The following is a 121,896-nucleotide window of genomic DNA, read 5'->3' on the forward strand; positions in this document are numbered from 1 at the left end:
GATTCTTTTTTTTTTTAAGATTTATTTATTTTAGAGAGAGAGAGGGAGTGCGTGAGTGGGGGGAGGGGCAAGGGAGAGGGAGAGAAACCTCAAGCCGACTCCCTGCTGAGCCTGTCATGGGGTTTGATCCCATGACCCTGAGATCATGACCTGAGCCAAAATCAAGAGTTGGATGCTCAACCAACTGAGCTACCCAGGCGCCCCTAACTTGGATTTGTCTACAGAAAATAACTTTTCCTAGGGGTGCCTGGGTGGCTCAGTCGTTAGGCATCTGATTTCAGCTCAGGTCATGATCCTAGGGTCCTGGGATTGAGCCCCACATCGGGCTCCCTGATCCCCAGGAAGCCTGCTTGTCCCTCTCCCACTCCCCTCTGCTTGTGTTCCCTCTCTTGCTCTCTGTCAAAAAATAAATAAAATATTAAAAAAAAAGAAAAGAACTTTTCCTCATCAATATTTGATTACCCTGAAGTTCAGATATGCAAAAGGCAGAATAGATGCTTGAGTCTATTTTCTGGTTTTCAGAATTAAGAGCTAAAGGCCTAGCAACCTCCAAAGGTGACCGATGGGTTTCTTATTTTTTTAAAAAAATATTTGAGAGAGAGAGAGCATGTGCAAGTGGAGGGAAGGGCAGAGGGAGAGGGAGAAAATCTCAAGCAGATTCTCTGCTGAGCACAGAGTCCAATGCAGGGCTCAATCCCACAACCCTGAGATCATGACCTGAGCCGAAAACCAAGAGTTGGTTGCTCAGTCAACTGAGCCACCCAGGTGCCCCTTTCTTATTTTTTTAATTTTATTTTATTACGTATGTTAGTCACCATACATCATTAGTTTTTGATGTGGTGATCCACGATTCATTGTTTTCATATAACCCCTTTCTTATTTTTAATATCATTTTGAATTCATAGATTTTCACATATTTCTTGTGTTTAAATCAGCTATAGATATTCTTTTCAATGTTTTAATTGTCCCATTTGGGGCCAGTAGTAGTCTCTATTTGACTCCCGTGTCCTTTTGGCAAGCCTTTTATAGTCTTTGATAACTCTCTTGCTTTCTGGCGCAAGATGTCTTAGGTTCATTTTGCCCCACACCTGAAACAGCCATTTCTACAAGGAGCACAAGTTTCTTTTTAGAGATCATGTTACCCTAAGTGCCTTCCCATTTCTCTTAAAAGTCCAAAATACCTCATATGGTATAGTACCATGCTTCCTAACATTGGTATATCACAAATGGGTATGTCTGTAAATGGAAAATTGATCCCTTCAGAGCTCTGAGTTGATTGGTAGGGCCTATGTTGTCTGAAGAAGCTGGGTACAAGCAACTTCATCTACTTTCCACAATGGTGCATACAACAGTTTCTATGACTGCAATGATGTGAGAACAGTTGGGAGCTGTAGGCATAGTAGATAAACATATATTTGTCAGCTCAACAGACTTTTCTTTGATGGAAACTCCTCTTCTCCATTCAGCTTTAAATCTGTGTAGTCCGTGTAATTAAGATGAGCCTGACAGGGTTCTTCCCCTTCTGTCTCTTCCACATACAGACGAATGCATTCCCTGAATGGAAGCATGATCCACGCCTGGGTTAGTAGAGGATTCCCCTCCCTGCCCAACTGGTCAGTTCACGGATGGGTATGCAAAGTTAAAGTTGGCTACTTGGAGCCTTTTCTGATACTTCTGCCTGAGCCATTTTTCTCTGCAATTGTGAGTTACAAAAATGTTGCAAGCTTGGGGCTGCCAGTGCCCATCTCGCCACAGAATGGAGAGTACCTGAAAATAAAGTCAAGCATGTAGAACTAAAAGAAAAAGAGAGTCCTGATGCATTCTTTGGGCTCCTAATTCTAACCACGCCTAGTTAGAATACCTCTTACCACTGGAGGAGACCTACTGCCTGAGGTCTACAAGGCCTTGCATTGTCCCTCTGTGGCCTCAACTAATATGACTTTTTCTGTCACTGTACTCCAGCCACCTCAGACCTATTTGTAGTCTGGTGAAAGCCCCAATATCTTACCATCTCCAGGGCTTTGTACCTGCCCTGCCGTGCCTTCAGCCTGATGTGCACTTGTCCCACTCTTCACCAGCCCAAACCATTCTCTCCACCAAGCCTTAATCATTACATCCTTAGGAAACAGTCCCTAACTTTCCTGTTCATGTCAGATCCCCCGTTAGTCACCCTCATAGCTCCCTATACTTCTCTCGCATCACCCTTCCCTCAAGCATAATCATTTGTATAATCCCTTCACTAACTAATGTAAGTCCCATGAGGGTAGGGGCTCTGTATTTTGTTCACTGCTTTATTCCCAATAATGACATGGTGCTTGATACATAGTAGGTACCCCTTGAATATGTATTGAAAATATGAGTAAATAATTTTAAGGCTTAAGATACATATACATAATTTTATTAGAAAATGTACATTCACAATGTAAAATACATTAAATTACAAATAAATTTGCAGTAGTCAAAAATAGTCCCAAAAATATCCTCTCAACAATAAGTTATTCTTGAGCAGATGCAGATAGTTTATACTCCCCCCGCCCCCACCAAAGATTACATACAGATCTATTTCATTTTATGCAAGATAACTGGAGGAGTTTAAATGTAGGCAAGCTTAGCAAGGTAACATGGAGATGCTTTGTGAAGTTATAAATCCCTTCAAATATAAAAAATCACTTTAAGTTTAGGTTTTCAGAAACTTATCTTTTCTGAAATACAAACTATTTTCAGCAGTTTTTCATATCTTAAGGTCTCCTATCATCTTTTTCAATTTATAGTCCACTTGTCCCACTCAAGACCTTAACTAGGAATTTTTTCCTCAAACTTTATCTCCCTGCCCTGTCCTTAATGCCATGTCACTTCTTTATCTTCTTTTGTGCCAAGATGTGTAGTGGTATAATCCCCCAGAAAAGAAAGCACTCTTAATAAAGTCATTTTTGCAAGGTTATAGTTTATCTGAATTCTACCTGACATTGTAAATCTTGGGAAGTTGGGAAATTTTCTATGTCATATTCTTGCATGGAAACAGTTTACTTTGTTAAGGTAATAGCTCCAGTGAGTGGGCTTCAAATTACGTTTTTTCAAATATTTCTGCTAATAGGAGTCACTAGTATACATAACTTAATTTACCTCTAAAATGTGCAATTAACTGGTCTTGCAACTTTCTGGGCTATTTCCCCCACTATAACAGATTTAGTTGTTTAGAGTGTGGAGTCTAAAGACAGACTGTTACTTAGACAAGTGTCTTGTCTGTGCCTCTGTTCCTTTATCTGTAAAATGGGAATCATAACAGTACCTTTGCTTTATAAGACAGCTGTGAAAATTAAACTGTATATTACACATTACCTGCAATATGGAAAGAATTCTATAAATGTTCGCTATTATTTTCATCATCACCATTATTGTTATTTCTATCATACACACTATCTAAACCAAGGGTGGAGTTTACTCTTTAGGATTAGAAGTTACCTAAAAAATGTAAGACTGAGGAAAGAGCTGCAGAACATCAGGGAAGAGAGAGCCCAGGACTTGACCAAACAGCCGGAAACCTGGCTATGGCTCTGATAAGTCTAACTGAAGCAGAGTCTGGCAATGGAAGGTGATGAGTTAAAAACAATCTCTAAAATTTAATCAGGATGATTTCTGTTAGATTAAGCTTTCTAGTAGCACTAAAGAAGTTGGATATAAGAGTATGGCAAATTTCAATAACAAAAAAGCCAAATAGTCTGATTTAAAAATGGGCAGAGGTGGGGTGCCTGGCTGGCTCAGTCCATAGAGCATGCGATTCTTGATCTCAGGATTGTGAGTTCAAGTCCTACACTGAGTGTAGAGCTTACTTAAAAAAAAAAAAAAAAGATTAAAAACAAAATGGGCAGAGGATCTGAAAAGACATTTTTCCAAAGGACATACTTATGGCCAGCAGGTACATGAAAGGCCGTTCCACATCACTAATCCTCAGGGAAATGCAAATGAAAACCACAATGAGGTATCACCTAACACCAGTGACAATGGCTAGTATGAAGAAAACAAGAAATAACAAGTATGGGTGAGGATGTGGAGAAAAGGGAACCCTTGTGCACTGTTGGTGGAAATGTAAATTGGTGCAGCCACTGTGGAACACAGAATGGAGGTTCCTCAAAAAATCAGGAACTACCATATGACGTGGCAATCCCTCTTCTGGGTATATATCCAAAGGAGATGAAGGCAGGATTTCAGAGATATCTGCACTCCCATGTTCATTGCAGCATTATTCCCAAAAGACAAAACAGGGAAACAACCTAGATGTCCATCAACGGAGGAATGGATAAGGAAGATGTGTGTACGTAGTGGAATATTATGTAGCCATGAGAAAGGAGATCCTTCCATTTGTGGCAACATAGATGGACCTTGAGGTCATTAATGTTAAGTTAAATAAGTCAGACAGAGAGGGACAAATACTATATGATATCACTTCTATGTGAGAATGGGATGGTGGTTGACGGGCTGGGGGGTGGACGAAATGGAGAGATGTCTGTCAGAACTTCCTGTTATAAGATAAATAAGTTCTGCGGATTTACTGTACAGCATGGTGATCACAATTAATAATACTGTATTATATACTTAAAAGTTGCTAAGAGAGTATATCTTAAATGTTCTCACCACAAAAAAGAAATGATAATTATGTGATAGGACAGAGGTTTAGCTAATGCTATGGTGGTAATCATTTTGCTATATATAAGTTCATCAAATCAATGCATTGTACACCTTAAACTTACACAGTGTTATATGTCAATTATATCCCAATAAAGCTGGAAAAACAAATAAAAGATACAGGGAGAAGATATCCCTCTACAGGCCAAGGAGAGAGACCTCAGAAGAAACCAACCCTGCTGACAACCTTGATCTCAGACTTCTAGCCTCCAGAACTGTGAGAAATAAATTTCTGTTGTTCAAGCCAAAAAAAAAAAAAGAAAAAAACCAAGAGTACAGCAAACGTAGTATAAAGTGCAGATTATAGAGTTTACTTATTTACTTCGGGATTTTTTTTTAAGATTTTTAATTTTATTTTATTTATTTGACAGAGAGAGACAGCGAGAGACGGAACACAAGCAGGGGGAGGGGGAGAGGGAGAAGCAGGCCTTCCGCTGAGCAGGGAGCCCGATGCAGGGCTCGATTCCAGGACCCTGGGATCATGACCTGAGCTGAAGGCAGACTTAGCTTAATGACTGAGCCACCCAGGCACCCCTTACTTTGAGATTTGAAAATAAAACTTAGCATAGGAAACATCTGGAAAAATATTTAGAACTATTTTTGCATTTTTTGGTAATATTGATTATCCACATACATAATTCTATACTAGTTCTTCTTATCAGCATTCAACATATGTAGAGGTAGAAATGTATACATAGAGAGTGTGATTTAGCCAACTTCAAGTAAACTCAGTAAACTGTTAAGAGTAAAGCAATTTTGCCTCAAATATTTATTTATTAGCCTAACTTGGTTGGGGCTGTCATGGCCCATGCAAATTTAAAATTCTGCAGTTTTGAATAGCTACACAGACAGTTTGAAAACTGTTGTGTCTTCCCTGTCACTACCGAGAGATGGGAAAAGTAAATAATTAAAGTGATAGTTTTCTCCAGAATTTAAGAGAATTGAAAAATGCCAATAATTTTAATAAACAGTTTGCTATTCAGTATACGTATATAGTAACACACTTGGCTTACGTTTCTAAAGTGAGTTATTAGTACTTGAAAGAAAACTGTAATTAGTCCTATTAAAGGTAGTGTAATTCATCTTGATCTCTTAATCCTCTTTATTGCTCAAATATTAGCATTATTTGTGCTTACCTATTAACTTAGGGGTTACTTAGTGAGATCCTGAACTAAAATAGGACAAAAGGTGTAGTATTAAAGATAATGACTTATAGAACGTCAGGTAGAACGGCAGGCCATGGTAAATAGAAAATTTAAGAGTCATGATTTTTATTTCATAGGAAATTTGATAATAGAAACTGCATTTTTTAATAAATAAAAAGTAGGTATCTTCAAACAGAGGTACTTCTATTTAGGTAATTTCTATAATTTCATTTTTTTTTGTTACAGGTAATTCATACAGAACTTTCCTTATGGTTTCATTGCATATTTTCTCATTATTTTAATGACACCTCTGCAGAATGAGTTAAGAGTACAACTTCATATTTATAAACCATTGTCCATTCACTCATGAGTTCATGCAACCCCAAAAGAGATGTTATGATAGAATATTTTTTGAAATAAGGAAATTATGAACCAGAGTGTTTTTATATTATCTTACTATTCACAATTACACATTCAATTCCCTGTATTATTCAATATATGTTCTTGTTATTCAAAATATACAATATTAGCAGCCTGACTTTTGGAAACTGACTCATGGCAATGACCTAGCAGAGCCCTGAAAGAGGAAGTCCTATACAACAAGTACTTTCCATCACAGGGTTAGTTATGTTACTCTTGAATCCTTCCATGCCTTACAGAAAAAGCAACAAGTCTTTTGTAAACCACAACCAGGAGCAGGATGGCAAGTACCACTATTCCACATACAAGGCTGAATGCCCATCGTGGGCCCAAGGAAGTGTACAGTTGGCTGATGAACACGGGTCCAAGAATCCGTGCTGCACTTCCAGAAGCTGTTAACCAGCCCATGTACACACCCTGTGGCAGGGAGGGGAGAAGGAGAAGCAGATTGATATTCAGGTTTAGTTATTTTAAAAATAAGGATGATACAAATAATAATAAGGATGATACTACTATTACCGAACTATGATAAACTCACAAGAATCACTTTCTCCATCTTTTATTTTTAAATTAAATATAAAATGCCTCTGTACAAATACAGCAAATAATGAACAGTAAACTTATTTGATTAGTCACTTTAAGAAAAATACAGTACTATAATGGGACAAACAGTGTCTGCTGAAGCCCTGGAAACAATATAATTTATTAGTTACCATTTACAGCCAACATTTATTTTGTACTTACACTGTGCTAGGTGCTCTACATATATTGTTTCCAACATTCACAAATTTCTACAATTGGCATTATCCCCATTTAACAAATGTGGAAGCTGAAGCTCAGAAAATTCAAGTAACTTGTCCAAACTATTTGAAGGCATGGTTGGCTGACTTCACTGTACCACTTTCTTTTTTTTTTTTTTTTTAGTGTAAATATGATCTCTTCATCTTTATTTTTTTTAATTTTTTTATTGTTATGTTAATCCCCATACATTACATCATTAGTTTTAGATGTAGTGTTCCATGATTCATTGTTTGTGCATAACACCCAGTGCTCCATGCAGAACGTGCCCTCCTCAATACCCATCACCAGGCTAACCCATCCTCCCACCCCCCTCCCCTCTAGAACCCTCAGTTTGTTTTTCAGAGTCCATTGTCTCTCATGGTTCTTCTCCACTTTCCACTATACCACAATGTCACTCTTCCGATAATCTACCCAAGAATGTACAGTGCAGCAATACTTTCAATATCCTCAAATTGAAAACAACCTATGGTAGATTAAGTAAATAAATTATGGTATATTTAATGTATGGAATGCTAATCAGTTGCTTAAAAGAATAAGGTCTTACATGGGGTAAGATCTTATAATGAGAACATCTATATGCACTGACATGGAAAGAGGGCTATGGCTATTGTAAAAAAATTCAAGATGGAAAAAAATTTATGTACATGAGATATATTCTGTGTTATCTTTTTCTAAAAAGGCATGAGTGTGCATATGCTTGAGTAGGTATTGAAAAATGCAAATGAAGTGAACAGGAGTAACTTTAGTGTGTTGAGGCTAAAGGGAGCCTTCATTTTCTGCTATACACACTTCAAACCATTTGAATTTTGTTACAACTATCATACGTTGCTTTTGTAATTTGCTTTTATTCTTGATTTTGAAAATTTGAAAATACAATTTTATACATTAAAAAACTCAGAAATGTTTTACCTACTATTATAGTTTAAAAACACAGTATTAAAAATTTTCTTTTCTCTTTGCCTTATTTCAGTAGAAACACTAATTTCTGCCCTGAAAATGTAAAACTATCAGTGTAATTTTTAAGGAAGAAATTAATATTTTCACTTTGTGACCATTTAAACAATTTCTACTAAAAAGGCGAGTCAGAAATAAAACTTGGGGGATGCCCGGGTGGCTCAGTCGGTTAAGTGTCCAACTCTTGGTTTTGGCTCAGATCATGATCTCTGGGTTGTGAGATTGAGCCCTTCGTCAGGCTCCATGCTCAGCACAGAGTCAGCTTGAGATTCTCTCCCTCTCCTTCCACCCCTCCCCTCACTCTGGTGCTCTCCCTCTAAAATAAAATAAATAAAATCATAAAAAAAGGGCTGAATATGATAAAAATCCACCAAGTCAGCTTGTATAAAAACAGAGAATGGTAGCAAAAAATATGAGTGTTTACAACTATATTTCATATAATTGCGATAGCAATATCAGGGTAACTAACTCACCTGAGGTTTTGGTCCCAGAATTTTTGAATATAATGTATAGGACATAACATTACAGGACGGATAGCCTATTCCAATTAGCACAGCTGATGTGAGGAACTGGGCCAGATGGATCATGGGGGTGTAGAAGCACCAGGCTTGTTCAACTGGGCAACCAGTTGGTCCCTCACTGTGATCTTCTCTTGGAGATTTCCAAAGAGTAATAATAATTTCCCCAAATGTGGTATTAGGAATTGAATTATTATGTAAATCTGTTGAAACAAAATTAGTACAGCGCATTACGTGCTCATTTTAGATGAATAACAGGGGCTAACATTATAGAATTGTGTATGGCTATACCTTCCCACTGTATTTTGGGAAACTGATTTCCCCAAGGTAACAAGATAAAGAAGCCAACCCATACAACGATGAATCCTCCCAGTAGAATAGCACGCTCGCCAATCCTGTTAAAGAACAGAAACTCTGTAATTTAAAAATAAAACAGTATTACATAGTTTCATTACTTCTATATTTTAAAAATTATGATATAATATCTTGATCCTTTTAGTCATATACCAACTAATATGAATGTTAAACATAATTTTCCACTAAAAAGAACCAACTGATTTCAGATCTAAAACAGAAAATGTATAAGATGAGCCTGGAAGGGGGCACCTGGGTGGCTCAGTTGTTAAGCGTCTGCCTTCGGCTCAGGTCATGATCCCAGGGTCCTGGGATCGAGCCCCGCATCGGGCTCCCTCCTCGGTGGGAAGCCTGCTCCTCTCTATCCCACTCCCCCTGCTTGTGTTCCTGCTCTCGCTGTCTCTCTCTCTCTGTCAAATAAATAAATAAAATCTTTAAAAAAAAAAAAAAAAGATGAGCCTGGAGGGGCACCTGGGTGGCTCAGTCAGTTAAGCTTCTGCCTTCAGATCAGGTCCAGGATCTCAGGGTCCTGAAATCAAGCCCCAAGATGGGCTCCCAGCTCTACAGGGAGTCTGCTTCTCCCTCTGGCCCTTCCCTGCTCCTGCTCTCTCTCTCTCAAATAAATAAAAAAAATCTTAAAAAAAAAAAAAAGATGAGTCTGTATATTTTTTCATATCAGAGAGTATAGATGCTAGCAGTGACTACTAAGTACTCCTAGTACCTAGATAAAGGTACTCTGAGCCAATTTGAAGATGCTGGCCAAAAGCACAACAGTGTGAACACCAAAAATAATAGTAATGACAATGGATTAAAACACATAAAAATGTTATAATCTATGAATTCATATTATATTAAAATAAAATACTCTTGGGGCACCTGGGTAGCTCAGTCGTTAAGCGTCTGCCTTCGGCTCGGGTCATGATCCCAGGGTCCTGGGATTGAGCCCCGCATCGGGCTCCCTGCTCAGCGGGAAGCCTGCTTCTCCCTCTCCCACTCCCCCTGCTTGTGTTCCCTCTCTCGCTGTGTCTCTCTCTGTCAAATAAATAAATAAATAAAATCTTTAAAAAAAAAAGATACTTAAAAAAATAAAATAAAGTACTCTTGGTTACTTTTAAGGGATGTTAGGAAACCATCTCATTATTTAAAAAATCAGTTAATAAAAGGAAATAGTCATCTTGTCTTTCTTATACAAACTGTACCTCAAGATAACCAAATAATTGGTGATGAGAAGGTTCTCTTTAAAGAAAATATTCCAAAAAGTTAAATAAAGACATGAGAGAATTAAAAACCAGCATTGTGCAATGATCTATTAATAAATTATTGAATCTAGGAATGCTCAATAGTCACTAACAGTATAAAAAGAGATAAACAAAAAATGTAATATTTCTCATGATGTAAGCACATAGTACTACCTGTAAAGTATATTCTTGCCAAAAAATTGAACTCAAATTTCATCAAGCTTCTAGATCTAAGGACCAATTTTTGAGAAATATAGTAAACACAGGAAAATGTTAAAAAAACAAAAAACACCACAGGGATTCAATCAGCGAGATCCAAAATGTGAGAAGCTATTAAAGCATACATCCTGGTTTCTTCAATTTGGAAGGGAAAAAAAGAGAGAAAGATGGAAAATGTATAGATTAAGAGACTTAAGAAACTTAAGAGTCTGAGTCAAGTAAGTTGTGAAACAAAACAAATTTTAAAAACTATTGCAACAGTAGAGAAAATCTGAATACTGCCTGGATATATAGAAATCACTTAATTTTTAAATTTATTTTTGTTATTTATTTTTTAAAGATTTATTTATTTATTTGAGAGAGAGAGAGAAAGAGACCACACATGTGCATGTACTGGGGGGAGGGGCAGAGGAAGAGAAACTCAAGCAGGCTCCCTACTGAGCCTGCAGCCGAGGCAGGGCTCTATTTCACAACTCTGAGATCATGACCTGAGCTGAAATCAAGAGTCAGTTGCTTAACCGACCAAGCCACCCAGGCGCCCCCACGGTTAGTTTTTTTAGATGTGAGAACGTTAACTTTTAGAGATACATACTGAAATATTATGGAAGACATGAAATGATATCCGGGATCGGCCTCAAAATGATCCAGGTATAGGGGATAGGAGTGTGGAGTAGGTAGAGGTATAGATGAATCACAATTATCCAAGGATTGGTAATTGTTGGAGTTGGGTAATGGATATTAGAAATTCAGTACATGATGCTCTCTATTCCCTTGTATATGTTAGAAATTTTCCATAATAAAAGTGAAATATACAAACAAGACCAAAGACTTCCTAAAACAAAAGAAACAAACCCAAACACTTCACGTCACCCTCAGAATACCTATAAGGTCTCACATCTTTCTAACCAAATGTTCTCCCATTTGCCATTTCTTTCATTCTGCTCTGGCCAAACTTGCCTTCCTGCTTCTTTCTAACCCTGCCGCTCTCTCCCAACCCTGCCCTTGCTACTCTTTATTCTTTTCCTTTCCCCGTTTTTCTTCATAGTACTTACACGACCTGACTTCATATTTTTGTTTATTGGTTTTCCCACCCAATAGAATACAAGCTCTGTGAAGGTATGGAATTGGACAATCTGTAAGAATGCCTATCAGCAGGACTGCTCTACTCTATGATGCATTTATTATTATTTAATTTTGAATATAAATCTATGTCTATGTTTGTATCTATATCTTGGCCCCTCTATTTGGCTCTATAAGCATAGGAATCTTCATAGTATCTCCCATTGCACCTAACCCTACACACTGACTCATGATTTGTTAATTGATTTTAGAACTTTATAAAGTTCTAAAGTATTATTTTTTTAAAGATTTTTAAAATTTATTTATTTGAGAGAAAGAGTGAGAGAGAGAGCATGAGCAGGGGGCAGGAGAGGGAGATGCAGTCTCCATCCCAGTACCCCAGGATCATGACCTGAGCAGAAGGCAGACGCTTAACCGACTGAGCCAGCCCAGGCGTCCCTAAAGTTCTGAAGTATTATTAAAGCATTTTAGGAATAATTAAATTGTTAGAATTGTCTAAACTCATCAACTAATGTCCCATCTCAGACTATATGAATGAACTTAATTTACAAGCACTTTCCCCAAAGTGTGTTCATTACAGTTGTAGTTTTACAAAATGCTTCTTTAAAACAATGTTCTTAGGGCGCCTGGGTGGCTCAGTTGGTTAAGTGTCTGCCTTCAGCTCAGGTTGAGATCCTGGGATCCTGGGATCATCCCAGTAGCAGGCTCCCTACTCAGCAGGGGGTCTGCTTCTCCTCCTCCCTGTGCTCCTGCTCTCTCTCTCTCTCACAAATAAATAAAATCTTTTAAAAAAATTTAAAAAAAGAAAACAATGTTCTGTGGTCAAAGTTACAAGTAACTTTGAGAAATGCTACATAATGTCTTTGTCATTATGGTAATATTATATATATGTCCTAAAGATTTGGAAGTTTTAGAGTAAAGAAGTTTGGTAATTTTAACCAGAATTTTCCAGACTTAACCGTTAATTCTTTTCTGTTGCACAACATATATTACCATACAGCAGAATAAAGTTTTATAAAATACACTTTTAGAAATATTTTTAAAAAACCATAATATACAAAAGATATGTTAGAAGAAATTAATTCTTGTTCTCTCTCTCTCTCAAATAAATAAATAAAAATCTTAAAAAAAAAGGGGGGGGGCACCTGGGTGGCTCAGCCAGTTAAGTGTCTGCCTTCGGCTCAGGTCATGATCCCAGGGTCCTGGGATCGGGCTCTGCATGGGGCTCCCTACTCAGTGGGGAGTCTGCTTCTCTCTCTGCCCTTCACTCTGCTTGTGCTCTCTCTCGCTCACTCTCTCTCTCAAATAAATAAATATCTTTAAAATAAAAAAAAGAAATTAATTCACTTTGCAAAATATCTTGCTTTACCAAAGAATATATCATATGGTATAGAAATATCATGCTCCCTTAATAAACTTTAAATCTGTTTGTAAACATTCAAGGACTAAAAGTAATACATAATTAGAGAAAAAATTTAAGTTATTCTACTAACACACTTGTGTATGTTGTTAGCTCTGTTTCATGTTTCACTTTAAAAAAAAGATTTTTTAAAAGTCTACTTTAAAATGCACTGAAACAAAACCAAAGACACATAACTTACTTCTTGGAAAGTAATTTAATCCCCATGAAAATAATAACCGCCTCAACTCCAAGAGCAGCAAGTATTATTCCATCATATAATACAGCTTGTTCTCTAGTCCAGGCATACATATCCATTGTTAATGGAGTAACGATTCTAAGAAAAACAAAAAAATTATTCTTATTTTATTTAAATCATAGTCATTATAAATATGAAATAGAAGCTTTAATAATGATATTGATACATTCAAGAATTTGCATCCCTTTTAGCAAGGACACCAGCTCTACATAAAAAAAAAAAAAACACATTTTAAGCACATTTTGTTGTTACATGCACAAGCTACTAAGTTTGTATTTTTATTTACTAATATTTATTTTTAATTATATAAGTAATATATCCACATTGCAAAAAGTCTGAAGGACAGGAAAAGAAACAAACCAACCGTAATTCTTACCATACTAACTAACTAGTCATGGTTAAACTGGTTTAAATTGGTTTCTTTTTAATTTCATTGAAATAAGTACTAACATAATAATGTTACTATTATTAAGTGATGAGAAACTTGTTGGATTTTCTTTCTTCCTCAGTCTCTTTCATCCCTATTTCTGAATGTATTTCTTTCCCTACTTTTTTTTTTTTTTAAGATTTTATTTATTTGAGAGAGAGTGAGCAAGAGAGAGAGAGAAGGAGCAGGGGGAGGGGCAGAGGGAGAGGGAGAAGCAGACTCCTCTCTGAGCAGGGAGCCTGACGTGGGGCTTGATCCCCGGACTCCGGGATCATGACCTGAGCTGAAGGCAGACGCTTAACTGACTGAGCCACCCAGGTGCCCCTCTTTCCCTACTTCTGAATGTTGTTCTTCTTTTATATGACTGTCTCCTTCCTTGCCAAGCTTCTTTTCCTGCTCTCTATCTCCTCTATTAACTGGTTACAAAATGGAATTGAAATACATTTAAGATATTCATTCTTTTTTTTTTTAAAGATTTTATTTATTTGACCGAGGAAGACACAGCGAGAGAGGGAACACGAGCAGAGGGAGTGGGAGAGGGAGAAGCAGGCCTCCCGCGAAGCAGGGAGCCCAATGCAGGGCCTGATCCCAGGACCCTGGGACCATGACCGGAGCCGAAGGCAGACACTTAACAACTGAGCCACCCAGGCGTCCCTAAGATATTCATTCTTAAAAAAAAAAAAAAGAACATCACCATTTTTAATTTTAAAATCAGAGGAGCTGATGAGGAAAATGGTTTGGTAGTTTCTCAGTAAGTTAAACATAGAATTCCACATCATTCAGCAAATCCACCTCTGGGTACATAACCAAAAGAACTGAAAGCAGGGACTCAAACAGATACCTGTACACCAATGTTCATCATAGCAACATAGTGTTATTCACAAGTGCCAAAAGTAACCCAAATGTCCATTGACAGATGAATGGATAAATGAAACTGGTATATACACACAATGGAATATTATTTAGCCATAAAGGTATGAAATCCAGATACATGCTATAACATGGATGAACCTTAAAAACATCTTGCTAAGTGAAAATAAGCAAGACACAAAGGACAAAAGGAAATTTGTTGTATGATTCCATTTATTTGTGGTACCTAGATTGGGCAAACTCATAGAGAAAGTATAAAAAGGCTATACCAGGGGCTGGGTGAGGGGGAATGGGGACTTACTGTTTAATGGGTGTAGAACTTCTGTTTAGAATGATGAAAAGATTCTGGAAATGGATAGGGGTTATGGTTGTACAACATATGTGACTATACTTAATGCCACTGAATTGTACAATTAAAAATAGTTAAAATGGTACATTTTATGTTATGTATATTTTACCACAGTTTTTAAAAATGCCCCCAAATCAGATGAACTGAAACTTTCACATACCTCAATAATTTTAAAAATAAAAAAGTCAAGCAAATCTACATGTACTGGCATAAAAATGTTACAATTATTGACAAAGGAATAAACCAAATTTTCAAATGATGTCCATATTCTATGTTGATTTAATACACACACCACACACACACACCACTACTTACAGTTGTATAAAAAAAATATTTGAAAAATTAATACTGAAGTATTAGCAGTGGTTACTTCCAGGGAAAGAAAAGGATGTGGAGATATAGTTGTAGTCTTTAGAATATTTATACCAAGAATGTACTATTTTTATAATATAACGGAAAGGCATTTTAAAAATAAAAAAGCCGTATGATAGCTAAAGGTCAACAAAACCTATAAAGGCAGAGATTTTGTAATATGCTAGTTTTTTTCAGGATCAGAGCTTAAATAGAGTTAACATTGCCAGGCTGAACCCCATACATGTAAATAGAGAGTTATATAGCTTAAAGTTAATTAAATCATGGCACTAAAGTTTTAGAACTATATTAAATATATATCTAACACTCAGAAAAAGAAAAGAAAGATTAGTGAAACAGATTCCTTTATAAGGAAGATAAAGTAGTAAGATTACAGAGAATTAACTATATTCAGGTTAAAAGCATAAAATTTATATATACTTTTTATATCATGACAAAAAATATGCCTTACAGTAATAAAGTTTTTGAGAACATCGATATAACTGATTAATGTTACATTAAGAAATACAGGTTATTTACATAATATGATTTGATGAAGACAGAATAAAACTTACGTTTCAAAAAGGGCAAAGATAAATAGAACCACGAAAAACAGAACATTGGTGGACACAACAGCAACTTGATCAATATTTCCTTGGGGAACCTGAACTTCATCTGTACTTGCTATAATAAACAGGAGAAAAATTATATTACTTAAACATCTAATTTTTCTTATGACACTAAAATAATGTAGAAATTATATGTAGCAAATTCTATGAGTAAACATTTGAAATCACTTTTAGGCTCAAAGCAGTTTAAAAGTAACCATTTACATGACAGAAATAATTTTTAATTTTTATTTTTTTTTGAAGATTTTATTTATTTATTTGAGAGAGAGCACAAACAGGAGGAGCTGCAGAGGGAGAGGGAGAAGCCAACTCCCCGCTGAGCAGGAAGCCCGACGTGGGGCTTGACCCACGACCCCGGGATCATGACCTGAGCCAAAGGCAGACGCTTAACCAACTGAGCCACCCAGGTGCCCCAACAGAAATAATTTTTAAATGGCATTTTAAAATAAAGTGAATTTTCTTCCCAGGAGCTATACTTTAATTCTGTTATCCCTCTCCCTCTGCCTCTCCCCCTGCTCGTGCACTCTCTCTTTCTCGCTCTCAATAAATGAGTAAAATCTTCAAAAAAAAATAAATTTCCATTGCATGTTTTTTTCCTGTTTCACCTAAATCTTAAATTTACGAGGATTTCAATGAAGACCTCAAATAGTTTATTAAATCAATTAGTTCTGTGATTCACTTCAATGGATACATATTTTGAATTTCAATGCTATGTGAAATTAGTATTAGTAAATATCCTTATGTTATTACCACAATTTTTTAAAGTCCTTATGTTATTATTTATATTTTCATAAAGAAATATATTTTGCAAATAACCACCAAGTTTTGATGGTGGTTTTATAAATTAGGAGGGCAAAGTGAGTGTACTGACTTATCTTGAACTACGTAGTTAAGCTGCACACTCAGTATTAGCTATTCCTGATATAATTGAGAAGTGCGAAGCCATATAATCTACTTATATACATTTGTCATGCTATTTTATAATTTACCTACTTATTCAGAGTAAACCAGGCAAGTAATTCAAGAACGTGTTCATTTTATGCTGTCTTTAAGTGTATGTATAGCAGCGGGGGGGGGGGGGGGGGGGGCGCTACTTCCCTCAGATACAGTAAGTTTCTCTTAACTGTTTTCATAATAGTGCTCGCCTTTGTATCTCAGGATTCTGGACGCTGGTCCTTGTGGGCCTTGTATTATTTTGGATAGACCTCCCTGATTTTCAATCACCATCTAGAAGCCAGTCTTTACACTTTTGAATCAAAAAGCAACACTGCCCAAGTCAGACTGGAGTTTGCTTCATATGTGGTTAGTTTCCTGTGGCCTCCGCCCACTACTGGCTTCAGCAGGAAAGCTCAGAAATGTTGCATTCTAGACTGTGAGGCTTGACTGGGTATCCAAATTATCAGAATTTTTAAGAAAAGAATACATTCATATATTGATTCAAAGATGATGTAATTAGAAATTATAATCTATCCAATGATAATATTTTTAATAATAGGGAAAAAGCAGACACATTTTATTTAAATATTTACTGAAATTTAAAAATGACTTTTGTTTTGGAAATCATTTTGAAGTACCGAGAATTCTTAAGAAAGAAAATAAATCTGGTCTTTCTAAACTCTCGTTTGTGCTTTAGGGCAGTGCTGTGCAACAGAACTCTGACATGGTGGAAATGTTCTTTCCCTGTGTTGTCTAATACAGTTAGCCACTAGCCACATGCACCCATAATTAAACACTTGAAATGCTGCTAGTGTGCCTGAGGAATTTCTTAAACGTAATCTAATTTCAATTTAAATAGCCAAATGTGGCTGGTGGCTACCATATTGGACAGTGTGGTTCATCGACCAGCAGCATCAGCTCCCATGACAGCTTATTATAATTGTAGATTCTCAGAATATCACTAGGTTTGCTAGATTTAGTAAATAAAAATACAGGATACCCAGTTAAGCTTGAATTTGTGATAAACAATAACTTTAAGTATTTTCTCTGTAATATTTGAAATTTAAGTATAAGAGGGGCGCCAGGGTGGCTCAGTCATTAAGCGTCTGCCTTCAGCTCAGGTCATGATCCTGGGGTCCTGGGATCAAGGCCCGCATCAGGCTCCCTGCTCAGCGGGAAGCCTGCTTCTCCCTCTCCCCCTGCTTGTGTTCCCTCTCTCGCCGTGTCTCTCTCTGTCAAATAAATAAAAAATAAAATCTTTAAAAAAAAAAAATTAAGTATAAGAATGTTCCATGAAATATTTGAGGCATATTTATACTAAAAGATTATTTGTAAAAATAATAAATAGTAAATAAAATAAAAGATTATTTGTTGCTTATCTGAAATCTAAATTTAACTGGCTGGGACACATTTACACTAAAAAATTATTCAAATTCAACTGGGCATCCTGTGTTTTATCTGGCAACCCTAATTAGACCTCTCCCCAGGCCTACTGATTCAGAACTGGCATTTTAACAAGGTTTCCAGGTGCTTTCTAAGCATGTTAAAGTCAGTGAAGCACTGATCCTTATTGTTATCCCCTTCTAACTTCTCAAAGATTTTGCTTTGGTGTATCTTCCTTTTCTCAGCACCTTATACTCACCCTCTTCAAATTGTTCATCCCTTTTACCTGATAGGTCCTTTAAATTAGCACCCTATTTTTCACGTTTTAAGCAAAGTGGCTTATACCCCCTGCTGGCACTTCCTCACCATTCTTTCCTTTCCTTTTCTTTCCTTTTTTTTTTTTTTTTTTTTAAAGATTTTATTTATTTATTTGAGACAGAGAGAATGAGAGAGAGAGCACATGAGAGGGGGGAGGGTCAGAGGGAGAAGCAGGCTCCTTGCTGAGCAGGGAGCCCGATGCGGGACTCGATCCAGGGACTCCAGGATCATGACCTGAGCCGAAGGCAGTCGCTTAACCAACTGAGCCACCCAGGCGCCCTCCTTTTCTTTCCTTTTTTATTCTGAAAACTTTCAGATATATATTCAGCCCCTATATTGCCACACTTAACTCATCTACCCCTTCCTTTCCTTTTTTCTCTCACTCTCTCTTTGTTGCTGTAGTGTTTTTCACTGGCTTACTCTGAAATTTGTATCTCTAGCTTTGATCTCGAGTGCCAAAATTACAAATGCCTCCAGCATTTTTGAGTTTTTCTAGTGTAGCAGTATATTTAGCTTGATCTAAACTGAAATCATTTTCTGTTCAGCCAATGTCCCTTCCTAAATTCTTGTTCTCTCCCATTCTTTCATTTATCTAGACTCAAAACCTGACAGACATCTTCAACAACTCCCTCTATTCCTTAATATGCCCTATTCAATCTGTTGAGAATCTTCATTTTTTTTTCCTCCAAAAACTCACATCTCTCCCTTCTCCATTCTTAGCTGCTGCCCTAGTTCAGGCCTTCACACATCTGGGTTAGTCTCACATGGAATCTATTGTTACACTTCTCCTTTTTTCAAAAACTTACTAATGCTCCTCACCACTCTGCTCTCCACCCTACTACTTTTAACTTTACCTTCCACTAGTTTTGTTGTGAAAATTAAATAAAATTGCTATAAAAGTGCTTGGTAAAATAACACTATGTCTTTTTCACAACTTTACAAACTCCTTAAAGGCAAGAACTGAGTTGCAATCTTTTGCACAGAGGGGGACACTCCACAAGGAGGAAAAAATTAGTACTTAAATAGTGGTTTATTTAATAAAATATACCTACTGACCAGATTGGGTACCTACTTCTGAGTCAGAGAAAGATCTAAGGGATGAAAATGTATGTTTGTAGAGTATACCAAAAGAATAAAAATACACAAGAGAAACCTATTCCCATGATTAAGGGAGTAAAGAAATGCTTGAGACAGAAAGACACATTTGGTAGGAAAGTTACTGAAATCTTTCCAAAGAACTGCAGGGTTTTAGGACATTGGCTCTTTATGAACAAGATGAAGTGATTTTTAGCAATGGTTTTAGCCTTGCCAATCATGAACACCAAATAACTGATCTGGGCATGCCTTTTTATTTTTTTTTTTAATTTTTAAAAATTAAAAAAAAATTTTTTTTTTAAAGATTTTCTTTACTTATTTGAGAGAGAGAGAAAGAGATTGAGAGAACGAGTGGGAGGAGTGGCAGATGGAGAAGCAGACTACCCTTGGAGCAGGGATCCCTACTCAGGACTCGATCCCAGGACCCTGGGATCATGACCCAAACCGAAGGCAGACGCTTACACGACTGAGCCACCCAGGAGCTCCTGGGCATGCCTTTTTAAAAAATAATCAATTTAGGAGCACCTGGGTGGCTCAGCCAGTTGAGCGTCTGCCTTCAGCTCAGGTCATGATCCCAAGGTCCTGGGGTTGAGCCCCACTTTGGGCTCCCTCCTCAGTGGGGAGCCTGCTTCTCCCTCTCCCTCTGCTGCTCCCCCTGCTTGTGCTCTCTCTCTCAAATAAATAAATAAAATCTTAGAAAAATTATAATCAATTTAGGTAACTTTCAATTTTGAAGGTCCTCCCCAGTCACCCACTGTACTGTCCTCAGAAGCAAAATCAAGTAAATCTCAGACAGACAGAATCATCAGAAACACTTTGATAATGTTCTAGTAATTTAGTCAAACAGGTTAAATAGTACCTTCTTCAAAATTAACATTTTTACACTGTCGTCCTGAGTCATCCACACGATGTTCTCTTAAATAGAAAAACATAAGTATTGTATCCATGAAAAACTTAGTATAATAGATAAATGACTTACATTTATTAGTAGCCTCCTATTTTTGCACATTCTGATACGGTTTCTTTACTGATTTCTGAGTAATGAAATTATTACCAGTGAGATATAACCAACAAAATGTAAAAGATACAAGTTACAATTCTTATTATATTATACTATAAAATGAAAAATAATATTCAATTCATTCAAAAGCACACATGACCTACCTTAATAAATATTTGACATTTTCCAGTGATTTTAAACATTTGTTGTAAATGTTTTTGGGCCTTTGGATAAAGTACTCCAAAGAAATATAAAGTAACAAAACTTTTGTAGTTTTATAAAATTTCTTCTAATAAATAAAAGATATGAGAGATATAAGTAACTTTTGTATTTAAGATTGATACCAATCATTAATCTACCTAAAATGTTGCTTTCATGCTGTTCCCCTACTTAGAAACCTATAGTTAGTAAATCAAGATCAAACCTTGAGTCTTCAAAGACTTTATTCTCATTTATTGGATTATCCATTATTTCAGTTATGAGTATTATATTCATTAGCTGATCAAAAAAAACATGAACACAACTATAGACATCAAAAGCCAAATAAGGCCTTTACAGGAATAATTATCTTCCAATAATGATAATGCTTATTTAATTTCACAATCTACAAAGGTAGTTTTATCATTTCTATCTAATTACCTTAATAGAATAAGGATCAGAATAATATTTAAAACTCCCAGGAACGCTCCAAGTAAAACTGGTGCTGTGTACATGTTTATCTGTAGTTTAATGGTATCCCATGTCACGCCTTTTTCTCCAATGAGAGCAAAACAAGTCTGAAAAACTTAATGAAATAAAATGTATACAGATGAATTATTAAGTGGGAGGCACAAGCTAAAAAAATGTGAAAGACATTTACCATGAGATTGGAAGCAACATTATGGAATCATCCATCTACATCATGCATCTCAATAGAGTCAAGAAAGTTAGTTCAAGGGAAGGGGGCAAAATGTTACTTTTTCTGTATAAAGCATAGATATTCATACAGTACATAAAAGAAACACAACTGACCTGTGGTATTAGGAAAAAGTGTCTAAAAAGGCTCCTTAGGGGGACAGTAATGAGAAAAGTTTGAGAAACACTGATGAATATATACTCACAACGTATTATATCTAAAGTAACTTGTCAGTATCTTCCTTTTTAAAAAATATCTCCACAGGAAATCTAAATTATCCAGTTTCTTCTATAAATAAATCATGATTTAATTTAAGAAACAGAATGTCACATTTTAAATCAATATTTCAAACTATCACTGTGTATATGGTATTTAAATTATATGTTTTTTTTAAATTTGGATCTATGGCAAAAATCAGATTGGAAGAGTACTGGTTTGCTTTCCTGATGTAGATTCTATATCTGGCTCTTCCAATAATTTACATGTAACCTTAAGGTAAGGATGAAGTAAGACACTATATATAAAACACTCAGAACAGTCTCTAGCACATAGTAAGCATTCAATAAATGCTAGTGCTGTTAATGTGGCTACTACAGGAAAGGTCATCTCATCTTTTTCAGGCCTGTATTTACGCATCTATATATAATACAAAATATTTAAATGAGCTAATCTTTAAAATACTTTTTTTTCTTTTTCTTTTTGATTATTTCTTTTATTCTAAGGTTGAAAATGTGGCAAATCAATGAACAAGGCGATATAAATTTTAGTGCTAATCTTTTCTTTTCTAATGTCCTGTCTGCCTTTATACTAGCAGGTACTGTCTCTGAACCTCAGTTTTCTTGGCTCTAAAATGCTATGAGATTTATTACATGTTTTTACCTCATTTATTTTATTTTGTTTTATCATTATTTAACCCTTAAAATACTTCTTAAGTGGTCAAAATATTTCCTGAGAACCTAAGTCTATACCAGGTACTGTGCTAGATACTGAGGTAGAAAAAGACCCAGACTATGTCCTCGTATATTTTATAAAATGCAGTTGGTCCAATTATTCTACATTTGTGCTTATTATATTTTACTCCAGAATACTAAACTGAAACATTAGATTTTGGTGAAAGATAAATTAGATTCTCTTTTTTAGAGCTTTTTCTTAGCTATCGAAAAGGAAGTAATGGAAACAGGGGTGAGGGTGGGATATTAATGATGAAGTAAACTGAGCTGGATTCAAAGTGATGATATTCGTAACTGCAGTATTCAAAGCATGAGCCAATTATATGGTTTTTTAATGTTTTTCTAAGCATAAAAATTACTAATTTATCTAATCAGCAAAAAATTACTTGCCTCGGGGAAGTATTAAATCTCATTAATAATGTTTTACACTCAAAGTTCAAATGAAGTTTTGGAAGAAAAATGGTCTTTAAACAGTCTTTTAAAAATTTTCATTTTCTTCAACCTTAGAAAAGTCTGAAAGGCATGGGCAAAGAGCAAAAGGGTTAAGAACCTCCTATAACTTTCCTCAAATCCTCAGTCAAAAGAATTTTGTTTCTAATAAACAGGGAAAAAAAGCAAACTATTATGGAGATGTCAAGCTAAATGATTATTTCACAGAACATATACTCAGGAGTCAGAGTTAGGTTTAAACCTCATATTTCCCATTTGCTATCTGGCTGACCTTGAATAATTTACTTAGATTCTCTATGCTTTGGTGTCCTAATCTGTAAAATGGGACTAATACCATTTACTTCAGAGGACATTTGTTAACACATATAAAGAGCCTAGCCTCCTGTTGGATCAAAAAATACTAGTTTCCTTTCAGCTATGAGGTTTTACACTTGGATTCCATTTAACATTTGAACCTCAAAAGTTTTCCCAGTTTAAGTAATGACAAGTGAAAAATACCTACCTGGACCTAGAATAAAACCTAATGCTTGACATGCGCTAGTGTTTGCCATGGAACTTGTTCTTTCCTGGAGGGAAGTAGCACCAGCAATATATGATCTAATAACTGCCACATTTCCTAAAAAAAGATACAATAATTCAAAGTAAAAGAAAATATCTTTCAGTTTATAAAATTCAACTTAATTAGGCTTTATATAGAACAAAAATCACTGCTCCCTCTTTATGATCATACCAAGCACGTACATTGAGAAAATGTTATCAATTAATGGAAAATATTGCTTTCAGTAGCATGAAAACACAGTTAAAGATCTGAATGAATGAAAAAAAGGCATTACAGAAATATTAAACTTTTTTTCTTCATTAAAATATGGAGAAAGCACATTAAATATGGAGTGAATGGCATACTAGTGATTGTTACAACTATTTTTAAAAGATGTCACAAACTCTGCATGCTTAGGACCCATAATATAAGAAACAGAAAAAGAAATCCACTATGAATTTGACTGAAAAAAAATTTATTGAAAAAAATTTCCTTGAGTTCTTATTATGGCAAGAGACTCTGTAAGGGGCCACAGAATATTTTAGGAAGTCATAAATTGTCTCTAATTATAAAAAGTTTACTATCTGGTTGGTGATAAAGGTGAAAACAGTGCAAAACAGGATATAAGCAAGTGCCACAGACAAGCTAGAGAAAGGAAAGATCTGTTAAGGGGTAGTTACCTAAGAAAGCTTTATGGAAGATGTGGAACTTGAACTGATTCTTGAAGGATGAAGAATGATGGGAACAGAATCAAGAAACTATAGGTAATGGGAACATTATGAGGAAAGGCAAAATGATAGGAAAGATATTTGTCTATTTGCAATGAGAGATCTATATGTAAGATATGAGATTATAAGGAGGTGACACCAGGTGATAGAGGGCCATAAATGTCAGGGTGAATGTGAATCTGACACAGCCGAACATATACATAAATATTACCTGCTCCAAATCCCACCAATCCACGAGCAACCAACATGTAGTATTTATTATGAGAAGCTGGAACGTGCACATACGCATAGAGGCAGTTAGCCGCGACCGAAATGAAGATGGAGACAATAAGAGGTTCTTTTCTTGGTCTATAATTAGACCACAAACCAAATATAGGTGAAGCTACCATTTGGCCAAGACTAAATGAAGCAATAACCCAGCCCAAAAAACTTGCATCAGCTGTCTGATCAATCTGCAGAAAAAAGTACAATGCTTTAAGAATTGTTATCCAAGAAAAATAAAGTTTAAAACTTAAATAAATTTTTTCAGACCATGTAATATTTCCTATTTAAAGAAATAAAAGCAATAATTCTAACATACAAGTTTTGTAACACAATTACTTATAGTAAGGGATTCAAACTTCTGACATTACAATTAAATGTGCTACCAATTCACTACACACTAGGAAAAATGCTTGGGAAGCTTCATCTTTTAGAATGATTATGGGAATTTCTGGTTCATAAAAATCTTGTTAAAAAATAATCACATTATATATATATATAAAACGATAACATCATAAAAATAATATGCCATTCTTTAATTAGTATAAATATAAATATAATTGGTGGCACCTGGGTGGCTCAGCTAGTTGAGCATCTGCCTTCAGCTCAGGTCATGATCTCAGGGTCCCGGGATTGAGCCCGGCATCAGGCTCCCTGCTCAGCAGGGAGTCTGCTTCTCCCTCTCCCTCTGCCCCTCCATCCTGCTCATGCTCTCTCTCTCTGTCTCTCTCTCTCTCAGTCTCTCTCTTCTCTCTCTCTCTCAAATAAATAAATAAAATCTTTTAAAAAAATAATGTAAATATAATTGTTTAGACTTATGGTACTCCATAAGCTAAATAGCCATTAGCACCGTAAATGTATTTTTTAAAAAACTGGGCACAATAGTCAAATGCTTAAAGAAGAGAATAAAAACACAAAAGTTGAAAGAGAATTCTCTCATTAAACCTATTAGTAATTCTTCCATTCAACACAGACAACTTAGGATTCTACCATTGAAAGAGGGTTTATATATCATGATGAATATTGTGGAGAGAACCAAATGATTAAATTCAGAAAATGAAATACTTTAAAAAAATAGAAAATTTTAGCTCACAAAAGGGACTATGGAATAAATTAACAGATTTTTAAAAAATATATGATAGACTATATAATAATTAGGAAAAATCAGAACCATTAGGAAGTAAGATTAAACATACTCAGGTTAAGTGATAGAACAATTTAAGGAAAACCATGGCTGTGTCTTTTCTAAAGATATTTTTAAATAATTTAAAACCGAAATATTTGGGTACATTTTCTTGTGGGGATGAGAAGAAAGAGTGAATACATATAATGATACACAATATTAAAGTTCTAGCCTTAAAAATATCTCTTATTTTAGGCACTCTGGTTTTTATTTTCTACCCACATTACCTTTGGTGCCTTTGATCTATTAAAATATAAAATAACCATGTCATAAAAAATTTTAAATTAATTTTCAAAAAAGCAATAAAAACTCAATTTAATGATAAATGTGGTTTGAAAGCAAAAGGATGCACGTGTCTTCTCAGGATATCAATTGATTATAGTCAATTATCCATCTCATGGACAGAAGCCGACTCTCGGGGATGGCTCTAACAATATGAATAATATTTGCTCGAGACCAATGGAAACTTTTATTTATTTATTTTTTTAGAGATTTTATTTGTTTATTTGACAGAGAGAGACACAGTGAGAGAGGGAACACAAGCAGGGAGAGTGGGAGAGGGAGAAGCAGGCTTTCCGCCGAGCAGGGAGCCCGATGTGGGGCTTGATCCTAGGACCCCAGGATCATGACCTGAGCCGAAGGCAGACGCTTAACAACTGAGCTACGCAGGTGCCCGGAAACTTTTATTTTAGTTGGCTACTATTCTTTACAGTGACTGGAAAACTAGAATCTGCTAGAATTCTGTTAGAATTGCAACAGGAAATAAAATGGTTTGGGAGATATAGGTTCTACACTATAACAGAAGGTGTCACTTCAGTAATTGAACTGTTATCTGTGCTCTCTCTCTTACAGTAATAACAGCATCTTATTTCTGGTCCTCTGGCCACCTCTGGTGATCTCTATCATACTGTTTTCAAAATAAAATCCAAACAGCTTATTATGAAAAACTCACTCACAAGTTGGCCACTGTCTCTCCTCTCTAAACTCCTCTCTCTGCATGTACCCTTCCTCCAATTCTAACTTCCAGCCACACAGAACTGTATGAAGTTTCCAAAATGACCCAAGTTCTTTGCCTCCAGGCCTTTGTGCTGGTTTCTCTACTGCCCCCTTCTACCAGCAATGCCTCCCCAACCTCCAACTCCCTGGCCCCCACCTTTTCTTTAGGAAACTAACTTCTGCAGACCTTCAAAACTCAGCTCCAGTGTAACTGATTTTGGAAAGTCTTCCAGAATTTCTTAAGTTTGGATTAGAAACATCCCCCTAACAGCCCATGTCTGTCTGCCTCTCTCTCTCTCTCTCTACCTCTCTCTCTCTCCCTCCCTCTCTCTCACAAACACACCCATACTTTTTTTTTTTAAAGATTTTATTTATTATTTAGAGAGAGCAAGAGAGCAGGGGGAGCAGTAGAGGGAGAGGGAGAGAGAGAATCTCAAGCTGACTCCGCACTGAGCACAGAGCCCCACACAGGGCTTGACCCCATGACCCTGAGATCATGACCTGAGCTGAAATCAAGAGCGAGTTGCTTAACCAACTGAGCCAGCCAGACACACCATACCCATACTTTTAGACTTTTAGACTTTTACGGATGTATAGTATATGGTAATAACCTGTAATTAACTTGTTTGGTTTTGTACACTTCAGTGAAAGCTGGATCTATATCTTCTCTAACCAAAACCCTCCCCAAACTCCAAAGTACATGGTATTGAATTTCAAAACATTATTCTCTAAACATTTTAATAATATTGACAAAGTCAAAGTTCTAGAAATCTTCATGCTTTGCTACAGGAATTAAGACATGAATATGGGTGTTCCAAGCCTCTTTATGTATAGATTACTGCTTATTAATTCAATTAATAGTCACTTAGTCCCTCTCTGTGACAAAACCTGTGCTAGGCAATAGGGATAGAAAGATGAGTTAATACAGAGTTTCCAAACTGGGTTTCATCATCAAGGAGTTTCCAAACCAGGCTTTACTTATCTGGTATTTGAGTAGCTGGGGGTGGGGGGTGAAAATCACATGTTTCAATTTCTTATCTGTCAAATAAGGATAACTTCACAGAGTTGTCAAAAGAATTATTTGAAGAAGAACCATGAGAGACGATGGACTCTGAAAAACAAACTGAGCGTTCTAGAGGGGAGGGGGGTGGGAGGATGGGTTAGCCTGGTGATGGGTATTGAGGAGGGCACGTTCTGCATGGAGCACTGGGTGTTATGCACAAACAATGAATCATGGAACACTATATCTAAAACTAATGATGTAATGTATGGGGATTAACATAACAATAAAAAAATAAAAAAAAAAAAAAGAATTATTTGAGCCAATACCTGTGTAGTGCTTAGGGCAATGTCAGCATATATATGCACTCAATGAATGTTACCTATCCTGTATAAAAATTAGTATTTCTTAGTACTTTGTTTTACTAATATGTCAATTTTATTATTATATTTTAATATAATTCATGCATGAGTATTCCCACTATCTTCCTGGCCCTGTAAGATAACCTATTCTTCCAATTCAAAATCTAGGTTTAAGAATATAAATCTTCCTGGGAATTTATCTCACTTCTGGGCAACAAAGCCTAAGGAATCACTTGCCTGATGGCTATCTATCAGCCAGAGCCAGAAAGAAGTACAATTCAGAGGTTCACACCAGTGCCAAATTCCTTTCAGACAAATAATTTACTGTTTTGTTTTCTCGGTTTTTTTGGGGGGGGGGTGGTCTAGCTTTTTATCTTTCTTATAGATGTCTTTTAAGCTAATATTTGTCAACATATTATCATAAAAGAGATGGTAGCCTTAAATTAAGAATTAAAAAGTTTAAGATAGTAGGTAACACAGCACTGTGGTTAAGAGTCAGATTTTGGCTTCAGATAGGTTTTGGCTCTGCCATTTTCTAGCTGTGTGACCTTGGGCAAGCTACCTAACTTTCTGAGTGTGAGTTTCTCCACCTGCCAAACAGGAGTGATAATAATCATTTCACAGGTTGTTATGAATTATCAAAAGATGAAAGGTTTACTAGTGTACCTAGCACACATTATTGTTATGAAATAAGTTGAGAAAATTAGTTGATAAGTTTTTTAGTGAAACTGTTATAGTTGTATTGCCAAAGAATTAGTTACAAGTTCATGTACTCACTAAATTTACCTTTGAAGGGCTTTCAAATATTTGGAGAAAGGAGTGTACCTTTTCAAAATTCAACATATTGTGCTGAATAGACCTAATTATTGTAAATACCTTTCTTTCGATAATTTTGAGGTTAAACAGACTGAATACAAGGACCACAGAAACAAAAAGAGTTTTGACACATGGAAATATATTTTTGGCAAAGAACTGCTCTAGAATTGTTAAATATTCTGCTTTAATTGCAGTAACTATGCCAGTAAGGAAAGAATTTTTAGCGTCATGTGTAACAATTGCATGTAATATAATTTTTTGATTAATTTTCAAATAAATTCCAAAATAGCAATGAAAATGTGGCACCAAATCAATAAAAATGACATTTGTATTTGTCCTTATATTCCTTTTAAAATATCAGATATTTTAAGTCAGCATTTTCAAAAAGTTAAAAATTCATAAAAACTAAAAAGTCTAAAATGAAATATTAAATGTCAATAAACTTCTTGTATCATAGGCATTATTTTTAATCTCTAAGTATTCATCAAATATTCTAGTATTTTTGTTGAAGCTATCTGACCATCCTAACAATCTAGTAGGGAAGTTAATTCTCTGTAAACACATTGTTATGGCACTCAGTGATAAGTGTTAATGATAACGGGGTATGGAGGTACATAGGAAAACCTTTTAACTCACACTGGGCTGGGGGACAATCAGAGAAGGCTTTTCGGAGGAGGTAACATTGGAACAAAGCCTTGAAGAATGAATAAAAGATAACAGGAAAGTAGGGTGGAAGGGAAGGACAGAGAAAAGGAGAGATGAAGGCAGGGAAAGCATTCCAGAAAAAAGGGGGAAAAAATGTATGAAGACCCTAGGAAGCTAGGTTCATGCAAGTAGAATGTCTAACAAATTGTTGGCTATAGATCTAACATGGACCGGGGCGTCTGGGTGGCTCAGTCGTTAAGCATCTGCCTTCGGCTCAGGTCATGATCCCAGGGTCCTGGGATCAAGCCCCGCATCGGGTTTCCTGCTCTGCAGGAGACCTGCTTCTCCCTCTCCCACTCCCCCCGCTTGTGTTCCTTCTCTTGCTGTGTCTCTCTCTGTCAAATAAATAAATAAAATCTTTTTTAAAAATAAATAAATAAATAGTTAAAAAAAAAAGATCTAACATGGACCAAAGCTTAGGATTTAGGCTATAACACACACACACACACACACACACACACACAGGCCAACCTCTGGGAAAGCCAACATATAAGGAACAAGTTGATAAAGAAAACTCACAAAAGAATTTAAGAACAAATATTTAAAGAGCAAAGCCAGGAGAAAGAAATGTACAGAAGCTAAGAGAGGGTTTTCAGAAGCAGGGAGAGGACAACAATGTCAAACGCTACCCAAATATCACCTAAAGGACTGAAAAGTATCTATTTGGTCAGCAATTAAGTCACTGATGACTTTAACGAGAGCAGTTTCAGGGTAGCAGAGGAGTTAATCAGATCGTAGCAGTTTAAGGAGTGAATAGGAGGTTGAAGAGTACAGAGGAGCTCCATCAAGAACCTTACATGAAGTATTGTTATAGATGAATTATGTCTGCAACTTATATACTGATTTTCATTAAGTTCATTTCTGGAGATTTAAGATAGAATTGACATATATTTACATTATGTTATATGTCATATATATATATTTTTTAAAGATAGAATTGGCAGGACTTGATGATTAACTGATGTCAGAGTACCCACTAAACTTGCATCTTCTTGACCCCCTCCTTCCCATCTAGTAACCAAAGAATCAAAATACATATATTATCTATTCTTTTTACAATGTCACCTGACAACCCAAATTAATTCTATAGGAAAGCACAAAATTATTCCATATAAATGTCATTTGTACATTTTGGGAATTCAGACTATGTGTAGTTTAGTTTCTTTTTTTATCAGGGAGCGGGTATTGATGGGATGTGAAAGTGGCTAATAAGTAGGTTACCATACATCTACATTTGCCTGGGACTGTCCAGGTATAATCCTGTTTTCCTGATATAGTACTCCCTTCACTTCAAGAGTGTTCTGGTTTGCACAATAAAGCATTTGATCACCTTACCTGTAAGCCTCTTTTGAGGAATTATTATCTCAAGTTACTCTAGTAAGGACTAAGTCAATAAAATACCAAAGAGACTCTTAAGAAAACTCTTAACTATATAAGAGTTATTATTACTATAGCTACTTAAGAGAATAATAGTTTAAAGTGTACAAACCTTTTGGAGATATGGCCATATTGACATTATCACAATAGAAAATCCTGTAAAGAGGCAAAATTTGTTATTTATACTTAAAATGATTTCATCACTATTTATAGATAGAATTTTTTGAACTATAACATGGATTTACATTATTTATTTATTTCAAGATTTTATTTATTAATCTGACAGAGAGAGCGCACAGGGAGAGCGGGAGCAGCAGGCTCCCCACTGAGCAGGGAGCCCGATGCGGGGCTTGATCCCAGAACCCCAGGATCATGACCTGAGCTGAAGGCAGATGCTTAACCAACTGAGCCACCCAGGCGCCCAATACTTCATTCTTTTTAGAAAGCCTATTTTATTTTATTTTATTTTATTTTATTTTTTTAAAGATTTTATTCATTCATTTGACAGAGAGAGACAGTGAGAGCAGGAACACAAGCAGGGGGAGTGGGAGAGGGAGAAGCAGGCTTCCCGCGGAGCAGGGAGCCCGATGCGGGGCTCGATCCCAGGACCCCGGGACCATGACCCGAGCCGAAGGCAGACGCTTAACGACTGAGCCACCCAGATGCCCCTAGAAAGCCTATTTTAAAAAATAATTTCCTCTCACGGGGAGCCGGCTTCTCCCTCTCCCTCTGCTGTTCCCCCTGCTTGTGCTCTCTCTCTGACAAATAAATAAATTAAATAAATAAATAAAAAATAATTTAGTTAATAGTTTCATTTTAGTGTATTTTGAATTGACATATTGATTTTGAGGAAAAGAGGACTAGAAGAGTAAACTAATATTTGAAATCAAGTTACAATTTCACAATCAAGAAACTTATAAACAGGTAAAATGTTTAACATACTAATTAAAATCTAAAGTTAAAATAATTTTCTTTTTTGCTATTAAAATTATTACTTATAATTTTAGATAATTACTAAAAATTAGAAGTATTTTATTTTAATTCCAGTATAGTTAACATACAGTGTTATATTAGTTCTAGGTGTACAATATAGTGATTCAAGAGTTCCATATATTACCCAGTGTTCATCATGACAAGTGCACTCCTTAATCCCCATCCCCTATTTCACCCATCACCCCACTCCCTCCTCCCCTCTGACTGGCCATCAGTTTGTTCTCTATAGTTAGTTAAGAGTCTGTTTCTTGGTTTGTCTCTCTCTCTCTTTTTTTTCCCTTTGCTTTTTGTTTTGTTTCTTAAATTCCACATATGAACGAAATCATACTTTTTTGGTCTTTCTCTGCCTGACTTATTTCGCTTAGCATATTCTCTAGCTCTACCCATGTAGCCTGTAGTTGCAAATGGCAAGATTTCATTCGTTGATCTGTCTTCCATTGCTTTAATTTGCAGGGGCCAGCTACAGAACCTAAGAAAGTAGAGGAAAAGATTGTTCTCCCCACCACATATACAATGGACTATTATTGAGCCTTAAAAACAAAGGAAATTCTGACTCATATTATAACATGGATGAACCTTAAGAACATTATGCTAAATAAAATAGTCACAAAAAGAAAAATACTGTATGATTCCATTTATATGAAGTATCTAGAGTAGTCAAATTCATAGAAACAGAAAGAATGGTGGTTGCCAGGACGTAGGAGTAGGGGGAAATGAGGAGTTGTTTAATGGGTACAGAGTTTTAGTTTTGCAAGATGAAAAAGCTCTGGAGATTGGTTACATAATCATGTAGACAAATGTAACGCTTCTGATCTTAGAAACAGTTAAGATGGGAAATTTTATATTATGTGATTTTTACCAAAATAAAATAATAATTTAAAAAATTAAGTGACATTAAAATAAGATACTTTCTGAATTTTTAAAATTATATATAATTTCTAATACTTACCTACACTGCTGAGAAACATGGTAAGATATAGAATCCTAATAGATATCCATCGGCTCTTATAATGTTCTTCAGTTTCTATAATATCCCATTCTCTAGGAGTAAAGAAGAAAAAAGTAGTATAATGTTATCTCAGTATGTACAATTTTATTTTCTCTCTCCTAAAGTAATTAAAAAGATATGACAGAGGTATAATTTACTAATATTGGTTCTTGCTGTACTAATTATCTATGAATAAGCATTATTTCTTTGAATTTCAGTAGGTTATATTAATGCATCACTATACACAGAAACTTGGGAGACATCAGGTAGCTTAAAAAGGCATAACATTTTGTCAACTAATTATTTTGCTATCATTGACCTGCTACAAATCGAGTGTTGGAATTTGTTAAACTGACAAAATAAATAAAGTATATCAAAATAAATCAAACTAGCTACAACAACTAGATCTCCTATGGATGGGATATACAACTATTACATATTTTAAAAAAATAATTACTATCATCATTATGACATGTTTCTATTTGATAACAGTAAATTGACTTTGCTGCAGGAAGCTATTTTGGCTAGGTACTTTCAGCAAAATTAATGTAGAAGTGACACCAGAAAAGTTTGATGTGACATTCCTAGGCCTGGGACCTCTAGAATACTTGCCTTTGCTCCAACATGGGTTACCAGACAAGTTCTATTAGTGGACTAAAGAGAGTCCAAGGTCCTTCTAGACTGGGTTGATCTTTCATATAAGCCTATGACCTGGAGTAAAGGCAAGTATATTAAGCATACATCTTACTTCAGTCAGGTGATACATGAGGGTGTGTATGGTTTCATTACATTCTCACATTCACATACAGAAAGAGTTAGTAAATTTACCTTAATATGAGCTTTATGTTTTCAAATAATTAAGACAAACACAACAGACAAAATGTCTTCTTGTGTTCTAAAGTTATTTTCTAAAATAGACCTTAGAGCTGTCAAAGTTGTCTTAAAGAGAAACTTTTCAAAAAAGAAACTTTTTTTTTTTTTCAAAAGTGATGTGATTGGGAGTGGTAGAGTGAAGGAAGACAGATAACATTAATTAGATCTACTACGTGCCAGGTATATTAGCTGCTGATATAATATATATGAAGTTCTTAATACTATATATGCCATTCCATAAAAATAGACTTTTCACCATAATGTAGCATACTTGAAAAATAGCAGAACCCCAGGGGCACCTGGGTGGCTCAGTTGGTTAAGCAACTAACTCTTGATTTCAGCTCAGGTCATGACGTCAGGATTGTGAGGTTGAGCCTCATGTGCGGCTCCTCACTGGGTTCTGCACTGGGTGTGGAATCTGCTTAAGATTCTCTCTCTTCCTTTCCCTCTGCCCTTCCTGCCCTCTCCCCAGTCTAAAAACCAGAACCCCAGATGCTCATACTGATCATTCTTGACTTACAATGGGGTTACCTCCCAAAAAACCCATTGTAAATTGGAAATACATTAAGTCGGAAATGCATTTAATATACCTAACCTACTGAACACCATAGCTTAACCCAGCCTACCTTAAACATGCTCAGAACACTGACATTAGCCTACAGTTGGGAAAAATCATCTAACACAAAGCCTGTTTTATAACGCAGTGTTGAGTATCTCATGTAATTTATAAAATACTGTACTAAAAGTGAGAAACACAATGGCTGTATGGGTACAGAATGGTTGAAAGTGCATGGGTGGGTTATGCTGGTGATCAAGTGGCTGACTGGGAACAGTGGCTCACTGCCACTGTCTAGCACTGCAAGAGAGTAGCCTATCACATATCACTAGGCCAGGAAAAGATCAAAATTCAAAATTTGGAGTATGGTTTCTACTGAAAGCATATCACTTTTGCACCATTGTATAGTTGCAAAATCGTAAGCTAAGCTATCATAAGTCGGGGACCATCTATTTGGAAATCAATAACCTGGAATCTGGAATATATAATGCAGATAATTACATATCAGCAAGAGGTATCCACCATTCATTCCCACAGCACTGGATTCTGGTATCACTTTCCAGCATTGGGTATTATATTTTTAATGAACACATTATTATTTCCTGGATATCAGAAATTAAAATGACGGGGCGCCTGGGTGGCTCAGTCGTGAAGCGTCTGCCTTCAGCTCAGGTCATGATCTCGGGGTCCTGGGATCGAGCCCTGCATTGGGCTCTCTGCTCAGCTGGGAGTCTGCTTCTCCCTCTCCCACTCCCCCTGCTTGTGTTCCCTCTCTCGCTGTCTCTCTCTAATAAATAAATAAAATCTTAAAAAAAAAAAGAAATTAAAATGACCATCACTTATAAGAACTATCATTAAAGTAAGCCTGAAAATTTCAAATAACTATTTTGCTCAGATCTTTTTTTTTTTTTTAAAGATTTTATTATTGGGGCGCCTGGGTGGCTCAGTCATTAAGCATCTGCCTTCGGCTCAGGTCATGATCCCAGGGTCCTGGGATCGAGCCCCGAATCAGGCTCCCTGCTCTGCGGGGAAGCCTGCTTCTCCCTCTCCCACTCCCCCCTGCTTGTGTTCCCTCTCTCGCTGTATCTCTGTCAAATAAATAAATAAAATCTTTAAAAAAAATTTTCTTCTTTTAATGACAGCTATTAAATATTGAAGGGATGACAGATTTAGAAAATTGCTATTTAATAACTACTCTCCATGTAATAATGGATGAAAGAAAGGATAATTGAGGGGCGCCTGGGTGGCTCAGTCAGTTAAGCTTCTGCCTTCAGCTTAGGTCATGATCTTGGGGCTGCGATCGAGCCCCAGTCAGGCTCCCTGCTCAGCGCGGAGTCTGCTTCTGCCTCTCCCTCTGCAGCTCCTCCTGCTTGCACTCTCTTGCTCTCTCCCTCTGTCAGATAAATAAATAAAATCTTAAAAAAAAGGGCGCCTGGGTGGCTCAGTTGGTTAAGCGACTGCCTTCAGCTCAGGTCATGATCCTGGAGTCCCTGGATCGAGTCCCGCATCGGGCTCCCTGCTCGGCAGGGAGTCTGCTTCTCCCTCTGACCCTCCCCCCTCTCATGTGCTCTCTCTCATTCTCTCTGTCAAATAAATAAATAAAATCTTTAAAAAAAAAAAAATCTTGAAAGAAAGAAAGAAAGGATAATTGATGGATCCTAAAACAACTGGTTGAAAAGTTGTTGAGGACAGGATAGTCACAGGGTCCCAAAGCATCAGCCCACTGGCTACTTTCTAATCCCAAAATGGAAAATGAGGCTTTATAATCAAGAGATACAGCAGTCACCCTCTTAACCAAGTGGTTAAGCTTGGCAACCACAATAGTGGGATGGCTGCGCATCTGATGCCTCCTTACTTTACTATATTGGGACATTCTCAACCCATGGGATGTTCTTGCCAGAAATGACTGACCAGGATCTATTAAAAAAGAAACAGGCCAAAAATCCAGAATGTGAGATGTTCTACAGAAAACGACCTAGAATTGTCAAAAGATTCAATATTGGAAAGAACAGAGAGAAAAGATCAGGGGACAGTTATCAGTTGAGAGAGTCTAAACAAATACAACAATCAATGCATGACCACTAATTGGATCCTGTTTTTCTTCTTTTTTAAAGATTTATTTATTTGAGAGGGAAAGAGAGCACGCGTGCGTGAGTGGGGGTTGGGGCAGAAAGAAAGGGAGAGAATCTCGAGCCAACTCCCCGCTGAGCATGGAGCCTGACATGAGGCTCGATCCCACCACCCAAGATCATGACCTGAGCTGATCACCCCGAGATCATGATCTTAGCCAAAATCAAGAGTCGGACATTTAACCGACCACCCAGGTGCCCCTGGATCCTGTTGTTGTTGTTGTTTTCAATAGCCATAAAGTACATTTTTGGAACAACTGAAAAAAACTTGAGTATAAACTGTATACTGCATGGTATTTTGAATTAGTATTGTATTTTTAGCTATGCCAATAGTGATGTAGTTGTGTAAAAGAATGTTTTTGTTTTGAGAAGATGCAGGCTACAGGGGCACGTGGGTGGTTCAGTTGGTGAAGTGGCCGACTCTTGGTTTGGCTCAGGTCATGATCTCAGGGTTGTGAAGTCCGGCTCTGTACTCAGTGGGGAGTCTTCTCCTCTCTCTTCCTCTCCCTCTGCCCCTTCCCATTGCATGCATGCGCGCTTTCTCTCTAAAAATAAATAAATAAATCTTAAAAAAAAAACCCCAGAAGATGCAGGCTGCAGACTGAAATACCTGGGATAAAGTGTCATGATATCTGCAACCTGCTTTTGGGAAGTTTGGCAAAAGAAGGGTGTGTGGGTATATAGAAAGAAATCCAAGCAGTGTGGAAAAGGCTAACAGTGACAGGGTATACAGGTGTTCATTGTACTCTTTTTTCAACTTTTCTATGGATTTGAAATTTTTCAAAATAAAGAATTTTACTTTTTCCTTCTTTTTAATTCAAAAGTATAATTTTGGTGAAGAAGTGCATCTTTCTACTCTGTTGGAGAGAGTAGGAACATAGGAGAATGTAACTGTCCTTCAGTCAAGTTACCATTTTTTAAATTTTATTATTATTATTATTATTTTTTAAAGATTTTATTTATTTGACAGAGAGAGACACAGCGAGAGAGGGAACACAAGTAGGGGGAGTGGGAGAGGGAGAAGCAAGCTTCCCGCCAAGCAGAGAACCTGATGTGGGGCTCAATCCCAGGACTCTGGGATCATGACCTGAGCTGAAGGCAGACGCTTAACTGAGCCACCCAGTGCCCCAAGTTACCACTTTTTTTCTTAAGATTTATTTATTTATTTTAGAAAGAGAGAACGCATGAGTGGGGGGAGTGGCTGAGGGAGAGGGGGAGAGAAAGAGAAGCAGACTCTGCACTGAGCATGGAACCCGACGGGGGGGCTTGATCTAACCACCCTGAGATCATGACCTGAACTGAAATCAAGGGTCGGGGCTTAAAATGAACTACTGGGACTTCATCAAGATAAAAAGCTTTTGCTCAGCAAAGGAAACAGTCCACAAAACCAAAAGACAACCACAGAATGGGAAAAGATATTTGCAAATGTCTTATCAGATAAAGGGCTAGTATCTAAAATCTTTAAAGAACTTATCAAACTCAATACCCAAAGGACAAATAATCCAATCATAAAATGGGCAGAAGACATGAATAGATATTTCTCCAAAGATATACAAATGGCCAAAAGACACATGAAAAAATGCTCAACATCGCTTGTCATCAAGGAACTACAAATCAAAACCACAATAAGATACCACCTCACACCGGTTGGAATGGCTAAAATTAACAAGTCAGGAAACGACAGATGTTGGTGAGGATGCAAAGCAAGGGGAACTATACTGTTGGTGGGAATGCAAGGTGGTGTAGCCACTCTGGAAAACAGTATGGAGGTTCCTCAAAAAGTTGAAAATAGAGCTACCCTAGGACCAGCAATTGCACTACTGCGTATTTACCCCAAAGATACAAATGTAGTGATCGATTTACTTTTTTTCAAAAGATTTTATTTATTTGTCAGAGAGAGAAGGAGAGTGCACACAAGCAGAGGGAATGGCAGGCAGAGGGAGAAGCTGGCTCCCTGCTGGGCAAGGAGCCTGGGATCATGACCTGAGCCAAAGGCAGACGCTTAACCAACTGAGCCACCCAGGTGTCCTTGTAGTGATCTGTCTATAGCAGCCATGTCCACAATAGCCAAACTATGGAAAGAGCCCAGATGTCTATCAACAAATGAATGGATAAAGAAGATGTGGCATACATATATACAATGGAATATTACTCAGTCATCAAAAAAATGAAATCTTGGGGCACCTGGGTGGCTCAGATGGTTAAGTGTCTGCCTTCGGCTCGGGTCATGATCCCGGGGTCCTGGGATCAAGCCCCACATTGGGCTCCTGGCTCGGCGGGGGGCCTGCCTCTCCCTCTCCTTCTGCCTCTCCCCCTGCTCATGCTCTCTCTCTCTCTCTGTACCTCTGTGTCTCAAATGAATAAATAAAATCTTTAAAAAAAAATGAAATCTTGCCATTTGCAATGACATGAATGGAAGTAGAGAGGGTGTTATGCTAAGCGAAATAAGTCAATCAGAGAAAGATAATTATTATATGATCTCATTCATATGTGGAATTTAAAAAAATAAAGCAGAGGATCAAAGGGGAAGAGAGGAAAAAATAAAACAAGACGAAACTAGAGAGGGAGACAAACCATAAGAGACTCTTAATCATAGGAAGCAAACTGAGGGTTGCTGGAGAGGAGGGGGGTGAGGCGATGGGATAACTGGGTGGTGGACGTTAATGCGGGCATGTGATATAATGAGCACTGGGTATTATATAAGACTGATGAATCACTGAACTCCACCTCTGAAACTAATAATACATTATATGTTAATTAACTAAATTTAAATTTAAAATATAAAATTAAAATTTAAAAAAAAAGAGTTGGAGGCTTAACTGACTCAGCCACCCAGATGCCCCAAGTTACCATTTTTATTATATATATATATATTTTAAAGATTTTATTTATTTATTTGAGAGAGAAAGAGAAACAGCATGAGAGGGGAGAGGGTCGGGGGAAAAGCAGGCTCCCCACTGAGCCGGGAGCCTGATGTGGGACTCGATCCCAGGACTCCAGGATCATGACCTGAGCGGAAAGCAGTTGCTTAGCCAACTGAACGACCCAGGCGCCCTCTTTTTTATATATATTTTATTTTACAGAGAGAGAGAGTGAGAGAGAGAGAGAGCACAAGCAGGGGGAACAGCAACTAGAGGGAGAGGGAAAAGCAGGTTCCTCACTGAGCAGGGAGCCTGATGCTGGGTTCAATCCCAATCATGACCTGAGCCAAAAGCAGACACTTAACCAACTGAGCCACCCAGGCGTCCCTTATTATATTTTCTTAATTGTGATGATTCAACCAACCATATCACATGGTTAAGATGAAGTAATCTGAAGGTTTCTTTCTTGTATCACAAAGGCACAAGAAGGAATGCTGCACTTCCAAGACAATTTGTCAAACTTGTAACTTAAAAACTGGGAAGAATACATGAAATACTGGAGTGAACTGATCACCAAAATAAGTTAAATAAAATGTAACAGAAATAAGTAAACAGTGCCAAATTTAGGTTCAATAGATCATTATTTAATACAAGGACTCTTGGGTAAACAGCAGTACTTTATTTTCAAAAAATGACTCTGGGGATGCCTGGGTGGCTCAGTTAAGCATCTGCCTTTGGCTCAGGTCATGATCCCAAGGTCCTGGAATCGAGTCCTGCATCAGGCTCCTTGCTCAGCGGGGAGCCTGCTTCTCTCTCTGCCTGCCACTCCCGCTGCTTGTGTTCTCTCTCTCTCTGAGAAATAAATAAATAAAATCTTTATTTAAAAAAAAACAACCCAAAAAATGACTCTGGATTTACTGAGGAAAAATAAAATTACTCTTTACCAGAGAGAGCATTTGTGAACTACTGAAGAGCAAAAAAGAACCCATATTCAAAGAAGATAAGAGAAAAAAGTGTGTGCTCACTGACAGAATAGTGTAATGGTGTTACAGTATAAAATTTAGAAGGCAAAAATAAACTGAGAATGTTCTATAAGGATATGCTCTATAAGACCAGAAGTCGCAGATATTATCTGTAATACAGAAACTGGACTAGAGCTGCAAAGAAAAATTTTAAGTACCTGTTAACATTTTAGGATAATCTAAAAGAGGGATCAGCAATCTATAGTCTCTAGTCCAAATCCAACGTTATCACCTGTTTCTAGATCACCAGTTTCTACTGGAGAATAGTTTTTACAGATGAATATTTGTGAGCAACTTGTTAGAAAACATCAACTTTTAACTCTAGTTAAGAAAAATGCCACTCCTAAAAAGAAATTCCATTCCTCTCATGGATTTGTATTGCAAAAAATTTTACTCATTTATTATATTTTAAACTTCATTACTAAAATTTTTTGTGAGAATTTTTCTTTCTTGTTATCTAAGTACCTCTATAATATCTTTGATTTTGCCTCTTGTCCTGCAAAGCCTAAAATATTTACCATTTGGGCCTTTACAGAAAAAGTTTGCCAATACTTTGTTCTCTTAAACACTATAGATGGGGTCAGTGGAGACCACTATGGACTCACCAGACCAGTAAATTAAAACTAACCTTCTTACTGAGAAAAAGTTGGTGGTGAACTAGGCTGTAGTTTCTACAATTTACTCAAAGCGAACAGGGCTTGTCAATTAGTTATATGTATGTTCATTTTACTAGGGAATCTATGTTTTTTTTTTTTTCTAAAGAACTTTTTAATTTATTCATTTGGGACAGAGAGATACAGCGAGAGAGAGAGCAGGAGCAGTGGGGAGAAGCAGAGGAAGAAGGAGAAGCAGACTCCCTGCTGAGCAGGGAGGCCAACGTTGGGCTCGATCCTAGGACCTAGAGATCATGCCCTGAGCCAAAGGCAGGCGCTTAACCATCTGAGCCCGAATCTACATTTTAAAACACAGTATGCTTATTGTATTATTCTTAAAATACACCCTTATTATTTTTATTTTTTTTTAAGATCTTATTTATTTGACAGTGAGAGACAGCGAGAGAGGGAACACAAGCAGGGGGAGTGGGAGAGGGAGAAGCAGGCTCCCCACGGAGCAGGGAGCCCGATGTGGGGCTCGATCCCAGGATCCTGGGATCATGACCTGAGCCGAAGGCAGATGCTTAACTGGCTGAGCCACCCAGGCACCCCAAAATACACCTTATTTAAAAAAAACACCCTTATTTTTAAAATGCTAAATCTAGAACCTCAATCAAGTATTGTTTATGGACAGAACATCTGAATTTAGATGCACCCTAATGAGCCTCAAACAATCACTCAGACATAACTGAAGCATAAGAGTACATAAGAGTAAGAAGAAGAGGGGCGCCTGGGCGGCTCAGTCATTGGGCATCTGCCTTCGGCTCAGGTCATGATCCCAGCGTCCTGGGATCAAGCCCCGCATGGGGCTTCCTGCTCCGTGGGAAGCCTGCTTCTCCCTCTCCCACTCCCCCTTCTTGTGTTCCCTCTCTTGCTGTGTCTCTCTTGCTGTCAAATTAATAAATAAATAAAATCTTTAAAAAAAAAAAAAAGAGTGGGCGCCTGGGTGGCTCAGTTGGTTGAGCGACTGCCTTCGGCTCAGGTCATGATCCTGGAGTCCCTGGATCGAGTCCCACATCGGGCTCCCTGCTCAGCAGGGAGTCTGCTTCTCCCTCTGACCCTCCCCCCTCTCATGTGCTCTCTCTCATTCTCTCTCTCTCAAATAAATAAATAAAATCTTTAAAAAAATAAAAAAAAATAAAAAAAAAAAAAGAGTAAGAAAAAGAATTCCTTTTTTAAAGTAGATTTATTTGGACATGGTGACAGAATATATACCGTAAGACCACATCCAACTATTAACTCAAGGATCCTGAATTTATCTGAAAAATAGTCAAGAACCAGGTAGAAGCAAAAAGAACTTTGAGAAATCCAAATGTCACAAAGTCTATGCACTGAAGCACATGCACCTAAGAGAGATGGTTAGTCCTTAGTCATAGCTTCCATGTTCTAACTGCACATAATTCTATTAAGCTTAGAAATGGTTTTCAAAGCAGAAGCAAACTAGAAATCTCAAAATAAAGTTGGGAGAAGAGAGGCTGCTGACAGCAACAAAAACAGGGATTGTCAATACATAACAAAACATGATGAGGAATAGTCTGCCAGCAACAGAATAGGTAGAAAAGCAGACATAAAACTTTAAACGTGTAGCAAGTGTATAAATTAGTAAGAAAGTGAAAGAAAGTAAAGGGCGCCTGGGTGGCTCAGTAGGTTAAAGCATCTGCCTCAGTGTGGTTCCTTCGATAGCTCAGTTGGTAGAGCGGAGGACTGTAAAGCATCTGCCTCAGGCTCAGGTAATGATCCCAGCAATGGGCTCCCTGCTCACTGGGGAAATCTGCTTCTCCCTTTGCCCTTCACCCTGCTCATGCTCTCTCTCTCTCAAATAAATAAATAAAATCTTAAAAAAAAAAATTGTGTAAAATAAACTAGTATAGAAGGAAATAGTCCAAAATGTCTCAGTAGGCCCTGAGTACATCCCTGTATTATGGAATATTTCGGGATTGATAATAATTGTATTGATCTCAAGACAAAATGTAGATAAAATTGCAATACATATATTCCGTTTAGTAAATCGGGGACCAGAGAAATACACTGCCCAAAGAGTTTCAAACAAAGTGGTTAAAATGAAAGTTTGGTGCTTAAGAGACACAAATGTGCAAAAATTAACATGGTCGTTGACAGCTTAACTACACAGTTAATTTACTTGATAAATTGTTTCAAACATAATAATATTTAATTCCGTTTTCCTAAAGACAAAAATAGTTACTTAACTAAGTAGTAAGAGACAAACTGAACAATTCTGAATTACTGTCCATAAAGTAGGATCAAAATAACCAGAAATATAAGGGTCGAAGTACAGTTCATCCTTAAACGCTAAGAAATTAGTCTTTATACGTTTGGCATAGGAGAAAGGTATGCTCGTTTTGTACAGGTTTACTTGCTAACGAAGTATCAAAAAGTTATCACGCAATTAAGTCAATACTAAGAGAGGTTTCTTCAAGTATCAATTAAAACCATCATTTCGAAACTTTTGTGAAACGTGTAAATTGATGAGCTCCGTAGAGGAACGCAGAATGCGGTGGTTTAATGGCCGCGACACCGCTGGGAGTGAAGGTCCAAGACGCAGTGTGAATTTCTCTAACACCTTCACCAGAACTCGCTGGCTCATCGCGCCGCGCGACGAAATTTCTTTCCTCAGCAGCAGGAGCACATCACCCGGTCTCGCGCGACCGGCCACAGCCTCCCGCCGCCCTGAATCCCACGTTCGGGCCCGTGAGGCTGACGCCGGGAAAGGGGCCAGTGGCAACAGTGCAGGAAGGTGAGGGGGCCTTCCCCCAACATCCGCTCACCTGCTTCCGGCTGTGCGGTCGCCTAAGAGTGGCTCTTGCTCTGCCTCGATCCCCAAGCTCGCCATAGTTACACCGCCCACGAGGCGGTGTGAGGCCAGCTCTCGCGACACCTCCTGCTCCCTCCCATCCCAGTTGGCCAAAGCTGTCAAAACAAGTCAGCAAGTGCGCGTGCGTGCCCGGCAACTGGAAGTGGGCGGAGCGCCCCGAGGTCAGAGAGAGAGTCACGGGGGAGTCCGGACCGCGCCGGGCGGGAAGAAATCAGGGGCGGGGCCCTGTGTCCTAGCCCTCCTCCTGAGTCCGCGTTTCCCGGCCACCCGGGACTGCTTGGGAGACAACCGGGGAGGGTTCAGGGCGTGTCTAAACGGCTGCCCCGCCCCGGGCTCGTCCCTCTAGGCTTGGCTGTCTGGGCCTCTTAGTCTTGGGTTCCTGGAGAGGTTGCTGTCACTGCATTTGTGGCTCCGACGGAAGGCAAGTCCTGGGAGCCAGGGAAAGGACAGCGCCAGGAGGCTCGGCTGGCTGGACAGCAGGTGCCCTAAGAACGGACAGTGAGTAAGTAGCCGGTCCAAGCCGCGCTCCCCGAGCCTCTCGACACACTGCGTACGTGCCAGGAAGCAGGGACGGGGGACGCAGGGCTTGGCGGGAGACGCGGAGGTCCCGGGCGCTGGACGAAGCGGGGTTTTAGGGCGCGCTTTGGCCGACCCGAGTGAGTTAGGCTGGCGGGCGGTCTCTAATCCCTGTGGAAGGTGGAATTGTCTTGGCGCTGTTGTTTTCTCGCTCGGCTAACTACAAAGGCTAACTACCTTCCCTGTGGTGCCTTGTTCTCATCTGGGGATCCTCAGATCGGCATCTCACTGTCTCCTGCGCCAACTGGGGGATTCAGTCTTGCAAGATACTGCTAGCAGACCCTGCTGCTGTAATCTAGGGGTTAGAAAAGGCCCAGCACCAATTTAGCAGTGACCAGCACCTTTCATCATAAAGAAAATGCCATTTTTAGAAAAAACTTGTGTTTTTTTTTGTTTGTTTGTTTGTTTCAGTAGGTCTTGATGCTGTCTCTTTCCTGGTGCTTACATATTAACATGTTACTTTTCTACAAGTAGGCTTGTAAGGTAGTTGGTAGCAGTAGTCATAATTGTTTTATTAGTGCTAGTACATTCTCATGTGATCTCACTTGATTACAACTTTCCTATGAGAGAGATAAAGCAGACACATTTCTATTTTATAGAGAACTAAGATTCAGAGAAGTTGACAACTTACCCAGAGTCACTTGGACTGAAAGTGGCAGAGTTGGGACTCAATTCAATTCTTTCAACCAATATTTATAAGCAGTTACCTATGCCAGACCCTATATTAGTTATCTGTTGTGTAGTATGTGCCATCACTTGTAACCTTTGTCTTGTTTGTGACCTTCTTGTGTTTATCCTGTCAGGGACATTCCACTCGTGAGCAGCTAAATTTGAAATGTGTTTTCTGTTAGTTCAGAACTGTTTTCTGAATCCAGACATGATATATTTGTGCTTGGATTCAGTCTTGCAAATTTGTTTGTAACAGCTCAAAAAACTTATCAGATTCCTATGACTGGTTCCAAGAAGGTATATAGGTAAAAAAAAAAAAAATTTAATATATATTTTTTTGCCATAATGTTGCTTTAATGTATCATTGACTTCTAATCCCCTAAGTCTGATGTGTGTGTGTGTGTGTGTGTGTGTGTGTGTGTATTTCACAAAGGGACTTTTAATCAGGATTGCACCAAGCAGAATAATTGCTAGATGAATATATGTTGAGTGAGTGCTTATTGATTTGCCTCATTTAATCCCTACAACAGTCTTCTGAGTCGGGATTGTGTCAAGCATACAAGGAAAGCGAAAGCATGGAGAATAGTTAATTTTCCTAGGGTCACACCACAAATAAGTAAGAAAGCAAGAATCCAAGAAACACAGGACTCCTGAATGTAAAGCCTGTGCTTTTTCACCAGCAGCCTTACTATGAAAAGAATTTTAAGGAGAATCTTTTCCTATATCTCTTAAAATATATTAAAACAGGTGATCAATTTTTATATAAATTGAATAATTTGCAACTGTGTGTATAGTAGGCCAGTTATTATTCCCCTTTTATAGATTAAGGTGGCATCAAGGTCACATAGCTAGTGAAGGAACCCAGGTCTTCTGACACTGCTATTTTCCATTGCTACCTCCAAGTGATGGCTTTAGACCACGAAAGTATATGGAATGAGTGTGTAAAACCGGTGAAATCTAGGGGCGCCTGGGTGGTTCAGTCATTAAGCGTCTGCCTTCGGCTCAGGTCATGATCCTTGGGTCCTGGGATCAAGCCCCAGCAGGAAGCAGGAAGCCTGCTTCTCCCTCTGCCACTCCCCCTGCTTGTGTTCCCTCTCTCGCTGTGTCTCTCTCTGTCAAATAAATAAATAAAATCTTTAAAAAAAACAAACAAAAAACGGTGAAATCTAAATAAGCTCTGTGTATTGTACCATAGGGAAAAAAAGAAAGAAAAAAATCATTTCTTAAGAACAGTGCACCTAAACAAAGTAAACATTTAAGAAATCTTTTAAAAATCATAATTACTTTCTTTAAAGCCATGGAAAAGAAGAACCAAGTTTGAAAAGAGATTAGATTATTTGCTGAATGTTTCACATGAGGATATGAGACAATCATCTGTTGAATTTCCTTAGATGACTGCTTAGAATAGATATCCACCCCTCAAAACAAATGAACAAATAAACTTCCTATTTATGTATCAACTTCATGAGGATAAAAATCCAGAAAAAAATTAGGATTGCATTGTGTAAATGCTTAAGTATTAGAGTGATAGGAGATAAAAGTACTATATGGCATACAGATACTGAGTGCCACTTCAGCAATAGAGCTCATTTCTAGGAAAGACTTCATTCCTTGGCACTGTAATAGAACTTCTACTTTTGTAGAAGTTTGTTTTTGTAGAAGTACTTTGAGTTTTCCTTTGGCATTGGCTATATAAAAATATAGATGACAGGGGCGCCTGGGTGGCTCAGCTCTTAAGTGTCTGCCTTTGGCTCAGGTCATGATCCCAAGGTCCTGGGATCAAGCCCCACATCGGGCTCCCTGCTCAGTGGGAACTGCTTCTCCCTCTCCCACTCCCCCTGCTGTGGTCCCTCTCTTGCTGTGTCTCTCTCTGTCAAATAAATAAATAAAACCTTAAAAAAAAAATTTATATATATATATAGATGACAGTTGTTATCAGTTTGGCTTGATACATACTTCAAAAATGGGTCTGTCTCTGCAGAAGCTCACTGGTGTCAATCCAGCCCGAAGTAGATGCTTTAAGTATCTGATGTGGCTCTAGATGGTGCCTCTTTTTGGTGAACTGGAGTTATCTTTACTCTGGACTTGAATTATTATCTGTTCATGGTGGCACGGGATAGCAGTTAGCCCTACCTAGACTTACGTGTTTAGAACGTCCCAGAAAACCTGGCCATTAATATTGTTCTTGGGACTGAAATGGGATTTAAGAAGTTCTTTGTAATCCTCAACTCTATAGCCAAACTTACAGCAGGTTATGTGTGTGTTTGATTTACTTTCTGTAACTTATTGGTCAGTGGTTTACTGCAGGTAAATATAGCAAGGAATATGCTGGCTCTAGATTTGAGGTGCTGATTGTTATGGCCCATATTATATGGAATTAAAGTGATTTGGAAAGCTCTTCTGGTATAGGGTTGAAAATTAGAAATGACTAAACAACTTAGACGTATAATAAACAATGCTACTTTACAAAATATTCAAAGAGTTCATTGTTCTCAGGTCCTTTCCTGCTTCTCTTGAACTTTTTACTTTTGTATATTTGCCTTTGATTACCATCTTAGAAGAATATTGAGTAGAAAAATGGGATGTTTCATGAACAGTTTTCTTCTTACTGTAAAATACAAGTGTTGGAATTTTGGGGTTATTTATTTATTTATTTTAAAGATTTTATTTATATATTTGACACAGAGAGAGCACAAGCAGAGTGAGTGGCAGGCAGAGGGAGAGGGAGAAGCAGGCTCCCTGCTAAGCAAGGAACCCAATGCAGGGCTCGATCCCAGGACCTTGGGATCATGACCTGAGCCGAAGGCAGCGGCTTAGCCAACTGAGCCACCCAGGCGCCCCAGAATTTTGGGATTTTTTAATGCTAATATGGAATCTGCTATTGATGTGTTTATGTTACAAAGGAAGACATTAACCCCCATCCTTTTCCAGCCACTATAGAGAAAATAAATGGCCCATGATGATGAAATGTTATATGGCAGAGTTGATGGGATGACACTCCCATGGTTACATTAAGTTATATTAGACTCTGCCTTGCTAGAACACTCAGTCTCACTCTCCTGTTGGCCTTGAAGAGGTAAGCTGCCCTTTTGTAAACGTCTGTGGAGAGAGTCACCTGGTAGGGAACCATGGATAGTCCCTAAGAGCTCAGATTGGCCTCTGGCTGACAAATAGTAAAATATTGAAACTCTCAGGTCTATAGCTGTGAAGAAATGAATTCTGCTAACAAGCTGAATGGGCTTGTAAGCAAGTTTTTCTCTAGTCAAGCTTCCAGATGAGAATACAGCCCAGCTGACACCTTGATTGAAGCTAGATGAGACCCTAAAGCAGAAAACCCATGTAGGCTGGGTTCTTGGAAACTAATCCTCAAGAAAGGGGAATTGAGAAGATGGGGGAAACAATTAAAGAGGTCTGTTCTTCAAATTCTTCTATTTAAAGGCGTTAGTGAGGTGTTTAGATATTTAAATTATGCCGTAGCATTTTTTTTGAAGAGAATAATACATGCTTTGAGTTCTGTTCTTAGATCAGTAGGATAATGAACTACTTATACTTCCTGAGAAAGTTACCAAGAAAGTATCAATTAACTTCTGAAGAATTTTGTAGAGAGACTATCAAATTAACTCCAGTTTCTAAATTTTTCCATTATTTTTATTGTGGTAAAATACACATCATATAAAATTTACCATCTTAACCATTTTTAAGTGTACAGTTCAGTGGTATTAAGTTCAGTCATACTGTTGTGCAAACATTACCACCCTTCATCTGTAGAACTCTTCATCTTGCAAAACCAAAACTCTCTACACATTAGACAATACCCACCCCTTTTCCTGTCCCCTCAGCCCCTGGTAACCACCATTCTGCTTTCTGTTTATGAATCTGGCTGCTCTAGGAACCTCATATAAGTAGAATCATACAGTATTTGTCTTTTTGTGACTGGCTTGTTTCACTTAGCGTAATGTCCTCAAGGTTCTTCCACATTGTAGCATATGTTAGAATTTCATTCCTTTTTAAGGATGAATAATATTCCATTGTATGTATACCCCACATTTTGCTTATCTATTCATCCATTGACAGACACATGGGTTTTTTCCACCTTTTAGCTACCAAATTACAAATTTTAAGAAGGCAGACAAAACACAGCTAATTAAATAACTAATATTTGTTTTAGATAGAATACTAATTTTAGGTCTACCTTGTGACATGTTTAATTCTTTTAAAATCAATATTTACATTTTACCTATACCATTTTATAGGATTGGATAATTTATCATTTTAATGTAGTGTTTTATAGTTGTATTTTTGCATTTGTGACATTGTTGTGGCATTTGTGACATATCTATGATTTATTTGGTTTTTCTAGCCCATGGGTCAGCAAACTATGGCCTATGGGCCAACCTGCCTGCTTTTGTATGGCCCATAAACTAAGAATAGTTTTTGCACATGAACATTAGTACTCAATTTAGTGATAAGAGCACTAACTTTGAACCCCCATTACACAAAATCCCAAGAAAAAAATTTTACTCCTCTCATTTCTAGACCTATATTACAAAAGATTGCTTATTATTATTATTATTATATTTTAAATTTCCTCAGTAAAAATTATGTGAATATTAGTTTTCTTTTTTTGTGATTTTTATGCACCTACACAATACCTTTGATTTCACCTCTTGGCTTGCAAAGCCTATAATATTTACTATCTAACCTTTTATAGAAAAGTTTGCAGGATCTCTCCTCTATTCTATTTATAACATTGTTCTTTTGAGATACTATTTTTAAACTTGTTACAACAGACACTAAGATTTTATGTTTATGTCATTTATTTAATATTTTTCCATGCAGAATTCTACAATGTATCATTTTGTAATTGGATATATTTAGTACAGATTACTTTTAAAAATATACTTTAGCTTTTTTTTTCATTTTCAAATCATTATTCTCTCCTAATTAGGTGTATTATTAAAGATACCTTAGAAAAATATTAATCAGATAAAATCAGAAATCTGTTTTAAAGGCAGGCTTATAAAAATCCTTAGGATAGTAGATTAAGAAGTGTAATCCTGAAAGTTCGTAACATGCATAGAACTTTTTCACTTTATGACTTGTGATCTTGGGTTTCTGATATGGCTTAGCTTGTAAGAAATTGGAGGAATAGCATGGTATGGTGGAGAGATGCATATCCCATCACAGAGGAATAAATCTCCCCCTAAGTATTTGATATACTCATTCCTGGAATGCAATTCTAACACAGAAGTTGTGGGATTAAAGGAAAAAATCTAGAATAAACTGTTTTCTTAGGAAATAGTATTATTAATCTAAAGAGAAAGTATAAGGAAAAAGGAATCCTATTCATAGTAGTTATCACAAATACTAAATATTTTGTTAGTCATGTAACATGCTTCATAAAAATACTTAAAGGATAGAATAAAATATTAATGGAGGAAGTAAAACTCTGGATGGAAAGACTAAAAAAATAATAATAACAGTGTTACTAAGTTAATATATGGATTGAACATACTATTGGTTACATTACAAAAAGGATATTTTATAAGTTATGACAAACATAAATGGGATGTATATGGAAAACTCATTATAGACATTCAAACACTAAAACAACACTTGTAAGAGCTGCTTGAAAGGGGTTTTAAAAATGGGATATAGGTTTTAGAGCTAGATCTAAGTTTATAGAAGATTTCTAGATTTTTTTAAAGATTATTTATTTATTTGAAAGAGAGAGTGCATGAGCCGGGGGTAGGGGCAGAGGGAGAGGGAGAAGCAAACTCCCCGCTGAGCATGGAGCCGACTGTGGGGCCCCATCCTAGGACCCAAAGATCATGACCTGAGCTGAAGGCAGACACTTAACCGACTGAGCCACCCAGGTGCCCCGAAGATTTCTAGATTTAAAAAATAGGAATTAGTTGGGGCGCCTGAGTGGCTCAGTCAGTTAAGCATCCTACTCTTGATTTCTGCTCAGGTCATGATCTCAGGGTCCTGGGATCAAGCCCTGCTTGGAGCTCTGCACTCAGCGGGAGTCTGCTTGAGATTCTCTCTCTTCCTCTCCCTCTGCCCACCCTGCTCCCCCAGGCCCCGTGCTTTATTACCTAAGATTACCTTAGTAAGATTACCAAAAAAGGGAAAATTCCATACTTCCCTGTACTCCCTCACTCTGCCCTCAAACTGTGGCCTCCCACCACTGTCTTGTGGCAGACAGTCTTCGCTTTGCTGTCCTGCCGGCCACTTCCGTAAACTTGTATCTCTGTTATTCTGCCTTGGGTGAATTCTTTCACCACCTGTACCCCCAGCCTCTACCTGATTGGATCACCCCACATTTGATGGCCCCCCCATTTGATTGGGAGACCCCACAATAAGGATAATCAATAATATTGTTGCTATTAGTCATAGGTATAGCACTTAAATTTGCAAAGTACTGTTTAAATGCTTCATAAATGGTAACTCATTTACTTCTCATACCAATCCTAAGGGGTAAGTACTGTTATTCCCATTTTACAGATGACTCACAGAAAGGATAAGTGACTTGGTCAAAGTCACATGGTAGAGGATTCAACCCAGGGAAGAGTGTATGCTCTTAGCCATTATGACATATTGAACTTTAAATATATCTCTTTCAAATTTATATACACTAAAATGTAAAACAATTAAATGTGAATAATTTTTAAAAAATGAAAACTCAAAACCAAAAGTCTAAAAGAACGAAACCCAAAAAATACCATAGTGATAAATATAAATGGGCTAAACTCATCTCTTTTTTTTTTTTTAAGATTTTATTTATTTATTTGACAGAGAGAGACACAGCGAGAGAGGGAACACAAGCAGGGGGAGTGGGAGAGGGAGAAGCAGGCTTCCTGCAGAGCGGGGAGCCCGATGTGGGGCTCGATCCCAGGACCCTGGGATCATGACCTGAGCAGAAGGCAGACGTTAAATGACTGAGCCACCCAGGCGCCCCTAAGCTCATCTCTTAATAGAAAAAAATGAGGCAGTCCTATAAATCAGCAGGGTGCAGAACAACATTGGAAAAAGACAAACAATGAAGTTGGTCTCTTTTGTGTTTAAAAACAAACACACCAGAAACTCCTAAAATATATGTACATGTATAAACGGATAGAGGTCACGGGTATACAGCATTAAATACAGTGTTTACCTTTTAGGAGGAGAGGAAACTTGGAAGTAAAGAAGAGAGACTTTACTCTGTATATATATATATATATTTTTTTTTTTTGAAAGATTATTTATTTGAGAGAGAGAGAAAGAGAGTGGGAGCAGGGGGGAGGGGGAGAAGGAGAGAGAGAGAATCTCAAGCAGACTCTGTGCTGAGCATGGAGCCAGTTGCGGCGCTCAATCCCACAACCCCAAGATCATGACCTGACCTAAAACCAAGAGTTGGATACTCAACAAACTGAACCACCCAGGTGCTCCTATACTGTATATTTTTGTTAAATACTGCTCCTATACTGTATATTGTTGTTAAATACTGCCAAAAATGTGTAATGTAACTAGTAAGGTTTTTTTTTTTAAAGATTTTATTTATTTATTTGACAGAGAGAGACACAGCAAGAGAGGGAGCACAAGCAGAGGGAGTGGGAAAGAGAGAAGCAGGCTCCCCACTGAGCAGGGAGCCTGATGTGGGGCTTGATCCCAGGACCCTGGGATCATGACCTGAGCCGAAGGCAGATGCTTAACGACTGAGCCACCCCGGCGCCCCTGTAACTAGTAAGTTTTTTTTTAAAGTTTGTATAGGTAAGTAAATAATGTCAACAAGAAAAGATTCCACACTGTTAGTACTAAATATTTCTGAAAAGTAGAATTGGAGGTAATGGAAACAAGATTATTCTTCCCTTTTTTTACTCTACCTACTTCTGTATTGTTTGAATTTTAAAATGTTACAGTGAGCATCTTTGAATTAGCAAATAGAGACTTATGTGATCATTTTCTCTTGCATTTCCTCTTACATTAATTATTTGTTCCTGTGCTTTACCTTTACCTAACGACTAAATAGTTTTTACATATTTCATTGGAATATTGTCCATGAGTAGACTTCAGGAAGTATAGATTTTAATGAGATTTACAGTTTAAAGTCTTGGCCAGCATCTTAATGTTATATAGGTCTTGCCTTAAATGTTACCTCTTTGGTTAAGTGGGACTTTTTTCGACTATCAAAGGAGCCTTCTGGGGGCGCCTAGGTGGCTCGATCATTAAGCATCTGCCTTCCGCTCAGGTCATGGTCCCAGGGTCCTGGGATCGAGCCCCACATCGGGCTCCCTGCTCGGCGGGAAGCCTGCTTCTCCCTTTCCCACTCTCCCTGCTTGTGTTCCCTCTCTCGCTGTGTCTTTCTCTGTCAAATAAATAAATAAAATCTTTAAGAAAAATTAAAAAAAAAAGGAGCCTTCTGGTATTTATCACACTCTCTTGTTATATTATCATTATAGTGTTGTCATTATCTATCTATTCTTTGCTTATTTTTTTTGGTAATTTGTTTTCCTCCACTAAAATATAAGATCTGTGAGAGGAAGAATGTGCCTTGGTCATCTTATAACACAGGGCCTAAAATAATTGTTGGCATATAGTAAGCATTTAATAAATACTTTTTGCTTACATGAAAAAAAGTAATATTCTTAAAAGTTCAGAAACTTAAGTTTGTGTTAGGCCATCCTAGAATGGTTTAGCTTTGGGGAACTAATTGATGATAATTCATTGTCGTCTAGTAATCAGAATACCAGTTTGTTTATTTATGATGGTGATATAAGTAGTATAAACAAAGCTGGATATACATTATGGGTTATTTTCCTTAGCAAGATTATGCCACAACCAAATTTTTATCAAGAATAAAAATTGAGTAACACATGGGAATTGGGAAAAAGAGAGTTGGGTGGTATTAAAAAATACTAAATACTATAGATTATATTGCTTAACAAGTACCTTATCTAGTAAATGCTTGTTCTTGGTCCTGAGAGTTGTGAGAGAGGCAATATGAAGGATTTGGTTTTGCTGCTCCAGTCATAAAAACAATAAAGTGCCGGCCCAGTTGGATGGTGGATTAGATTGTATACCTATGTAAACAAAGAGGAGCATTAAGTTAAACTTGTATTTTGTTACAGATCAAAGAGCAAAAGTATAAAACATAAGTGGTGGTTCCATGAGAACAGTCAAAATAATAGATAAGTACTCATTAAAGGTCACTATTTTCCATTTTTCTAAGTAGAATAAACCCTGAAACTGAATCAGGTTTTGCCCACAAGTCAGAACTACACCATTCAATTTGAAAAGACAGAGGCAGATATTTAAAAAAAAAAAAAATCAAAAACCAAAAAAAAATTTAGAAATATTTGGAAAAAATAGAAAAGTGCTACAACATATTAGCATTGCTTAATTATTACTTTTCATGCACTCTAGTGTGGTAGACAGGCAGTGTAGAATAGTAGTTAGATCTCGCTGTATGCCAGGGATTCAGTTCTAGCTCAGCCTACCACTAGCTGTGTGACCTTAGATAAATCACCTATTTTCTCTGTGGCTTAGTTTCCTCATCTTGGGGTAATAGATCCTTTTTCATAAAGTTGCTGGGAGGTTTAAACAGGAGTGTGTGTATGTGTGTGTGTGTGTGGGTGGGTGTGTGAGTGTGTATAGTTTTACAAAATGGTGCCTGGCAGATAATATAGTACTACATAAGTAATAGCCACTACAATTGTTATCCAATAAATACTGAGTGTTACTGTTAGTCACTGTGCTGAGGATGGGAAGATCCTGCCCTAAAGGAATACAGAGTTCATCTTCTCTACTTTCATCCCAGTTCTTTTTTTCTATATCTATATCCAAGAGAATAAATTCAAGGTACATAGTTTAATCTCAGTCTTCAATTTTTTCTCCAGTGTTATTGATGTATAGTTAATATATAACATTGTATTAGTTTAAAGTTTACAGCATAATGATTTGATGGATGTATATATTGTGAAATGGTTAGCACAATAAGTTTAACATCCATCACCTAACAGAGTTACAATTTTTTTTCTTGTGATGAGTACTTCTAAGATCTATAAGATAAATAGTTCTGGGGATGTAATGTACAGCATGGTAACTATAGTTAAAAATATATATTATATATTTGAAAGTTGCAAAGAGAGTATATCAATCTTTAATTTTTACCTGATATTTAAAGAGATGGTTAGGAAATTGACCTGCTGCCTAAAATAAAATATTTTAAAGTCATTTTAAATCTTGTTTCATAGATGTTTGTTTGCTACTAATGGGTGTGAGCAAGTTAGATATTCTATACCGGAGACTTCTCCTCACAAAACTTTTTATCAGAGGATGGGGGAGGCCAGAAGATCTCAAAAGGTAAGCATTTTTTTTTCTCCCAAATTTGCTTATTCTAAATTTGTTGTAGTAAACATTTAAAATTTTTTTTCAGTGATAAAATCCTTTACTATAAATATAAAGTGACTGGTAAATTAAGCATTGAAGTATAAAACGTAATTATTTCCTTTTGTCATTTGTCTTTTTAATTATTTCTCTTAAGTTTTAAACCGTATAATCATAAATTGAACTATTTTAAAAGTAATTTTAAAATTAAATAAAATTAAAAATAAAGAGCTCTTAAATACAAGCTAGATTTTTTAACTTTAATTATTTTTAAGTTGCTTAGAGTTTCCAGGGACCGAGCTTCCTCGGGTAACTTGAATTTGTAATGACAATAAAGCTGAGCTATACTGTAGCTCATGGAAATATCTGGACTTAAGAAAATGAATTTTCAGGATTTATGGCTTTAATTTTGAGTCTTGTATATGTTAACTGCTTTCTGAACAATGATATTTCTCACATATTTTATGAGACAAAATGTCCAGCTTGAATAAAAACCAATAGCCTCATCTTTTTCTCTAATGATTCAAATTAAATTTTGACATAGCTTATAAATTGGACTTGCAAATTTTTCAGCATTATACACTCTCAATACAATGGGCATACTGAATTTTTCCTTTCTCCCCCCTTATCATAATAGACTCTTCGAATTCAGAAAGATGATTGGAAATCGAGAAAGATGTCAGAATCTGGTTTCAAGTGATTATCCAGTACACATCGATAAGGTATTTAAATAAAAGAAATGAAGTTACAGAAATTCTGGTTTAACATAAATATGTGTCAAGAGTAGGTTGGGAGTGCCTAGGTGGCTCAGTCGGTTAAGCGTCTGCCTTCGGCTCAGGGCATGATCTCAGGGTCCTGGGATCGAGTCCCACATCAGGGAGCCTGCTTCTCCCTTTCCTTTGTTGCTGCCCCGCCCAACCCCCCCACTTGTGCTCTCTGGCTCTCTCTATCGAATAAATAAAAATCTTTAAAAAACAACAACAAAGAGTAGGTTGAATGTTGGACTATAATAACAGTAAACACTAAAACATGAGTATAGATTTTTCATTTAATATTATTAAATACTATATGTGTCCTAAGAGGATGCTTATAATAACTATCATTCATGTATATTTGAGAGCATATATTTAGTACTTGCCTAAATACAAGAAACTATTTAAGTCTCGATCTTTTTGAGCCTTGTTTTGTATCTTTAGGATCAGGAGGGTTAAAATAAATTATTCAACATCTCAGAAGAACTATAAGTAATACGGGGAAGTATTCTAGTTGGAGAATCAGCACATGAGAAGTTGTTGCCAAACAGCTTCTATTTTTTTTTAAATTTTATTTATTTATTTATTTAAGAGAGAGAGTGAATGAGAGAGAGTGCAGGGGGAGGGGCAGAGAGAGAGGGAGAAGCACACTCCCCGCTGAGCAGGGTGCCAGATGTGGGGCTCAATCCCAGGACTCTGGGATCATGATTTGAACTGAAGGCAGATGCTTAACCGACTGAGCCACCCAGGCACCCACCCAAAACAGCTTCTAAATAACATCAGGGAAATGTTATGTTAATTGATGGGAGAAGGGTAGAAAGAAAATGCTGTAATAATAGAGACGATGAGAAAATATATTTGAAATAGCTTTGTTTTTTTAGCAACCATACACTTTTCTGTAAAGCAGTTCTAGGTTTATGTAATTGGATAATTGAGGTATTGTTGGGGAGGGGGTACAAATGTATGGGCTTCACATCCCTCATTGTCCTTCAACCAAAGTAACTCTACTTTCATCTCTTATGTATTGGATAACTTTAGGAGATTTCATTTTTCAAAACTATTCCACTGCTAAAAACAAAATTTTATAAATTGGAAATCCCTTTTCTATACCATATAGCTGTTCTTTCCGTAGCTTCTGGATTTAGAACACTTCTCCCTCAAATTTTGCTAAATATTTCTATTATCGCTGTTTTTTTCTATTAAAAATCATAGACTTAGACAAATTAAAATTATACCAAGTAAAAAATCAAAACTCTAACTTTCTGCCACTTTCCACCACTTAATTCCATTTCTCTCCCAAGGAGGAGTTACTGTTAAGGTTTTAGAATGCATTCTTACAGAGTTCCTTCCTCTCCCTGTATTCTCCCCATCACCGTCTCTCTTGGTTTTTAAAAACCAAGATATAGGGGCACCTGGGTGGCTCAGTCATTAAGTGTCTGCCTTCGGCTCAGGTCATGATCCCAGCGTCCTGGGATCGAGCCCTGCATCAGGCTCCCTGCTTGGCGGAAGCCTGCTTCTCCCTCTCCCACTCCCCCTGCTTGTGTTCCCTCTCTCGCTGTGTCTCTCTCTGTCAAATAAATAAATAAAACCTTAAAAAATAAATAAATAAATAAAAACCAAGATATTTTCATCTGCCATGGAATTCACCCTTTTAAAGTGTGCAGTTCAGTGTTGTTGTTTTTTACTACATTCCCAAGATGTGCAATCATCACCACTATCATTACCTACTTCCAGAACATTTTTATCTCCCCCAAAAGACACCGTATACCCATTAGCTGTTACTTCCCACTTCCATACAGCCTTCTCTCTGCTGGCAGTCATTAGTCTGCTATTCTGTATGGATCCACCAATTCTGGACATTTCATATAAATGGAATCATTTAATATGAGGCCTTTTGTGTCTGGTTTATTTCACTGAACAAATTTTCAAGTTTCATCCATGTTATCTAACAATACCTCACTTTTTTATTGTTAAATAATATTCCATTGTGTAGATATGTGACATTTTGTTTATCCATTTATCAGCTAATGGACATTTAGGTTTCTGCTTTTTGACTATTATGAATAATAATGCTATGAACATTCATGTGTAAGTGTTTTTGTGGATATGTGTTTTGAATTATTTAGATATATATAGGACTGGAATTTCTGGGTCATATGGTAATTCTATGTTTAACTTTTTGACAAACTGAAAACTGTTTTCCAAAGTGCACCATTTTACTTTTCCCACCAGCAGTGTATAATGGTTCCAATTTGTCCACATTCTCACTAATATTTGTATTAAACAGCCATCCTAGTGGGTGTGAAGTGTATTTTATTGTGATTTTTGATATGCCTTTCCCTTATGACTGTGATGTTGAGCATCTTTTCATGTGCTTATTGGCCATTTGCATATCTTCTTTGAAGAAATACCTATGAAATCATTGCCTTTTTTTAAGATTTATTTATTTATTTTAGAGCTAGTGAGCACAGGGCAGGGGACAGAGGGACGGAGGGAGAGGGAGAGAAAGAATTTCAAGCACACTCCCCACCGAGTGTGGAACCCAACATGGGGCTTGATCTTGCCATCCTGAGATCATAACCTGAGCTGAAATCAAGAGTTGGACACTTAACTGACTGAGCCACCCAGGTGCCCCAAATCATTGCCAAATTTTTAACTGGGTTATTCATCTTTTTATTCTTGAGTTGTAGCTTAATTTTTAAATCTATATTACTTATGGCTCTAAAATCTCCTTTTTTTCTTACCAAATTGCCTGTTGTCCCAACATTATTTGTTGAATTATTACTCCCTTTCACATTAATCTGTGCTACCTCCTTTATCAAATAATTTATTCTTCTAAATTATACAAAAAGAAAACTTTAAAACCATACTAGGAGGCACAAAGACTAAAATATAAAAACTTCTTGGATTAGAAATTTCATATCATACACATTGGGTCTCCTTACCATTTTCAAAAAACGCAGTGCAATCCTAGTTAAAATATTCAGTTTAGAACTAAAGTCTATAAAAGGATCCTGAAGGTATTTTGGGAAGAACCATGAGAGTATGAACAGATCAGGAATACTTAAAAAAGAAGAGTGTTAAGTAAAACCTAGTTCAGTCATTTACCAATAGGTATTATAAAGCTGCAGCATGATCAAAACAGCAAGATTTAGTACAAATAAAAGATAGGCTGATAAGCATTATAAACAATGGCCAAATTGTGGAAACAGCCCAAGTGTCCATTGATCGATGAATGGATAAAGAAGATGTGGGGGATATAAATATACATCATGGAATATATATCATGGAATATTATTCAACCATAAAAAAGAATGAAATCTTGCCATTTGCAACAACATGGATGGAGCTAGAGAGTATTATGCTAAGCAAAATAAGTCAGTAAGAAAGACAAATACCGTACGATTTCACTCATGTGGAATTTAAGAAACAAAACAAATGAACAAAGGGGAAAAAAAGAGAGGGAGGCAAAGAAACAGACTCTTAACTATAGAGAACAAGTTGATGGTACCAGAGGGGAGGCAGATGGAGGAATCGTGAAACAGGTGATGGGTAGTAAGGAGGGCACTTCCTGTGATAAGCACTGGGTGTTGTATGTTGAATGATGAATCACTAAATTCTACATCTGAAAGTAGTGTTGCGCTGCATGTTAACTAGCTAGAATTTAAATTAAAACTTGGAAACTTAAAAAAAACTGGAGAAAAAAAAGATAGGCTAATAAGAACAATTAAAGAATTGAAAATAATTTGCCAGGGGCGCCTGCGTGGCTCAGTTGTTAAGCGTCTGCCTTCAGCTCAGGTCATGATCCCAGGGTCCTGGGACTGAGCCCCGCATGGCCTCCCAGCTCAGCAGAGAGCCAGCTTCTCCCTCTCCCTCTGCTGCTCCGCCTGCTTATGCTCTCTCTGTCAAATAAATAAATAAAATCTTTAAAAACAAAAAACAAAAAAAAACTTACTTTATGATAAAGTAGCATTTAAGTCATTTGCAAAAAAAAAAAATGTGGAGGGGCGCCTGACTGGCTCAGTCGGTTAAGTGTCTGCCTTCGGCTCAGGTCATGATCTCAGGGTCCTGGGGCTTGGTGGGGAGCCTGCATCTCCCTCTCCCTCTGCCTGCAGCTCCCCCTGCTTGTGTTCTCTCTCTCTCTCTTAAATAAATAAATAAAATCTTTAAAAAAAAAAATGTGGATTATTTAATATAAGATATTGACACTACTGGCTAGAATTTGTGTTTTAAAATGAGCTGGATATATATAGTATCTACAGATATAGTTTTTTGTTTCCAATTTTAATGAAAATATGTGGTGTTTACTGCTAATTTAATTTTGACTACTGACCTGATAAAGATTTTTTATTTAAAAAAAATAACTTGGCGGGGCGCCTGGGTGGCTCAGTTGTTAAACGTCTGCCTTCGGCTCAGGTCATGATCCCAGGGTCCTGGAATGGAGCCCTGCATTGGGCTCCCTGCTCCGCGGGAAGCCCACGTCTCCCTCTCCCACTCCCCCTCTTTGTGTTCCCACTCTCGCTATCTCTCTCTCTGTCAAATAAATAAATAAAATCTGAAAAAAAAAAAAATAACTTGGCTGGGGCCCCTGGGTGGCTCAGTCGTTAAGCTCCCACCTTCAGCTCAGGTCATGATCCCAGGGTCCTGGAATTGAGCCCTGTGTGGGGCTCCCTGCTCAATAGGGTTTCTGCTTCTCCCTCTGCCCCTCCCCCCGCTCATATAAATAAATAAATAAATAAAATCTTTTAAAAAAATAATACATAAACAAAAATAACTGTTTGAGGGGCACTGGGTGGCTCTGTCGGTTAAGCGTCTGACTCTTGGTTTTGGCTTGGGTCATGATTTCATGGGTGGTGGGATCAAGCCCTGTGTCAGGCTCCATGCTCAGCAGGAGTCTATTTGAGATTCTTTCCTTCTGCCCCTCCTTACGCTCATGCTCTCTCTCTCTCTCAAATAAATAAATAAATCTTAAAAAAAAAAAAGAACTATTTGAGGAGGGGAAGGTTTAGGTGTTAAATATTAGCAAATGCCGGGGCGCCTGGGTGGTTCAGCCGTTAAGCGTCTGCCTTCGGCTCAGGTCATGATCCCAGTGTCCTGGGATCGAGCCCCGCATCGGGCTCCCTGCTCTGTGGGAGGCCTGCTTCTCCCTCTCCCTCTGCCCCTGCTTGTGTTCCCTCTCTCGCTGTGTCTCTCTCTGTCAAATAAATAAATAAAATCTTTAAATATGAGCAAATGCCTTTGCTATGTATGTAAATATATATTTCTCCCTATTTAATGTGTTTACATGACTCATCACGTCAATGGATTTCTTAAAATGAGCCATTCTAATATATTTAACATCAAGTCAACCCTTATTTGATTTCGGTAAATTATTTTTACAGTTTCTTTGTAAATTGTTCTTACGGTTATTTTATATTTTTAAGTTCTTCCAACTAGTATTTTATTTTGACTTATTTCATGCTGTTGTACAAATGAGGTTTATTTATAGTTTACTTTTCCTTTTTTTTTTTTTAAAGATTTTATTTATTTATTTGACAGAGAGAGAGAGAGAACACAAGCAGGGGGAGTGGGAGAGGGAGAAGCAAGCTTCCCACTGAGCAGGGAGCCCAATGTGGGGCTCGATCTCAGGACCCTGGGATCATGACCTGAGCTGAAGGCAGACGCTTAACAACTGAGCCACCCAGGTGCCCCTACTTTTCCTTTTTTTTTTTAATTTTATTTATTTATTTGAGAGAGAAAGAGAGAGAGAGAGAGAGAACAAGTGGGGGGAGGGGCAGAGGGAAAAGCAGACTCCCTGCAGAGCAGGCCCCTGGGATCATGACCTGAGCCAAAGGCAGATGCTTACCCGACTGAGCCACTCAGGTACCCTATAGTTTACTTTTCCAACTGGCCTGTAGTAAAGGATGTAAAAGGAAAAGAAATGTGTATAAAAGCCATGTCTTTAGAAAGCTGACTGGGAATGGGGGGCACCTGGGTGGCACAGCCAGTTAAGTGTCAGACTCTTGGTTTGGGCTCAGTCATGATCCCAGGGTTGTGAGATGAAGTCCCATGTTGGACTCTGCACTCAACATGAAGTCTGCTTGAGACTCTCTCTCCCTCTGCCCCTACCTGCTGAGCTTGCTCACTCTCTCTCTAAAATAAATAAATCTAAAAAAAGAAAGAAAGAAAGAAAGCTGATTGGGGCAAAAGAATATGTAGTCATCAGTGAAAAAAGGTTTTTAATTGACTAGAACTTTTTTTATAGGAAAACATGTATGATAGACCAAGATATCTTAGTCTACATGTATACATTTTGGTTTTGCTTTTCTTTTAGATTGAAGAGCAATCAGACTGTAAGATCCTAGATGGGCACTTTGTTTCCCCCATGGCCCACTATGTGCCTGATATAATGCCAATTGAATCTGTTATTGCAAGGTAAGAATTTTTAATCAGAAAATTAAAGTAGTAAGTTATTTTTTTATTTATAATTATAATAAAATCAATGCAATGTTATTTTGAATTGCTAGTATTAATTACAATCATTATTTGGCATTACTCCCATTAAATGTGGGTTGGGGCAGAATAAAAATACAGAGCTTTATAGTATGTATTCAAACTTAAGTTGTTATCACCTTAAAATAGATTTATAAATATAAAATGATTTATATAAGCCTGATAGAACCACAAAGCTAAAACCTACTGGATAAACAAAAAAGAAATAAATCTAAGTGTACCTTAGAGAAAGTCATGAAATCACAAAGAGACAGAAAGAAGGAACAAAAGGATAATAAAACAATCAGAAAACAATAAACAAAATGGCAATAGTAAATTCATATCTATCAATAACCACTTTAAATGTAAATCAACTAAAATCTCTAATCAAAAGACTTCGAATGGCTGACTGGATTAAAAAGCAGGACCCAACTATATGCTGCCTATAAGACACTCACTTCAGGGGCACCTGGCTGGCTCAGTTGGAAGAGCATGGGACTCTTATTCTCAAGGTTGTGAGTTTGAGCCCCACATTGGGTGTAGAGAATACTTACGTAAGTATGTAACACGCTGAGCTTGCTTACTCTCTCTCTCTCTCTCTGCTAAAGAGAGACTCACTTCAGATGTAAGGACATACACAGACTGAAAGTGAAGGGATGGAAAAAGATATTCCATGCAAATGAAAATGAAAAGGAAGTAGAGGTAGCTATATTTTACCATACAAAATAGACTTTAAGACAAAGATTGTTAAGGAACAAGGAAGGTCATTATATAATGATAAAAGGATCAATCTAATGAGAGGATATAACATTTGTAAATATTTATGCACCCAACATAGGAACTAAATATATTAAAAAAAATTTAACAAACTTGAAGGCAGCAATACAATAACAATAGGAAGCTTTGATACTTAACTTGCAACAATGGATAGATAATCCATACAGAAAATCAGTAAGAAAACATTGAACTCAAACTATCCATTAGACCAGATGGACTTAACAGACATTCACAAAACACTGTATCCAACAGCATCTTTTAAAATGCACAGGGAGCATTCACCAGGAGAGATCATATATTAGTCACAAAACAAATCTTAATAAATTTAAGAAATTTTTTTTTTAAGATTTTATTTATTTATTTGACAGAGAGAGACACAGCGAGAGAGGGAGCACAAGCAGGGGGAGTGGGAGAGGGAGAAGCAGGCCTCCCGCGGAGCAGGGAGCCCGATGTGGGGCTCGATCCCAGGACCCCGGGATCATGACCTGAGCCGAAGGCAGATGCTTAATGACTGAGCCACCCAGGCACCCCAAATTTAAGAAATTGAAATCATATCTAGCATCTTTTCCAACCACATTGGTATGAAACTAGAAACAAGAAGAAAACTGGAAAACTAACAAATATGTATAGATTAAACAGCATGCTATTGAAACACCAGTGGGTCAAAGAAGAAATCAAAAGAGAAATCAAAAACACCTTGGGATAAATGATAATGGAAATACAACATACCCAAATTTATGGAGTACAGCAAAAGCAGTTCTAAGAGGGAGGTTCATAGTGATAAACGCCTACATTAAAAAAAAAGAAAGATCTTTTATAAAAATAAACAACCTAAGTTTACACCAGGAACTAAAAAAAGAACAAACTAAGCCCAAAGTTAGTAGAAGGAAGGAATTAGTATGGATCAGAGATGAAATAAATTAAATACTGACTATAAAGATAATAGAAAAGATCAATGAAACTAAGAGCTGTGTTTTTGAAAAGATAAACAAAATAAACAAACTTTTAGCTAGGCTACCAAGAAATAAAGAGAGAGGTCTCAAGTAAAATTAGAAATGAAAGAGGAGCCATTACAGTTGATATCACATAAATAGAAAAAATCATAAGAGACCACTGTGAATAATTATACACCAATCAGTTGGATAACCTAGGAGAAATGGTTAAATTTCTAGAAATGTGCAACCTACCAAGACTTAATATGAAGAATATAAAATCTGAACAGACCAATTACCCATAAGGAGATTTAATCAGGAATCAAAAATTTCCCAAAAAAGACAAGTCGAGGACCAGATGACTACATTGGTGAATTCTGCCAAACATTTAAAGAAGAATTAATAATAATCCTTCTCAAACTCTTCAAAAAAATTGAAGAGGAGGGAACCTTCTAAATTCATTTTACAAGGCCAACGTTAACTTTGATACCAAAACCAGACAAGGAAGCCATAAGAAAAGAAAATTACAAGCCAGTATTCCTACTGAACATAGATGTAAAAATCCCCAACAAAATACTAGCAATCCAAATTCAACAATACACAAAAAGGATCATATACTATGATTAAGTGGGATTTATCCCAGGGATAAAAAGATGGTTCAACATCTGCAAATCAATCACTGTGGCATACCACATAGACAAAATGACGGATAAAACTCATATGTTGATCTCAATGGAAATAGGAAAAGCATTTGACAAAATTCAACATCCATTTATGATAAAAACTCTCAACAAACTTTTATAGAAGGAACATATGTCAATATAATAAAGACTGTATATTAACAAGCTCATAGTTAACATCATACTAAATGGCGAAAAATTAAAATCTTTTCCTCTAATATCAGGAACAAGACAACTATGCAAACTGTTACCACTTTTATTCAACAGAATATTGGAAGTCCTAGCCAGAGCAATTAGGCAAGAAAAAGAAAGGCATCCAAATCAGAAAGGAAGAAATAAAACTGTCTCTGTTTACAGATGACAAAAACCTGCTAGAACTAATAAACAAGTTCAGTAAAGTTGTAGGATACAAATGCAATATACAAAAATCAGTTGCATTTCTATACACTAATAACAAGCCATCAGAAAAATTAGAAAACAATCCTATATACAGTTGCATCAAGAAGAATAAAATACCTAGGAATAAATTTAACCAAGAATAAATTGTACACTGTAAACTAGAAGACACTGATGAAAGAAACTGAAGATGACACAAATAAATGGAAAGATATTCCATGCTCATGGATTGGAAGAATTAATATTGTTAAAAAGTCCATACCTTTGCAATCTGCAGATGCGATGCAATCTCTATCAAAATTCCAATGGTATTTTTCAAAGAAATATAAGAAATGATCTTAAATTTTGTATGGAATCACAAGAAAACCTGACTAGCCAAAGCAGTCTTGAGTAAAAAGAACAAACCTGGAGGCATCACACTCCCTGACTTCAAACTATTATACTACAAAGCCATAGTAGTCAAAAGAATATGGTATTGGCATAAAAACAGACACATTGATCAATGAAACAGAATAGAGAGCCCAGAAATAAACCCACCGTATATGGTCAATTAATTTATGACAGAAGAACCAAGAATGTACAATGGGTAGAATCTCTTCAATAAATGGTATTAGAAAGACTGGACAGCCACATGCAAAAGAATGAAACTGGACCAATACCTTGCACCAAACGAAAATTAACTCAAAATGGAGTAAAGACTTGAACATAATGCTGAAACTATAAAACTCCTAGAAGAAAATATGGGTGGTTACCTCCTTGACATCAGTCTTGGAGTTGATTTTTTGGATCTGACACCAAAGCAAAGGCAACAAAAGCAAAAATAAACAACTTGGGACGACATCAAACTAAAAAGCTTCTGCACAGTGAAGGAGACCAACAAAATGAAAAGGTGGCCTGTGAAATGGGAGAAAATATTGGCAAATCCTATATCTGATAAGGGGTTAATATTAAAATATATATTTTTTAATTTTTTTAAAAGATTTTCTTTATTTGACACAGAGAGAAAGCACAAGTAGGCAGAGCAGGAGGCAGAGAGAGAGAGGGAGAAGCAGGCTCTCCAATGAGCAGGGAGCCTGACGTGGGGCTCGATCCCAGGACCGGATAAGCCAATATATTTAAAAACTCATACAACTTGGGGCGCCTGGGTGGCTCAGTCGTTAAGCGTCTGCCTTTGGCTCAGGTCATGATCCTGGGGTCCTGGAACGAGCCCTGCATCGGGCTCCCTGCTCAGTGGAAAGCCTGCTTCTCCCTCTCCCACTCCCCCTGCTTGTGTTCCCTCTCTTGCTGTGTCTTTCTCTGTCAAATAAATAAATAAAATCTTTAAAAAAAAAAATGGGCAGAGGAACTGAATAGACATTTTCCAAAGAAGACATAAATATGGTCAACAGATGCCTGAAAAGGTGCTCAACATCGCTAACCATCAAGAAAATGGTGTGGCATAAAAACAGACCCCAAAATACCAAATACCAGAAGCAAAACCACAAGGCGATATTACCTCACACCTGTTAGAATGGCTATTATTAAAAGACAAGATAACAAGTGTTGGTGAGGATGTGGAGAAAAGGGAACCCTTGAGTACTGTTGGTGGGAATGTAAATTGCTGTAGCCACTATGGGAAACAGTATGGAAGTTCCTCAAAAAATTTAAAGTAGAACAACCATATGATCCAGCCATTCAACTTCTGGATATTTATTTGAAGGATACAAGAACGTTAACTTGGGAAGATACCTGTACTCCTATGTTCATTGCAGCATTATTTATGATAGCTAAAGCATGGAAACAACCTTAGTGTCCATCAATGGATAAAAGGATAAAGAAGTGATATATAGAGAGAGAGTACAGTATCATCCAGACAAAAAAAAAGAAGGAAATTCTCCCATTTGCAATGACATGGATGGACCTTGAGACCATTATGCTAAGTGAAATAAGTCAGACAGAGAAAGATGAATACCATATGATCTCACTTATATGTAGAATCTAAAACAACAACAACCTTGAACTCATAGATACAGAGAACAGACTGGTTAGTTGCCAGAGTTGGAGGTGGGGGGGGGGGTGAAATGGGTGAAAGTGGTCAAAAGGTACAAACTTCCAGTTATAAAATAGATAAGTCTTGAGGATGTAATAACAGCATGGTGACTATAGTTAATTTAAATACTGTATATTTGAAAATTGCTATGAGAGTAGATCTTTTTTTTATTTCATTTTATTTTATATATATTTTTTTCTTTTTTTAATTTAAATTCAATTAATTAATATATAATGTATTGTTTCAGGCGTACAGGTCTGTGATTCAGCAATCTTATATAATACCCAGTGCTCATTACAACCCGTACCTTCCCCAATGTCCATCACCCTGTTACCCCATCCCCCTACCCCCCTCCCCTCCAGCAACCCTCTGTTTCTTAAGATTAATAAGAGTCTCTTATGGTTTGTCTCCCTCTCTGGTTTCGTCTTGTTTCATTTTTTCCTTTCTTCCCCTATGATCCTCTGCCTTGTTTCTTAAATTCCACATATCAGTGAGATCATATGAGAGTAGATCTTAAAAAAGTTATCATCACAAGAAAAAAGAATTTTGTAGCTATGTGTGGTGATGGATGTTAAATAAACTTATTGTGGTGATCATTTCACAATATATACATATATCAAATCATTATGTTACACACCTTAAACTAATAATATATGTTTATCTTATTTTTTAAAAAGAGAGATTTTAGAAGCTGAAAATGGGAAACCATTAAGATCTATATAGATACTTCCCCTACCTCCCTTTCCTGCATGCTTCATGGTCTCTTATCTCTGCTTTATGACCTATGTCATTTCTCTGTGGGTAGGTTAGCTTTCTCTGTTTCTCATGCAACTGACAAAAAATAGCTACCACACCTCTGCAAAGCTTTCATGTCCAAAAGCTCAACAGAATCTAGAGTCTGTCTTACTTCCAGATTACCAAAAGAACAAATCTTATTGCCCTAATTTGGCCTACTCCAGACCCAATCAGCTCTAGCAAAGAAGCTCACATGAACTATACCCATTTATCATGGGGCACTGGAAGATACTCTGTGAGAAGATACTATAATAAGAGCAGACAGACTAATTAATGAGCCTCTACTAAATGAGTGGTCATTATTACTGTAATAAAAGATTTCTATTAATTTAAAGCTATTCTCCATAATGAAGCCTCTGTATGCACTGCTATGGGACAGAAGGAAGAAAAAATAGCAGCGATACCCAGCATTCTATGGAAAACATTTTTAAATGTTTTCATTTCCCACAAATCATCAAAATATCAAGAAGCAGGATAGTTCTGAGAATGGAAAACAAAGCAGAGTGGTTAACATTGCTAGTTTTATGAGAATAAAAATTAAGAGTTAGTTGCCATGAGCACAAAACAGAAATAACCATTGAACCCTTCTAAATGTACTTGTCTATGTTCTGTATTAAATAATTTATTGATAACAGATAACTAGTGATATTGTCCCCTGTCCAAGCAAAATAATTTCAGAATTGAGGTTTATGTTGCCTGAGAATGCAGCTACCTAAGGTCAAACCTTGAGCTGACTGAGTGTAGTATTATACTATGATAATAATTCTAAAATATCTACTGCTAGGGAAATTAAAAAGACAAGTAAATCAGTTTGGGAAGATAAAGTTCTGAAGATGAATGGTGTTGATTGTTGCACAACGTAAATGTACTTAATGCCACTGAACCATACAACTTAAAAAAGGTTAAAATGGAAAATTTTATGTTATATGTATTTTATCACAATTAAAAAATAATTTCTATAGGAAAAAAATTTTAAATGAAAGGTGAAATACTACAGTAAGAAGATGACAAATAGAGAAAACTGTTTTTTTCTGCCGTGGATTGCTTTTACACTCCAAATTGAAAAACAGAATTGATAACAAACTATCTTATTGATACATCAACAGCTTGTACAACTAAGCATTATTCCTACAACGAGAAGAAGCAGAGCTATCTAAAGAGTTTTTTTTTTTTTTTCTAAGACTTACTCATATATATTAATATCTCGGCAAAATAAGAATATTTCATTATGCCTTTATAAAGTTGTGGTATTGAACAAGGTAAAAATGATGACAATAAATTCTATGTTTATATTGTACTGAATGTTTTAATATGCTAACACAAAGCAAATTTATAATATCTTAGTTGCCTTTGTGCAAACATTAATTAATCATAATTTGAATGTCAAAATTCTGAATGATCTTTTCTCCCAAATAATTTAATTATGTAACTTTTACAAATTTGAAAGTTTGAGTTAAAAACCTTTTAAAGAGAATTTCACAGATCTTTTTTATTTTAAATAGGTTCCAACTTATTGTTCCTAAAGAATGGAACAGCAAATATAAACCTGTATGCATTCATCTTGCTGGAACAGGAGATCATGTAAGACTCTATTATAATGCCTTAATCCCTAATTTGTTAACATAATTGTGTAACACAGATGTGGTTATTATATTCTTTAAGTATGCCATCTTTTCTTTCCTTAGCATTACTGGAGACGACGAACACTAATGGCTCGTCCTATGATTAAAGAAGCCCGAATGGCTTCTTTGTTGTTAGAAAACCCTTATTATATCCTTTTGTGATACCTAGAAATCTTTCATTTATTGATAAATGGATTTAGTCATCAAAAGGAATGATAGATAGTAACCAGCTTTTCTAAACCAGTTAAATTTGGTTGTCAGTTCAGAAAATATTTAAGAAGCAAGAGTGAAAAATTGTTTCATGCCTTTAAAAAACCAATGTAGGGATTATGGTTCTACTGTATAATAAAGATAAATTGTACTTCTTTTTCTTATAAAACTTATGCTGGATTTTAATATTAAGTCAAATGTTTGCTATTAAGGAAACCCTCATGTTTTAAATGCATTTACATTTAAGTCATCAGTTGAGGTTTAGAACAGTACTTAACTTAACTTTCAAGATGACGTCAGACTATTCCCAGAAGAAGAAACGAAAGTGATGCACAGATATAAAGAAATGTTCAACGTTGCTGGTAATAAGAGAAATGTAAAGTTAAAGCAACATTACCAAAGATTTAAAAAATAAAACACAATAGTTGTGAGGCTATTGTAAAAAAAAAATAGGCATTCTTATTATTTTTTTTTTTTTTATTAAATTTTTTTTTATTTTTTATTTTATTTTATTTTTTTTAAGATTTTATTTATTTGCGAGAGAGAGAATGAGAGACAGAGAGCATGAGAGGGAGGAGGGTCAGAGGGAGAAGCAGACTCCCTGCCGAGCAGGGAACCCGATGCGGGACTCGATCCCGGGACTCCAGGATCATGACCTGAGCCGAAGGCAGTCGCTTAACCAACTGAGCCACCCAGGCGCCCGGCATTCTTATTATTAATGGCTGTGAAAACCAGTTTAATCCTCTGGGAAAGCATTTTTACCATCTGTAACAGGAGCCTTAAAAAATTTTATGTCCCTTGACTTTGATTTTGATTCTTGGAAATTTATTCTAAGGATAAAATACTAAGAAAAGAGCAGCGCCTGGGTGGCTCAGTCAGTTAAGTGGACGACTGGGTTTCGGCTCAGGTCATGATCTCACGGTTGTAAGATTGAGCCCTGCATTGGGCTTAGGCGCTGGGCGTGGAGCCTGCTTAGGATTCTCTCTCTCCCTCTCCCTCTGCCCTGCCCCCATCTCTTAAAAAAAAAAACAACTAAGAAAAGAGAAAGTGATAGAAAACAAAAAAGATATTTATATAGCTTTATGATACTAAGACATTAGGAATAGCTTAAGTGTCTAATAATAGAAAAAGAGTTGAGTAAATTGTGGCTCATAATATTAGAATATTATGCAGTTGGTTATGTTTTTTGCTCTACCACTTTAGTATCTGTACGACCTCAGATGTGTTACTTAACCTTTTAACTTAAATTTTTTTGTTGATAAATGGGAATAATCTCTGAAGTTATTCCTAGTATTAAGTACTTAATACTGTCTAGAATGGTGCCTGGTAAATAACAAACATTCAGTAAATTTTAATGGTTAGTTATTATTAAAAAGTTTACAGTAATTTATGAAAAGTACAGTGCAAAAATAGGAAACAAAACTCTGTGGTATGACAGAAAAACCTAAAAACAGAAAATCCATTAAAAAAAACTGCATAAGGAAAAAATACTGGAACTACACCAAAATATTAATATGGTTGTCTGTAGATGAAGTAGTTTTTCTTCTAATATGCTTTTCTGTATTTTCTAGATTTTCTATAATCAACATATAAAAATGAAAAAAAAAAAACTTCATTTACAAAATTAAGTTGAAGATTGTACAACCCTGGGGATATACTAAACATATTAAACTGTACCCTTAAAATGGGTGAATTGTATGGTATGTGATATCAATAAAGCTGTTTTTAAAAAGAAAAAAGAAAAATAATCAAGTTGAAAAACTGAGAACTCAACAGCATATTTGAGATAACTAGAAAATAGTTATTTCAGTATCAAATTGTGTTCAAATGTAACTATTTTGCTTAAGTTGATGTGTTTTGAGACACAGACTATATTTAATTATTTTAAAACTTTCTCTTTGACCCACATTTTTAAATGGCTGCAGGAAGCCCAAGGACCAAATGTAAGTATGTATCACCTTCACTTTTGTAGTCTTTATACCAAATTAAATTAAAAATTTTTGTTAGTCTTCAGTTGATCATTTCTAAATTTAACAAGCAGATGTTATTTGGGGAAAAAATTCTGTTATAAAACTGTAGTAGGAATGTTGACTTATTTTTATTTTAAGCTTTTTCACTTAAAATGTTTGATAAAGAGATAAATAAGAAATTTTTAATAGACTGATGGAAGATATGTTTTATTTGTAAAATGGTAACTGAAGAAATGTTAAAACATTTTCCTTCTTAAAGTACATTTACTTCATAAAATTAAACACCACTCTTTATTCTTACAATTTATGGTGTGGGTAATCTAAAGATAATCTCTTTTTGGTCTTTCAAAATGATGAACTTTGAAGGTGATTTTTTTGCATTTCCATAATCTATATATTGTGTTTGGTTTTGATTCATTGAATAAATGTTTGATCTAAGACACTGGGAAGATAGCAACAAAAAGACAAGGTCCTTACTGTCATAGAGCTTATATTCAAGGATGGGAGATAGGTCAAAATAAGTAAGATGATTTTGGATATTTACCAATGCCATGAAGAAAATAAAGCAGGGAAATCAAGTAAAGAATAATAGAGGGTAAGTGCAGAGTTGGAAAAGTATTAGATATGAGGACATGACATAATGGGAAGGAGCCACCAAGGTGAAGACCTGGAGGAAGCCTCAGAGGACGAATAAATGAAAAACCTGATATAAGATGAGGTCAGAAATGAGGGCAAGGGCAGATTTATGAAGAGCCATGTGCTTTGAATTTTACTGTCAATGCAGTTGGAAATCTTTGGAAGAATTTAAGCAGAGGAATGATCTGATTTGTGCTTTTAAAGGCTCATTTTGGCTTACTGGGACAAGAGTAGCAGCAGAAAAATTAAATAGGAAGCTATTGCAATAATGCAGGGAAAAAACAACTTTAAGATAGTGGCAGTGGAAATGGAAAGAAGTTCTAATGGATTTGAGATATAATTTAGAAGTTGAAATAAGACTTATTGATAAATTATGAATATTGTTGGTTAGAAATCAAAAGTTCTGACTTGCACGTGTTAAATTAGTGATGTCTGTTAGATCTGCAGGTGAAGTTAAGTAGGGAGTTGGAAAGTTCTGGAGAGGTAGATTTAGAAGTCACATGTTCTATGTGGTCATGACATGGAAGAGATATAGATGAAAGTGGGGTACATTGGAAGCAAACCTATATCCTATGAAGGATAGTTTAGAATAAACTTAGTGACGGGCGCCTGGGTGGCTTAGTCTGTTAAGTGTCTGAATCCTGATCTCAGCTCAAGTCTTGATCTCAGGGTTCTGAGTTTGAGTTCAAGCCCTGCATTGGGCTCCATGCTGGGCTTGGAGCCTACTTTAAAAAAAAAAAAAAAATATATATATATATATATATATATACACATACATATATATGTATAAGTTATACACACACACACACATATATAAAAGAATAAACTTTGTGAAATGTGAAAATTAATGTCCAAGCTAAAAGTTAAAGAATTCTTACTCTGGGGATGCCTGGGTGGCTCAGTCGGTTAAGCATCTGCCTTTGGCTCAGGTCATGATCCCAGGGTCCTGGGATTGAGTCCTACATCGGGCTCCTTACTTGGCAGGGAGCCTGTTTCTCCCTCTGCCTGCTTTTCCCTCTGCCTGCTGCTCCCCCCCTGCTTGTGCTCTCTCTCACACAAATAAGTAAATAAAATCTTTAAAAAAAAAAAAAAAAAAAGAATTCTTACCCTGGAACCAAGTTCTGAATTCAGAACTAGGCATGTCATTTTTACCCTGTTTATTGGTGCTTAAAAACCCAAAAGAGAGGGGCACCTGGGTGGCTCAGTTGGTTAAGCGACTGCCTTCGGCTCAGGTCATGATCCTGGAGTCCCTGGATTGAGTCCCACATCGGGCTCCCTGCTCGGCAGGGAGTCTGCTTCTCCCTCTGACCCTCCCCCCTCTCATGTGCTCTCTCTCTCAAATAAATAAATAAAATCTTTAAAAAAAAAAAAACCCAAAAGAGTTTATTGAGTTGTAGTTAGAGGCAGCATGGGTTTAATGGAAGGTCTTTGACTTTGGAGTCACACAGACATAGGTTGCAATCGTAACTTGCCATTTAATAATTGTATGACCTTGATCTAAGTATCTGTTACCTACCTCATTTATAAAGTGGAAATACTATATAATTTCTTCCATACAGAATTGATGTGAGAATCGTGTTTATAAAATATTCTATCACATATCATATATCCAAGAAATATAATATTTGATTTTTTTCAAGTAATTCATTGTAAGAAATGGCTTGCAATTTAAATAATAAACAGTTATTTTTTATTTCTTTTTAAAAGGCATCTTATGCCTATTTTCAGTGCTTAAACATTTTGAAACTGGGTCCACTGTTATAAATAACTACTGTCCCAGAACCCCACATCGGTAACTTTTAGATAAAAGAGCAAACTGAGGTGTACCTGAGAATTCAAACTTCCATACCAGGCCAAAATAAATAATCAGTGGAATTATGTGATAATAAATAGAAAATTGGAATGATGATAAAATATAAGGATACATGGGCTCTTTTATGAGGAAGTACATGTATGATCTGTTTTGACAGATTTTCCATAAATTCTGCCTTATGGAACTTAGAGCTCTGAGAGGATGTGGTAGAACAGTGGATATAAGCTCTTTGGGGGTGAGAATTCTGTTTTTCACAACTTGGCATTCTTATGACACCTAGTTGTTTGTGCATAATCACGCTACATATACATATAATAAACAACCATTGATAAAATGAATTTTTGTACACCTTGACAAGGTTTCATCCAGAAGCCAATCATGTATGTCTTTATATGAACTAAATTTTGAAAATAGACTCTAATTTGGACACTTCAGTAATAAGATAGTAGTATTTTTTATCACTATACAGGCATACCTTGGAGATATTGTGGGTTCAGTTGCAGACCACCGTAATAAAGGGAATATTGCAATAAAGCAACTTAAATGAATTTTTTGGTTTCCAGTGCATATAAAAATTATGTTTACACTATACTGTAGTCTGTTAAGTGTGCAATAGCATTATGTCTAAAAAAACAGTGTACATACCTTTATTTAAAAATATTTTATTGCTGGGGCACCTGTGTGGCTCAGTCATTGAGCATCCGACTCTTGATTTTGGCTTGGGTCAAGATCTCAGGGTTGTGGATCAAGCCCTGTATCAGGGCTCCCTGCTCAGTAGGGAGTCTGCTGCTCTCCATCTCCTGCTGCCCCCCATCTCTCTCTCACTAAAATAAATAAATGGATCTTTAAAAAAATATATTTTATGACTCCCAGTTATGGAATGAATAAGTCACAGGAATAAAAGGTACAGCATAGGGAATATAGTCAGTGGTATTGTAATAGCGCTATATGGTGACAGATGGTAGCTACACTTGTGGTGTGCATGGTATAACATATAGACTTGTCAACTCACTATATTGTACACCTGAAACTAATGTAACATTGTGTATCAACTACAATAAAATAAAATAAGCTTTATTGCTAAAAAATGCTAACCATTATCAGAGCTTTCAGCAAGGCATAATCTTTGCTGGTGGAGGGTCTTGCCTCAGTGTTTATGGCTGCTGACTGATCAGGGTGGTGGTTACTGAAGGTTGGGTGGCTGTGGTAATTTCTTAAAACAATAATGAAGTTTGCCACATCAATTTACTCTTCCTTTCACAATTTCTCTGAAGCATGTGGTGCTGTTTCATAGCATTTTACCCACAGTAGAACTTTCAAAATTGGAGTCCATCCTCTCAAACCCTGCCACTGATTTATCAACTAAGTTTATGTAATATTCTAAATCCTTTGTTGTCATTCAGCAATTTTCACAGCATCTTCACCAAGTTTAGATTCCATCTCAAGAAAGCATTTTCTTTGCTCATCCATAAGAAGCAATTCCTCATCCATTAAAAGGTTTATCATGAGATTGCAACAATTCAGTCTCATCCTCAGGCTTTACTTCTAATTCTAGTTCCTTTGCTATTTCTACCACATCTGCCGTTACTTACTCCACTGAAAGTCAAAGTCATCCGTGAGGGTTGGAATCAAATTCTTCCAAACTCCTGTGAATGTTGATATTTTGACCTCTTCCTGTGAATCACAAGTGATCTTACTGGTATCTAGAATGGTGACCCCTTTCCAGAAAATTTTCAATTGGCTTTGCCCATATCCATCAGAGGAGTCACTATCTATGGTAGCTATAGCCTTATGAAATGCAGTTCTTAAATAATAAGACTTGAAAGTCAAAATTATTCCTTTACCCATGGACTGTAGAATGGATGTTGTGTTAGCAGGCCTGAAAATATTAATCTTGTTGTACATCCCCATCAGAGCTCTTGGGTAATCAAGTGCGTAGTCAATGCAGTGCAGTCATGTTTTGGAAGGAATCTTTTTTTCTGAGCAAGTAGGTCTCAACAGTGGGCTTAAAATATTCTGTTACCATGTTGTCAACAGATGCACTGTCATCTAAGCTTTGTTCCATTTATAGAAGAAAGCATAGTAGATTTAGCATAATTCTTAAGAGCTCTAGGATTTTTGAAATGGTAAACGAGTCCTGGCTTCAACTTAAAAGACACCAGCTGCATTAGCCCCTAACAAGAGAGTCAGCCCCTCCTTTGAAGCTTTGAAGCCAGGCATTGACATCTCCTCTCTAGCTATGAAAGCCCTGGATGGCATCTTCTTCCGACAGAATGCTGTTTTTCAACATTGAAAATTTGTTGTTGAAGGGCGTCTGGGTGGCTTGGTCAGTTGGGCATCTGCCTTCTGTTTGGGTCGTGTTCCCAGGGTCCTGGGATTGAGCCCCACATCCGCCTCCCTGCTCAGCGGGGAGCCTCCTTCTCCCTCTCCCTCTGCTGCTCCCCCTGCTTGTGCTCAATCTCCCTCCCTCTCTCTCTCTGTCAAATGAATAAATAAAATCTTTAAAAAAAGAAAGAAAGAAAGAAAATCTATTGTTGGATTTGGTGGCTCAGTTGGTTAAGCTTCTGACTTCTGATTTTGGCTCAGGTCATGATCTCAGGGTCATGGGATCGAGCCCTGCGTCAGGCTCCGCGCGCTGTGGGGAGTCTGCTTGAGGATTCTCTCCTCCCTCTCCCTCTGCCCCTCCCTCCACTCGCATGCTCTCTCTCTCTCAAATAAATAAAATTAAAAAAAAAAAGAAAATCTGTTATTTAGTGTAGCCCCCCTCATTAATTATCTTAGCTAGATCTTCTGGATAACTTGGCTGTAGCTTCCACATCAGCACTTATTGCTTCAGTTTGCACTTTTATGTTATGGAGATGGCTTCCTTTCTTTTCTTTTCTTTTCTTTCCTTTCCTTTCCTTTTCTTTTCTTTTCTTTTCTTTTCTTTTCTTTATGATTTATTTTATGGAGAGTGTGCGAGAGTGGGGGAAGGAACAGAGGGAGAGGGAGAGAATCTCAAGTAGACTCCCCACTGAGTGTGTAGGCTGAAGTGAGGCTTAATCTAGGGACCCTGCGATCATGACCTGAGCTGAAATCAAGAGTTGGTCGCTTAACCAGCGGAGCCACCCAGGTGCTCTGATGCCTTCCTTTCTTAAACCTCATGAAGCAACCTCTTTTTTTTTTTAAGATTTTATTTATTTATTTGACAGAGAGAGAGAGCACACACAGGCAGGGGGAGTGACAGGTAGAGGAAGAGGGAGAAGCAGACTCCCCACAGAGCAGGGAGCCAGATGCAGGACTTGATCCCAGGACCCTGGGATCATGACCTGAGCCAAAGGCAGCAGCTTAACCAACTGAGCCATGCAGGCACCCGAAGCAACCTCTTTTAGCTTCAAACTGTTCTTCTGCAGCTTCCTCACCTCCTCAGTCTTCATAGAATTGAAGAGAGGTAGGGCCTTCCTCTGGAATAGGCTTTGGCTTAAGGGAATGTTATGGCTGTTTCGATTTTCTATCCAGACCAGTAAAACTTTCTCTGCATCGGCAAGAAGACTATTTTGCTTTCTATTTTGTGGGTTTACTGGAGTAGTACTTTTAATTTCCTTCAAGAACTTTTCCTTTGCATTCACAACTTGGCTGTTTGCTGCATGAGGCCTAGCTTTTGGCCTATCTCAGCTTTTGACATCCCTTCCTCACTGAGTTTAATCACTTCTAGCTTTTGATTTCTATTTATTTGTTTGTTTGTTTTTATTTTTTTTTTAAAGATTTTTTATTTATTTGACAGAGAGAGACACAGCGAGAGAGGGAACACAAGCAGGGGGAGTGGGAGAGGGAGAAGCAGGCTTCCCGCGGAGCAGGGAGCCTGATGCGGGGCTCGATCCCAGGACCCTGGGATCATGAGCTGAGCTGAAGGCAGATGCCCAACGACTGAGCCACCCAGGTGCCCCCCCTCAAAAAAAATCATTTAAGTACTTCTAAGGAAATGTATTTATATGTAAAATTAATTTCTAAAGACAGGAAATTCTAGTTGAATTGGTCTTTAAGTTAATCAAAACATGTATTTTTATAAAAAATTACTTTTCCAACCAACTTTTAATTATAAAATAAATAAGTCATGGATTTGAAAAGTACAGCACGGGGAACATAGTCAAGAATATTGTAATAACATTATATAGTGACAGATGGTGACTACAATTACCATGGTGAGCACTGAGTAATGTGTGTGTGTGTGTGTGTGTGTGTGTGTATCTGAAACTAATATGATGTATGTTAATTATACTACAATTAAAAAAAAATTTTCTGGTTGATTATATTCATAAATTGTATATTTTGTGGAAATAAGCAACATATTTAAGATTTTAGAAATACATGAGTATTAGGTTAAATTCTTTTACATTGCTTTTTTAAAAATCTTATGCTTTAAGTTCTATTGTAATAATAGGAGGGACAAGTATGAATTGTTTTTTTTTAACAGTTTTTTTTTTTAAGACTTTTTATTTATTTATTTGACAGAGAGGCACAGCGAGAGAGGGAACACAAGCAGGGGGAGTGGGAGAGGGAGAAGCAGGCTTCCCGCCAAACAGGGAACCTGACATGGAGCTCGGTCCTAGAACCCTGGGACCACGACTGGAGCGGAAGGCAGACGCTTAATGACTGAGCCACCCAGGCGCCCCTTTAACAGTTTTTTTAAGTGCTATCAAATAAATATTATTTCCTGGGCTTCAAAATAGTTAAATAATTGAAATTCAATAAAGATTCAATAAAAAGCATATATAGCTTTTAAAAATAAGTTTTAATTAATTGTAGAATAATGTTAGCACTTTAATTCCATCAATTTATTCCATTCTTTTACTTAGCTAACTCGTCCTTTAAAAGAAAAACATGAAGTCTGGCTGCCTGTTGTAAATTTGCATATGTTAAAATGTAAATACATAAATAATTTTCTCTTTTGTCTTGTGAGGCTAGAAGGTCCAGCTTAAAAAACGTGTCTGACCTTTTTGTGATGGGAGGAGCTCTTGTTTTAGAATCTGCAGCTCTCTTGCACTGGCTAGAGAGAGAGGGTTATGGACCTCTAGGAATGACCGGAATATCCATGGGAGGACATGTAAGCCTTTTAATTTCAAGTGATATTTAATTGTGATTATGTTCATAAAATCTAGAGAATGTAGTTATTTTAAAATTTTACTTTAGGTGTGGAATTAATTTTAGTTTTGGCAAAAGCAGAAACAGGTTTCAAACTTTTGTTCCAATTATAATGATTTTTTTGGTATGATTTATGTAGACATTGATTGTACTACTTATTTCACAGCTATAGCTCAGATATTGGATTTAATATTTTATTAAAAGTTGATTTTAAAAAAAGAAAAAGTTGATTTTTATAAAACTTAACTTTTCACATCTCAAGTATAAATATGCTGTTAAATTGGTGAAGATAACGAATTTGGAAAATACTTTTCATTTATCTCTTATCTCTATCCCCAGGGTCACCAACCTATTTTACTTTGTCTTCTAGAGTGTACTAAAACAGACTCCTAATTGGTTTCTCTGTCTCATCTTTTCTCTCATTAATCTTCTTCTAAGTTTTTCTCCACACCATAACTAGAGTGATTTTCCTAAATCTCATCTGTGTTCTCTCCTACTTAAAACCTGCCAAAGGCTTTCTATTGCACTGGGCTCTAGCTATGCTGGGTGCTAGCATCCCTCACGGGCCCTCTCATTCCTAGCCAAAATAGCAGTTTGCCCTCCTGGTTCCAATCCAGAGCTTACTTCCTATGAGGAGCTCTTCCTGACTCCCAGCCTAACCCCAGACTGTACTTCATCTCTCCTTAGTGCTTATTTCACTGCACTGTGATTACTTTTTTAGCAGTTTGTTCTCTCCATGAAGCAGTTGGTTCAGTAAGGGCTCGTAAATATGCTCTAGTTTGTTATCTGGACATATTAGCCACTCAGGACATTTCGAAAGAAACAACAAGTTTTTTGTAAGTCATTTGAATTATAAAATTAAGTTCAAAAACTGATTAAAATTCGAAAAAATTATTACACCGTGAACTTGAAGGGTGGAAAGGATTTCTTTTCCTACCTAGTAGTGTTTCTATTTTTATGACCTAGATTGGGGTCTTATAACTTTCACCTGAATTACTTCCTATACTGGTTTCCCCACCTCAGGTCTTACCTGCTCTGATCAGTCCTATAAACTGCTATCATTTTAGCTTCCTTGAATCACTTCTTTGACAGTGCTGCTCCTTTACTCAGACCTCTTTGTTAATTCCCCATTATATACAGAGCAAAAGGGACCTCTAATCTGATACTGTCCAGTCTTTCCAGACCTAACTATCTCTCCCACCCCATTGGCTACATATGCCCTATTGACCAGCCAAACTAAAGTATATTGGCCGTTTTCCTACCTGCCTTTGCACTTTTTCACCATCTTGCCTTTGATCATACTGTCTTCTTTAAATGGAAGACAAGATCTCATCTTTCATTTCCCCTGAAAGACAGCCAGTTCATGAAGCCTTCTCTCATTCCGCTAACCAAAAATAACTTCCCTTTTCTAAACACACACATTACATTACTTTATATCACTTATATAATCTGTTTGTAGTTCACCAAATTCTTGGCATTTTTCAAAGTCAGCCCCAAAGGTCTGAGGTTTTATAGTTGTGATTTTGCTGTATCTGAGCAAGTCATTTAGGTAATGAATATGACCAGCCTGCTGCCCAGCATCTACATTTCAGCCTGTTTGCTCTATATTTATCCAGTAGAAAGTAGTTCTCTATGAAGGGTCTTGAGATTACTTAAAATTCTCCAACGTACTTTAATTATTTTCTAAGGGGGAAGTTATATGTCATTGAATTTGTGATTTGGGGAGTTTCAGAAGGCTACTAGACATTCTCAGGAGTATTTAGAGATTTTGTTTTTTTTAAGATTATATTTTTAAGTAATCTCTATACCCAACGTGGGGCTCAAACTTACAACCCCGAGGTCAAGAGTCCTGTGTTCTACTGACTGAGCCAGCCAGATGCCCCAAGTATTTAGAGATTTTATGTTCATATCTTATCTCAGCAATTACTACCCAGACTACTTCTTAATATCAAATACTTTTCATTTTAATGAATAGAAATTTAAACAGAAGCTCTCTAACTGACTGTTAAACATATTGCAGATGGCTTCCTTAGCAGTATCCAACTGGCCTAAGCCCATGCCATTGATTCCATGTCTGTCTTGGTCCACAGCATCTGGGGTCTTCACTACGGTAATTTTAATTGCAATTAATATTTAGATAGCTATATATATAATTAAAGTAGTTTGGGGGGTTCCCAAAACCACCTCCAGGTTTGCTGATTCTCTAGAAGGTATCACAGGACTTACCATATAGTCTGATTCATGACTAAGACTTATGATATCAAAAGGATACAATACAAAATCAGCAAAGGGAAAAGGCACATAGGGCAAAATCCAGAGGAAATCAGGCACAACCTTCCATTGGAATCTCACAGAATGTGTTTAATTCGTCCAGCAATGGGTTGTGATAGTATGTGTGAAATGTCCATCAGTGAAACTGAGTTGAGCCTGGCAGCCCAGGCTTATCAGGGGTCAATCATTTAGGCACCCTCTGTCTCACATGTATGAAAATTCCAGATGGAAGGTACATATTCAGCAGAAACTACATTGTACAAGCAGTTTGGGCACAGTGACCCACCTTGTCATTTAGAAAGTTGTATATTGGAGTTAGGAACTGTTTATTAGTCAAGTTCCCAGATTCTAATCAAGGGCCAACATTGCAAGCAGGGCTTTCTAAAGATAGGAAGTTTCAAGCCTGCTATGTTTACTCTTTTCTGCACACTAATAATTAAAATTAAAATTATTGGACAAAATGTTTTATGGAGTGATTTGATCTTAACATAGTTTGTTATTTCAGGGTGTGCTAAGTAAATCGATTAATTGGAGGGAGCTAGAAAAGCAGTATTATACACAGACAGTTTATGAAGAAGAAATTATTCACATGCTTGAATACTGTGGAGTAAGTATTTTTAATCTCTGCATAACATTGGGGGGAAAAGTTGATTGTGTTTAATGATTCAAATTTTTAAAAAGAATCACAAATTTGTTAAAAAGCAGTCGTACTTTTTAGTTTTTAAGATTCTTCATTTTAAAATAAAACATAGATACAAAAAATCATGCAATGCAAATGTATGGCTCATACCAATTGAATAGAAATTGACCACCTAGGGGTACCTGGGTGGCTCAGTCAGTTAAGTGTCTGCCTTTGACTCAGGTCATGATCCTGGGGTCCTGGGATTGAGCCCTGCGTCGGGCTCTCTGCTCATCAGGGAGCCTGCTTCTCCCTCTGCCTCTGCTGCTCCCCCTGCTTGTGCACTCTCACTCTCTCTTTCTCTCTCTCAAATAAATAAATAAAATCGTTAAAAGTGAATAAATAATTTTTTAAAAGATTAAAAAAAAAGAAAGAAACAAAGTGACCACCCAGATAGTCCAGGATGGCAGGGGAGTAGGAGACCTTAGTTTTGTCTGGTCCCAGGAATTCAGCTACATACCTATCAAATCATTTTGAACACCTATGAACTCAACTGGAGATCTAAGAAAAGAATAGCTGCAATTCTACAAATAGAAAAGCAACCACTTTCTGCAAGAATGACAAGATGGAAAAACTCACCTCAAAAAAGAGAACAAGAGGCAGTACTGACTGCCAGGGACCTAATCAGTATAGATATAAGTAAGATGTCAGAAATAGAGTTCAGAATAACGATTACAAAGATACTAGCTGGGCTTGAAAAAACACTAGAGGATCCCTTTCTGGAGAACTAAAAGAACTAAAATCTAATCAAGTCAAAATAAAAAAAGGCTGTTAATGAGATGCAGTAAAAAATGGAGGCTCTAACTGCTAGGATAAATGAGGCAGAAGACAGAATTAGTGATATATAAGACCAAACGATGGAGAATAAAGAAGCTGAGAAAAAGATAAACTACTGGATCATGAAGGGAGAATTTGAGACATAAGTGATACCATAAAGTGAAACAATTTTAGAATAATTGGGATCCCAGAAGAGGAAAGAGAGAGGAGGGAGTGCAGAAGATATATTGGAGCAAATTATAGTGGAGAACTTCCCCAATTTGGGGAAGGAAACGGGCATCAAAACCTAGGAGGCGGAGAGAACCCCCTCAAAATCAATAAAAATAGGTCAACACCTATTATCAATAAAAATAGGTCAACACCCCAACATATAATAGTGAAACTTGCAAATCTCAGAGACAAAGAGAAAATCCTGAAAGCAGCTCGGGGTAAGAGGTCTGTAACCTACAAAGGCAAGACCTATCCACAGAGAACTGGCAGGCCAGAAAGGACTGGCATGATGTATTCAGGGTGCTAAATGAGAAAAATATGCAGCCAAGAATACTTTATCCAGCTAGGATGTCATTCAGAATAGGAGTGAAAAAGCTTCCAGGACAAACAGAAACTAAAAGAATGGTGATCACCAAACCAGCCCTACAAGAAATATTAAAAGGGATCCTTTAAATGAAGAGAGAGCCCAAAAGTAACACAGACCAGAAAGGAACAGAGATAATATATAGAAACAGTGACTTTACAGGTATAACAATGGCACTAAATTCCTATCTTTCAGTAGTTACTCTGAATGTAAATGGGCTAAATGCCCCAATCAAAAGACACAGGTATCAGATTGGATTAAAAAAAGCAAGACCCATCAATATGCAGTCTGCAAGAGACTCATTTTAGACCCAAAGACACCTCCAGATTTAAAGTGAGGGGGTGGAAAACCATTTATCATGCTAATGGACATCAAAGGAAAGCTAGGGTGCCAATCCTTCTTTCAGACAAACTAGATTTTAAACCAAAGACTGTAATAAGAGATGAGGAAGGACACTGTATCATAATTAAAGGGTCTATCCAACAAGAAGAGCTAACAATTGTAAATATTTATGCCCCTAACATGGGAACAGCCTATTACATAAGCCAATTAATAACAAAATCAAAGACACACATCAATAATACTACAATAATAATAGGGGACTTTTAACACCCCACTCACTGCAATGGACAGATCAGAAACTCAACAAGGAAACAAGGGCTTTGAATGACACACTGGGCCAGATGGACTTCACAGATACATTCAGAGCATTCCACCCCAAAGCAACGGAATACACATTCTTCTCTAGTGCCCATAGAACATTCTCCAGAATAGATCACATACTGGATCACAAATCAGGTCTCATCTGGTACCAAAAGATTGGGATCATTCCCTGCATATTTTCAGGCCACAGTGCTTTGAAACTGGAACTCACTCATAAGAGGAAATTTGGAAAGAACTCAAATACATGGAGGCTAAAGAACGTCCTAGTAAGAATGAATGGGTTAACCAGGAAATTAAAGAAGAATTTAAAAAATTCATGGAAACAAATGAAAATGAAAACACATCTGTTCAAAACCTTTGGGATGCAGCAAAGGCAGTCCTAAGAGGGAAGTATATAGCAATACAAGCCTTTCTCAAGAAACAAGAAAGATCTCAAATATACAACCTAACCTTATACCTAAAGGAGCTGGAAAAAGAATAGCAAATAAAGCCTAAACCCAGCAGGAGAAGAGAATTAATAAAGATTAGAGCAGAAATCAATGAAATAGAAACCAAAAGAACAGTAGAAAAAATCAATGAAACTAGGAGCTGGTTCTTTGAAAGAATTAATAAGATTGATAAACTCCTGGCCAGACTTATCAAAAAGAAAAGAGAAAGGACCCAAATAAATAAAATCATGAATGAAAGGGGAGAGATCATAACCAACACCAAAGAAATAGAAACAATTATAAGAACATATTATGAGCAACTATATGCCAAAAGATTAGGCAACATATTATGAGCAATTATATGCCAAAAGATTAGGCAATCTGGAAGAAATGGATGCATTTCTAGAGATGTATAAACTACCAAAACTGAACCAGGAAGAAATAGAAAACCTGAACAGACCCATAACCAGTAAGGAAATTGAAGCAGTCATCAAAAATCTCTCAACAAACAAGAGCCCAGGGCCAGATGGCTTCCCAGGAGAATTCTACCAAACATTTAAAGAAGAATTAATACCTATTCTTCTGAAACTGTTCCAGAAAATAAAAATGGAAGGAAAACTTCCAAACTCATTTTATGAGGCCAGCATTACCTTCATCCCAAAACCAGACAAAGACCCATCAAAAAGAAGAATTACAAACCAATATCCCTAATGAACATGGATGCAAAAATTCTCATCAAGGTACTAGCCAATAGGATCCCGCAGTACATTAAAAGGATTATTCACCATGACCAAGTGGGATTTATTCCTCGGCTGCAAGTGTGGTTCAACATCTGCAAATCAATCAATGTGATACAGTATATTAATAAAATAAAGAAAAAGAACCGTATGATCCTCTCAGTGTAGAAAAAGCATTTGGCAAAATACAGCATTCTTTCTTGATAAAAACTTTCTGCCATGTAGGGATAGAGGGAACATACCTTAATATCATAAAAGTCATCTATGAAAAGCCCAGAGTGAGTATTCTTCTCGATGGGGAAGAACTGAGAGCTTTTCCCCTAAGGTCAGGAAAACTACAGGGATGTCCACTATCACCACTGTTGTTCAACATAGTACTAGAAGTCCTAGCCTCAGCAATCAGACAACAAAAAGAAATAAAAGGCACCTGAATTGGCAAAGAAGAAGTCAAACTCTTACTCTTCACAGGTGATGTGATACTGTATGTGGAAAACCCAGAAGACTTCACCCCAAAATTGCTAGAACTCATACAGGAATTCAGCAAAGTGGCAGGATATAAAATCAATGCACAGAAATCAGTTGCATTTCTATACACCAACAACAAGACAGAAGAAAGAGAAATTAAGGAGTTGATCCCATTTACAATTGCACCCAAAACCATACGATACCTAGGAATAAACCTAACCAAAGAGGCAAAGGATTTGTACTCAGAAAACTATAGAATACTCATGAAAGAAATTGAGGAAGACACAAAGAAATGGAAAAACGTTCCATGCTCATGGATTAGAAGAACAAATATCGTTAAAATGTCTATGCTACCTAGAGCAATCTATACATTCAGTGCAGTCCCTATCAAAATACCATCAACTTTTTTCACAGAGCTGGAACAAATAATCCTAAAACTTGTATGAAACCAGAAAAGACCCCGAATAGCCAAAGGAATGTTGAAAAAGAAAAGAAAAGAAAAGCTGGTGGCATCACAATTCCAGACTTCAAGCTCTATTACAAAGCTATAATCATCAAGACAGTATGGTACTGGCACAAAAACAGACACATAGATCAATGGAACAGAATAGAAAACCCAGAAATGGACCTTCAAATCTATGGTCAACTCATCTTTGACAAAGCAGGAAAGAATATCCAATGGGAAAAAGTCTCTTCAACAAATAGTGTTGGGAAAATTGGACAGCCCCATGCAGAAGAATGAGACTGGACCATTTCCTTACACCATACACAAAAATAGACTCAAAATGGATGAAAGACCTAAATGTGAGACAGGAGTCCATCAAAATCCTAGAAGAGAACACAGGCAGTTACCTCTGTGACCTTGGCTGCAGCAACTTCTTGCTAGATATATCTCGAAAGGCAAGGTAAACAAAAGGCCAAAATGAACTACTGTGACTTCATCAAGATAAAGAGGGTTTTTGTTTGTTTGTTTAAAGATTTTTTATTTATTTATTTGACAGAGAGAGACACAGCGAGAGAGGGAACACAAGCAGGGGGAGTGGGAGAGGGAGAAGCAAGCTTCCCACTGAGCAGGGAGCCCGACGCGGGGCTCGATCCCAGGACCCTGGGATCATGACCTGAGCCGAAGGCAGCCGCCTAACGACCGAGCCACCCAGGCGCCCCAAGATAAAAAGGTTTTGCACAGCAAAGCAAACAGTCCACAAAACCAAAAGACAACCAACAGAATGGGAGAAGATATTTACAAATGTCTTATCAGATAAAGGGCTAGTATCCAAAATCTATAAAGAACTTATCAAATTCAACACCCAAAGAACGAATAATCCAGTCAAGAAATGGGCAGAAGACATGAACAGACATTTCTCCAAAGAAGACATACAAATGGCCAACAGACACATGAAAAAATGCTTGGCAGCAGGGTAATCCAAATCCAAATTAAAACCACAATGAGATACCACCCCAAACCAGTCAGAATGGCTAAAATTAACAAGTCAGGAAACGACAGATGTTGGTGAGGATGCAGAGAAAGGGGAACCCTCCTACACTGTTGGTGGGAATGCAAGCTGGTGCAGCCACTCTGGAAAACAGTATGGAGGTTCCTCAAAAAGTTAAAAATAGAGCTATCCTAAGATCCAGGAATTGCACTACTGGGTATTTACCTCAAAGATACAAATGTGATCTGAAGGGGCACCTGCACCCCAGTGTTTATAGCGGTAATGTCCAAAATAGCCAAACTATGGAAAGAGTGCAGATGTCCATTGACAGATGAATGGATAAAGATGTGGTATATATACACAATGGAATACTACTCAGCCATCAAAAAAATGAAATCTTGCCATTTGCAGCAATGTAGATGGAACTAGAGGGTATTGTGCTAAGTGAAATAAGTCAGTCAGAGAAAGACAGTTGTCATATGATCTCATGTGGAATTTAAGAAACAAAACAGAGGATCATAGGGGAAGAGAGGAAAAAATTTAAAAATGTAAAAAAATTAAAAAGAAAAGCAAGAAATGGACCAACCAACCCAGAAACCACTTCCATGTGTCCTAATTAAAAAGCCCTTCTCCCCCCACTATTAATCATTATCCTGATTTTTATAGTAATTACTTCCTTCTCTCTTTAAAATAATTTTATTGTCCAAATGTGTATCCTTAGACACAGTTCTTTTATTTGTGCTTTTAAGTATCTTTTAATTTGTAAATTCTCTTCTATTCCTTTCCCTTTTTTTATAATTTATCTATTGAAGTTTTAGGCTATTTATGTGTAGAATTTTTCACATTCTAGCTTTTTTTTTTTTTTTTTTAAGATTTTTATTTGTCAGAGAGCGCAAGCAGGGGGAGCAGCAGGCAGAGGGAGAGGGAGAAGCAGACCCCCCACCGAGCAAGGAGCCTGATGTGGGACTCGATCCCAGGACCCTGGGATCATGACCTGAGCCGAAGGCTGATGCTTAACTGCCTAAGCCACCCAGGCATCCCAAGTGTAGCTATTTTTTTATTGCATTCTCATGGTACAGTTTAGCATGTTCACGCATGCTCTGTATTGCCTGGAAGTTGGCAGCTGGGTCTAGAGTCTCGATTAAATTCAGTTGTTGTTTCTTTGGTAGGAGTATAGGAAGCACATAATGTCTGGTGGTCTCTATTTTGTGATGTAAGCCTCCACTGATGTTTAATACCTATGTCTATTAATTAGTGGAGGGCTGCAAAATGCTGATATTCTAATTCTGTCATTTCTTTTTTATTTATTTGTTTGAATGCTTGTATAAAAAGGCACTTATCTAGCTATTATTTGGTTACCTAGTAGTTCAGTTCATATAGGAAAGGCAAGATAAATGCTTGATTCTTTACCATAACCTACCAGTTTTCAGGATAATGAATTGGTTCCCTCTTAGTCTCCTAAGGTAACCAGTTCCTTTCTTGATTTTTTTTCTTTTTCTGAATTTTTAATTTTACACATTGAGTTTGGAAGTTACTGAGAATCTCAAGAAATATCAGAAAGGAAACGAGAATCTCTGCTATCAATTAGGACTTTTTATAATTATGCCACTATAAATCTCACTCTTACAAAGTAAGTCTATCTTGTATAATTACTTGCCTAAGAACTTTGTTACAAAATACCTCTACCTGCAAGTTAGCTCCTTGTGTTCCCCTGTACATATAAGCAAAAAGATGCCTATATTTGAGAGCTTATGAGAAAACTCAATGTGAAAATTTTTTGAAGGGAGAATCAAAAATTTTGATTGTCTGAAATGGCAGTGTGATCTTACCCAGCACTTTCTTTGTGCCTCTGACTCTTGGTGGTTATATACAAGTTTTTTTTGTCTCAGAACTAGTTCACAGTAATGCATAGTCAAGGAATGTCAAGATGGCTTCCTTATTTTTTGTTATAAAAACTTTTTCCGATCAAAAGCAGTTAAAGTTGTTGGTGTACCACTCTGAGTAATTTTAGGGTGCTTGATCTTACATTTCTCAATGTTTCTAAACTTCCTTTCCCTTTCCCTTTTATATTTCTTTGATCTGGATGACTTCAATGATTTGTTCTGTTAGCCAGGTTGTTTTTTTTTTTCCCCCTTGCCTTCAACCAATTTTTCCTTCCTTAATTTCTTAAATAGATTGTATGGTCATATAGTTCAAGCATCATGAAGTATAAAAGGACACATAATGAAACAAGTCCTACCCTTATTCCCAATTTGCCTAAGTCCTATCTCCCTCAATAACCCACTATTTATTAATATTTCAAGGAATTTTTCAAACCAATAGAAATATGAACTTTTTTCTTACCTTTTGTTATGGACTATACACAAATGTTTCCTTTTCTTTATTACTGCTGCAGAATAATCAACTATATGGGTGGATGTACCATGATTTATTAACCAGTACCCTGTTGATATTGTTTCTCATTTTCCCTAGTAACAAACAGTGCTGCAATGAATAAATTTGTACATATGTCATTTCACAAGTGTAAATTCCTAGAAATGTTGCATTTGTAATGTTATTAGATTTTGTCTAATTCTAGTTGTGTCAATTCATACTACCAGCAGGAACATGTGTATCTGTTTCCCCATAATCTCACAAATTCAGTGTGTTAGCAAACTTAAGGGTTTTGTTTTGTTTTTTGTCAACCTGATGGTGAAATTGGTATTGTTTTTATTTAATTTACTTAATTATAAGTGAAATTGGATATGTTTCCAAGTTTAAGAGCTATATATGTTTCATTGTCTGTGACCTTTATGTGCATGTCCTTTGCTCACTTTTTCTATTGTCATTTTGGGCTTTGTATTCACTTCTAGCTCTTAATAAATTAAAGGATTAGCTCTTTGTCATGTAAGTTACAAATATATTTTCCCAGACTGTCATTTTTTTTTTCTTTTGACTCTGCCCTTAGTATTTAATAGAGTTTATTTTTACTTAAATTATGTTGTACTTACAAGTCCTTAAACTTAGTACATACTTTTGAGATTTTAATAGGCAATATTTTTTCCTTGATAATTCTTCATTCTTCTTAGTTCAACCTGAGAAAGGGATTTGAGGTGGCTGATGTATTACTGCCAGGATACACGCATAAGGCTTTTGGAAGTTCTAAGATTCAGGCAGATCATGATTTCAGATCTTTGGCAATAAAAACATGATGCAGACTAAATGATACCCTTACTTTTTAAGAGGAGACATTTAGCAATATAGTATAAGTCTTTTATTTATCTTAGTCCTCAGATAAATTTTGACATCTCTTTATTCTTTGTTACTGTTTAAGTTGTGGTAAAATATATGCACCATAAAATGTACTATTTCAACCATGTTTAGGTGTACAGGTCAATGTTGTTATTAAGTGCATTCACATTGTTGTGCAACCATCACCTCTGTCCATCACCACCATCCATCTCCAGAACTTTTTCATTTTACTCAACCGAAACTCTGTACCCATTAAACAGTAACTCTTCATTCCCCCTCCTTCCAGCGCCTGGCAATCCCCACTCAATTGTCTGTCTCTATGAATCTGACTACTCTAGGTTCCTCATAAAAGTTGGAATCATACAATATTTGTCGTTTGTGTCTGGCTTATTCATTTAGCATAGTGTCTTCAGGGTTCATCCATATTGTAGTATGTATCAGAATTTCATTCCCTTTTAAGACTAAATGATAATCCATTGTATATATGTACTACATTTTATTTATTCATTTATTCACTGATGGAATTTGTGTTTTGTCTTTAACAAGGTTGTTAAATAAAATGTATTTTATACTAAATGATGTTTTCTTTTATATATTCAGACAGATTCCTTCAAAATGGGACAAGAGTTTGTGAAACACTTCCCTATCAGTGCAGACAAGCTAACTAACCTTAATGTGGTTTCTAGAACTTTAAATTTAGATATGACAGACCAAGTTGTATCCCAAAAACCTAGTGAGTGCCATAAATCTAGTAAAACATCTATCAGTGCCACATCAGAAAGACTGTTGTTGCAAGATACCTCTAAGATGCAGTGCTTCAATCAAACGCTTTCAACCAACAAAAGTAATTATACAAGTTGCAGTCCTCAGTCATATCACCTACTCAGTAAAGAACAAAGAAGAAACAATCTTCAGAAAGAGTCTTTAATATTCATGAAAGGAGTCATGGATGAATGTACTCATGTGGCAAATTTCTCAGGTACCAATTTTTATGTGAAATTAATAATGTTTGCTGATGTGTAAATATTTGTGAAATATTTTTAAAGATGCTTTACAGAATAATTTCATATTTTCAAGAACATGTTTATTGTTCGCTCCAGAATGTATTTTCCAGGATAAGTTGGTTATTTAAATGTATCATATTGGGGCGCCTGGGTGGCTCAGATGGTTAAGCGTCTGCCTTCAGCTCAGGTCATGATCTCAGGGTCCTGGGATCGAGTCCCACATCGGGCTCTCTGCTCAGCAGGGAGGCTACTTCTCCCTCTCTCTCTGCTGCTCCCCCTGCGTGTGCTCTCTGTTAAAAATAAGTAAAATCTTAAATAAATAAATGAATAAATAAATGTATCATATTTTATCCATGAAAATCTAAAACCATCTTATTAGTTAGTTAAAACTATATTGGATTTTGTCGGGGGGAGGGGGATGCGGTAATGGGGTGATGGACATTGGGGAGGGTATGTGTTGTAATAAGCACTGAGTATTACATAAGACTGGTGAAGCACAGACCTGTACCCCTGAAACAAATAATACATTATATGTTAATTAATTGAATTTAAATTTAAAAATATATATTGGATTTTGTATCTTCTTTAGAATGTTCATCTCATTGTATTAGAGATGAATATTATGATATTATGCTATATTATTGTTGATTTTAACTTAATCATAAAGTTTTAAAGGGGCACCTGAGTGACACAGTCAGTTAAGCAGCTGCCTTCAGCTCAGGTCATGATCTCAGGGTCCTGGGATCGAGCCCCAGGTGGGGCTCCCTGCTCAGCGGAGGGTGTGCTTCTCCCTCTCTGTCTTCCCCCCCACCCCCTGCTCCTTGCTAGTCTGTGCTCTCTCTCTCTTTCTCTGAAATAAATAAATAAATAATCTTTTTTTTAAAAAAGTTTTAGTTTGACAGATGTTTCACTTAATGTACTGTCAAGTGTATTTTATTTTCTAATACAATTAATAGTATTTATATAAAAATCTTAGAGCTTTTTAAAGGTGTATATGTTGTATCTTTTAAAATTCTATCCCTAGTTCCAGTTGACCCAAGCCTCATTATAGTGGTTCAAGCCAAAGAAGATGCTTATATTCCACGAACAGGAGTTCGAAGTTTACAAGAAATTTGGCCTGGTTGTGAAATCCGTTATCTAGAAGGGGGTCATATTAGTGCTTATCTTTTTAAACAAGGACTCTTCAGGTAAGATGATTGGTCTAAACAGGTATCTATTTATTTACTTGTTTTTTGGAATATTTTTGCCTCAAAAAAATAGAGAAGATAGGGTATTTTTATTTTATGTTTTAGTCTTCTTTTTTCTTCCCTGCCTCCCTCAATTCTCACATTGTGGTACTTTTTCCTATCCCATCCTCTTCTTTTTTCTTTTAAAGAACTAGGGAAGTAGCATATATAGGCACATTTTATTGTGTGTTTTTACCCTCTTCAAATATTAATAGCCAGGTATTTTAGGGTATAGGGAGGAATACCAGGGTTTGTAAAACTTGCTTTTTTACTCCACTTTCTTCTCTCAGATGGCATGAGCATCTATGGAATAGTCAGCGCTGTTTTTCAGTAGCAAGTGAATATTGAACCTTAAATGAGAAGTGAAATATTGGTTTTAATGTTAATAACCTTATATGACTCCAGTACTTAGTAGAAGTTATAAAAACCTTTATTCTATAACTCTAGTTTTTTGATAGCCTATATTATTTCTACTTCTCTTCAAATTTGATGGCAAAAGGTATCATTGGGATATATTTATCATTAATGGTTAAATAAATTCATTCACATGAAGTGCTTAGATCAGTGCCCTGGGCATAATGTCTCAAAACTGCCAGCTGTATCGCTATATAATAGAAGAATTGTGTGTATTATATGTCTGACATGTTTTAGCTCTTTTTAATCCAAGAAATAATTCTTTGTACATTGTCACTCATTTAGTTCATTTAGTTAAATAACCAACTTTTAGATGTCACCTTAAGTGTCCAATTAAAATATTAAAATATTAATATTAAATACTAATATGTTAAATATATATTAAATAATATAAATATATTAAAACACAATATTAAATACTAATATAGTAAAACACTCTGTGAAGGTAATATTGGAAACTAAGGCTTTTGCTTTTAGTTCAGTTGCTAGGAACATGTGTTTTTCTGGACAAAAAGCATCCTTATCATAAGTTATGAAATAGGTTGAATACTACATTATGAAAAGTTATATAGCCAATTAGTTTTCAACAAGTCACATACCTACCTATATATTTTATATTGCATATATATATTATATAAATGCATATATTATGTAAGTTCTAAGGCACAAAAAAAGTGCATCACAGAAAAGGATGGTACTTCTGAATTCATCATCAGTTGAAAGCACATTTGAGATTTTCTGCAGCTGTGGTGAAGTTACACGGATCCAAACACCCACCCTCAGGTACCTGCCTCTTTCAAAGCTAGTTGGAGAGGAAGTCAGGTTGCAAGCCACAGGTAACTTTGGAAGTAACTTATAATAAAAGTACTGTCTTCCTTTTTTGCTCATTACTTATAGTTTTTCTTTCATCTTTAATTTTAGACGAGCCATCTATGATGCATTTGAACGCTTCCTCCATAAATATGCTAACTAATTGGATCACTGTATGTAACCAGTATGGCCATCATGTTTCTTACAAAAGGAGTTTTTCATCCTTTGATGATAAGAACAAGCAGACAGCACTATATATATAACTGCTATCAATTTAGTCTGGAATTCATTGTTATGATCAGTCAACAATGATCTTTAAATACATGTGAATAATTTTAAACCAATATTTGGATGAAATAATGTTGAAGTATTTTGTTATTGTTTTGTGGGAATCCCATATACACAATATCCAGTCTGTTGTTACTATTTATGAAAACTTTAAATTTTTAATTGTGAATAATTTATTAATTAAAATAAATTTATTCATAGAAACCTTATTGGTTTTTAAAGAACTGCTAAATCAAGCTAAGTTTGTAATACATCAGCATGTATGGTATACCCTTGTATGATAGTTTTACTATTGACTTGATTTGAGAACATGTTTCTTTCTTATCTTCAACTTTAATTTCTGCAATGGCAATACTTTTTTTTTTTTTTTTAAGATTTTATTTGACAAAGAGAGACGCAGCAAGAAAGGGAACACAAGAAGAGGGAGTGGGAGAGGGAGAAGCAGGCTTCCTGCCGAGCAGGGAGCCCGATGTGGGGCTCGATCCCAGGACCCTGGGATCATGACCCGAGCCGAAGGCAGATGCTTAACGACTGAGCCACCCAGGCGCCCCTGCCATGGCAATACTTAATGATGTATAAGATCCGTTAACTTTGAATTCTAAAAAAATCCTGATTGCTTCCTACTTAAGTAGCTTTAATAATTAAAACAAATGTGGGAATACAGATAAGATGCATATGACTTGGCTGAACTTTAAAACTTTGCCAAATACGAGGTTAGAAAATGATGCCAAACATATTTCCCCTACTTAAGAAGTTTCAATTCATGAAAAATGGAAATAATGAAAGACCTATTACATTACTTGATACTGTGTCTTAACATTTTCTTATATACCTACTCTGGGTTTGCTAAACATCTAACTTTAGTTAGATATACTTAATAGCTTTGGCTTTTTAATTTCATAAATTAAATATGAAATTGATTTGTTCCATATAACTTCATTTTACAGAAAAGATAAAATAACTACTAACTTTTTTAAGTGGAAGATTATATGGTTAGATTTGGTGCTTTTTATGTTAAACTTCTCAAGCTAAGATCTAAAATGTTTGAAAAAAGTAGAAAATATTTTTGGGAATTGTATCAAGGTTTGGAATAAATGTATTTGAGTTTTATTTGTTTGAAATCTGTGTTGTCTATGGATTATTTTAAAATATGTATTCCTGATCTAGCAAGGATATTTGAATTATAATGTGCCTTCACAGCCTTTTAAAAGATTTTATTTATCACTAATGTCTCCATCACTTTAACTTTTTAAAAATTATTTCAAAGTCACTAATGTGAAGTCATTGATGGTATACAATATTGTAAATTCTGTAAAACTGCTTTGGCATAGCAAACCAGACCTATTTGGTTACAGCCATTTGGCCTATAGCAATTTTATATCTTCAGACTAGAACCTTTACTTTTAACTGAAAGTATAAAATGTATTAAAATTCTTAAACAAAATACCCTTTAAAGATAAAGTAAGACTTATTGTCAAATGAATTACAAGTATTTTCGTAGTATGTAATGAGGTAATATGATTGAATGCTTTCTGAATTATACCTTAGTAAAACCAATATTTATTTTTTACCTAAATATTTCTTACTAAGCAATAATGTACTGTGGTGTATGACTTTCTGTTGGTAAAAGAATGAAATTTCATTTCATTTTAATTAACTTTTAGGCATAACTAGTTTTTCCCAAATAAATGTGAAAGGAAGTATTTTAAAAATTTCATCTCTTAACCAGATGTTTTTAAGAATATTATCCACGCAACTTCCTCAATTGATTAATTCAAGGTGCAAAATACCTTTTCTTAAAGTTTTTATATCCACTTATCCTAACATAGTGACTCAAGCTTTCTATATATATATATATATGTATATATACACATATAGGTAACATTATGTATATATATATAATGTGTAAGGTATATATGTTATATATATAACACTAATAGTTATATACATAAGTGTTATATATATGTATATAATATATATATAAAGTGACAACATATGTATTTTAAAAAGTGCTGTCTGCCATTTTGAGAATTGTGTACATGAACTGCTAAAAATTCATTTAGACCAGAGCTGCAAACTGGCAGTCAATATAGGCCAGCTTGGCCCACAGCTGTTTATTCAGTGTACATAATATTTCAAAATTGAATTTGAAAAGTCTTTTGACTGGGCATGCATTCCCTAGTTTGCTACAGTCTGATAGACCCCCTTTTTTATCAGGCTACTTCACTACTTTGTGTTTCCTTCTTAGCCCTGAACACATCTGAGTTTGAGACCCCTGATTTAGATCTGTGGTTACAAAAGTTTCTGAATTTCATGATTTGCTAATGTTGTAATTACTATTAATTATTTTAACATATGAATGAATTTTAGATTGTTTGTTATGAATGTAATTTTTTAATGTGTTTTCTCTCATAAAGATTATTTAATTAACACTGTAACTGAAAAGTTTTTAAATCATTTCCAGATATTTTATACTTCACAATAAAAGTCCATATAAAAAGTTAATTATTTCATATATTCAAGAAGATTTATTCTGAATACAGAATACACGTGTCACATTTGATTAATGTATCCAAACTTGAATTGAGTGTGTGTTCTTCCTTAGTTCTATTATAAACCAAACAAGGTAAGGCAGAAAGAAGGGAGGCTCTAGCAGAATAGTATTCAGTATCTGCAACAAGAGCCAGATTTCTCCCCCAAATATGAGTGATCCCAGGGAAACTAGCATTCTGACAGACCATACTTATCTGAATGTTGTATAATTAGATATAATTCTTGGATATAATTAGATTTATGCTAGTAAATGTTATAAGCAATTAAAATCTAGAGATAACTATAGGACTGAGAATGGGGATGCTGGGTAGAGGCCGCTATAGAAACTGGGTTTGGAAATGAAAGATTTTGGCAAGTGAGACAAAGGGAATAGAGGTACCATTTGGACCGTTTTTGCAGGAGTAGAATAACTTAATTCTAGGAATATTCTTATAGGCAGAATCCTAGGAAGCCAATGATTTCATGAAGAACTTTGAAAACACTTTAGAAAATTTTGGACCAAGACCCAGAAAGATTTTCCTCAGGACCAAAGGAGCTAATGTGCAGATTCACCAGATTGTGTTAATTAAAAAAAAAAAAAAGGGGGGGGGGGCGCCTGAGTGGCTCAGTCGTTAAGCGTCTGCCTTCGGCTCAGGTCATGATCCCAGGGTCCTGGGATCGAGCCCCGCATCGGGCTCCCTGCTCGGTGGGAAGCCTGCTTCTCCCTCTCCCACTCCCCCTGCTTGTGTTCCTGCTCTCGCTGTGTCTCTCTCTGTCAAATAAATAAATAAAATCTTTAAAAAAAAAAAAAAAAAAAGGTAAACTTACCATGAAAAGTCTATTCTTTATATAAACCCGTGACTAACTGAGGTGTAACTGTTTTCCTATATAATGTACTGGATAATTCCATAGAAATAAAGTTGTATCCTAGCACTTTGCTATTCAAAGTGTGGTCAGTAGACTGGCAGCATCCTCTGAGAGCTTGTTAGAAATTTAGAATCTCAAGCACCATCCCAACCTTACTGAGTCATAATTTGCATTTGAATAAGATGATTCAACTACACATTAAATTTTCAAAAACACCCATTTAGAATCAGTGGTACTCATATTTTAGCTTGCATTGAAATCACCTGGAACTTTGTTACAACAGATTTCTAGACCCCACTACCCTGAGTTTCTGATTCAGTAAGTGGGGCAGGGCTCGTGAATTTGTATTTCTAACAAGTTTCCTAGGATGTTGTTGCTGTCTGTCCAGGGGTTATACTTAACCCCAAAGAGCCATGGCTCTAATCAGATCTCAGGCCTGGAACATAATAGAATCACCTGGGGAGTTTTAGAAGCCTAGGTAAGTGGCTGTTCTTAACCTATGCTGAATCTCTTACCCTAGAGATTCAAATTCAATTGGCTTGCAGTTGGTATTTTTAAAGCTCCGTAGGTAATTCTACTGTGCAGCCAGGTTTAAGAACCACGTGCTCTGAAGGACTCAAGGGAAGAAGACTAGCTGTTGAAGGAAAGAATGGATGTAAAGTCGGTAAAACAACGTAGATTTTGGAAAGGAATTCCTGATATTCTGGGTGTTACCAGCACCTCAGAAGTATTCAAGTAGCCAAGAGGGCCTGTGTTCCTTCTGCTTCTGCTCTTTCGTTATGGGTACACATGTGTTAGAAAGAGTAGGATGAGCTGGGGCGTGGATTTGGGCACTTACGTGCAGCGGAGCTTCTTTAAATCTTAAACGTTAACTCATCTTGGCAACTTAAAGCAGAGACAAGTATGAGCAAAGAAATGCTAACCTCTTCCCTGTATTTTCTTCAACCATAAAGATTACATCTTCCCTTCTTAACCTTCTGAAATTGCTTTTAAAAATGCATGATGGCTCTTTGAAAAGTTAAAGCATGTCTTTAGAAATCATTCCTTTCATTTCCAGAGCAGTTACTCCTCGACTTTTCCATCCATCTCAGTCAACAAAGTAGTTGCCTTTATTATTGTATGTTTTAGAGACACTTGTTACCAACTCAAACCTTTGATCCATTTCCCTTGCCCTGTAGATGACATCTGACTTTAAGTCCTTACACTCAGGCAGAAGACAATTACTGATCCTGCTGAGTTTTTACTCAAGTTCAACTGTAAACCTACACCAACAATTTGACCTGCTAAGCATCCTTTCCCCAAGTCACAATGACGTAGGAAAGACCCTAGGGTTCAAAGCCAACGGCCAAGAAAGAATTCTTGAGATGTCTGGTGCAAAAAGGTGGTTTTATTAAAGCACGGGGACAGGACCTGTGGGCAGAAAGAGCTGCACTGGGGTCATGAGGAGCGGCCCATTATAGACTTTCAAGTTGGGAGGGGGTTAGGGATAGTGTAAGCCTCCCAGGTATTTTGGAAACAAGGTTTCCAGGATCCTGAGGGGGCTTGCTATTGTTAGGAAAGGTCATTTCTTACTGTTTAGTAAAAATTCAGTAATGAGACCCTTCAGATGTGTATCCATGGGTCATATGCTTGGGGGATGATTGCTAACATGTATCTTGGGGGGTGGGGGGGTGGGTAGAGATAAAGGAAGTTTCCAAAGGAATTTTTATATGTTAAAGGAGACTTACAGGATCCTGGGGGTTGGGCTAAGACTACCTCTTGCCCTTAGCCAAGTAGCAGCATTGAGGCAGTTGAGTCCCTACAGGAATGTCACTCTGCCTGTTTTAAGAACTTGTCAATTGGGGCTGTAGATAGTAAGGAAATTTACTAATTTTTCTTCTGCCTTTGTTTCCCACATCAACAACTCCTCAAAAAACAATTGGCTAATTGATAGACAGTGATAATATGCAATGCAAATTTATTTTTTACTTGGAACTATAAATATGTTTGTACACTTATTACTTCACTGGCTTCTTTCTAAATGTCATTTTATACCAATGTTGTCTTAGATTATAAAGTAGGAGAAAATAAATTGGTAATTTGAGAGCTGTAATGGGAAGCCCTTTTAAGTAATAAAATCTACCTTGAGAAGAGATAGGTTTGCTGTCGCTTGCAGAACTGTATCATCAGGACTCTGGGGTTTGCTCTTATTTCTGCTGTAGGGTCATGTCTTTAATTCACTCTTTTGTATCTCCAAAATGAATGGAGATTCTGGGGGCTAGTCTAGTAATTTTCTTTGTGTTGTGACACCTACCAGGTCTTCAGGTTTTCATATCAGAAGGTAGGCAATCACGTCTCTCCTTGGACTGAATTCATCAGAATAGACAAGGAAAAGATTCACCAAATGCACGTTTCTTTTTAAAAGTATTTGTAAAACAAAGAACGGTATATGAGAGTTATGACTATATTTTAAGAGGACAGGGACCACAGTGATTATCACATTCGCAAATCCAAACTTGCAACCTCATAGCCAGACACCAGATAGACAGATTTACATATATTGCATTTAAGTCCACTTATTTGTTCATTTGTTTATTGATTCACTTAAAAAATATTTACTGAGTACCAGAGACAAAGCAGTCCAATAGGATGCTTAAGACAGTTTTCAAGGGACTAGACCAGTTCCCTTTAACTTGACTTCTACAGAAATTTCTGGCTTAGCTCTATACATAGACTGATTTTTTAAGAGCTTTATTAAAATATAATTTAGACATCATACAATTCATTGATTTAAAGTATATGATATTAGGGGCGCCTGGGTGGCTCAGTCATTAAGCGTCTGCCTTCGGCTCAGGTCATGATCCCGGGGTCCTGGGATCGAGCCCCGCATCGGGCTCCCTGCTCAGCAGGAAGCCTGCTTCTCCCTCTCCTACTCCCCCTGCTTGTGTTCCCTCTCTCGCTGTGTCTCTCTCTGTCAAATAAATAAATAAATAAAATCTTTTAAAAAAAATAAAGTATATGATATTAGAGTTTTGAGTATATTACATTATTAATTTTTTAAATTGTGGTAAAACTATAAAACATAAAACTTGCAATTTTAACCACTTTTAAATGAGCAAATCAGAGGCATTACATTCACAATGTTGTGCAACCATCACCACTATTTCCCAAACTTTTTAACACCCTACATAAACTGATTTTTTTTTAAGATTTTATTTATTTATTTGAGAAAGAGAGAAGAGAGGGAGAGCACAAGCAGGGTGAGGGGCAGAGAGAGAAGCAGACTCCCCACTGAGCAGGGAGCCCGATGAGGGGCTTGATCCTGGCACTCTGGGATCATGCCCTGAGCAGAAGGCAGACGCTTAACCAATTGAGCCACCCAGGTGCCCAGCATGTGTTATTTCAAACAAACATAAAAAAGACAAATGCTGTCATTTTTGTTTTCTTTGTGTTTAATGGCTTATGATAAATTTCTAGGAGTGGGATGACTAGTCCAAAATACCTAAATATTTCTTCAGTGCCAAATCTTTTGCCAAACTGGAAAGTATACTTTCAATGTTGCAGATGTAACACATCTTCAAGTATTTATTATTTTAGCATCCAGTCTGGAATTCTGATAAATATTCCTCCTATAAAAAGGTGGCAAGGCCTTTTCCCACAATATAGCTCATCTGCCCCGTTTTCAGCCACCTGTCTTCTAAAGCAGGTAAAACTCAGACATATTGGAAAGTGAATAAAATAGAGAAATAAACTGATGTATTCGTTTTTAAAAAGCTTCCCTAAAACCAGGACAAACCAATCTAATATTTTAAGATAAAAAAAAAGAAACTTGCAGAATTGGTTGCATAGCAGTATATAATACTAAGAAAAATCTTAGCAAAAAGATACATATTTACAAAGGAAAATGTTATGACCCTGAGAATGTTCTTTGTACTCCCAAGGAATTGAAAGAATTTTGAGACTGGTAAAGGATTTTGATAATAGAGCAATCCTGAAATATGTGAAGCAGACAGCTCATTAGTTAAAGAACAAATACTAATCATAAGTAAATAAATTACTTGTTGGGGCACCTGGGTGGCTCAATCGGTTAAGCGGCTGCCTTCGGCTCAGGTCATGATCCCGGGGTCCTGGGATTGAGCCCCGCATCGGGCTCCCTGCTCAGTGGGGAGCATGCTTCTCTGTCTCCGAGCTCGTGTTCCCACTCTCTATCTCAAATAAATAAAGCCTTAAAAAAAAAAAGAAAGAAACTTGCAATCACTGGTGTTTATATGGTAGATGAAATACAGGCATAGTTAAGATTTTGAGGAGTCTAGGGAAGGAAAAGGACATAGGACAGTATTTCTCAAACTTTTTGGTCTCAGAACTGTTTGTACTTTTAAAACTTGAAGACCTTTTTTGTTTAAAGATTTTTTTTTTAATTTATTTATTTGACAGAGAGAGACACAGTGAGAGAGGGAACACAAGCAGGGGGAGTGGGAGAGGGAGAAGTAGGCTTCCTGTTGAGCAGGGAGCCCGATGCAGGGCTCGATCCCAGGACCCTGAGACCACGACCCACTCTGAAGGCAGACGCTTAATGACTGAGCCACCCAGGCGCCCCGACCCTAAAGAGCTTTTGTTTATGAGTATTATATTTATCAATATTAACACATTAAATTAAAATTTAGTATTTTTATACTTTTAACTTAACAATAATAATAAATCCATTACATGTTGTATTAGATTCCTAGGGCTGCTGGTAAAAAAGCACCACAAACTGGTGACTTTAAACAAAAGAAATTCTCTGACAGTTCTGGAGGCTAGAAGTCCAAAATTAAGGTGTCTACAAGGCCGTGTCCCTTCTGAAGTCTCTAGGGAAGGAGCTATTCCACGCCCCTCTCCTGGTGGAAGGAGAATCCTTGCTGCCCCTTGGCTTGTGAAAGCATCTCTGCTTCCTTCATGTGGCATTCTCATTTCTGTATCTGCATCCAAATTTCCTTCTTCTTATAAGGATACCAGTTACTGGATCTGGGCCCACTCTATTCCAGTATGATCTCATTCTACCTTGCTTACCCACAAATGTTAATGCAAATAAATTTTTTAATGAAAAATAACTTTTTCAATACAAAAATTTTTTTTTTTAGTGAATAGTGCATTATTTTAGTTTTGTAAATCATTTCACTATCTAGCTTAATAGAAGACAGCTGGGGGCGCCTGGGTGGCTCAGTCTTTGATCCCAGGGTACTGGGATCGAGCCCCACATCGGGCTCCCTGCACAGCGGGAAGCCTGCTTCTCCCTCTCCCACTCTCCCGCTTGTGTTTCTCACTGTGTCTCTCTCTCTGTCAAATAAATAAATAAAATCTTAAAAAAAAAGAAGACAGCTGGACAGTCTGTCTCCAAATCCTCTTGGTAAGCAAGGCACTGAAGCTCTTGCCTCCTGTAACTTCTATTCTCATGCAACTCAATTTTGCCACTCATCTAGTCAAAGGAGGAGCGGTAGGAAAGAAATCCCTCTCAGGGACAGGCTCAGAAGGCAGCAATTGAGACATTTCCTCTAAAGTCTGAAGTTCTGGCTGCAGAAGTATTGTTGGTTTGTGCCTCTAAAGATGCTTTCAAGGGCGCCTGGGTGGCTGAGTTGGTTAATCGACTGCCTTCGGCTCAGGTCATGATCCTGGAGTCCCTGGATCGAGTCCCGAATCGGGCTCCCTGCTCGGCAGGGAGTCTGCTTCTCCCTCTGACCCTAACCCCTCTCATGTGCTCTCTCTCATTCTCTCTCTCTAAAATAAATAAATAAAATCTTTAAAAAAAAAAATAAAGATGCTTTCTAGTTTTCTGGCTAGAAAGCTCATGTTTCCAATTCCTGAAAGAGAGTCAATTCAGTGCAAAGCCTGCAGGGATAAGCAAGGCTCCACATAGCAGTGTGGCCCCAGCTTAGATACACATTTTTACTTTTACAGATGACCTACGGCCAGACTGGTGGCCTGGTCATGTCCTTGCTTCTTGCCCTGAGAAATCCTTCAAGAAGAGGGGGCACGCTTTTGTGCAGTTGCTGTTCCTGCGAGGCCTGTCCTTTTGCTCCCTGTTTGAGTCCTCTTCACGCCTCTAGGCTCAACACCCCAAGAAGAACCTCTGTCATCCCATGTCTCCCATTCTCCCTCCGAAATTGGTGAGCAAGTTGAGGTCTGAAGGGTCAAGGACTCCCCTGTTTTGGCTGATAAACATAGTGGTCTTGCAGGTTACCTTGGCAACGTGTACATTGCTTGTATGGCTGTTATTGTAGTCACTACAATGGGGGGGCTGGAAGTTGAGTTAATCACCAATGACCAATGGCTTAATCAATTATGCCTAAGTAATGAAACCTCCAGAGAAACTCCCAAGTGGTGGGATTCAGAGAGCTTCTACAAATACACTGAGGTGCTGGCAGGGTGACATGCCCAGAGGGGGCATGGAAGCTCTGAGTACCTCCTCCCCCATACTTTATCCTGTGCATTTTTTTCATCTGGCTGTTCCTGAGTTGTATTTGTATCCTTTATAACAAACTAGTAAGCATAAATAAAGTGTTTCTCTGAGTTCTGTGAACCATTCTAGCAACTTCTCAAACCTAAGGAGGGGGTGTGGTGACTGATTTGTAGTTGGATGGGCAAAAGTGTGGATGGCCTGGGTACCCTACTTGTGGCTGATGTCTGAAGTGAGGGCAGACTTGTGGGAATGAGTCCTTTAACTTGTGACGTTGGACACTAACTCTGGGTAGTTAGTGTCAGAACTGAATTGAATTGTAGGACAATTAGAGAACTAATGGATTGTTGGTGGCTAGTGTCAGAAAACACTCTAGACCTGTCATCAAAAGCTGTTCCAAGGGTGCCTGGGTGGCTCAGATGGTTGGGCATCTGCCTTCGGCTCAGGTCATGATCCCAGGGTCCTGGGATCGAGTCCCACATCGGGCTCCCTGCTGGGCAGGGAGCCTGCTTCTCCCTCTCCTTCTGCTGCTCCCCCTGCTTATGCTCTTTCACTCTCTCTCTCAAATAAATAAAATCTTAAAAAAAAAAAAAATCTGTTCCAGGGCACCTGGGTGGCTGAGTTGGTTAATCGACTGCCTTCCGGCTCAGTGCATGATCCTGGAGTCCTGGGATCAAGTCCCGCATCGGGCTCCCTGCTCAGCAGGGAGTCTGCTTCTCCCTCTGGTCCTCCTCCCTCTCATGCTCTCTCTCATTCTCTCTCTCTCAAATAAATAAATAAAATCTTAAAAAAATTTAAAAAAAAATCTGTTCCAAATACTCATCTATTAATGCTGACCTGTAATGAGATTTTATATATTTCAACTTTGAAAATGTCTTTTCATACAGATAGGTACTGCGTTTATACGCAAAAGCTTTTAATTAAACATATTCATCACCATTTGGAAAACATTTATGGAATTTTATTAGATCCCTCTCTTGATATTTGCCTTTTAGCAATAGTACAAAGTGATGACAGCACCACATATGGTTTTTCTCACAGCGACTCAACTCTGCCTTTGTGGTGGAAAAGCGGCCACAGACAATATGTAAACGAATGAGCATGCTGTATTCCAATAAAAGTTATTTATGGAACTGAAATTCAAACTTCATATAGCTTTTATGTGTCACAAAAAATACGTCCTTCTAACCACTAAAAAATGTAAAAACCATTCTTAGCTTGCACCTGTATAAAAGTAGGTGGTGGTCAGGATTTGGCCTATGGGCCATAGTTTGCCAAGTCCTGATCCAGAATATCCATGAAACCCTGAATTATTTTCTAAGTAATATATTTTCACTTGTGCTTATTGTCTTGGAATCAAACAGTTAAATAGTAATAAATATGGCTGCTCATATTTAAGGACTATGTAATAATAGTGAAAACATTTTAAGTCAGAAAAAGAAAGCCAATAGTCTTTCTTACCCTTTGTCTTACCAATGTACGACTTGGTAATGTTTTTAGTCATTTGAAAAAATAATTGGCTTAGTTATTCAGAACTTCCAAATATTGACACCCCTCATTTACACAACATCAAAAGATATATTATTGAAATCACTACTGATCTCATCAGTAAAAAGTCTCTAACCATGGGAAGCTGTTGAGCTCATGCTGTAGTTACATGTTTTCCAAATTCCAATTTTCTCTTGATAGCTTGAATTTTATCACTGGCAACAAATATCATCAGTTGTTTCCATTGACATGACAGGTTCACTTCATTCATTTCTAGGAAAATGTCTGCCAAATTATCTAAGCATGAATAAACCTAGTCTGGTGTCAGGTGTTCTTTCAAGTACAAATGGGTTCCATGATAAAAGGAGCTAGTCCACTTACAACTCAATCTCAGTGCTTTTCTTCAAGACAACCATCATACTTTAATATACAGCAGGAATGAGTTATGTATACTTCCTATTTCATCACACAGAATATTAAAAGACTCACATGCTTAAGCTTCAATCGCATTAATAATTTTTACTGCTCCACCAAGGACATTCTTAGGTGAAATTTGCAATGTTTGTTTTTTTCACTACGAGTATGTGGCAGAAGAATACAATGACTGCTAGTATGGTTTGGTGTCATTGGGTTGATTTGTGCTGAGTGGCCAGCAGATTTATCCACCATTGCTTTTGTGCCATCCATACAGATAGCAACAAGGGAAAAGGCAAATAATATCTTAATATTACTATGAAAATAGTTTTGACCTCGACCTTAAAGATTCTCTAAAAGAGTGTCCAACATTCTAAGGGTTTAGGGAGCACAGTTTGGAAATCTGCTAACCTAAGAAATAGTCTCGGGTATCTCTACCAACAATTAATGTTTAGACAAAGAAGAATTAAAGAGGTAGACTGAGAAGTGGCTAGAAAGGCAGGAATTAAACAATGAGAATGTGATATCATGAAGGCACGGAGAAAAGGAACAATCAGGAACTCTTGGAAAAACAGAAACTGTACCACAAAAATCAGTAGCTATGTATATATGAATCTCACTCAAAAGTAGTGCGAATTTATTATCTTATACTGATGGAATCTGAAATATGAATCCATTTGATCTTGTTTCTAGGGGATAATGACACTGAAACCATACAGAAGGAAATGCAATGCTAGCACACCATATTGTTCTGCAGTGAAGAATATCTACACACTCATAAAATAAAGCTGTTTATGGATTCTTAAATTTTAGAATGAATCTATGAACGAAGCATAAAGAAGCACATTATGGTTACATAATAGATACAATGATCACTTTTCACAATGTAAATGAAAGGAAGAAATATCGTCCATAATATGTCATACTCTCAAACACTGCCAATGGAAGTGTAAATTAGTATAAAAGTTTGGAAAATGGTTTGGCAATATCTAGAATGAATTAAGACATCATACTCTATTATTCAGAAATTCAAAATGATACACTACTTATAGTATGATTTCATTTGTATATAGTTTAAAAAAACTAGGCAAATCTATGGGATACATTATTAGGTGATAAACCATAAAGAAAAGTAAGAAAGTGATTTCCTCCTTAAGGGGAGGGGGGAAAGTGTTGTGTATAGGAAGGGACACATGGGGGTTCTAATTTTTTTTTAAAGATTTATTTATTTGAGAGAGAGAAATAACGTGCTTGTGCACACAAGTGGGGAGAGCGGCAGAGGCAGAAAGAAAGAATCTCATGCAGACAACCCTCAGAGTGCAGAGCCCCATGTGGGGCTTGCTCCCATGATCCCAAGATCACCACCTGAGCCAAAATCAAGAGTTAGACGCCCAACCGACTGAGCCACCCAAGCACCCTTGGGGGTTCTAATTCTTAACTGGGGTAGCCATTACATGGTTGTTCACTTTACCCATTAACTTGTACATTTGTGGGTTTTTACTTGGGGGGGCACTTTTCTGTGTATGCTTTATTTCACAATAAAGAAGGTTAAGATCTTAATATAAAGAAAACAAAAATTGGAAGATAGAACAAAGGGTTAGGTCATATATTCTCACTCTACAGAGTGAGGATATAAGAGATTCTATTTAAAACTGATAGAATAGGGATGCCTGGGTGACTCAGTCGGTTAAGTGTCTGCCTCTTTTGGCTCAGGTCATGATCCTAGGGTCCTGGGATCCAGTCCAACATCAGGCTCCCTGCTCAGTGGCAGCCTGCTTCTCTCTCTGCCTGCCGCTCCCCCTGCGTGTGCTCTCTCTCTCTGACAAATAAATACAATCTTTAAAAAATAAAAAAATAAATACAATTGATAGAATAGTGGGACGCCTGGGTGGCTCAGTCAGTTAAGTGTCTGCCTTCTGCTCAGGTCATGATCCCGGAGTCCTGGGATCGAGTCCCAAGGCGGGCTCCTTGCTCAACAGGGAGCCTGCTTCTCCCTCTGCTTGCCGCTCCCCCTGCTTGTGTGTGCTCTCTCTCTGATAAATAAATAAAATCTTTTAAAAAAATAAAAAATAAAATTGATAGAATATTCAAGTAAACATTCAAGTATGTTATTTAAAGTAAACAATAGAAAAAAACCCACAAACATCAAAAATAGAAAGGGAACGGAGGATGGGCTCATGTGAGTGTGTTAAATCTTTATGTTTTATAGTGGCAGGTCAAAGATGCTGACTTTAGGGATTAGGACTCAGTAAGGGAGAGCTTTTTTTCCATTAAATACTATAAACAATATTGTACAATTTGTATTTACCATTTACACAGATTAATTGGATTGAAAAACAAATTACCACAAGCTACTTTTTAGTATTGCTGAACAAGTTTAAGGAAAAGGAAAAGCAGTATAGTATAGTGGTTAAATGAACTACAGAGAACTACAGAGCAAGATTGGTTGGGTTTAAATTTTTATTCTGGCACTTTCTAACTGTATGATCCTGGACAAGCCATTTTTCCACTTTGTCTCAGTGTTCTCATCTGAAAGTGGAGGAAATAACCATCTCTATTTTATATCGCTGTTTTGAGGATTAAATGAGTTAACATATGCAAAGCACTTAGTGTCTACTATTTATATGTGTGTGTGTGTGCGTATTCTAATTATTAGCTATCATTGAGTACTTAATTTTGATAAATGAAGCTGGAGGAAAAGAAAGATGAAGACTGAAAATCATCCTATGGGTTTATTAATATGTAGGTCATAGGTCATTGGTACTTTTAATGATATGGTTGAGTATGGAGTCAGAAGCTAGACTGAAAACAAAGAAGAAACAGATACATACTTAAGTATTTATAGGAAAATTTTATGATGTCTAGGATTTACTTTAAAATATTCCAGGAAAAAACAATAACGTGTGTGTGTGTGTGTGTGTGTGTTTGGAAGTTGTAGTAGGCAGAAAATAACAGTTCCCTAAAGATGTAATCTTTTGAACTGGCGAATGTGTTACCTTAAAAGGCAAAAGGGATTTTGTAGATGTGATTACATTAAGGATCTTGAGATGGGGAGATTATCCTGGATTACAGGTTACAGATGGTTCCAATCTAATGGTATGAGTCCTTCAAAGTGGAAGAGGGAGGCTTAAGAGAGAGGCAAAGGGAGATCTGACTATAGAGGAGGTCAGAGGGATGTGATGTGAGAAGGACTTAACCTACCATTGCTGGCCTTGAAGATGCAGGAAGGGACCTCCCCCCAAGGTATGTGGGCAGGCTCTAGAAGTTAGAACAAACAAAAAAAATGGATTCCCTTCCTAGAGGCTACATAAAGGAATGCAGCCCTGACAAACCTTGATTTTAGCCCAATGAAACCCATGTTGGACTTCTAACCTACAGAACTGTAAAATAATAAATTTGTGTTGCTTAAAATCACTAAATTTGTAGGAATTTGTTATGGCAGCAATAGAAAACCAATACAGGGGTGTATATAAATGAAACAGAAATGGCAATGTGGTTAATTGTTAAAGTTGGATGATAGGTAAATGAGAATTCATTACAATATCCTCTCTACTTCTGTTTATGTTTGAAAACTAAACGAGAAAATAAAAGAATATATCTTCTCTTCAATGATGAACTTACAGAAATTGATGCATTAAATATAAAATACAAGTTACTGTTCTTCAATGAATAATGTTACTATTAAATGAATTAGATTCTGGTCTTCACTGATCTACATATCCTTTATCTACAGGCAATTTTTTTTTTTATTTGTCAGAGAGAGAGAGAGCACGTACGCGTGCATCCAAGCAGGGGGAGCGGCAGGCAGAGGGTGAGGGAGAAGCAGGCTCCCTGCTGAGCAAGAAGCCCGATGCAAGAGTCGATCCCAGTACCCTGATTATCATGACCCAAGCGGAAATCAAGAGTTGGACGCTTAACTGACTGAGCCACCCAGGTGGCCCACACTTTTTTTTTCTTAACTCCCTCCTTCTTCCCAAGGGTAATTACTATCCTGACTTTTAACACTATGATTTTTGTTCTTTTTGAACTTTATGCAAAGTTAGCTTCATATAAATCAGTGTATTGGTTTATGTCCTCCATCTTTTTTGTCTAACAGTTTAACATTATGTCTATGATAGTCATCATATTGTTGCTTATATCTGTAGTTTCTTCATTTTTCAAAACCATATAGTATTTCATTGTATAACTATGCCACTATTTATATATTCTACTGTTGATGGACACTTAGGTTATTTCCAGTTAAGAGTTATTATAAAGAATGCTGCTATGAACATCTCGCTCATGTCTTTTGGTGCATGTGTGCACACATTACGGTTGGGTATATACATATAACTAGGAATAAAATGGCTGGGTCAGAGATGTTTTCATGTTCAACTATAGTAAATACTGCCAAACAGTTTCCCAAACTGGCTGTACAATTTATATTACAAATGTATAAGAGTTCCCATTAATCCCCATCCTCATCAACAATTTTGGTAGTGTCGACTTTTTTTTTTTTAAGCCATTCTGATGAGTTTTCTCATTGTGGTTTTAATTTGCATTTCCCTGATTTCTAATGAGGTGGAACATGATTTTCATAAGTTTATTCCTTACATTTTTAGTCTCTCAGATTTTATACTTAGGGTGTACCACTTGCTGTTAATTCTCCAATTTTTCTCCTACTTCATTACATACTAAGAAGATGGGGCAAAGATCCTATACCCACACCCCTATCTCAACCCCTATCTCAGTTATCCTAGGTAGAAATTTAGAACTTGACTTCTTTATTTCCCACATCTATTAGATCAGCAAATTCTGTTAATTTCCAAAATGAATCTTAAGTCACTCTATTGCCATATTGTAGAACCACTACTTCAGTGCAGACCTTCATCACCTCAATCCTGGAGGACCACAACAGCTTCTTGGTTTTTCACATTTTGGATTTTGCCACTGACTACCCCCCTTCATTCTCCATATTGCAGCAACAGGGGAATTATTTATTAAAACTTTTCAGTGGCTTCCTATTGATCTGAGAATAAAATTCAAACTCTGCCATAATCTAGAAGCCCCTGCAGGTCTGCCTTAGACTATCAGCCTCATCCCTAGGCATGCTTTGTTTATGTGCTAGCTACAGGCCTCTTTCCAGGCCTTGGTAACCACACACACCCCAGCTTTGTCTTCTTTCAATCCTTTAACAGGAAGCTCCATCCGATGAGGGAGCAGAAGGCAAGCTGAGGACAAAGCACAAGCTGACACCCTCCAACGGCCCCCACCTCCAACTCCCAGGTGGGATCTGTGTGATGTTCCTCAGGCACTCCGGCTGTCCTAAAGCTAAGGGAAGGAAAAAACAAATAGTTGACTTATAGAGATTATAGTCCAGCAAGACCTGAGTCTCCCTCGGTTTACAAAATGTCTTCATGATTTACAAGAAAAAAGCATTATCAATAACCTAACTTCCAGAAAGAAACTCCCAACTGCCTTAATGTTAATGCTTTACCAGAGGGAAAAACAACCTTAACTTGACAAGGGCAAGGCCTCCAATATCTTGTAGGTCCTCTTTAGCATACAAAAATTCTTTTGAAAACCTCCCTTTTCCTTACCACCAACTCCCAAGTATATAATCAGTCACCCCTCCGAACCCTGGTGCAGCAGCTCTTTCTGCTCTTGGGTCCTGTCCCCGTGCTTTAATAAAACACCATTTTGCACCAAAGGTGTCTCAAGAATTCTTTCTTGGCCTTGGCTCCAGACCTCACCTCACCAAACCTCACCTATATTCAAAAACTATATCACATTCATCTTAACAGAATACTTGCCCCATAACTTGTTTATTTTCATCCTTTAATTCTCACTTTAAATTTTACCTTGATTTGTTTTCTTCATAACAGTTATCAACAATCTGTCGTTACTGAGTCTGTTTTTTGTTAGTCTCTAATAAAATAAAAATAATAGTAATAATAACAATAACGATGGCTTGTAGTATTTGCCAGGCACCACTCAATGAGTTTTAAATAAACTAACACTTTTCATTCTCACAACAACCATACAAAGTAGGTATAATTATTATTCATGTTTTATAGATGGGGAAACTAAATCACAGAGAGGTTAAGTAATTTGCCCTTTTAGTGTTGGAAGTGGCAGAGCTGTCATTTTGATGTGGTTTCGGAATACAGGTGAGGTTCGGTGGGGTGAGGTCCAGAGCTGGAGCCTATGACCAAGAAAGAATTCTTGAGACATCTTTGGTGCAAAATGGTGGTTTTATTAAAGCACGGGGACAGGACCCCTGGGCAGAAAGAGCTGCTGCACTGGGGTCTCGAGGAGTGGTGATCATATACTCAGGAGCTGGGGGAAGTAAGGAAAAGGGCGGCTTCAAAAGAACACTCATACGCTACAGAGGACCAACCTACAAGACACCTACAAGATATCCAAGGCCTTGCCATTGTCAAGTTAAGGTTGTTTTCCCCTCCAGCAAGGTATTAAGACAGTTGGGAGATTCCTGGAAGAATGTCACTCATGTCCTACCCAAGAGTGGGGGGTAGGGGGAGGTTGCAGGGTATAAGCTTATGCTTCGTCTTCAGCTAGTCTTCTGCTCCCTCATCATTTCCCCCCTGAACAATTTTGACCCTTAAATCTTCAAGGTTGTTGAGGTGGAAGGTCTCATGTTCTGTAACTTCTTCCTGCTGAGTAGGGGCATAGAGATGTCCCTGCCTATGGGTCAATACTGGTCACTTGGAGAACATATAGGGGAGTTACAAAAGGGGAGGTGGCTGAATCCAACGTGGTCAACATGTATGAACCTCCTTGAATAGAAGGGATCATCTGTCAGCTAGAAGTTATGGCAGTGAAGGAGTCTTGGCATGAGGCAGGGAGACACCAGAAATGACAACAAAATAACGTTAATATTTTAATAAGAAAGAGAAATCTGAATAAAAGACCTTTGATAATTGATCTTCAATAATTTTCCTCCAGTTGAGGAGTTTAAAGCAATCACTAAAGGAAAGAGAGATCATTTAAAGCACCAATTTGAGTATTCATGTCAGTTAAAAACCTAGAAATATTTGTGGTAATCTAGAATGTATACACAGCATTCTGTTTTTATTATAGCGCAAGTTTTGTAAAACTGCGTCACACATTTGTATTACTTTAGTATTTAATAGAGAAATGCTGTATTGAGTGTCATTTAGGGCTTTGACCATGTACTAAGAGCTTCCATGTGCCAAACAACATCCTCCAGTCTCAAAGAGGTAAAAAAGATGGATGTTAGGTGGTCATACCAATGAGACACAGAACATGTCCACCGTTGTTTTAAATTTGGAAGGTTAGCTGGGTTGGTAATGATTTTAATAATGCATCCATGTATCCAGGCCAAACCCAGAGTACAGTGGCCTATCCAGCCTGGGGGAAGCTGTGGACACAAGTTAAGGGTCATAGAGCCATTGGGTTCCAGTCAGGAGCCACCCATCCAATACTGGGCCTCCTTAAAGTACAGTCAGGATTTCAAGGGCTACTCAAGTTCTGGAGGTCCATCCTTTGAATTTATATAATAATTTCAGGCCCATATTTGATTGGGGAGTTATGGCTTGATAATAATCCCCTTTTCTTTAAATTGCTCCATGGGCATATAGGACTAGTCAGTATAAATATTAATTTTTAAGGCTTTGGCAATTGCCAAGCACAAGTGAGCACTATAGCATACCCAGCTTTTCTTACCCCTCTTTTCCATGAAACTATTGCCATTGGTAAACCAACTGTCATCTCCTTTTTTAATAGGGGCATCTTAAATCTGGTCGACTAGAATAAACTAGATCAATAATCTCTGAATAATTATGCTCTATAGAAGTACAGTGGTCAGGTCCAGGCATTAGGGTAGCCGGGTTTAAAGTCTGACAGGCTTTAAGTATATTTCAGACATATCTATAAGCATAACCTAGTATTTAATAAGTCAGCCTCCTATCATCTATTGGTGGCCGTTGGTCTCTAAGACACTCTGGACCTGATGTGAAGTCATTGCAGTCAAGGACTGTCCCATAGTGAGTTTTGCAGCTCCTACCAAGAGGACTGTTGTATGCTTGGCTAAATCTTTTGTTTGCAATTGTACCTCAATAGAGGTGGCTTTTAGGATAAATATGACTACGGGATAATACCATCAAGAAGACCTCTTTGTTTGAGGTAAAGCATCAATATCCTAATTACAAGTAATCACTGGCAAGTAGGAGAAAACAAGTAGGAGAAAACTCAAGAAATAAGGGCATCCTCAAGTACATCATCCAGTCCAATCATAAAGAAAGTGGGGTCATCCATTATCTCCATAAGTCCATAGTTAACGCTATGGAGTGGGGTATACTCTGGCTTTTAAGGAAAATTTTCATCATCCCAGCCACACAGAATTGGTCAGGGTGTTAGTTAAGTTATATAACCATTGGGGAATTAATCCTAAATAACCATACGCCCATGGGGTCCTGTTATCCCCACAGAATAACAAGCAAGAAGACTGCCTATACATGAGCTACTGTGTGGAAATAGAAAAGCTATTTCTCTGAAGTTTACCTCAAGTTGTCTAGCTTAAGCAAACAACATTTCAGGACAATCAAAACTAGGATTTAACATCCACAAAGGTGGGTTATTGAAACATAATTTCTCTCTAAAATAACCCTCATTTTCAGAGTCAGCCAAATCAATACTAATGTTTGCAAAACAAGTACTAATTTTAACAAACTTGGCCTAATTATTTATATAAGCTCGGCAAGAATAGTGATTGATCATATAGATCTTTTAGAATCTGCTTTGCTGGAACTTTTATAAGGAATCTCTAGATTGAACTTTTAGTAGCCTCTCCAGGCTGGAAGCCAAGCCAAGTACTTGCCATCAGACATGCCTGTAATACCTGTGGATGTGGGGAGATTCCTCTTCATGAGGTCCCCAGTATATCCTGAGGTTCCTGTACCTGCCAGGAATTGACATTCTTCACTCACCTGGTGAGGCAGCTGGGAACTCTGTAAGGTATCAGGCCAACATTTCCAAAGGGCTTTATGGCTCTTTCATTAAGTCAACCCTAGTTCCTCAAAGCTGTCTGGTCGTACTTGAGTCTACGCATGCCTCTCTCAAATATGGCATTCCAGTTAAAGCCTTGGTAAAATAACCAAAGTTTCCAATGGTGTCCTGTTACAAGAACAGATTCTTATTGAATTTATGCAAATGACTATGATTGCCATGGAAGAATACTTATTTGAATTTCAGAAAGTTCGGATAGAAGTTAAATGCGTCAATTTGTTTACAAATGAATATTTTATCATACTTTTGTAAGCCATAGATATCTTGAGAGGAAGTTTCCCTAATCTGGGAGAGCAAACATTAAAGAACCAGCAATGTTCCAAACAAGAGTCACAAAACTACAATCATCTTTTTAGTTCATTTAGTCCCATGTTACTAATTCTTGTTTAATTTGAATGCAGCTTTAGTTAGTTCTGGAAATTCTTACCCATTTCAGTTTTAATCTTAAAGATATCGAATACCTGTATTTGTCCTGAAAGTCCTTTTTATGAATCTCCTTGAAGATGGAACAATAACTATAAATGACAAGACTCAAAAATGGACATGATTAAAGAGCTGAGGTTACAACACGGCTGGCAAGGCAATCTGGTTATTTCTGTGACACACGACACTTCAATAATCAAAATATTAAATGATAACCTTATATTAAAACACTAAAACTTTAGGAATTACATATTATCTCTAGAATAGTTATAGCATTTACCCAAATGTAACCTAAGGCTTATCATTTGTTTAACAGTACTTTCGGAATAACTTAATGTACCAAATAAAAAGGCCTAATGAGTTAAAGAGACTTCCATTTATAATTTAAATCTTGTGAAAATTGTTGAAACCTTAGAAAGTTTAAGCACGTGCCTAAACAGGATTACAGAACATTACAAAAATTATTTTTATTTAACCAAGGTGACAAGAGATTTGAAAGGCAAATCTGTAGGGTTCTATAGTTGTTAGCGAAACTTAGCTCCTTAATACTGAGAAGTTTTAACCAAGTGATCGAAGACCTGATAATGACAAAACATAGAAACTGGTTTTCTGGACAACCAAAAGAGAAAAAACCTTTGTTTATATTCTTACCAAGAGCAGACCAGTAATTCAAGAAAACTTTGTTTTTTGAACAGAGAGACAATTTCAATCTTATACCAGTGTACTTTTTAAAATCCCTTCATTTCAATCTTCATCCATCCTGATCACACCTAAAATTCCTTTCCAAAGATTTCCCTTCACAGACCTTCTACAACTTTCCTTTGCATTCAGATTTTGTCAAGCCATTCCTCTCCAACCGACCATCTTTTTTAGGACAAAATTACTTTCATTTACCTCCGTGTATCTTTCTTACATATCTCCTACTTTTCTACATACAGAGTTGTTTCCCTTATTCTCAACAGTCTTCATTACATTTAGCAGAATTTTGCATTCTTAGAAACCTTAGTCTCCAGTGAAGACTAAGTTGAACCAATTGTGAACTGTTACACCAGAACTTTTTCAATAGCAAATGTCAATCAGTTAAGCACAAAGCATGTCTGCCAACAGACTTAAAATATCATTAGTTTCTTGCAATAAGTAGTCAAAAGCACAAACCTGTATACCTACAATCAGTAATCAATGATTTAACACTTTATCCTATTTGGAAAAGACCTAGATGTCCAATGAATTTAATCCCATTTATCATCTAAGCAAAACTTTAAAGTTTCAGGTTACCAAAGACTTTGAAAACTATCTTAACAGTTACCCATGAAAACTTTGAGTCAGACAAAATTAACTATCATTTTAAGTCATCTTTTTGCTAACAAACTGCAACAGAGTTAACATGGGTTTATTTGACCTTCAGCAAACCTCGATAGACTAAAAGTTTTACCTTTAGTGCTGATAACTTTAAAGATATGTCTATCTTAATTAAACCTTCAAACTTAAATTAGTTTAAATACTGAATATATTCCACCTGGGCTCACCCCATTTTCATTTTTACCTGAGACACTGGTGGGGAAATCTGGAGTGGGTGGTATTAAGTCCAGGGGGTGCTCTTCTTGCTCCTTGACAGCGAAGGGAGAAGGAGCCATGGTGCCTAAGGCACCGAGGATGGCCTAGAAGCCAGTTAGGCAGGCCGGACCCAAGGTACTGCAGAAAGAAGGGGGAGGGGAGACAGAAGAGGCAAAGTGTCACCAGAAGGCAGAGAAAGGGTTCCAGGTTCTAGAGCTCATCAGCTCCAACAGAGGAACAGACACCATGTTTTCCCACCAACAAGGGGAACAGGCAGTCCATGTGGGGCCAGAGAAGACAGGGAATTTCCCTGAAACAAAGGGAGTTTCGGCAGCTGCTTGGGAATATTCCTTAAAGTCCCTGTCCCAAGGGACTCCAGTCATAGCCATTAACCCAGGAAATGAGTGAGGGAGAAGCCCCCACATCTATTTAGGAAGAAGAGTGAGAGAGTCAAGAGTCCCCTTTGTCTTCAGCTAGTCTTCTGCTCCCTCATCAATTTGAACCCAGATAATCTAGTTTTAATCATTGTGCTACTGTCATTTTTTAAACTGTAGGTTACAGTCTGTACCTGTGCCATGAAACTAATTTAGTGCTTTTAAAAAAAGTGAAATGGAACAGAATAGATCATATAAGAATGTATTCATTTAGTAAGGATAAGTTGTGGTTTGTAAAACCTCTGGTTCAATTGTACATATCAACTCATGAGGTATGAAAGCCACTGCACAATGCATTCTGCTTCTCTGTGTAAGTCCCTAAATTGACCAGTTTACTAGTGTATCCCCAGAGTCCAGCCTAGTTTTCAGTGAACATTTATTCAACAGATTAAAATAAGCCACAAGTATTAAGAAGCTGTGAACTTTTTCTTAATTTCTATACATAGCTTCTTTTTTCTTTTTTTTTTTTAAAGATCTTATTTATTTATTTATTTGAGAAAGGGAGAGAGAGAGAGAGAGAAAGCCTGAGACAGGGGAGGGTCAGAGGGAGAAGCTGACTCCCCATGAGCAGGGAGCCCAATGTGGGACTCAATCCTGGGACTCTGGGAGCATGACCTGAGCCAAAGGCAGACGCTTAACTGACTGAGCCACCCAGGTGCCCTGAAAGCTAGTTTTTTCTGATGTCAACCACTGAAGTTCATCTGAACTTGAATTTAAAGATCTCATCTTTGGGCGCCTGGGTGGCTCAGTCATTAAGCGTCTGCCTTCGGCTCAGGTCATGATCCCAGGGTCCTGGGATCGAGTCCCCCATCAGGCTCCCTGCTCGGCAGGAAGCCTGCTTCTCCCTCTCCCACTCCCCCTGCTTGTGTTCCTGCTCTCGCTATCTCTCTCTCTGTCAAATAAATAAATAAAATCTTTAAAAAAAAAAATAAAGATCTCATCTTTGTTTTGCTAGCGTTAGAGCATTTCTTCTTCATTAGCGCCCATGGTTCTCGGTCACGCCGCTTCGAAGAATGAAGAGGTAGGCCAGATGAAGAACGGTGGGCAGCAAAGCAGAGTTTACTGAGTGATAGTAAATTTTATTGAATGATGGAATACAAAGCTCCCAAAGCGGGAGGGGACCCTAGAGGGTTGACATCAGAGTTTTTTTTTTTTCTTTTGCCATCAGAGTTTCTAAGTGTAGGGGTTTTTTATGGGCTTGTTGGAGGGCTGTTTTAATCTAATTAACCTGTGCCTGTCATCCAATCATTTCTGTCATCTCTATCAGGTGGAAAAGGGTGGAGGGCTCCTTCCAGGGTGGTGTAAAATCTTTTTAAGGGTGGTTTCCTCTTGGTGGGGTGGTCCTTGTCCCTGCCTGCCTTTCTTCCAACTATCCTTTATCATTAGTATTTATAAGGCTATACTAATATTAAATGTAACTGGATAGTAGGAAGAATTCAGACAGATTACTAACCTTATTGTTTGAAAGTCCTGTTCTTTGAAAACTGGAAAAGAAAAAGTTATGCTTCCTTGAGCTTATAAGTTTATTTTTATAGTATTTTTCAAAAAGATGAAATATTACTTCCTATTACTTGTGTCATTACAAGTTATTGTAAAAGAAAGAAGGCTAAATAGTGTGACAATAGAGTTTAGAATATCAACCTTAGCTATTATTGGCTGAGAGTTCTTAGACAAGACACTTCTTTTTAGAGTTTCTACTTCTGTTACACTAGTCTATTAAAACCTACCAAAAAGTAGAGAGCAACCCACTTAAGAACAGCAATCTGGTTGAAAGGTAGCCTAGATTTGTTTTGAACCCATGTTTGCATAGTGAGCACAGTGTTTTTACCTATTTGTATGATACAGTTAAGTAAAAATAGAGCAAAAATTCAAAAATTTCTGAAGGTACTTTTATTTTCACTGTAGCTAAGATTGATACTTATTTACTGAAAAGAAGGTACAAAGCATTTCAAACACACATTAGCACTGACCCTGCCTTGAAGGTTAAAGATAATTGGAAGTATGAAGTACTTATCTGAGCATTCAGCTCATAATGAAAGCTATTATTCTGATAAACAGGGCCCAAGGCTCTGTTAACTTGGAGGTAAGGATGGCTCAGAACGTCTTCCTAAAAACCCAATCTTTTGGGGGTGCCTGGGTTCCTTTGGCTCCTTTGAACCAAGTAACTTGTTCCTCCAGGCTAGATGGGGACTCTATTAAAGGGCAAATGATCCATAGGAAGATGGATAATGATTTGGCTACAAAAAATAAATTGAGCCAATCTGTCTTGATTCCCTGATTTTGAACTAAGAAGCAGAGGAAGAATCTGGCAAGTAGCAGCAGAGGCCAAATGACTTAACATAATGGAGTTTCAGCAAAGGCAAATTAGGTCAAAGTCCAATCAAAAATTGGATGGGGGCACCTGGCTGGCTGCTGGTGGAGTGTGTGACTCTTGATCTTAGGGTTGTAGCTTTGAGTCTCACATCAGGTGTAGAGATTACTTAAAATCTTAAAAAAAATCAGATGGAAAGCTTAAACTGCATAATTTTTTATTGTTATGTTAATCCCCATACATTACATCATTAGTTTTAGATGTAGTGTTCCATGATTCATTGTTTGTGCATAACACCCAGTGCTCCATGCAGAACGTGCCCTCCTCAATACCCATCACCAGGCTAACCCATCCTCCCACCCCCTCCCCTCTAGAACCCTCAGTTTGTTTTTCAGAGTCCATCATCTTAGTTCGTCTACCCCTCCGATTTCCCCCCTTCATTCTTCCCCTCCTGCTATCTTCTTCTTCTTCTTTTTTTTTTCCTTAACATATATTGCATTATTTGTTTCAGAGGTACAGATCTGAGATTCAACAGTCCTCTGAAACTGCATAATTTTAGAATAGAATTAATAAAAGGGTGATTGACAGAGGTGCAGTCCAAGACTCAGGAAAACCAACAAGAGATAATGCAATATCCCAAGGACTAGCAGTTAACGACTAGGCCTGAAGGGACAAAGGGAAGAATTGGAGAGATTAACTGAACAGAGGGTTCTGCAGTTAGTCCTGGGTGAATATGGAATTCACCAGCTTGGGGAATATGGACTTTGACCTCACTATCTTCTGGCCTCCTATCTCTTATAGATACTTCCTACTGCCTGAACCCTGTGAGATACCAAGGACTGTGAGGGAATCCATCAACGCAATCTGTACAGGTCAGCCCTGCCTGGCGCAAGGGCAGGAAAAGGGTGGAGAGGCAAGTAGAAGATAGGTGAAGTTGTTTCCAAGAGGCAGTTACGTGGAAATAGGAGCTATTAATATGTATTTAAAGGAGGGACAACAAATTGCCAACTCCCTTCGCTGACATTTGCGGTACTGCGTTACGGTGATGATTCCCAAGTACCAACCGTTGAATTCTTTTTTTTTCAAGTTTTTTTTTTTTTTTTTTTTTTATGAGAGAGAGCGAGAAAGCGCGTGTGTGCACACAGGCAGGGGGAGCAGCAGAGGGAGAAGGAGTAGCAGGCAACCAGCTGAGCAGGCAGCCCGATTCAGGGCTCAATCCCAGGACCCTGAGCCAAAGGCAGACACTTAACCGACTGAGCCACCCAGGTGCCCCCCAACTGTTGAATTCTTTAGAGACCTTTCTGAGTACACATTTACCTTCCAGTTCTTCTCTTCCTGCAAACACAACCTATTTCCAAAAAAGCCCTCTGTGTTTTTTCAATAAAGCACCTTTACAATTCTTCACTTCAAAACAAAACAAAACAGCAACAAACAAAACCACCAACCACGGTTAGGTAGCCTATATGAATCTAACTTTGGAAAACCATTCTATAACCTTGTCTTCAACAGAATCAGTCTTTAATTCACCTGTATTTAAATAGATGGTGAAGAGATGACTGGGTGGCTCAGTCGTTTAAGCATCTGCCTTCAGCTCAGGTCATGATCCCAGGGTCCTAGGATTGATTCCCAAAGTCTGGCTCCTTGCTCAGCGGGGAGCTTACTTCTCCTGCTGCCTGCCACTCCCCCTTTTGTGCTCTCTCCCCCCAACTCTCTCTCTTACAAATAAAAATCTTAAAAAAAAAAAAGATGGTAAAATAGAATGTGTTCTCTGAGTCACATCCAGCTTGAACTTGTTGCTGAGCTTTTGTAAACAAAACCAGCATTGCCTGGCAGGACTCCAAAAGGCTGATTAATAACAGGAAGAGCAGCTAGTTGATAGTTAACGAAACAAAGCTTTACCAATAACGGGGCTAGTAAAGATGGCGCCTCCTTGGGAATATAGGTAAGTACAATACTTATTTAACTGGTAATGGGGTTCCGAAAGTTGTTTAGGGTCAGATAAATTGGAAATCAGTGATAC

General features: G+C 37.2%; 2 protein-coding genes and 1 long non-coding RNA gene across 15 annotated transcripts; 1 reads left to right on the top strand and 2 right to left on the bottom strand.

Moving 5' to 3' along the window:
- Window positions 1–5,223: 5,223 nt before the first annotated feature.
- MFSD8 (major facilitator superfamily domain containing 8) lies at window positions 5,224–43,634 on the bottom strand. 3 transcript variants are annotated; one of them, XM_032412805.1, is made up of 12 exons: window positions 43,551–43,634; window positions 32,632–32,723; window positions 30,802–30,845; window positions 24,201–24,441; window positions 23,226–23,339; window positions 21,068–21,212; window positions 20,288–20,343; window positions 15,643–15,751; window positions 13,014–13,148; window positions 8,813–8,916; window positions 8,477–8,724; window positions 5,224–6,665 (listed from the first exon to the last, which is right to left on the bottom strand). In XM_032412805.1, exons 1-12 carry the CDS (start codon window positions 43,613–43,615, stop codon window positions 6,459–6,461), a joined length of 1,560 nt encoding a protein of 519 aa, XP_032268696.1. In that variant the 5' UTR covers window positions 43,616–43,634; the 3' UTR covers window positions 5,224–6,458. The 3 variants fall into 3 exon arrangements, with proteins under 3 accessions (XP_032268696.1, XP_032268698.1, XP_032268697.1); XM_032412807.1 differs by lacking the exons at window positions 24,201–24,441; window positions 30,802–30,845; XM_032412806.1 differs by lacking the exons at window positions 30,802–30,845; window positions 43,551–43,634 and having other exon boundaries at window positions 32,632–32,703.
- Window positions 43,635–44,009: 375 nt separating this feature from the next.
- Window positions 44,010–94,822, top strand: ABHD18 (abhydrolase domain containing 18). 11 transcript variants are annotated; one of them, XM_032412808.1, is made up of 13 exons: window positions 44,010–44,099; window positions 55,078–55,186; window positions 55,848–55,932; window positions 62,276–62,376; window positions 69,545–69,623; window positions 69,728–69,812; window positions 71,790–71,817; window positions 79,238–79,376; window positions 81,435–81,524; window positions 82,191–82,292; window positions 91,273–91,651; window positions 92,701–92,863; window positions 94,238–94,822. In XM_032412808.1, the coding sequence occupies exons 2-13, from the start codon at window positions 55,095–55,097 to the stop codon at window positions 94,287–94,289; spliced, it is 1,395 nt and encodes a 464-aa protein (XP_032268699.1). In that variant the 5' UTR covers window positions 44,010–44,099; window positions 55,078–55,094; the 3' UTR covers window positions 94,290–94,822. The 11 variants fall into 11 exon arrangements, with proteins under 11 accessions (XP_032268699.1, XP_032268701.1, XP_032268702.1 ...); XM_032412809.1 differs by lacking the exon at window positions 44,010–44,099 and adding an exon at window positions 52,546–52,567; XM_032412810.1 differs by lacking the exon at window positions 81,435–81,524.
- LOC116637446 lies at window positions 92,870–121,456 on the bottom strand. Its single transcript, XR_004300475.1, has 3 exons — window positions 121,404–121,456; window positions 117,121–117,269; window positions 92,870–93,252 (listed from the first exon to the last, which is right to left on the bottom strand). It is a non-coding gene; the product is annotated as an uncharacterized LOC116637446 (long non-coding RNA).
- Window positions 121,457–121,896: the final 440 nt, after the last annotated feature.

The sequence above is a fragment of the Phoca vitulina genome, unplaced genomic scaffold, assembly GCF_004348235.1.
Source record: "Phoca vitulina isolate PV1807 unplaced genomic scaffold, GSC_HSeal_1.0 scaffold14, whole genome shotgun sequence".
Lineage (NCBI taxonomy): Eukaryota > Metazoa > Chordata > Mammalia > Carnivora > Phocidae > Phoca > Phoca vitulina.

Excerpts from the sequence above, each read along its gene's own strand:
- MFSD8 (XM_032412805.1), bottom strand. The coding sequence starts at position 43,615 with ATGGCGAGCTTGGGGATCGAGGCAGAGCAAGAGCCACTCTTAGGCGAC. Across the intron at positions 8,725-8,812 it reads TCCCAAAATACAGTGGGAAG|ATTTACATAATAATTCAATT; the intron begins GTATAGCCATAC and ends TTGTTTCAACAG. Across the intron at positions 6,666-8,476 it reads TTCTGGGACCAAAACCTCAG|GGTGTGTACATGGGCTGGTT; the intron begins GTGAGTTAGTTA and ends TCCCTGCCACAG.
- ABHD18 (XM_032412808.1), top strand. The coding sequence starts at position 55,095 with ATGGGTGTGAGCAAGTTAGATATTCTATACCGGAGACTTCTCCTCACA. Across the intron at positions 69,624-69,727 it reads TTGCTGGAACAGGAGATCAT|CATTACTGGAGACGACGAAC; the intron begins GTAAGACTCTAT and ends TTCTTTCCTTAG. Across the intron at positions 91,652-92,700 it reads TCATGTGGCAAATTTCTCAG|TTCCAGTTGACCCAAGCCTC; the intron begins GTACCAATTTTT and ends TTCTATCCCTAG.